General features: G+C 60.5%; 4 protein-coding genes and 1 long non-coding RNA gene across 8 annotated transcripts; 2 read left to right on the plus strand and 3 right to left on the minus strand.

Annotated features, from left to right (window-relative positions):
- Positions 1-1495: 1495 nt before the first annotated feature.
- Positions 1496-11722, minus strand: PLEKHF1 (pleckstrin homology and FYVE domain containing 1). Of its 3 annotated transcripts, XM_055311500.1 has the most exons (5): positions 11478-11722; positions 10402-11156; positions 9813-10040; positions 5118-5244; positions 1496-2926 (listed from the first exon to the last, which is right to left on the minus strand). In XM_055311500.1, exon 5 carries the CDS (start codon positions 2911-2913, stop codon positions 2059-2061), a length of 855 nt encoding a protein of 284 aa, XP_055167475.1. In that variant the 5' UTR covers positions 2914-2926; positions 5118-5244; positions 9813-10040; positions 10402-11156; positions 11478-11722; the 3' UTR covers positions 1496-2058. The 3 variants fall into 3 exon arrangements, with proteins under 3 accessions (XP_055167475.1, XP_055167476.1, XP_055167474.1); XM_055311501.1 differs by lacking the exons at positions 10402-11156; positions 11478-11722 and having other exon boundaries at positions 9813-10059; XM_055311499.1 differs by lacking the exons at positions 9813-10040; positions 10402-11156; positions 11478-11722 and adding an exon at positions 9218-9296.
- An 18601-nt stretch (positions 11723-30323) lies between these two features.
- POP4 (POP4 homolog, ribonuclease P/MRP subunit) lies at positions 30324-37346 on the minus strand. 2 transcript variants are annotated; one of them, XM_055311862.1, is made up of 7 exons: positions 37092-37346; positions 36611-36663; positions 34744-34967; positions 33331-33408; positions 33112-33173; positions 31593-31694; positions 30324-30749 (listed from the first exon to the last, which is right to left on the minus strand). In XM_055311862.1, the coding sequence occupies exons 1-7, from the start codon at positions 37096-37098 to the stop codon at positions 30613-30615; spliced, it is 663 nt and encodes a 220-aa protein (XP_055167837.1). In that variant the 5' UTR covers positions 37099-37346; the 3' UTR covers positions 30324-30612. The 2 variants fall into 2 exon arrangements, with proteins under 2 accessions (XP_055167837.1, XP_055167838.1); XM_055311863.1 differs by lacking the exon at positions 36611-36663 and having other exon boundaries at positions 37092-37339.
- Positions 37347-44732: 7386 nt separating this feature from the next.
- LOC129500155 (neurofilament heavy polypeptide-like) lies at positions 44733-63797 on the plus strand. The gene is made up of 5 exons (XM_055310278.1): positions 44733-44783; positions 45552-47854; positions 51617-51762; positions 58836-59074; positions 59568-63797. Exons 1-4 carry the CDS (start codon positions 44733-44735, stop codon positions 59066-59068), a joined length of 2733 nt encoding a protein of 910 aa, XP_055166253.1. The 3' UTR covers positions 59069-59074; positions 59568-63797.
- Positions 63798-74601: 10804 nt separating this feature from the next.
- On the minus strand, positions 74602-95659 carry VSTM2B (V-set and transmembrane domain containing 2B). The gene is made up of 5 exons (XM_055310946.1): positions 95534-95659; positions 95110-95294; positions 94162-94191; positions 92450-92927; positions 74602-75284 (listed from the first exon to the last, which is right to left on the minus strand). The coding sequence occupies exons 1-5, from the start codon at positions 95613-95615 to the stop codon at positions 75196-75198; spliced, it is 864 nt and encodes a 287-aa protein (XP_055166921.1). The 5' UTR covers positions 95616-95659; the 3' UTR covers positions 74602-75195.
- Positions 95660-97733: 2074 nt separating this feature from the next.
- On the plus strand, positions 97734-99633 carry LOC129500316 (uncharacterized). Its single transcript, XR_008662535.1, has 2 exons — positions 97734-98343; positions 98980-99633. It is a non-coding gene; the product is annotated as an uncharacterized LOC129500316 (long non-coding RNA).
- Positions 99634-137057: the final 37424 nt, after the last annotated feature.

The following is a 137057-nucleotide window of genomic DNA, read 5'->3' on the forward strand; positions in this document are numbered from 1 at the left end:
AGTCACCACGGGGACCCCCTGCCCCGTCATCCCGAGGGGATCAGGTTCCTCGGGTCCTGCCAGCCCCCGGCCAGGGTGCGGCGTCGGCTGCCGTCCAGGACAGGGGAGGGGCAGCCCTGCCGGAGGAGTGGGGACAGCCACGGCTGCCGTCCATCACCCTCCACCGCGGGCCTCCGTGGCCTCCGGGGGCCCGGCTCCCCTCCCGGGGATCCTCGGGGTCTGGGGTGGCCGTCCAGCCGCTCCCTCTGCACACAGCCGTCAGGGCCGGGCCTTGAAACCAAAGAGCACGCCTGCTGCCTGCGGAAGGTTCTAGAGGCTTCTGGAATGACACCACCCGTCTGGCCGCAGCCCAGCCCCGCCACTCCAGGACACATGGACTCCTCTCCCCAGGGCCTTTGCACTGCCGTTCCCTGGTCAGGAGCGCCGCCTCCCCTCGTCCTCACCCCTGCAGGGCACTGGCTGCTCCTGGGCCTGCCTGACTCCTCCGCCAGGCAAGACACCCTAAGAGGGGGGACCGTGTGCGTCTCACCCGCACCGTGTCCCCCAGGCAGGCACAGAGCAGCGAGCCCGCACGAATGAGGGCCCCCGAGGGTCGCTGGCCACTGGAGCCCTGGAGTCCTCGCAGCCCCCGATACCCTGGCCCCAGGAGGCAGCGACCGTCCTGCAGTCCTGGGCGGGGGGACAAGGGGAGCAGCTCCAGGGGTCCTGGTGGGGAGGGCATGGCTCGGGCCACCTGCCCTGCACGGGGGGTCTTGTGCTCTGGGCCCCGCGCACGTCCCTGCGCAGCAGGTCCCTGTCGAGGAGGCCGGAGGGGCCCCCCAGCAGCCTCGGGCCGGCCTCCTTCCCTCCCCGTCCTCAGGCTGCCCGGCGCCTGCCCCTCTCCCAGGCACCAGGAGAGCGGCTGTGACCCGGGGCCCAGCGGCCGGGCTGGGTTTCGGCACCTGCCACGTGGCCTGGGGACGCTCTCCTGGCCCGAGTCGCTACTTGAGCAGACGGCGACCTTGCCCTCGTCCCCGCTGCCCCGGCGGGCTCTGGCCCAGGCCCGGCAGGCGGCCATGCAAGGACCCACGGCCCGTAGCCAGCTGCGGGACGGGCCCCGGGAGGCTGGCATTCAAGGCCCAGCCCCGACACGCTCGCTCTGAGCGAGGCCAGTCGCCGCCCACTCCACGGCGCCGTCCCCGGGGCAGGCCGGGGGGAGCCCGCAGGGCCAGCGCTGAACCGGGAAGGCCCGGGGGAGCTGGACGAGGGGCTCCGTTTGCTCCCTGCCCTTCTGTTTGGACGACTCACGCCAGGGGACGGGGCTGCGGGTGCCGGGCGGTGGTCAGAGCCCCAGGTGGGCCCAGGGGGACGGGACACGTGCTCGGGGACCACGGGTGTGGCATCGTGTCCGACCCACTGGGCCGCCAGTGTTCCCAGGAGCGCCCCGCATGGCGGGCGGCTCACCTGCCAGGATTTCGGCCCCCGAGGAGCCGTGACTGAGGCGAGACCACACGAGTCAATGAACGTTCTTTTTATTGTGACAGCAGAGCCTGGGCAGGGTTCCTGACACTTGCCATGAGGGGTCCTAACAGGGAACGCTGCTTTCCCGGGCACGGGGACGGATGAGGGCGGGACTGAGGGGGACCAGAGCCCCGGACGCCCGGGCAGGGGCGACATGGGGCCGGAGGCGGGGGCCCCACGGCTGGAGGGCAGGCTCTGGGCCGGCGAGGGGCCAGCCAGCAGGGCACGGGCACCGCGAGGGGCAGGGGCCGACCCGGTCTCCAGGGCCCCGGCCCTCCCGCGGGTGTGCGCGTCTGGGAGGCAGGCGCAGGGCTCCCGTCCCGTCTTCCCTCTGGTCCTGGAAGGTGCTGCCGTTGTCTGGCTCCAGGGGTCACCTGGGGCCGCAGGTGAGAAAAGGCGCGAGGTCCCAGGAGGCCAAGGCGACGTGGGTTTGCCAAGTGGAAAGGGAATCCCCTGAGGCGCCAGAGGAGGGTGCCCGTGCCCGGCACGAAGGCCCCGGGGCCGATCCCAGCGCCCCGCCGCCGTCTCGGGGCACCCGGGGGCCCGTCTGGCGGCCGCTCAGCCGTGGAAGGCTGACCAGGACACGCCCGAGGCGTAGAACTCCACGCGGCTGGGCCAGTCGCCGTCCCCTCCGCCCTCCTTGTCCTCGTCGGAGTCCTCGTCGTCCCCACTGGAGGCCCCGCACTCGGCCCCCGCCAGGTAGGCCCGCGGCTGCCCCGGGGCGCCCCCGCCGCCCCCCCCCTCCTCCTCCTCCTCCTCCTCCCGGCGCTTCTGCGCGGCCAGCTCGCGGTAGCAGAGGCTGCACACCCGCAGGGGCTTGGGCGACAGGCGCGGCAGCAGGAAGCGCTCCCGGGAGCACTCGGCGCAGACCACGAAGCCGCACTTGCGGCAGTGGTGGCGCCGCGTGAGGGCGGAGAAGCGCGTCTGCGTGCAGCGCATGCAGATGTCCGTGGCCTTGTCGGGGATCCAGGGCGCCGCGTGCTCCGTGCTGGGCGGGCGGCCCGTGGCCAGCAGCTGCCGCCGCACGCACTCCTCGATGTGGCTGATCCACTCCTGGCGCTCCGTGGTGGAGGCGGCCGACACCACGAACGACTTCTTGGCCGTCTTGATCATCCAGCGGTTCTTGGCCTGCAGGGTCTCGGGCAGCGGCTCGAGCGTCACCTCCTCCAGCGGGATGATGTGCTGCCCGCGGTACTTGCGCTTGCTGAGCACGATGCTGCCGTAGACCAGGATGTCGTTGAAGAGGAAGAAGATGCGCGGCTTGGCCTTCTTGCGGCACTCCTTGGTGAGCACGCCCTCGCCCAGCAGCACCCGGCCCGGCAGCGCCAGCGGCTGCCCCGACGCCCCGAAGCAGCTCTCCACCGCGGCGATGCGCTGGCTGTTGATCTCCGTGTTGGCCAGGTAATCCACCATCGTCGCCGGCGGCCTGGCGGGGGCCGGGGGTCAGCGGGGGGCTCGGGCCCACACCCCGCCCGGGCCCCCCGCTCGCTGACCCGCCGCGCGTCACCCAACCGCACACGCGCCGCCCTGGAGGCCACAGGCCAACCTGGGGGACCACGGGGAAGCCCCTGGAGGCCGGGGGGTGGGGCCTGGCGCCCCGCGGGAGCCTGGCGAGGACACGACTTCACGCTCCCCACCCAAGGGCAGGGGTTTGGAGGGCCTCCCCGGGCGGGGGAGGGTGAGGGCCAGGCAACAGGGGTCTGCACCCCTCGGCCACCGCGCACTGCACCACCCTCACAGGCCTGCAAGCCGCTCCCTCGGCCTGGGGCTCAGGGGTCACCCCTGCCGGCGCCCCAGGCACCCCGCGCCGAGCGACTACCTTATGGATCCTCACACCAGCCCTCAGTGGCAGAGCCGCCCGCTGCTGGGGGAAACTGAGGCTCTGTGGGTAAGCAGGGGGCTCAGGGCCTTCCTCCATGGACTGTGAGGCCCCCTCCCTCCCCCTCTGCCAAGCACAAAACCTTGGTGGCCCAGATCTCACCCAGGCCCCCTCTGCTCAGGCCACACACCCTCCCGGTGACCCCCGGACTCACACCCGCCACCCAAATACCCTGACTCCCCAGGCCAGGCCTCCAGCCCTGGCCTCTCTGCGCCGACGTCCACCTGCCCACACGACCTCCCACCTGCTCATGGGAGAAGCTCCTCAAATTCAACAAGCCCAACGCAAAGCCCGCCTTTCCCTCCAGCTCTTCTTTTCCATGAACAGAACCACTGCTCACCTGTTGGTTCAAACCCCAAAGCCAGGAACATCCGTGAACCTCCTCCTTCCTGTAGCCCCAACACTCAACCCATGAGCAAGCTGCACCATTTTTTTTTTTTAATATTTAATTTATTTGCTCTTGAGAGACTCAGGCTCCCTGCAGGGAGCCCGATGCGGGACTCGATCCCAGGACCCCGGGGTCGCACCCTGAGCCGAAGGCAGACGCTCACCCGCTGAGCCCCCAGGCGCCCCAGCTCCACAGTCTTATCCCCCGCACCCCGTCTCACCAGGCAGCTACACTGAAGCAACAGCAAGGTGCCATCACGTCGTCCCTCGCCGGCTCCTTCCTGTGACTGGGCTCTGGGTTCTCATCTCCCCCCAGAAAGGCCCTGCGACAGCCCCAGCTCAGGGAGCCTCCCCTAACCCCGCACAGGGTCGGCAAACTAGGGCCCGAGGGTCGCATCTGGCCCACAGCCTATTTTTGTAGATAAAGTTTTATTGGAACACAGCCGTCCCGTCAGCTACCCGGGTCCCTGGCGGCGTTCGTGCGGCCGCGGCGGACACAGCCCCGGCCGCGAGGCCTAGGATGCCACCTGGCCTCTACGGAAAACGCTTGCCGGCGTCGTTCTCCAAGACGTTACCCTACTTTGTGTTTCTCTCCACGGGACTTCGCAGGGCCGACGCCTTCTTGTCTCTCTGTCCTTTGCTCCTGGGGTTCCTATCTCCCGCCCCCACGAGACCAGGGGCCCTTTCTCGGTCACTAGAGCAGCCCCGGGGCTGGGACGGGGCGAGCACAGGCGTCCCGGGAGTCGGGAGTCGCTAGTGAGCGGAGGAGCCTTTGCAAAGCTGCCCGAGGGCGCGCTGTGCATGAGTCAGCTCCGACTCCGACTCCTGAAGAGGAAGCAGGTGAGAGCTGAGCTCACCGCCGCCTCCGTGCACCCGGCCACGCGGATCACACATTTCTGGGTCACCACGCTGCAGTTCTCTAAGTCAGACGGCTTGTGGGAAGCCAGAGCGGGGCCCAGGGTGCAGGCTGCATGCATTGCACAAGAGGGGTGCTGGGGGGGCCCCCGAGTCACATGTCACTTGCCCCCTTCAGACCACAGGCATCCTGAGGAGTGCTGCCCCTGCTGCCTTATGTAAGAACCACGACTTTTAGGTTGCTGATCTTGGCCGTGTGTTGCAAACCGAGCTGATTATTGGCCCCTGGGCTGGGGGCTGGGGGCTGGGACGGGCGGCTGAGGGCTCCCCGGGGGGGAGGGGGGGCTCACGGCGCAGCACAGGGACGCAGCCAAGAGCAGGGGATTGGCGACCTGCAGCCCAGCTGAGAGACGCCTAGCACGGGGCGGGGGATGGGACGGGGCACCCGGCCGGGCGGCTCGCACCCGGGCGGCCGTCGGCACCTACGACCACTCACCCAGTCCACGCGGCTCAAGACGGAGTGAGCACAGACGTCACAGGCCGAGCGGAAAAAGCAACCTGCCAAACGGTACGTGACAGCGTCCGTGTCGACATCACACGTCTCAAGTGTTCAAGTACTCGACCTACGAGTGAAGACGGAAAGGATGGAACTTCACACTCATGAGGGTGGCGACTATCAAAAAAAAAAAAAAAAAAAAAAGAACCCCCAAAACCCCAAATAACAAAAACCCCAGGCAGTAATAACAGGTGTGGGGAGGATGCGGAGAAGTCGAAGCCCCGCGGGCTCCCCGTGGGAACTACAAGGGGTGCGGCGCAGGGCGCAGAGGCTCCGCGGGAGGGGACGAGCACAGAAACCATGCGGCCCCGGGATTCCAATCCTGGGGGTCTCCCCACAGGACCAAAAGCAGGGCCTCCAGGCCGGGGGGCACCCCGTGTTCACGGGGCAATCGCCGCGGCAGCCGAGCCGTACCAGGAACCCACAGGTCCGTCGGCGGACGAAAGGCTGAGCAAAATGTGCAGACGGAGGAGTAATCAGCCCCAAAAGGAAGGCGGCTCTGACCCCTCCTGCCACCACACAGAGGAACCCCGAAGACGCTGACGCTCAGTGGGATAAGCAGGCCGCAGAGGGACAGGTTGGGTCCCCTCCCCTGCGGCATCACACGCAGCCAAACGCAGGGGCACAGGTAGAAAGGTGGCTGCAGGGCTGCGGGGGGATGGGGGAGAAGGGCTGTGACGTCACAGGGCAGAGGCGTCCCGCGCCCAGGCCGAGGACTCGTCGGATGTCTCACTGGGTGACACACACTAGACAGCGCCCAGCTGTCCGCCTACGAACGGTGAAGGCCGCTAGACCCCAATGATGGACCCAGCACAGTCGGGAGAGGGTGGCCGGGGAGGGCACCCGCCACGGGCGGGGGCGCGTACGATCCACCCTCATCTACCACGTTCTGTTGCTTTTCTTTAAAACGAGCAGCAGCAAAGGGACAGATTCCCAGGACGGCAACCCCAGGAGGCGGGAACGCGGGCTTGGGCGACTCCCTCTCCTCGTAGGAGGAAGGTGTCCGCCGCCGGCTGGGCCTGCACCCGTGGGGCTTGCACTGGGTCGCCCGGCGGGCCCCCCCGGACCGCGGTGTCCGGGCACAGGGACACAGGAGATGCCGGGAGGGGGCCCCGAGGACGGATGCCGCTTGTTCCCTCCGGGCGCACCTGCGGGGCCAGCTGCCTGGCCGAACCGGCCGGAAACCCAATCTTGGGGCCACAGGCCGAGGCTTGACACAACTGGCACGGAGGCGGGCGGGCTCTGCGCCGAGGGAGACGGCCCCCCATCCGGCCTGCGGGGTCCGGTGAGCAAGAGAGGCCAGCCCGCCCAGGTCCCCGCTCGGACCCGAGGGGCCCAGGTGGCCGGCACGGAGGACGCGCACAGCAGCACCCGGGGAGCGGAGAGGTTTAGGCAAGAGAGGACCTACAACACCGCCTCCTTGTCCCTTGTGGGGGGCCGGGACCCCTGCGCCAGGGCCCCTGCTACCTGGCCCCAGTCGGCGACGTTGAGACCCTCCACAGGCCCCAGCGGCCCCCGGCCGGTTGCTGGCCCCGGGAAGGTCGGGATCTGTGCAGGGGGGCTGGGCTCTGAGCCGATCCCATACGCGGATTGGGGTTCCCAGAGGCTCTGCTGCCCCTCTCCCCCAGGAGCCTTGGGCGGGTCCCCGCTGGGGGGAGGGCTGCCCCCGCCCCCGTGTGCCCACCCTTCCCACGCCCGCCACTTCACCCTGGTTGACGCGGCCTGGAGATTCGTCTTGTAAATGCAGCAGCCCCGCGCCCAAGCAGATGGGGACTCCTGCTTTTGTTGCTCTCCCCAAAGAGGTGAGCCTCCCTCCTTGGGGACACAGGCTGATCCCGCTGTCCCCGGGGCGGCCTGCCTCGGGTGCCTGCGGCGCGGTGCCCCGCCCGGGGCTGGCGGGGGGCGGACTCTGTGGAAGGGTCGGTGTGTGGCGCAGGGAGGGGGGAGGGCTTGGGAGGCTGCCAGGCTCCTGGGCGGCCCCCTGGACACATGGGATCCCCCCGAGGGGGCTGACGGTGCCCCGTGAACACCGGGTCTCGGAGCCGTGCCCCAAGCCCTGCGGGGTGGCTTCAGTCCTGGGCCTCGCGGGGGAGGCTTCGCACGCCAGCTACAGCGGGGCCGGCAGGTGCACGTCCAGTCTGACCCCTGCCCATTTTTCTAAATCCAGTTCCCTGGGACACGGCAACAGAGACTGGCTGGCAAAGCCTAAAATATTTACCATTGGGCCCCTTACAGAAGAGGTTTGCAGATCCCCGGTCTACACCCCCGAGGTGGCAGATGGGCGAGGGCCCGGCTCCGGGGATGCGTCCCGGGGGACGCTGTTCTCTCCTGTCCTCCGCTCAGAAGCAGCCTGTGTGGTTCGAGAGCGATGTCTGCCCCCGCCCCCGGGAACCCTGGAGAGCAGGACCTCGGTGGGGCACCCAGGGCCACCCTCTGTTAGACCTACAGCTGGGGACACTGCTTATCAAGAGGGGGCTTCCCGGCCAGGGTCAGAGGCCCGGAGTCGGGATGCGGCCCCTGTACCGTCCATTGGCCTCTCTGCCCGGGGCCAGGCTGACGCACGGCCACCCCCCTTCCCTGCAGCCCCAGGCCCCACCGAGCTCCCACACCTGCCTGTTTCACCTTCCGAATATGGCCTGGAAGGCCCGTCGTGCGCCCCCATGGTCCTACTGGGCTGGCACCAGCTTAGGGCAAAGCAGCAGAGCCCGGCCCCCAGCCCTCCTGCAGACTTCCCCGAGGGACAGGCCTAGGGCGGTCACCCGGCGGCGGGGGAGGGGGGCAGGCAAGGCCGCCAGGAAGTAACCTTACACCAACCTGCCAGGAACGGGAAGAGCCAGTCCTGCAAAGCCCGGAGGGGGGGGGGGGGGAATGTTCTGGGCCTTGGGAACAGCTCCAGAGCTTCAGAGGAAGGAGCGAGGGGCAGGGGGTAACGCGGAAGAGGCCAGCAGAGGCCACGCTTGAGGGGCCTCAGCCCAGGCGAGGATCTGGGTTTCTGTCCAAGGGCAGGAGGAGGGCGCCACGACCCAAGGGCCCCTCCTTCCAGAGGCGCCGACCCGTGTCCCCCCTCCCCCCCCGTGCTTCCCGGAGGCCCTTCTCCACGGAGAAGCTGGGAGTGAGGAAAGTGGCCACAGGTGCTCTTAGCCCGGAGCCTGCCGCTCACCAGGCAGCACGGGAAGGAGCCGAGGCTGCGCCCCGAAGCCCCCCAGGGGAGGTTCCACCTCCCTCATCAAAACTGCTGCCCGAGGGCCCAGCTGCAGGAGGGCTGCTCCCGCCCCAAGACAGAATCCGGAATCCTCAGGACGCCCCGGGGCTCCGTGCTGGAGCGGCTGCCTTCGGCCCAGGGCGCCACCCCGGGGTCCCAGGACCGAGTCCCGCCTCGCGCTCCCCGGTGGAGCCTGCTCCTCCCTCTGCCTGTGCCTCTGCTCCTCTCTCTGTGTCTCTTGTGAATAAATAAAACCTTAAAAAAAAAAGAATCGGAAATCCTCAAGTCCAGAGGGCAGCACCCGCCCTCTGACAGCCCGACCCCTGCTGCACCCGCACCCAGGGGTCCCTCGGGGGCCGGGCAGGCCCCCAGCCCAGCCGGGCGGCCTCACCCCCTTGGCAGCCCCAGGGCTGACGTGTGCAGGACCGGCGAGGGCAGCCGCCTCTCCGCCTGCACCGACCCCGGTGGAAACTATGCGCGGGAGCAGCCCGGGGCCAAGTGGAAACTGCCCGCAGGGGCCCCAGCAGGGCCTCCCTCCCACTGGCCCCCTCCCCGCCGCGCTGACCCCAGCATCCCCCTGGCCCCGCGGAGGTCGAGTCCGGCCGCTCCCAACTTCGGGGTCTCCGGAGCCTTCCTCTTCCCACCAGCGGCCCGGCTTGACCCTTCGGGTTCGGGGTTCGGGGTTCGGGGTTCGGGGGAGGACCTGCGGCCTCTGGGCCCGGAGAGGGGTCCCGCCGGCCCCCACGCCCCCCACAACGGTTGGCACAAGCCCCGAGGCTGCGGGGCCAGGCTGCTCCCCCCACGCCCCACGCGGCCCCCCCCGCCCGCCCGGCCCTACCTCCGCCGCGGGGCCCTGCGCGCCGAGCCAGCCGCGCTCCGCTCCGGGTCTGCGCCCCCGCCCGCCGCGCGCCGCCTCCCCCCGCGGACACGCCCCGGACACGCCCCGGACACGCCCCCCGCCGGCTCAGCCAATCGGGTTCCCGGACCGCGGGGGGCGGGGCCTGGGCGCCACCTCGGAGCCCGCGGCGGGACCTGCGCGCAGCCCCAGCGCCCCAGGCGGGGCGGGCGGGACCTGGACCCACTGACCCTGCGGGAGACCCCGGGCTGCTGCTCCAGGGAGACCCCGCGAGGCCTCCCCTGCACCCCCCGCACCCCGGATGCTCCCGGGGCTGCTGCTCCAGGGTGACCCCGAGAGGCCCCCCCCCGCTGCACCCCCCGCACCCCGGATGCTCCCGGGGCTGCTGCTCCAGGGCGACCCCGCGAGGCCCCCCCTGCACCCCCCGCACCCCGGATCCTCCCCGGGCTGCTGCTCCAGGGTGACCCCGAGAGGACCCCCCCACTGAGCCCCCCGCACCCCGGATGCTCCCCCGGCTGCTGCTCCAGGGTAACTTCCCCGGGTCCCCCCCTGCCCCCTGGTCCCCTGCTGTACACACCCCACACCCAGGCTGCTCGCCCTGCGCTGGAGAGGGTGCTCACGGGACCCCGAGGGCAGCGGGGGTGTCACCACGGGCGCAACTGCCTGGCGGGGCTCCCAGCTGCTGGCTGCCAGTCTTCTCCTCTCAGCAACTACTGTAGGTTTCCGCGGGTGACAAACCGGCAGCATTTAATCCTTTTTACATCTTGACCTTCTCATCATGGGACCTTTGAAACCTGAGCAGAGCCTGAAGGAGAATCGGGTTTGGTGGACCGAGGCTCCTTGCGTGCTGCGTCCCCACCCAGGCCCTCCCGCCTCCTGGAACCGGGAAGGAAGTTCGAGTCCTCGCCCCTCCAGGAGGCCTGCCCAGCCTCCCTCTGGTCCCCCCACTCCCCGCACTTCATCTCCCACGTCCTCTTCCTCTTCCTCAAAACCCCAAGGCGGTCCCACCTCTGGGCCTTTGCACGTCCCTCCCCCCTACACCTTCCCGGGATGGCTGCACCTTTCGCTCTGGGGTCCGGGCCCTCACTCCCTGGCGCTCGGGCAGCTCCGCACCCCGACCCCCACCCTGTGCGACCTCACCCAGGTTTACAGTGTGTACATCTTACCCGCTCACTTGCTTAGTGCCCAGGGCTTGTCCCCCCAGCTGGGCAGGGAGCCCCCGGCCGCCCTGTACTCCTCTCCCTCCGTGCGTCCAGCGCTAGAGCGAGGCCAGGCTCCCTAGACAGCGCAGAAGGGCAGGCCCCGGGCGCTTCGGAGAGGAGCCGGCTGGGCCACACGGTGTCCACGGGCGGGGAGGCAGGAGCCAGAGCTGCTCCGGGCTGGAGGCTGGAGGCTGGAGGCTGGAGCCAGGGGGCCTGAGCCCGGCAGTGGTGGGGGTGCGGCCGGCGGGCACAGCCCGTGAGGAGGGGAGGGAGGGGATGCGCCCCTCCAGGCCTGGGGTACAGCTAGGGGTGCGGCCGGCAGGCAGACTAAGGAGGGAAGGGGATGAGCCAGGGGAGGAGAAGGGCGGGAGAGGCCGGAGAGGGAAGGGGTGGAGGTGGCCGGCGGGGAGGGCCGCTCCCACCCTCCCTGCGGTTAGCTCCGGAGGGGACAGGCCGCTGCCTCACAGAGCCCCCCGACTCGCGGGGAGAGCTTTCATGTTCGAATCAGGATTTTCACCTTCTGGTAAATCAGAGGATCAGAAAACACAGTCCCCGGTCTCCGGGTGGAACTGTCCCCTTCACATTGGGCACATGACCCCATCCGCGAAGTCCCCCACCCTGTCCGTGGGTCCCTCCACCCCGCTTTACCCTCTTAGGTGCTTCCAGATAAATAAGCACCCGCAGTGCTGAGTCCCGACGGGGCAGCCGGGCCTCTGTACCTGCGGAGGGGAGACCAGGCCCAAGGCCCCGGGGCTGACTCAGACCCAGGGAGGCCGGCGGGGACCCTGACACCCCGGGAAACGTCGCCCCAAGGGTACACACTGCCTGTTGCCAGGGGCCGGGGGGTGGCACTGGAGGGGGACTGTGTTCCGTGACCGCCTCCATGCCAGGTCCCCCACCTCCCCGGCAAGAGGGGCTTCGGGGGAAGGAAGGCCCTGGCTGCGGTGCGGTGGCCTCGGGAGGAGGCATGTGTGCGACTGCACCCCGCCACCGAGCCCTGTGCCTGGCACGGAGCAGGTGGGCAGAGGGAGGACGCGTACCCGTCGGCCCTGGAGCTGAGAGGGGTCAGCCCCCCCGGGGGCTGGTCTCCCCACTGGCCCAGGACCGTCCGGGGCCTCAGTGTCCTCCTGGTCCCTGGTTCCAGCGCCGCCATCCCCGCCGCCTCCGGCTGGAGCTCTGGGAAGTGCCCGCGGGGAGGCTGCTGGTCCTGCTGTCCGTCCGTCCGTCCGACCATCCGCCCCTTCCCAGCAGGGACCAGCTGTGGGCGGACAGGCCTGGGCGGAGGGCCGCGCTCCTGCAAGTACGAGGAAAAACTCGTGACTCCGGGAAAGGCAGAGGGTGACTCAGCCAAGCCACAAGCTGTGGAAAAAATGAGCTCTCCCCGAGGGGTTTTTTTTTTTTGTTTTGTTTTTTTTTTGGTTTTTTTTTTAAATTTGCTCCTCGGGTAAGAAGAACTTTCGGAGGGAAAGCTGCCTTCCAGACTGCAGGGAGCAGGCTTTCTTCGGGGGACTGCCGAGGCTCGGGATGTTAGGTTGGGAGTTCGGGCAATCACCTCGGTGGAAAATGCCAGAAATGGGTGTTGGATCTTCCTCTTAAGTTGGGTCTAAGCGCCAAGCGCTGTGGCCGCGTCGTTCGTCCTTCGTAGTAGCTGATCTCTGCTCGGACTAGGCCGGACGAGGCCGGTCGTTCCCCGCGTTGAGCTGGGGAGAGGGAGGCGGACTCGAAGCATTTGGGGCAAAGGATCAAGACCAAGGGAAATGTGGCAGCAGGGGGGCGGGAAAGCAAATGGGGCAGAGTAGTGACAGGTGACGACTCCAGGTCAGGGGTCGGCAGATTTTGTCCTGAACAGGGTCAAATAGCCCAGACCTGGCAAGCAAGCGGCGCTGCGGTGCACAGAGCAGCCTGGCGGGGGCGGCGGCCCGTGGGCAAGCTCCCCTCAGCGCCGCCGACGTCTGACCGCCCGTGTGTTGTGAAACATCATTTTCCTTTTTTTTCCAGCCACTTAAAAATATAAAAGCCATTGTTAGCTGACGGGTCACGTGAAAACAGGCCACCGGCCGGGGTTGGCCCACCCCCGACTAGACATGTCCCTCGGACGGTTCTTACGACCCTTGTGCTCTCCTGAGAGTGTTCAAGACGGGAGGTTGGGGGAACAAATAAAGAAAAAAAGTGAAACAGCGGTTGTCCTACTTATCACGGGCAGGTCGTGGACTCGACCTCCAGTTGGGTCGCTGGCCGCCACTCTGCACGCGACTTGCTTTATCAGGGACGCGCCTGAGGCTGAGTGTGCAAGCCGTGGGGGCGGGGGCGCCGGGGACGATTCCTCCTGGAATGGCTCTGAGATTGGTTTTGCAGGAGGAGCCCCTGAGAGGTTTGGAAACTGATGTCACAAGAAGATCTCTCAAGATTGCAATTCTTTTTTTTTCTTTTTTTTTAAATTTTTTATTTAATTTATTTATGATAGTCACAGAGAGAGAGAGAGAGAGAGGCAGAGACACAGGCAGAGGGAGAAGCAGGCTCCATGCACCGGGAGCCCGACGTGGGATTCGATCCCGGGTCTCCAGGATCGCGCCCTGGGCCAAAGGCAGGCGCCAAACCGCTGCGCCACCCGGGGATCCCCCCCCTTTTTTTTTTTTTAATGGGAAGGATCGTTGGAGTTTGGATTGCTGCAGGATCAGATTGAAACCGAGAGGGGAAAAAAAAGGGGAAAAAAATAAAAATAAATAAATAAAAAGAGAGGGAACCTCTGGTCTCCTGTGGGCGGGACAGCCGTGGGTCCCTCCTCCACACCCCGGCCCGGCCCCACAGTGTCAATATTTGCTGGGTGTGCGTTTGTCCTTCCAAGTCTGCGCATCCTTGTCATGTTTGCCGGCGCCGTCCTGCCTGTTTCCCATCCCGGGTGTCCCTGTGAGCCTCTGACCAGGCCAAAGGGGAAAACGAGAACCGTGGGAAAGGCTGCCCCTTCGACAAATGCTTCTGATGCAGGAAATGAATGTCGCCCCTGAAGAGAATCTTCAGGATGGCCGAGGCTCACCGACGCCCTCGGAGGCCCCGGGTGACAAGGCTCCATCTCGGTCGTTCATTCCTTCAGCGGCTCCCTGGCGCCGCGGCCGAGTGGGGTGGGCAGGGGCGCCCGCGTCGGGAGGCTCCCGGAGCAGGGCAGACCTGGGCAAGCCTCGTGATTCCCCAGGAGCGGGGCCGCTCGCCCAGAGCACAGGGCACAGGGCGTCCCGGGTGACAACTGTCTGTGTTGGATGACACGTCTGGGAGCAGAGTTTTGGCGCCAGAAAGTCAGCCTTTGGGGCCTGGCTGGCAGGGAACTCTTGCTCTGCTGCATTATGTCAAGAACAGGAAGTTTAGGGACCAGGAGCCTCCGAGAAACTTATCCTTGGACATTATTGTGTTTGTGCAAAGGGGTATACGCTCACACTTATTCGTCACGGCTCCGCCTACAACAGGGAAGTCATGGCCCAACCCCAATCCCCAGCGCAGGCGGCTACTTAGGTCAGGGCGCGTGCACACGGTGGCCGGGCTGCCCCGCGACAGGGAAGGAGGCAGGTCTCCACGGGCTGAGGTGGAAGGATTTCCAAGACCTACGGAGCAGGAGAAGTGTAAGATGCAAAAGCGTGCACGCACGTGCCACCTCCTGTGCGGGTGTGAAACTACTGCTGGCACAGCTCACGGGCAACTGGTCCCAGCGGTGGCCTCCGGAAGGGCAAAGGGAGGTGCGGACCGACGCTGGGGGGACCCACACTCGTATCCTTGTCTGCCTCCCTCGCACCCTCGGGGCTGAGCCTGCGTGATCAGCGGAGACCCTGGAAACGCCCGTGCGTGACTTCCCAGGCGCCTGCCTTGCTCTCGTGATCACTGGCGCGAGGGGGAGACGCTCCTTGGTGCCGAGGCTGCCCAGCAGCCCCACGGAGGACGCGAGGCCTCCCGCCGGCGCCAGCACCGGCTTGCCAGCCACGCGGGGGCTTGTCTGGGCCCAGGGAGGCCGCGGGGCCCCACCACACCGGGTCTTGCCTGCAGCCCCCTGGGCGGCCTTGGGGCAGAAGGATCCAGCTGAGCCCTCCCCAGCTCCCGACCTGCAGACGCCCATGACCTGCCTGTTATCTCAAGCCACCGAATTTTGAGGTAATTTCTTACGTGAACAGATAACTTCCCGTCCTTTTATTTCCTCTAACCTTTGTGCCTGTGCGTCCGTGCACGTCCAAATGGTGGTGGTGGTGGTGATGCTCGTCGTCGTAATCTTGGTCGTAATCCAGTGCACACCATGGACTGTGCATTCAGGGATAATCTCCGGTGGGTGGAAGCGGGTTGCAGAGGTGGGAGCCAGTGCAGGGCAATGAGACCTGGCCCAAGTGGGCTCCACGTGAGTGCTCAGCGAAGGGGAGGAGGACTCGAGTGACTTCCAAGGGTGCGGGGGGGGGGGGCGGCCCACGTGCAGAGCTTGAGCAGCGCTTGGGTGCGGAAGTTTCACACTAGCTGCCTGCAGGCTCACAGACCCTCTCAGCTTGGCCAGCACGCTGAATTTCAAAATCTGAACTCGAGAAAAAATATAAAATAAAATAATAAAATCTGAACTCGACACCCACCAGAACTGCCAAAATTACAAATGTCGACGATGTCACGTGTTGCATATGTGGCTGGAGGGAGTGTAAACGGATGCGACTATTTCAGAAAACCATTTGGCAGAGTCCCCTGGGCTCAACCTCTGCGACCCTGTGGCCCAGAGGTTCTACTCCGCAGTGTTTATCTGCGAGAGGAATGAGAGCAGGGGCCCACCGAGGAAAATGTGCAAGAATGCTACACGCTTGTCATTCAGTAATTAATCCAAGTAATTAATCCAAGCCAAAGAGGGATGCGTTGAAACAGGTGACGGGGAGGGAGTCCGTCTTGTGGGACTGAGTCCCTGACCTGTGGGATCTGATGCCGCCTCCAGGTAGGTCGTGTCAGAATAGAGTAGGATCGTAGGACGCCCAGCTGGCGGCCGAGAATCGCTTGGATGGGGGGGGGAGCCCCATCCATTGCAACCAGAGGCACAAAGCTGATGCCCCCCCACCCCCCCACCTGCTGCACGGTGGGTGGGTGGCCCAGGCGGATGGCTCGGCTCCCTCCCTCCGTGCCGACACCCTGCTGCGTCCACGTGCTCCCGCCAACGGCTGAGCATCCAGGCTGCTAGTACGGGTCTATTCCCGTGAGACGTGGGCCTCGGGCCAGGCCTGACTTTGGGCTGTTTTCACAAGTGATGGACGGGGAGGTTAGAAAGGAAGCAGTGATCTGTGACCCCCCTGGACCAGGCTGGAAGTCTGAGAGCAGGGTGCTAGCGTGGTGCGGTTCCGGCGAGAGCCCTCTTCCGGGTTCTAGACCGGCTCGGTTCCTTGAACCCTCACATGCGGGAGAGGGCGCAGGCTGGCTCTCTGGCCTCTTCTCATGAGGGCCCTAATCCGTTCCTATGAGGGCCCCACCCTCAGGACCTTGTCCCTCCCGAAGGACCAAACCTTCTCACCTTGGGATTAGGCCTCCATGCACGCATTTTGGAGGGGACACACTCAGTTCCTGTCGGGCTCCGCGGGCTCAGGGATTCCCCGTGGGCCCGGCCGAAGCGTTCCTGGAGCTGCTCTGCAGCTTGAGACTCTTTCTCCCCCAATCTTCCGTCTCCCCCTCTTTCTGGGTGTCCCACCGCAGAGCCGTCTGCAGGCTCTCCCCGCCTTTCCTGGAAACCTCTTCTTTACCCTTCACGGGTCTTCCCTCCAACTCAGGCGCCCCCCGCCTTGGTGTCTGCTTCTTGGAAGACCCCAAGTAGACACGGATACGCCGGTAGTACTCCCGCCACCCAAGGCCGCGACCTCCAGACACCTTTAATGTCTCCAGACTCCCTGCCTCTGCGCTTTCCCAAACCCTCATCTCTCTCCTCCTCTCCAACCGAAGAAATGCAAGAGCTCTAATTCACCTAGCGAAATTTTCTTTTTCCTTTTTTGATTAAAAATTTTATTTTCTTTTTTAGTTTTCCATTTTATTTTTTTGATTTTTTAAAAAAGATTTTACTTGTTTATTCATGAAAGACACAGAGAGGCAGAGACACAGGCAGAGGGAGAAGCAGGCTCCATGCAGGGAGCCCGACGTGGGACTCGATCCCGGGACTCCAGGATCACGCCCTGGGCCAAAGGCGGGTGCTAAACCACTGAGCCACCCAGGGATCCCCAAATTTTTCATTTTATTGTTTAATTATCATTGACATATAACATTGTTAGTTTCAGGTGTCCAACATAACGATTCGATATTTGTATGTGCCGTGATCACCGCACGAAGCCGCCCTTGTTTATTTTTGCTTTTGTTGCCTTCGCTTTTGGCATCAGATACAAAAAAAAAAAAAAAAATCAACAAAACTGATGTTAAGGAGCTCAGCAGCCGTGTTTCCTTCAGGACTGTCACGGTTTCAGGACTTACAGTCAAGTCCTTAATCCATTTTGAGTTAATTGCTGTTGATAGTGTGAGATCAGGGTCCAGTTTCCTTCTCTCCACGTGCCTGTCCCGTTTCCAACCCCGGTTATTAAAGAGGCTGTCTTTTCCCCGTTGTATTTCTCGGCTTCTTTGTCGTAAAATAACTGATCACGTACGTGTGGGTTCATTTCTGCGCTCTCGATTCCGTTCCGCCCAGCTGTGTGTCTGTTTTTAGGCCAGCACCATACTCTTTTGGTGACTGTGGTTCCGTAATGTAGTTTGAAATCGGGGAGTATGATGCCCCAGCTCTGTTCCTCCTTCCCGAGATTGCTTTGGCTATTGGAAGCTTTCTTGGAAACAAAAATCGTCACCTCTTTCATGATGTGCTCTATTCCTGTTTTTTTTTAATTTATTTATTTATGATAGTCACAGAGAGAGAGAGAGAGAGGCAGAGACACAGGCAGAGGGAGAAGCAGGCTCCATGCACCGGGAGCCCGACGTGGGATTCGATCCCGGGACTCCAGGATCGCGCCCTGGGCCAAAGGCAGGCGCCAAACTGCTGAGCAACCCAGGGGTCCCTCTATTCCTGTTTCTTGAGACAAACTCTGGCAGCATCTTCAAAGCCATCTCATCGAACTTCTCTGCTTAGACTCCATAAAGAGGATGAGGAAGGACAGTGTCCCTAACAAATGGTGCTGGAATAATTAGATGTCCAAATGCAAAAAAAAAAAAAAAAAAAAAAAAAAAAAGGACTTCCAGCCACTTCCAGCTATATCTCATATCTTATGTAGACATTTTAGCAACAGTGGGTTGGTGATCTAAACGTAAGCGCCATCAAACTCTAAAACTGTTAGGAGAAAACATTGGGGAAAAATCTTTGAGCTTGGGTGAAGCAAGGAGTCCTCAGATAGATACCAAAAGCATGATCCAGAAAGGAAAAAAAATGAAAAATTGGACTTTCCCAAAATCAAGTTTTTGTTCTGTGAGATACACTTTTAAATAAAGAGAAGAGCCACAGGCCAGGGGTGTGTGTTTGCAAATCACACATCTGACAAAGGGATAAATATTCAGTGTATATAAAGAACTCCCAAAACTGGACCGAAAGAGAACTGTCTGATTTTTTTTTATTTTTTTTACTTTTTTTATTTTTATTTATTTATTTTTTGAACTGCCTGATTTTTAAAAGGTCAAAATAGTTCAGTAGATGCTTTACCAAAGCAGGTATACGGATGGCAAGTAAGCAGTGAGAAATGCTCCGTACCGTTAGGCAGTAGGGAAAGCAAATGAAAACCATCCTGAGAAGCCACTAGCCCCCCCCCCCCCCCGAATGGCTTTGGGAACCAGACCCAACAGACGGCAATACTGGGTGCTGGCGAGGTCGTCGATGACCGAAGCGTTCACACTTGGCTCCGAGGAGTGCAAAATGGCCCAACCGTGGGAGAGACGGGTCCGCAGTGTCTGGGGAAGTTAAGCGTGCTCTCACCGTACGGCCCGGCAAGCTCACGGGCGCGTCCTCGGAGAAATAGAGACTTTGGTCTACACCAGACCTGTTAACGGGACCGCACAGAGGAAGGCCCGACCGGCCCTGTTGCTGGCCAGGTGTGGGGTTGACTGCACGGGAGCAACATGAGGCCGATCTGGGGGGTGATGGGTGTGCTTTTGTGAAACCAGAAGTCAATTAAAAAATAACATCGAGTCTTGGTAAAATACACAGTTATGTCATCTGTGATTTAGGATCTCCGAGCACACAGAGCACTTCCCACATTTGTTCTTTGCACGATTGCCAATTATTTTCGGATTTGTGTGTGTGTTTCAAAAGTTTAATGTATTAGATTTTTTTTTAAAAAAATGGTAAAGTCTAGGAGTTGGGGATTAGTGGCCATCTAGGTACTAAAGAAAATCATGCTGGGGACACCTGGGGGGCTCAGATGTTGAGCCTCTAACTTCGGCTCAGGGTGTGACCCCGGGTCCTGGGATCGAGTCCCACGTTGGGCTCCCTGCATGGAGCCTGCTTCTCCCTCTGCCTGTGTCTCTGCCTCTCTGTGTGTCTCTCGTGAATAAATAAATAAAATCTTTAAAAAAAGAAAAGAAAAGAAAATCATGCTGGAAAACTTCCAAGTTACCCATTGTTAGTGAGGATGGGAAAAAAAGGGGGGGGGCTCAGTCTTCCGTTGTGGCCAGAGGCCTTAGGGAAAGGGCCCCCTTCCATTCTGCTAGGAATTCTTCAGTCATTTCCTGACTGGGAAGCGGGGTAGGAACTTCCCTTCCCCTGGGGAAGCCACGGGGGGGGGGGGGGGCATTTCCCAGGTACAGAGCCACGGCCTCCGTCCCCAACCCCAGCAAGCAGGACTCGGAATAAATAAAAACGCGCCATCAACCACAGCAGCAGCAGCAACGCACAACTCGGCCGTGCCAAGTGCAATCAAGTACGACTAGAAAGACCCAGAACAGAACAATTCAAACCCCAGCTAGGCCCGGAGGCCTTTGGGGGCCCGGGCGGGATAGTGCCGCATCCACGCTCCCACGTTCCGGAATCCCCCCTGTGAGGGGGGCTGGGGTCGGGGACCGCGGGACGTAACCCCGCATCCCAGGCGGACAGGCCGGGTCCTGAGCGGTTTGGGGGAGAGATGCGCCCCCGCGCCCCCACGGTCCCCTGGAGGTACCGGACAATCACGTCACAGCGCTCCCACTTCCTGCCCTGGGTCCCCTGACACCTGCCGCGTCTGCCCGGCCAGCTCTCGGATTCCCTTTGCTTGCAACGAGATACATGTCTAGGCCCCAGAGGCAGAAACTGTGCTGACCCCAGAAGGTGAGCACCCCGCTGCGCCCGGGACTGGGTGCCCCTGCCTGCCTGGGCCTCCCAGCACCCCTGCTCCCCATCCGGGCGGGCAGCGCCTCTTTGGAACCCAGGGCTCTTGCCTGGAGCCTGTGGCCAGGCCCCTGCGGGGACAGCGGGGCGACCGATGTCCACCAAACGGCGGACACTGCCCCCCCACCCCCCGCCCCGTCACCAGGCTGGGGCAGCTCCGGCGGCCGGAGAGCTTCCAACCGCCAGGGTCAGGGTGGTGAGGAGCCTGTGGGCGAGTGTGTGCAGGAACAGAACTGGAAAATACTGACCGTAAACCCAACAGACCAAAAATAATGGCAACAAAACGTCCCAAACGCTTCAGCAAATTAAATCTCAAGGTTTAAAAAAACCAAAACCAAGCGGAGCAGCCCCCAGAGGCCTACCTTGAAGTCCCTCCCTCATCCCCTCTCCTCCCCCAGCCAGACACCTGCAGCTCTTCCCTGATTGGCCTCCGCCGCCGTGCAGGCTTTTAAGTTCTAAAATTTTTTGATTTTTAACTATTTTCAAAAATATTTTACTTATTTATATTCAAATTCGATTTGCCAACATGTAACACCCAGTGCTCATCCCATCAAGTGCCCTCCTCGGTGCCCGTCCCCTGGTCACCCCAACCCCCCACCCACCTCCCCTTCTGCAACCCTTTGTTTCCCAGTCAGGAGTCTCTCATGGTCTGTCTCCCTCTAATTTTTCCCACTCAGTTCCCCTCCTTTCCCCTATAATCCCTTTCACTCTTTCTTATATTCCCCAGATGAGTGAGACCATATAATGTTTGTCCTTCTCCGATTGACTTACTTCACTCAGCATCATACCCTCCAGGTCCATCCACGTTGAAGCAAATGGTGGGTATTTGTCATTTCTAATGGCTGAGGAATATTCCATTGTATCCATAGACCACATCTTCTTTATCCATCATCTTCCGATGGACACCGAGGCTCCTTCCACAGTTTGGCTACGTTGGACATGGCTGCTAGAAACATCGGGGTGCAGGTGTCCCGCGTTTCCCTGCATCTGTATCTTTGGGGTAAATCCCCAGCAGTGCAATTGCTGGGTCGTAGGGCAGGTCTATTTTTAACTCTTTGAGGAACCTCCACACGGTTTCCCAGAGCGGCTGCACCAGGTCACATTCCCACCGACAGTGCAGGAGGGTTCCCCTTTCCCCGCATCCTCTCCAACATCCGTTGTTTCCTGCCTTGTTAAGTGTTGCCCTTCTCACCGGTGTGAGGTGGGGTCTCATTGTGCGATGTCTCCCCTACCCAGAGCAACTTCCGCACTCATGCAACGCCCCCAAACACCACGCAGCCCGAAAGCCTTGTAGCCTCAGCCGGAGCTGGGAGTCCTGAGCGCCTGGAGCTCGGGGGACTGTGTGCGACCTTACAGACTGAACTTGCAGCTTCCTGGAGGAAGGGATCTGCCCCCTCAGGCTGTGGGTGTTAGTGCAGCAGAGCCTAGGGGGCAGCTGAGCATCAGGGGGGCAGCGGAGGGTCAGGGGGGCAGGGGAGCCTCAGGGGACAGGGAAGGGTCAGGAGGGCAGGGGAGGGTCAGGGGGCAGGGGAGGGGCAGGGGCAGGGGAGGGGCAGGGGGCAGGGGAGCCTCAGGGGGCGGCGGAGCTCAGAGCACAAAGGCAGCCGCGCTGCGTCCTGAGCGCGAGGACTGGGGAACACGTATGCCCCGCGGAGAACCTGGGGGCTCGGTTTCCCTCCTGCGGTGCGGGAGCCGCAGAGCCCCGAGCCCTCCCCTCCGCACCCCTCCCTGGCGCCAGCACAGTCGCACAGGTCGCACGGCCCTGCTGCAGTCCGCGTCCACTAGGGCCGGGCTCCCCTGGCCAGACGCTGTCGGACCATCTAGATCCCAAGCGTCTGGCTGCGTCACCCGCTCCCCGACTTCACCGTGGCCTGTGACCCCGCAGCGCAGCCGCTGACCCCCGCGGTAGGTGTGCCCCCGAGCCGGGGTGTCCACGTCGCCACGCGAGCGGCCTGCTCACCGCCCGAGTAGCTCAGCAGAGGTGAGGGACAGCCGGGCCGCAGAGCGCCGGCAGCGCAGGCTCACCCCACGGGACGCGGCCGGCCCACGCGTGGGCTGCTGTCGGGGGCCGCGTCCCCCTGCCCGGCCCTCAGGAAGGCCGCCCCCAGGGTCGGAGCCCCCGTGTCCTCTCTCGGCGGCGGGCCCAGTGGCCTCTGCAGGGCGGGTCTCCCCCTGTGGCCTCATTCCTGGGTAGGGGCGGCCCTGCCTGCGGCTCCTTCCGGGGCCCCCGGGGCCTCGCAGCGCCTCTGGGTCTCGTGTCCACGCCCGGCCGGCGGCCTCCTCGCACGTCTGGATTCCCGCTGCTTTCTGGAACTCTCTTCCATGGGAGTTCCACCTGGGAGAGGCAGCCTCTGGCCTCAGGGGGGGCTGGCCGCCCAGCACGCGGCACCCCTGATGCCTGGGGGGCCCGGGACGCTGCTCCGCGGCTCAGCCTCCTGACCTGGGACGAAGGCCCCGAGGACCGGGCCCTGGGCCCAGGCCCACATGCTCACACGTGTGTGGTCGCCGTGGGTGTGCCCCGAAGCGCGGGGGGCTCGAGGCAGCCGCCTCCCGTGCAGCCACGAGCCACGTGGGAGCTGGTTTCTGCGGGGGGAGCCCCGGGACTCCAGAGCCTGGCGTGGGGCTGCCACTTACGGGGCCGTTTCCCTGCGAGTCTCGAGCCGCAGGAGGGAGCCTCACGGCCGCGCCCGGGTCCCTGGCGCATGCAGGGCCTTCTGCTCTGGGGGGGGGGGGCGGGGGGGCGGATCCCTTAACGGGAGTCACTCTCCATCAGAGAGAAATTTTAAAAAGGGAAAGTGACGTGTCCTGCAGGAATGGGGTCGAGCTCCGCGAGCGCTCGTGTCCCATCGAAGCCGACGCAGGTTCTCGGGGCCGACGCAGCGCGGGGCACGGCGGTCGGGCGGCCGCGTCCCCGGTCAGGCACCGTGTGGTCGTGCGGTGGGGCACCCTCTGCGTAACGGGCGCCTCTTGTTTCTGGGTCGCAAGAGTCTGCTTTGCAAAAATATGCAACTGTGCTACCGATTTTCTGGACCCACCGAGATTCAAGCCGTTCTCTTCCGAAGCGCCCGGCGTGTCGTTATCCTGGTTGATGTTCTTCGACTGTGGTCTGGTCCGTCACAGTTTTTCTTGATGATTTGTTCATTCTATCAAAAAGAGACACCATTTATCTGTTTATTAAAGGTTTTACTTATTTATTCATGAGAGACACAGAGAGAGGCAGAGACGCGGGCAGGGGGAGAAGCGGGCTCCACGCAGGGAGCCAGACGGGGGACTCGATCCCGGGACCCTGGGATCCAAAATGAGACATTTTTTAAGACGTATGTTGCCTTGAGTTCTATTCCTTGATGCTAATGTCACCCCCCCCCACAGTGTTAGTGTTTGCTGAACGATCCTCGGGCACACGCATGTGGCCCAAACAGTCTTTTCCATGACGTGAGATCGCATGTCGTCGCGGCGTGCGCGTAGGTGACTTTCTCACCTAAAAGCTCCACCTTCTTGCCGCTCTCCGCCGGGGGCCGCCACAGGACCCAGAGCCCGGGAGAAAAGTCTCCCGAAACCGCCCGTCTCGGGGGCGACCCGAACAGACCCCACGGCCTCAGAGCCGCACACGCGTGACTGACGGACGAGCGGCCAGAGCCTGGGGCCCTGCAGGCGGGGCTGGGGCGCGGCCACCCTCGGCCGGGACAGTTGGCCAGTGGGCGGTGCCCGGGGCCCCGGCAGGAGGTGCAGGCGGCGGGCGTCCCCACGGAGGTGGCGCCGTGACACGGGGAGGGGGGCCCGCGAGTTCACAGGCCGGTGCCCGTCCTGCACCACGAGCCCTGAGCCCCACCTTACCTGCGGCGGCTTCCTCGGTTCCCCGCCGAGTCTGTCCCTGCCGGGGTGCAAGTCCCAGCCGCCACCCTCAGGCTCCCGGGGCCGCCTTCGTCCCTGTTGGGGGACCCGAGGTACCGGGGCCCACGCGGAACCGCAGTCGGGATACCGGAGAGGACGGCTTCGGGCCTGGGGGGGCGAGGCTCCGAGGAAACGCCCGGGAGGCGCGCGGGGCGGTGGAGCAGGCTTCCACACTCCCGTCTGTCCGGGGCTTAGCAGGGGGGTGGGGGTGGGGGGGCCCCCTTCTCCCCACCCCTGTCTCCCGGCGCTGGGCTCCTCCCTCCTCCCCCTCCCACCTCTGTGTGTCCAGGTTTCTGTTTTCCTACCGTCCAGATCCAGCACACGTGGTGACGTGGTGACGGGTCACTGCGTGACTCAGACAGAGAGAAGCCGTCACCCGGGGGAGCTGTGGGGAGAGGGAGGGAGAGACGGGGGTGGGGTGGGGGGGAGAACCTGGGGGGAGGGGAGAGACGGGGGGGAGACGGGAGCGGAGGGGAGAAAAGGGGCCAGGAGGAGACGCAGGGTGGGGTGGGGAGGGGGAGAGGGATCTGGGAAGAGGCTTTTCCCTCCCGGTCCGGGAGCAGGGACGCAGGGAGCCGGCTGGGAGCGAGGCCGCTGGCGTGGGGCTCGCGCGGGAGAGGCAAGCGTGGCGGAGTCCGAGCCCTGCACCTCTGCCCTCGCTCGTCCGCCGAGCGGCCTAGTCCCGGCTCGGGGCCTGTGGGTTCGGAGTGATGCCCGGGGTCACCCACAGACCCGCGTGAGCAGGTGCGGCGGCTGCCCTGACAGCGTGGCCGCTTCCCTCCGGCCTGCAGACTGTGTGGCGGCAACAGGACCCCTGGGGACGCGTCTCGGGGGACCTGGGGGGCAGCACCTGAGCGCTCCGGGCTGATGCAGGGCTCTTGCCTGGACCCAAGGCCTCCGCACCCTGAGGCCGCGGCCGGGCCCCATCCAGCCTTATTGCTTAATGAAAAACAAATTCCTGAGTAATTTATTTGTCTGTGTGTGTGTGTGTGTGTGTGTGTGTGTTTTAATTTTATTGTTACTGTTTTTTGTCCCCCCATAAAACCGCCGGCCGCACGAAGGCGAGGGGGAAGCCCAGGAGCGGGGAGGCAGCTGAGGCTCGGCGCTGGCTGCGGGGCCCGCCGCCGTGCTCCCACCCGGGGTTGGGGGCTGACATTCGGGGAATCCTCGCGGTGGGGCCGGGCCCTGCGGGTCCCGAGGGTGAGGGGGCACAGCGGGCAGCACGAGGGTGGGACTGGGGTCCCTGGGCCCCCGCCCCGCGCTGCTGCTCCCTGCGAAGGTACCGTCTGCGCCCCAGGCGCCCCCGCCGACGTCTCCCGAGGGGACTCTGGCCTCGGTGCCCTCGCCTGGACCTGAGGGACAGATCCCAGCTGCATCTCAAGGGCACCAGGGCCCCGGACTGGACGCGGAGCCGGAGAAGCTGGTGCTTCCTCCCGCTTGCGAGGACGAGGAGGGCCGTTGGCGCCGTTGGGGTTTTACACGTGGAGCCTAGAGCCGCAGCTCCGAGAGGCTGCGACAAGGGAGACTGTCGGCGGGTGCAGAGCCTCGGGGAGGGCCAGCGGCCAGGAGGGCGTGCGCACGTGTGCGTCTGCAGCGGCCCGGGGGCTCCCTGCGCCGGCGTATTTGTCCCATACTCTGGGGCCAAGCTGCAGGGCCTCGGATCCCAGCTCCGCTCCGGCCCCTGACTTCACTCCTCTGGGCCTCCACGTCCTCATCTGCAAAATGGGAACAAGACAGCACTGACCTCATCAGGTAGCCGGGAGGACAAAGTGTGCCGAACGCTCAGAATAGCGCCTGGCAGGTGCTTCCTGAGCGTTCACGCGCCAAGGAGCTTGTGCGCTCCACTTGTTAAAAATCACGTCTAGACGAACTTCACCAACTCAATTCACATTTTCCCGGAGACTTTAATTTCGAAAACGAGGGATGAGACGTCTAGAAGTAATTTTGTCGCCGTGATAAACCCAAATCACCGAGAAATGGGGGCCAAGCCCTCCGTGGCGAGTCAGGCCGTGTGCAGGTCAGCGTGGCTTACGCTCGGCACCGACCCGGGTGCTCCGCGCTCAGAAGCGACGACAACAGACAACATAGAGCTCCCCCGTCTGTTGGTCTGTTGCGACTGGATCCGCAGCTCTGGCCCTGGACTCAGGGCTCCGCGGGGAGCTGAGCCCCAGGTGGCCCTTCTCACTCTCCTCCCCCCACGTCCGCCAACACCGCGGACGCAGGAGCCTGGTGGCCAGAGTCCGCCCTGGGCCGGCTGCAACCGGAGCGGAGACCTGGGGCCTCTCCAGGAACGGGGGCTTCCCTGCGCAGAGGGGGCCCAGAGGGCGGCCAGAGGCAGAGGCAGGCCGCTGCGGGAGCAAGACGACGGGCGGGAGATGCTCCCGTCGGGGTGCTGGGCGGGTGCCCACGTCGCGGACTCAGGGGCTCCTCTGCTCACACACGTTTCCAGTAAGAGTAAGAGACGCAGAGAAACAGCGGGAACCTGGGCTTCCCCGAGGAGCCAGGGGACCCTTCCGTGCCCTGTGGGAGGTCACAGAGGTGGTCTCCCTGGGCTGGAACCTGGTCCCTGCCTCCTGCACCCGGGCTGGTGGGTCCCTGGGGACGAGCCCATGCCCAGCGCACCGACCTTCCCAGAGGCAGGAGGAGGTGTGACTCCGCGCTCATGGGCCGGCAGCATGATGGGAACAGCGTTAGGGTCACACGTCCTGGGGAGACAAAGAGCCAGGAGGGTGCTTTCCATCTCAGCTCACACTGGGGAATGGGGAGGGGGGGACGGGGGGAAGGGGGGCTGCACCCCCTGCAGGGCTCAGCTCCTGCAGGTTAAATGCATCAAATGCATCGATCACCACGACCACACTCCCCGAATCATGTCATTTGGGGCTGAAAATGGAGGTCAGGGGTCAGGGGGGCCTTGAGCTCGGGTTTCCTGAGGCAGGTCAACCTCCCAGGCAGGTCACCCGCACCGGGCCCACGGGTGAAGCTGGAGGGGATGGAGGGGACAGGGAGGGCACGCCGCTGCGGTCGCTGTAACTCAGGAGGGCAGGTCTGGGGGGCGGGACCCTGGGGGGGCCCATGACCCTGGTCAGACCCACGTGTGGGTTTGGAGCAGGACGGTGACAAAGGCCCCGGGCTGTGCTGTGGCCCTGGGGTGGGGGGTGGGGGACACAGACGCCTCAGGACGGAGTGAAGGCTTAGCCGCGGCAGGTCCCCGAGAGGCCACAGGAGACGTGCACACGGGGAGCGAGCGCTGGCTCTGGGACAGCAGCGCACCTGCTCCGTGCAGGGGTGGGGGCAACACGGTGCGCCCCCACTAACGCACGTCCGCCGGCCCCGCCGGGCCCCCCCATCCATCCCTCCGGCTCCGCGGTGGCAGGTGCACCAAGGGGAGGCCAGGCCACGGGGGTTGGGCGCCTCGGGGGGCCTGGTCGGTTCCGGACCCTGCTGGGGACCCGGCCCCGCACCGCCCTGTGCGCCCGTCTCTGCGGGTCTCCTTAGCACCGCGCGCCCTTCACGGCTCAGGAAAAATTACCAAGAATGTTATTGACTCTAATTCTAATTTGTCGAGACTCGTGTTAATGACGCCTATTGAAGACATCCATTAGAGGCCCGTGAGGTTAATTAAACGGACAATTCCAGAACAGTTCTATTAGGAACCCCCCCCACTAAATTAATATTATAGACATTTAACAGATGTCCTAATTAGGCATTATGGCGAAGAAATGCAAACTAAATTAAAACAAAAGCCATTGTCCAGAAAGAAAGCTCTTTACCGTAATTTATGGCTTTTTTGGGGAATGCGACTGTTTCCTCCTCGGAACCTGAGATGAGCCCTCTGACCATCTTTCCCAGCATCTGGAACACGTCACCCCGAGAGCCCCAATCTTCCGTCACAGGCAGACGTCGCGGCTGGACCCCATCTGGAGTCCACGGGCCTCACCCGCGTGACGGAGCAGAGCAGCGCGGGCCGCAGGAAGGCCCAGGCTCCCACGGCAGGAGGGGACCGAGCCCGGCCCGCTGGGGGGTGGCACGGAGGGGCTCGGTGGTCTGGGGACGCGGGAGCGGGGCTGGCGACGGCGGGGCGGCAGCAGCTCGGCTCCTGAGCGGGGGCTGACCCAGCGCTGGGGGGAGCCGGCCGGGCTCGTGGGACGGCGTCCTGCAGCCCGGCAGAGGGGCTCCAGCAGGGGCCCCGGCACGTGCACTCGACGACGTCCCACGAATTCCCTGCAGGTCTCCTGCCCCGGGTGCCGGAGGTGGAGGGAGGCCCTAAAAGCGGCGCCCTAAGCCCCAGGGCAGCTGTCCTAACAAGAGTTAGAGACGCCAGGGAATCCCGGGGTGGCACAGCGGTTTAGTGCCTGCCTTTAGCCCAGGGCGCGATCCTGGAGACCCGGATCGAGTCCCACGTCGGGCTCCCGGTGCATGGAGCCTGCTTCTCCCTCTGCCTGTGTCTCTCTCTCTCTCTCTCTCTCTCTCTCTGTCTCTCTATCATAAATAAATAAATAAATCTTAAAAAAAAAAGAGAGCCAGACGGCGCTCCCCGCAGCTGCAGAGGCCAGGTGGGGACACGGCAACGAGGCGGCCAGGGAGACGGCCCTCAGCGGGCCCAGCCTGCGGCCCACCCGAGTCCTGGGCGTCCAGCCGTGGGGCAGCAGGTGAAGAATTTTCTGGAGTCCACGCAGCCGACGGCAGAGCGGTTAGGCGGCCCGAGCCAGCGCCGTGGCGACGACCGTGCCGGCCCCACCGTCCCGCACTGTCCCTGGAGAGGCTCCGGCCTGTCCTGTGGGCCCCGCAGTCGGCCGCTCGGCCCACTCGCATTTGGGAGAACAGTGGGTCCCGGGCTGATGCCCCCCGGCCCGCAGCTCCCGAGTCTCGCCCTGCGGCGTGACCACTCTGCTGCCGCGGGGGCCTCCCGGGTCGCCGGTGCCCGACGGTGGGCGCAGGAGCCCGACACGGCCTCGGCCCTGCTGCGGTCCTGCTCCAGCCGTGGAGGAGGGGCCCGGGCTGCAAACGACCACACGCCCTCCACGAGCGGCCCCGTCCACCTCCCTAGGCCTCAGCCTCTCGGGGCGCTCCCTGAGAGCCAGTGTCCGCCTGGGCTGGGCCCTCGGAGGATGGCCCGGTCCTCAGGGCACAGGACCCCAGGGCATCCTAGAAACAGGCAGGCGCGTTCTCCGCAAGCGTCCTTGGGGGAAGGGGACGGAAGCCCACAGAGGAAAGAGCCGTTCACACGCAGACGTGAGTCTGCACCAAACAAGAGCAGGTTTCACGAGGCAAGTGGCACCACCACGTTTCTGGAAAGCAGCCGCATGTGCACCCAGGGGCGCCCTCCCCAGCCGAGGGCTGGCACGCGCAGTGCGGTTAGGGAGTCACGGCGCCCCGGCCGTGGGCACCGGGCACAGGCAGGTGTCGCGAACGCCGCCCGGCCCCAGCGGGAGCCCAGGTGATAAAGGCCCGCGTGACGCCCGCGGAGCAGCCTCCTCATCCCTGCGCTCAGACCCCGGCTCGGCAGCCCGCGGTGCCACAAGGCTGTGGGCGCACAGGGCTCAGGCGGTGCCGGGGGCGGAGAGCTGCAGCCCGGGCAGCGACCACCCCTGGGGCAAGGCCCCGGGGGCACGGACGCGGGCGACCCCGAGCCCTGGGAGGCGCCGAGGCAGGCCTTCCTGCTCGGCCAGTCCCAGTTCACGTTTCCCGTCCCAGGGGGTTTGTCCTCCCGGGCGGAGGCTCTGCGGGACCCAGGGACCACGCGTCCGGCCCTGCTGCTGCTCCTGGGGTGATGGAAGCAGCAGCCCGTGATCTGCCGGTTTGCGGCCAGGAATGTTTCTGGCCTCACCGGGCTGGGGACACACCGACTTCTCCCCGAAAGGGGCCACCAGTCCTGAGCGCGTGGCGCTCCGACCACGGCACACGGAAGCCGGCCCAACCCCGTGCCCACGCGGGCCTGCCCAGCGGGGCCGAGCTCGTGGGCTGTAGGCTCTAGCCTGACCCCAGAGCCCGGGCCTCCGGCCGCAGAACGCGAGGGCTCCGCTGAGCAGCGACTGCTGGGGACGCCCCTGGGGGGTCAGCCTCGGGGGCGCTGCGGTCCCGCCCCCGGCCGCCTACCCCTGCCCCGAGCCCAGGAGCCCAAGAGCCACGGGAAGGCGGATCCCTGTGGACCGAGCTCCCGGCTCCCGGGGAAGGGCCACCAGGAGCACCTCCGACCTGGCTCCCTGCCCCCGGGCCGTCCCAGCTCTCCCTCCCAGAGCCCACGAGCCCACAGCCCCTTGGCAACGTCGCCGTCGCGCGTCCCCTCTCCCGGAACAGCAAAGGAAACCGCAGCTGGCCAGAGGTCGAGGGCGGGCGTGAGCTACAGCAGCCACTGTCCTCGGGAACGGGCGCCTGAGGGCAGCTGTCTGCACCTGGAGCGGAGCTGCCAGCAGCCTCTCAGCGCCCACGTGGGTGTTTTACTATTACGTCAACAACGGGTTCGTCACAGAGCATTCACGAGACACAGAAAAGGATGAAAAAGAAGTAAAACCCCACTACTGCCACCAGGCAGGTCACGGTGTGCGGGTCCTGCCGGGCTCTTCTCCCCCGGGGGCGGGACCGACTCGTCGCCATCCAGACACGCGCAGCCCGCGTTCCCTGCTCCGCAGCTCAGTGCAGGGTTTCTTTCCAGATGATGAGTGGTTCTTTTGTTTTTTTTTTTTTTTAAAGATTTTATTTATTTATTCACGATAGACACAGAGAGAGGCAGAGGGAGAAGCAGGCTCCATGCCTGGAGCCTGATGCGGGACTCGATCCCGGGTCTCCAGGATCACATCCTGGGCCAAAAGCAGGTGCCAAACCGCTGACCACCCAGGGACCCCCTGATGAATGGTTCCTAACTCTGGTGGTGACGCGTCGCGGTGGTCGAGAACCACAGCCACTTGTGCAAGGAGGACACGCAGGCGGTCCCAGTCCTCGGGGCACACACAGTGGCCTCCGCAGCAAAGACCTCACAGGTCCACTGTTCCCTTTGCTTTGAATTTCTTTGCCGATCGTTCACTTGATCGAAGCTGGAATTTGCTTCCATAAATGTAGGAAACGAAGCCATCGATCTCTACCGTGAACACGCAGTTTAGCTTGGGGATAACTGGAAGAAAAGGAGGAAAAAGGACAAAAAAATCCCGACAGTGAAGGTCATGTTGGCGCACAACGTCATCCCTAAAACACCTCGTGAGAAGTGGGGACCCACAGAGCTTGGCAGGACCAGGACGACAGGCGCTCTTGGCTGTTATTCAGATCCAAACACAATTCGATACCTAGCTTCTAGGGTCAAAGGCCCTACACCAAATTCCCAGAAAAGGTGCCAGGAACAGGCACCCTTCCCCACGGTTTTCAGACGGGCTCGTGGCTCTACGCCCAGTGGGGACCCCAGACACTACTTCCTGGGGTTTAAAATGAGACAAGAACATTCAGGAAATGGAGGAGGCAGAGGGAAAAACCAAGCTCCAGGAGGAACAGCTCCCGGGGTGGTGCTGGTCTCAGGTCCGTGGGCAAGGGGCGTGGGCGTCCCAACACACTGGAGCGTGAGCCTGCACCCGCTTCCGGAGCCCCAGGGTCACCAGCGGGCCCAGGTCTTGCAACTCCAGGGGCAGGCGCTAGCTCAGCCTCCCTGTCTCTTTAGCTCCACCCTCCGGGGCAGCAGCCTCTGGGCAGGGACGCCCCAGCCATGGACACGGACCCCCGTGGCTGCAAGCACACCAAGCGGCGCTTCCCGCGATCCCATCTGGCCGAGGCTGCTGGCCGCGCTCCCGGACGCCTGAGGGAGAGGCACAGGGCAGGGTCAGGGGTGCCCTCCGCAGGCGCGGCTCGCAGTCGGCAGCGACCTGCACTCTGTGCTGACGTGGGAGGCCAAACTGCCCCGAGAGGCCACGAGGACAAGGCTGACGAAGCCGGGTGCCGCGGGCCACGACACCGAGACACACGCACTTACCTTTCAGGCGGTCTTCTTTGGTGATGATTTTGAAAACGTGCTTCGTTTCCTGTAGGAGGATTCCCGTGACACCCACATAGGAGGGGCATTTGGATTTTGTGACTGCGGAGGAAAGCGCATTCAAGGCCTGAGCGTCGGGGGTGCTGGGGAGCCACAACCAGCGGGGTGGGGGCGGCTGGGGAAGGGTCGTCAGCGGGACAGGGCCCAAACGATGAGAAGCAAGGTCCCAACCCCCCTGCCTGTGGCTCCACAGGCTCTGGGCTGCCCTGACGCGGCGTCCCCTGGAGGGCCGTGGAGCCAAGAGGTCACGGGCGTGTCCAGCAGCACCGAGACCCAGAGGCAGCTGGGCGGGACCTGAAGGCGCCCGTCCATCGTGGCCTTCCCACCACCTCCCAAGCTCTGGCCACAACGGAATCCTGCCACAGGCTGTGGAGCAGCGAGGCGGACAGGCAGCCGGCCCCTGGCCTCTCCTGACCCGCGCCCCCGTAGCCGGCAGACGTTCACGGAGCACCAGCCATGGGCCTGGCACTGCGGGAGGACGGCGCCTGCGCAGCCGGGACCAAGGCTGTTCTGGGCTCTGCTCTCAAGGAGCAGGAGGGGAACGTGGACCAGATCAGACAACTGATTTTCTCTGATCACGTAACTGCCACGGTAATGGAGACGAAGGTCAGCTTTAGTGATGGCAGGCCCTCGGGGAGCTGGCACCTGAGGGACCTGGACACCGGGAAGCGGTCTGTGAACGCACAACCCTGGCACGGGGAGAGGACAAGTGCAAGGGCCCCGAGGCGGGGCCAACCCTGGTGTGTGAGCAGCGGAAAGCGGGCGGCTGTGCTTAGACCCGGTGCCTTTCAGACGCAGCAAGGAGAGAAACACGGCCTGAGCTCTGGGACAAGACCTTCCCTCTGGCTGCCTGTTGGGGGCGAAGCGGCGTGCCCGCAGGAAGGGGGTTAGGCTCGAGGCATCCAGAGGAGATGGTGGGGGCTCAGCTTCGGTGAGGACACGGGAGGGCTTGGTGCTGAGGCTCAGGAAAGAGAAAACGCAATCCCGCCTGGGGTTTGGGCCCGAACAGCCAGGGTACGCACCGGCACCGAGAGCGGACATGGGGAACGCCAGGGGCTGACGTGAGGAGGGGCGGAGTTGTGGGATTGGAGGTTGCGGCGCCCTCTGGACCCGTGGGTGGCTGGGGGGGGGGCAGCTGGAGGAGTGAAGGGGCGAGGGAAGGGCTGCCCTGGGGAGGGGACTGCGAGCGGATCCTCGAAACTGCAGGGAAACGGACCAAAGGGACGTTCAGGGCTGGGGGCAGTGCCGGCAGCTGCTGTGCCCTCGGGGGGCAGGAGGGTCCCGTGCGGAAAGGCGCACAAAGACCATTAGAGGATACAGAGTGGCCAGAACTGCTCGCCTCCCACCCTCAATGCTGGTGATCACGCGACAAGGAGCGTGTCTGCCTCCGAGCAGAGCCGCGCGGCCACCGAGGGACGGCACGGGCGTGCGGGGGACCACGCGCTCTTAGGCCAGTTACCTGAAATGAGAGCCCCGTGAAGGTCTGCCTTTAACAGCTTGGCCTGAATCATCTGTGGCTGCCTGGGAGGTAAACAGAGGCCTCAGTATACGACCATCAAGAGTCCCGAAGGGAGCACACAGTCCGCACACTTGTGCGGCCAGCTGGCCCCGAGGCCATTCACTGTGGTCGTAGGACTGGGGCTGTGCCAAAGGGCAAGGCTTCGCAAGAGCGACTCACGTGTCCGGCTTGAGACCGCCGCACAAGTCCCGGATGTACTGCTTCCAGAGCTCGTGCAGAGGGAGAAAAAGATTGTACCTGCGGCAAAGTTACAGAGCAGCAGAGTCAGGCGACGTGAGCTTGGGACGGAACATCGGAGGAGCCAGCGCGCAGCCTGAGGCCAAGGACTGCGAGCTGGGTCGGATCCCGGTGGTACAGTGGGGAACCGGACTACAATCAGGACTTCCGGCCTGGACCTCTGGCGGTCCCGCTGCCAGAGCCCTCTCGAGGCCACGGCGGGAGGAAGCTGCTGGCCTCCTTGGCCCCGCCGTCCTTCCTGCCGGCCGGCTGCAGCCTGGACAGCTGGCGCCCAAGTGGATCCCGCAGACCACGAGGCAACACGCAGACGCGGAGCAGCCAGGATGCACCCAGGGCGACAGCAGCCCGCGGGGGCGCTCACCCACACTTCCTTTCGTGAGGATTGTCTCGCTTAAGCGCTGCTGTGAGGTCGTGTGCTAAGAGCTGACCCCGGGGGGAGGGGGGGGTACACAGGAGTTGCTGGCTGGCTGTCGTGCACGTCCCCACATAAGGTAACGGGTCCGTCTGGAAGGTGAGTGAGCAAGGGGCAGGCCCAAGGGGAGGGACCAGGTGAGGGCACCTCAAAGGCTTTTGTCTGGGGTCATGATGACTGGTCCTGGCGCCTCATGGGGAACCTGCTTCAGGAAACTGTGGCCAGACAAACGGGAACCTCAGGCTCTAACTCCAAGTGGGCTCTACTGGTGCAGACACCAGCCAGGAAAACGTGGGCAGCGGTGGCCCCTTCCTCCTCCTCCACCCGAAGCCCAGCTCCTTCTGCGAGAAGGGCCACGGACAAAGTGACTGACTTGGTCTCGAGGGACGTGGGCGGCTTTCTGGCTACCGAGCTTGGAGCCAAGTCTACACGGTCTGAAGACACGCGCACGCAGAACCGCGGCCAAGGAGGGACGCAGCGCGGGCTGGAGGGAGGACCCCCCCCCCCCCCACAGAGGGACGCATCCTGCCCACAAAGCTCTGGCTCGCGTGGGCGGCACGTTCTCCGGCAGCAGAAGCCCAGTGGAGGGCTCCGTCTAGGGCCACTGAAAGCTGTAAGAGTGACGTGCAGATGCACCAGGTCCTCTTTCGCTAGGAAAGCCGACAGACAGCCGGCCTGCTGCCAGGGGTGCCAGGCTCACGTATGGTCCGGGCCTCAGCTACGGTGCGGACAGACAGACAGACGCCAGACAGTACAGCAGCCAGAGCCGCGCGGACTTTCAAAGCCAAGTGCGGGCAGGCTGCCCCCTCGTGGCCGACGCAGGAGGAGCGCCCCAGGCCCAGGAGGACCCAGAAGGTGGGGCTGCTGCAGGGGCTGCAGGTGCACATGCGGGGAAGGCACACGGGCGGGGAAGGCGGACATACCTCTGCTGCTCCGCTGTGATGTCAAAGAGGTGCAGCTCCCTCCTCTGCCTGGCGGACAGGCCTTTGGATCTTTTTCTCTTCTCTTTCCGTTTGCGGCGGGTGAAGTACTCCAGGACCACGGCCTTGCGTTGCAGCTGGTCCTCGCAAGCCTGCTGGCTCATGCGGGGCATGCTGCGCTTCAGGAAGGCTCTCACGAAGGCCTCGGCCTGCTGCGCTCCCGGAAGCTGCATGGGGACACGGCGGCTCGCTGTCCACTGCTCTGGTTGGGGCAGCCCCAGACCCCGGGCCCGCTACACCCCGCAGACGGGGTCCCTTCCTGACCACCCACCTGCCCGCCGGGCCTCACACAGCCTCTCATCTGCTCCACGTCAGCTACCCCAGCTGTCCAGATGCAAAAGTCACGTTCAAGTGCAGACTCCTGACTGCCCCACAAAACAGCCTCGTCAAAATTCAACTTCCTACCCTACTTCTCTGAGGCATACTTTGGTATGGATCGAAAAACAAAACAAAAAAACGCCCCAATAACAACCAACCCTTTACATTTGGAATAAAACACTTCCCTGACTCTTGGCAGGGAGGAAAGGCTGAGAAACGTGCGACGACAGTATTCATTCAGTCACAGCGCGACAGACGCAAGCTCGGAGTAGAACCCAGCTACGCCCTGGAGGGTGGGACGATCCTAACACTTGGGAACAGGGCACCACTGTTCCGTGGTGCCCCAGAGTGGGCCGGGCCTCGGGGGTAGGAATCTGGACGCTGTGTCCCTGTTGCAATCCTCCTGTCCGCCTGCGCGGGGCCCCGTGGATGCATCACGGCTGCTCGCTCAGTCGGCTCGCACTTCGCCGGCAGAAAGGGGGTGCCAGGGCGTCCCGGCCTCCCGCGCTCCCTCTCTCCCACAGAGAGCACAGCGTCATCTGGTCTTGACCTAGCACAGGCGCTTCGGACTTGTGGGCAACAGAACTGCCACGACTGTGCGCGATCCCCGAGAGAACTAACATCACCGCCTCTCGGGGTGGGAGCTCCACTGCTCACCCGTCCTTCGGGCAGGCGCCTGTGTCCTGGGTCGGCCCCAGCCCCGGGGAGCACCGTCTTCCCGAGTCCTGCCTCTTGGCCGAGCCATTCCCTGCAGCCCTGATGCGCTAACCAGGCTGTAGATACATGAGGCCGATGTGTCGGGCATCAAGCTCTCCCTAATGGAGAAGCAGGGGTGACAGGGCTACGAAGATGGGTCCCATCTTGGACCCACTTAATCCTCAGGGTGCTCACGGCAAGGGTGGCAGCCGGCTTTAGACGCTAACTAGGTTCATCGTCACCGTCATCATTACAGCGACAGGACAGCTATCGGCTTCCTTTAGGTACTCAAGTACCTTCCTTCACGAAGAGACCAAATAAAGGTCAAATAAAGGTCTGTCGGCCCTGGAGGACCTTGCGTTCACGTTGGGTCCCTCGTTACGAGTCACCAGTGGAGCTTCGGCCCAACTGGCAAAGAAGGTGTGCGGGATCCAGGTGTCACCCATAAACTGCACTCGCCAGGTGCCAGCTGCCTGGCCTCTGCAAGGGTCAAGGGGCACAGCGACGGCGACGAGGGGCCGCGCTCAGCAGCAGCATCAGCCGGGCACGGCCCGTGTCCCCTACACAGCGGGAGACGACGCAGGGTCAGGGCGTCCCAGTTAACCCGACGCGGGGAGAGAGGCCAGCGCGTGGACACGGGCCACCGCAACAGCAGGCAGGCCCTGGCTGGGCCGGGCTGGGCCGGGCCGGGCTGGGCCGGGCCGGCCCGCGCGCTGCGGAAAGGACACCTAGGCCCGGGCGGCGGCGAGCCCGGGGGCACCTTCGCTGTCGCTCCCGCAGTCCCGCCGCGCCCTACCTGAACCTCCAGCTCCTTCGCCTCTTTCTGGGAAAACGCACGGTACGTGGCACCTGCGGGATTCAAGCAAACCGAAGAACGAGAAGTGATCGGTTCTGGCTGCGGAGGTCCGGACCCGCGGCTTCTCTTTTTTCTTTTTTTTAAAGAGTTTGTTCATTCATGAGACACACAGAGAGAGGCAGGGACGCGGGCGGGGGGAGGCGGGCTCCCCGCGGGGCCCCGACCTGGGCCTCGATCCCGGGACCCGGGGTCACGCCCCGAGCCCCCCCCCCCGGCGCCCCCAAATCTACACGTTTCACGTCGTTCTGCTGCCGAACAACCCTTGAGAGTCGCTGTTATCCCGGCGCGCACCCGCGAACCCCGGATCCGGGATGCTGACGCCCGCGCCTGCGCGGAGGCCCCTCCTCGCCCCGCGCAGCCCCCGCCCCTCCCCCTCCCCGCCCCCCGCCCCCCCGCCGCGCCGCGCCAGCACGTCCCTTACCCTTCATCCTCGGGTCCTCCCGGGCCGGGCTGGGGCGGCCCCGCGTCTCGGCCTCCGCGCCCCTCCGACCGCCGGGGGCTCCGCGGGCCTCCCCGTCCCCGTCCCCGTCGCTGCGCCCCTCGGACGCCGCACCCGCAGGCTCCAGCCGGCAGCCGGGCTCGGCGCGCGGGACGCTGACGCGCCGCCTGTGACGTCACTGACGCGCGACCCCGCGGCCGCGCCTGCGCAGGAGGCCGGCCCCGCCCCCGAGGGGCCCCGCGGGTCAGGGCGTGGGAGGCGGGGTCTGCGCGCGGGGGCTCGGCGGGCGGCGTGGGCGGGGGCTCCGGGGGCGGGTCGGGTCGTGGGCGGGGGGGGCCCCTCCGGGCGGCGTGGGCGGGGGGCTCCGGGGGGCGGGGCGTGGGCGGGGGAGCTCAGCAGGTCGGCGGGGGCTGGGGGGCTCGGGGGGCAGGGCGTGGGCGTGGGGCTCCGGGGGCGGGTCGGGTCGTGGGCGAGGCGGGGCTCCGCGGGGCGGGTCGCGGACGGGGGCTCCGGGGGGCGGGGCGTGGGCGGGGGGCTCCGGGGGCGGGTCGGGTCGTGGGCGGGGGGGCCCCTCCGGGCGGCGTGGGCGGGGGGCTCCGGGGGGGCGGGTCGTGGGCGGACGTGGGCTCCGCGGGGCGTGGGCGAGGGGGGGCTCCGCGGGGCGGGTCGCGGACGGGGGCTCCGGGGGCGGCGTGGGCTCCCTGCCCCTGCCCCTGGCCCTGGCGACCGGTTGCGAGGAGCGTCCCCGCGGCCAGGCCAGGCCGAAGCAGGCGCCGCCGCAGCGCGTCGGGGGTCCGGTGCCCGCGTCCCCGTCCAGCGCCGCCCGCAGCTGCCCGTGCTCGGGGACCCGGGGGTGCCCCGTCTTGAGCCGCGCCAGGCCAGCGCCATCAGCTGTCTTCGGCTTCCGCCGCCTCGGGGGGCCGCGTTCTGTGCCCAGGGCCCGCCGCGTCGTGGACATCGGGGTGCACCTCCCCGTGGAGCCTCCTGCCTCCGTGCGGACCGCGGAGAAGCACGTCCTTGGGGTCTCGTCTGTGCCGCGCCGCGTGGGGGAGCCGAGGGGGTCCCGACCGCGGCCTTGGGCCCGAGCACAGACGCCCGCGGCTCCTGCGCGGCTGCAGGGCAGGTCTCAGAGGTGCGGTCCTGCGCGGCTGCACGCACCTGCGCGGCTGCACACACCTGCGCGTCTGCACGCACCTGCGCGGCTGCACGCACCTGCGCGGCTGCACGCACCTGCGCGGCCTGCTTCCGGGCGGTCGCGGTGAACCGAGCAGCGCGGGGGCTGCAGACCTGCTCGTGCCCCAATCTGCAGCCTTCCTCTCGGGCGCTCGCTCATTCCTCCCTCCGGCCCAGGGCCAAGCCCCCACCTCCCGGGACCCGGCTCCATCGTCATCCGCCTTCTGCCACGTCAGGCTCTCCCCGTCCCGGCCTTTCCTTGCTCAGCCCGCGCGCAGAGGAAGACTTGCATACTGGGCAGAAGGCGTCCCTTCCTCACCCACCCTCGTGGTCCTGCCTGCCCTCGCCCCCGTCTCCTCCCCTTCTCCGCCAAGCTTCTGAAAGTCTGGCCTGTGCCACTTCTGCCCGTCTCATTCACTCGCCCCCACTCGAGTCTTCTCCGGTGAAGGGGACCAGTTTTCCGTGTTGGCAAAACCAGTGAAACAAGCACGTAGGGCATATGGAAGGTCACAGCCCAGGATGTGCCCACGGCCCGGGTGGCATTGTGCCGTGTAAGCCCCTCTGGCGCTGAACCCGGGGCCTCTGGGGCAAGGACACTCGCAGCCCTTTAGTTGCTTAAGACTCTCCCTGCCCTGGTTTCCAGAACTTCATTCTCTGATGAGCTTCCTTCTACTGGTGTCTTTCTCCTCCTCCTACATCACAGTCTCTTTTGTGTGTACTTTGTCCCTGTGGGTTTTATATCGAAGACACTGTCCTGCCTCCACCACAAGCTCTTTCCAGTTGCCCTTGCGGTCTTATTTACTAGCTCTGTGTGCTTGCGCCCAAATATTTATTTCTGGTCCCAACCTCCCCCATGAGGCAAGTGAGTTTCCAGGAAGAGAGAGGTCCATACAGAGCCCAGGGTTCTCCTCAAGATGAGGAGCCGGAGTTGGAAAATCAGGGAGGCCAAAGTGACTGGCCCTTTCAGGCAGCCTACCAGAGGAGGGGTGGCGGTGGTGGTGGTGGGGGGGTGACGCGAGAGAGCTAGGAAGGGAAGGAGGGAGAGGGAGCACCTGGAGTCCTCACGTTCCACTCAAGTCAGTCATGCACGGGAGGAAAATTCTTGAGGCATCTGAAAGTACTTCTGAAAAGGAGCAGGTAGAAAAAAATCCCTGGACTCCTACGGGCTGGAATGAGTCTTGCTCCCAGCAGCAAACATGGAAAAACCTTGTAATGCCCTGTGTACTAAAATACTCAGGACTCCACAATTTACATGAAATGGACTGATTTCCTGAAAGACACAAACTACTAATGCCTAGTCATGAAAAGAAAGTAGATAACCCAAATGTCCCTATATCTATGAAAGAAGATAAATGTTTAATTTAAAACCTTTGCACAGGGTACCTGCCTGGTTCAGTCAGTAAAGTGCGTGACTCTTGATCCTGGGGGCATGAGGTCAAGCCGTATGTTGGGTGTGGAGCCTACTCAAAATGAAACACAATGAACAGACGACCATCACCACCCCCAACAACAACAACTTCTCATTAAAAATATTCTACGCCCTGGTGTCTTTAGTACAGAAGTCTACCGATCACTGAAGAAGAAATAGAGTCAATTCAATCCAAACTCTACTAGAAACATGAAGATGAGGGAAGAGTTCCTAATTTATTCCGAGGCCAGCATTACCTTTAGTTTGAAACCAGAAAAGACAAAAGAATGGAGGAAGGCACATTAAAATTTCTCATGCACATTAGATGTGAACATTCTTTTTTAAAAAAGATTTATTTATTAATGAGAGGCGCAGTAGAGAGAGAGAGAGAGAGAGAGAGAGAGAGAGGCAGAGACACAAGCAGAGGGAGAAGCAGGCTCCATGCACCGGGAGCCCGATGTGGGACTCGATCCCGGGTCTCCAGGATCGCACCCTGGGCCAAAGGCAGGCGCCAAACCGCTGAGCTACCCAGGCTGCCCAGATGTGAACGTTCGTAAGATTTTAGCAACTTGGATCCAACAAAACACAAAGAATATATCACAGCCAAGTGGCATTTATTGTAGGAACACAAGCACAGTTTAACATTTGAAAATAAATCAATGTAGTCATTTTTAAGAAAAAGGAAAATCCTATAATCTCAGTAGATGTAGAAACTAATTTGACAAAAGCCAACATCCAAACATGGCAAACTTGTCAAAAAAATAGTATTCATGCTAAAAATACATGGTGATCTAGGAATAGAATACAATTTTCTCATGGTGATAGAGAGTTTCTGTGAAAAACCTGCTAACATCATCCTTAATGGTGAAAGAGGAAGCACTTTTCCCATAAGATCAGGAACAAGACAAGTACATTCATTCTTCCCACTTTCATTCACTTCTATGCTGGAGGTGGTAGTTGGTGCAATAAGACACGAAAAGAAAAAAGCCAGCATATATTTCGCAAAGGAAAAAAGTAAACCCTATAAATTTGCTGACCGTATCCACCTAAGTAGAAAATTATAAGGAATCTACAAAAAACAGCTATTGAACTTATACAGGGGGTTTAATAGGGTTGCAAGAAAAAGATCAACGTGAACGAGCACATTGCATTTCCTTAAACTAGCAATAGTGAGAAATTAAAAGTTAAAGCCACTCACTTTATGATAGCATCAAAAGTTCTAACCACCGACAGATAAATTTGGTAAAAGATGTGCAAGTCCTGGAGACTGACACCTAGAAGACACTGCTGAGAGAAATTAGGGACTCGCAGAAACGAGGGGACGTAGGCCACGTTCATGGGTCAGGAGACTCGATATTGTTAAGCTGTCAATTCTCTTCAACTTGATCTATGGATTTCACGTTATGTCCATGAAAATCCTAGATGTGTTTTGTAGAAACGGACACGTTAATTAAAAATGTATACGTAGGTGCGAAGGTCCTGGGGTCGCCTACATGCTTTGGAAAGGAAGAATCCAGTTGGAAAACCTGCACTAAGTAGAAAGGGAGCAGGTGCGTTGCCAGTTGCACTTGGAGCTTTATGGCCTGGAGTTTTATGGCCAGGTGTGGAGCCAATCGTCCACCCGTATCTCATTGCCAAGGTTGAGTCCGTCTGTGCACACACTGGGTGTTGGGCAGCTGATCTCCTTGGGTCCCTTTCATCTACCGCACCCCCCTCTCCCCAACCATCTGTGGGATTTGGCTCACAGACCACACCCGCAACCTTCTGCGGGATGTGCTGGAGCCCCAGAGCCTCCTCCTTGTGAGCGGAGAGTATCGTCTCACTTGGAGCAGCCCATAGACAGGAGTGCCCGCCGTAGGGAAGAAACCCTTTCCATCTCTGCCTTGAGGCAGGTCAAACTCTGGGGCGTAAGGGATGGTTCGGCGCCTCCCAAGGGTCCGCCCCAATGTGCGGCCCACTGGGAATCACGCCCTTGCCGTCTTCTCCCTTCTCCTCCTGCTTCCCTGCCACCCCTCACTGGCTTCCTCAGAAGCTCGTTCTCAACAAGTCGGTCACACCCAAGGGAAGCAAGTGCTGGCGGGGACCTAGTGGCCTCGCTGCCCCTTTCCTTTCCTCCCGCTCCGTCCTTTAGGGATTCGGGGCTAGGCTTCCTGTTTTGGAAGAAACCTCCTCCAGGAGACCAGCTGCCTTGTGTTCAGAAAGGCGCCACGTTCACCTGTGTCTCCCTGCCGCTCATGCAGCCTGGCGACAGACACGGTAGCTGCTGGATGACCCAGCATTCCTGGACTTCCATCTCCTCGTGAGGTTCTGCTCTAAGGGAGCATAAGGCGCCACCTGAGGACGTTGTGTTCTCTGCTGCCTCCCTGACGTGGACGGTTGGGATATCCCAGAGGGCAGCTGGCGGGGAAGCTGGATCCTTGCTGCTGTTCTTGGTCCAGTTTCCCAAACCCTGGGCTTTGCGTGAAAACCTTCCTTCCCCCGTGTCCCCGCCTGATGACAGCTCCCGCGTTACACACTCTGGTGCTCTGCGATTAGGCAATAATGCGATTGGAACTAATGCCGCAGAGATGATGGTCTGCGGGGCCTGTTCATGAAACTGCTTCTACGATATTAAGCTCAATGTGGAGAAAGAGTAAACAGACCCATTTCTTTTTTTCCCCTTTTCTTCTGTTTTACATAAAAAGGAACTGGGTCTCAAAGCAGTTGTGGGTTTTATGAGTCCTCACGTCTGCTCAGCCTGTCGCTTTCGGGCCGAACGCATCAGAGGAGCCTTCCCCTGGGATCCATGTCTGCCGTGCAGCTGGGCAGGCTCTGCAGGCAGATCACGTCCTCGCACCTTGGGCAGCCCCTCGGATGCTTTGCCAAGCTGGTTCCCGGGGACCTGGTGACAGCGGCCTCGTACCCTCCTCCCTTCGCCTCCTGGGTCATGTGTGGGTGGGGAGGCAGCGCAGCGTAGGAGGGCCCAGCAGAGCAGCTTAGCCCTCAAACTTCTTTGCTTCAGCCCCTTTAGGAGCGTTCTGAGGGCGGCCATCCCTTTTAGGCCTGCAAGGCCTAGAGCTTTCACACAGCTGTCAGAGGCTGCGGAGGGCAGAGGCAGGATCAAATCCTAAATGGGTATAAAAAGTCTGGATTGCATCTCCCAGGAAATTATTCAAAAAATTCATAGAATCATTTGAAAATCTGGACCGCAAAGGTATTCCTAAGAGGCAATTACATAGCAATATGAGGCTTTCTTAGGAATGAGGAAAGTCTCACATATACATCCTAACCTTACATCTAAAGGAGCTGGAGAAGGAACAGCAAACACAACAGGAGAAGAGAATTAATAAAGATTAACGCAGAAACAATGATATAGGCAGTGAAGGAAGGTGGAACAGATCAAGCGTTCCACCGTTCAGAGAAGAGACGGCTTCCCAGGGGAATTGTACCAAACATTTAAAGAAGAACTAATGCATATTCTTCTGAAGCTGTTTCGAAGAATAAAAATGGAAGGAAAACTTCCAAACTTGTTTTATGAGGCCAGCATGACCTCGATTCCCAAACCAAAGGCCTCACCAAAATGGAGAATTACACACCAATATCCCTGATGAACAAGGATGTAAAAGTTCTCAGCAAGACACTAACCAATAGGAACTAACAAGACCTTGGGTGGATTATTCATCACAACCAAGTGGGATGTATTCCTGGGCTGCAAAGGTGGTTCAATCGATCAACGCGATAGATCACATTAATAAAGGAAAAGACAAGAACCATACAAGATCAAGACAAGATCTTCCCAATCGATGCAGAAAAAGCATTTTATAAAATAAGGCAACCTTTCTTGATGAAAACACTCCTCGGTGTGGGGTTAGAGGGAACATACCTCAATATCACCCGAACCATTTACAAAAACCCCACAGTGAACATCGTTCTCAGTGGGCAAAAACTGAGAGTCTCTCCCCTAAGATCAGGAACACGAGGGATGTTGATTCTCACCTCTGTTGTTCAACACAGTACTAGAAGTCCCAGCCTCTGCAATCAGGGAACAAAAAAGAAAGAAAAGGCATCCAAATTGTCAAAGAAGAGCTCACTCTCACTCCTCCCAGACGACATGATTCTCTAGGTGGAAAACCTAAAAGACTCCACGCCAGAATTGCTAGAAGTCATACAGGAATTCAGCAATGTGGCAGGATACGACATCAATGCTCAGAGGCTGGCTCAGAGGACTGAAGGGCTCTGGCCTGGAGGACACCTCCCTTTTGCCCCCCCTCCCCATTCTCGCAGATCCACACACACGAGGGTCCGCGGGGGCTTCCTGCAGGCCCGGCGCTCTCTGGCCAGGCTGCGCCCCGTGGCCCCGTGCTTGCTGGGGGGGGGGGGCAGAGCGGCGCCCTCCCCTGCCCGCAGCAGAGGCCCCAGGGCCTTTGTCCCGGGGAAGCAGCAGGCTCCCCGCCCGGCGCTGGGAGTGGGGCACGGGGTGCCCGCCGCGTCCGTGCTCCCTGCGCCGCGGCCTTGCCCGGTGCTCCCCGGCGTCACTGGAAGCGGCTTTGCTCCCACCGCGTGGCCTGTCGTCTGTGAGGTTCCTGGAGACGTTCTGAGGAGCTCGCTCGACGGAAATGCCTGGCTCCCGCGGGCCACCATGACCCCGCCGGCCCAGCAGGGCCCCCACCCAGGCCGCAAAGGCCTCCCCACCCAGGCAGGTGGCCCCGGGCCTGCGGGCCTCGCCCCGGGCTGGCTCCCCTGTGGGCTCCGTAGCCAAGCCTGAGGGCAGCTGCCAAGGGAACCCGCGTGGCGGGTCCGGCGTAGGCAGGGGGACAGGGGAGCGGCCGTGGCCAGAGCAGGGCCTGGGGGACACGGTGCCCCTCGCATCGCTGACGTCCCGACCCATGGAAGCCGCACAGACGCCGCCTGCTTATCCGCCCAGGCCTCCCCCCGGAGTCCGCCTGCTCAGGGCCGCGCGTGGGGGTGATGGAGCCTCGTGCACCTGAGGCCCCAGCCGGGAAGCCCTGGGGGAACAGGGACGGAGTCTCTGCTGTCCCGGCAGAAAGGGGGCCCGAGAAGGGATGCGCGCCCACGGCACCCCTTTCCCCGCCTTCCAGCCTCAGGTCCGGCAGGTGCCCCCCAGGGGAGCAGGGACACCCAGCTGCCGGCGGGAAGGGGCGTGGGGGCAAGGGGAGACCCCGGGCAGCTCCCAAGGCTGCGGCGCCCCAACAGAGCTCCGTCCACTGCGGGGCGCCCCTCTCCCAGGAGCTCCCACCGTGGGGGCGTCTCCTTGCTGGAGAATTCCCGGGTCGTTCTCCCGCCGGTGGCTTGGTTCATGGGAGGGGGCGGGTGTGCGTGCGTGTGTGGCTGGGGCAGGGGAAAGGGGGTGTTCTCCATACTCCCCGTAGCGTATTCCCTGCCATCCCTCCACACACACCTCTGCACCCTCCCTAGAGGTTCCCCAACCTCAGCTTAGTCCTGGAAGCTGGGCACCCCTTCCCTTGAAACCCTAGGAGTAAAGCCCAGCCTTAGCCTTTGAAGCTCCCAAAGCCAGAGACAAATGCTGCCAGAAATGGGGAGCTCGTGGAAAGCCCCTGATGTTGGACTTTGGTCACACACTCGGCAAATATTAACTCAGCACCTTGAGCTCTCCCACGTCCAATGAATGGGGGGAGGGGCTTCTGTGGGCCCAAGGCTCAGAGATCCCCCATCAAAGGCCAAGGGGAGAGGCCTCTTGGCGTTTCAGCAAAGTCCAAAGTAAGCTCAGCTTAAGTGAGCGGAGACTACGGTACAGGGCTGGGGTTGCAGGTGCAGATGGAGTGCGGGCAGGCGGTGGTTGTGGTGGACTGGCCTCAGGGAGAGCATGTGGAGGAGGAGAGCCCTCAGGCTCTAGGCTCTAGGCCAGCCCCAGTCCGGAGGCCACCCCGAATGAGGCCGAAGGCTCCACAGGAGCAGAGCATGAAGAAGGCTCCAGAGCAGCAGAGCATGAAGGAGGCTCCAGAGCAGCTGAGTGTGAAGGAGAAGGCTCCAGAGCAGCCAAGGGTGAAGGAGAAGGCTCCCGAGCAGCAGGGGGTGAAGGACAAGGGTTCAGAGCAGCAGAGGGTGAAGGAAGAGGCTCCAGAACAGCAGAGCGTGAAGGAGAAGGCTCCAGATCAGCACAGGGTGAAGGAGGAGGGTCCAGAGCAGCAGAGGGTGAAGGAGAAGGCTCCCGAGCAGCAGGGGTGAAGGACAAGGGTCCAGAGCAGCAGAGGGTGAAGCAGGCTCCAGAGCAGCAGAGCGTGGAGAAGGCTCCAGAGGAGCCGAGGGTGAAGGAGAAGGCTCCCGAGCAGCAGGGGGTGAAGGAGAAGGCTCCAGATCAGCACAGGGTGAAGGAGGAGGGTCCAGAGCAGCAGAAGGTGAAGGAAGAGGCTCCAGAGCAGCAGAGTGTGAAGGAGAAGGCTCCCAAGCAGCAGGGGGTGAAGGAGAAGGCTCCAGAGCAGCAGAGTGTGAAGGAGAAGGCTCCCAAGCAGCAGGGGGTGAAGGAGAAGGCTCCCAAGCAGCAGAGGGTGAAGCAGGAGGCTCCAGAGCAGCCGAGGGTGAAGGAGAAGGCTCCAGAGCAGCTGAGGGTGAAGGAGAAGGCTCCAGAGGAGCCAAGAGTGAAGGAGAAGGCTCCAGATCAGCACAGGGTGAAGGAAGAGGCTCTAGAGCAGCAGAGCGTGAAGGAGAAGGCTCCCGAGCAGCAGGGGGTGAAGGACAAGGGTCCAGAGCAGCAGAGGGTGAAGGAAGAGGCTCCAGAACAGCAGAGCGTGAAGGAGAAGGCTCCAGATCAGCACAGGGTGAAGGAGGAGGGTCCAGAGCAGCAGAGGGTGAAGGAGAAGGCTCCCGAGCAGCAGGGGGTGAAGGACAAGGGTTCAGAGCAGCAGAGGGTGAAGGAAGAGGCTCCAGAACAGCAGAGCGTGAAGGAGAAGGCTCCAGATCAGCACAGGGTGAAGGAGGAGGGTCCAGAGCAGCAGAGGGTGAAGGAGAAGGCTCCCGAGCAGCAGGGGGTGAAGGACAAGGGTCCAGAGCAGCAGAGGGTGAAGCAGGCTCCAGAGCAGCAGAGCGTGAAGGAGAAGGCTCCAGAGGAGCCGAGGGTGAAGGAGAAGGCTCCCGAGCAGCAGGGGGTGAAGGAGAAGGCTCCAGATCAGCACAGGGTGAAGGAGGAGGCTCCCAAGCAGCAGGGGGTGAAGGAGAAGGCTCCAGAGCAGCAGAGTGTGAAGGAGAAGGCTCCCAAGCAGCAGAGGGTGAAGCAGGAGGCTCCAGAGCAGCCGAGGGTGAAGGAGAAGGCTCCAGAGCAGCTGAGGGTGAAGGAGAAGGCTCCAGAGGAGCCAAGAGTGAAGGAGAAGGCTCCAGATCAGCACAGGGTGAAGGAAGAGGCTCCAGAGCAGCAGAGCGTGAAGGAGAAGGCTCCCGAGCAGCAGGGGGTGAAGGAGAAGGAGAAGGCTCCAGAGCAGCCGAGGGTGAAGGAGAAGGCTCCAGAGGAGCCGAGGGTGAAGGAGAAGGCTCCCGAGCAGCAGGGGGTGAAGAAGGAGAAGGAGAAGGCTCCAGAGCAGCTGAGAGTGAGGGAGAAGGCTCCCGAGCAGCAGAGGGTGAAGAAGGCTCCAGAGCAGCACAGGATGACCGCGTCACTGTTGACTGTGGTAATGGTAGTGGTCACAGTGGTGGTGGCGGCAGTGCTGTTGAAGAGAACAGTGACCGCAGATGTGGGGATGGCTCAGGACATGACGGTGGTGACAACAAAGACAAAGGAGATCTTGTCGGAGAAGGTGATGGCGGAGGGGAGGCCTGTGATGGAGGAAGAGAGGACAGTCCCGGTGGAGGGGAACACGGCATGGGCAGTGAAGGCACAGAAGACGGTGGTGACAGATCCAGAGATGGTGCAGGAGGGGAAGGCGGTGGTGGCAAAGGCGGCAGCACACAAGTTGGTGAAGACTTTGGTGGACGGTATGACAGCTACAAAGGAAGAGAAGGTGACGGCGGCAGATGCAGAAAAGACGATGGCGGCAGAGGCGAAAGCCTGGGTGACAAGGGCTATGGAGATGTTCCTGGAGATGGTGATGCAGAAGACAATCGAAGGGTTGGTGGAGAAAGCGACAGCAGTGCTGGCGGGGATGACAGTGGAGCAGAGTATTGTGGCATCGGCAGTGTTGGTGGTGGTGGCAGTGGTGGTGCCCATGGCACTAAGGTGATTGGAGATCAGAAGGTGGGGGCTGGAGGGGGGTGTGAGGAGGGGGGACGCGCTGGGAGGGTTACCTGAGGCGAGGGGAGGGCGGGCCTCCGTTGCCTGCAGCTGCGGCCCAGCAGGTGCAGGGCCTGGGTCCCCACAGAGAGGCCAGCGCCCGGGGCGCAGTGCCAGGAGACCTAGGGGCTGCAGGGCCCGCCCCCCGGCACCAGGGCCCGTATGAACCACTGAGGCACAGAGAGGCCGAGTCACGGCAGAGGCAGAGCAAGCGGCCTAGGGGGCTGTGACCCCGGGGGCGGGACTCAGGGCGCTGGCGCCGAGCAGGGCGTCCGCAGTGGCTGGGGTGTGCGTGAGCTCCGGGGTCACCGGCTGTGCGCCCCTCCGGTGTGTGCAGGACGGCGTCCTAGGAGGATGCGGGTGCCAGCGCCCCAGCCCGCCCGCCGGAAGGTCCTGGGGATGGGAGGATGGTAAAGATTCCCCAGGGGCTGGAAGTTTCCTTAGCCTTTAGGAGAAGACACGGGGAGACGCCGAGAGGTCGCAGGGTGACCTCCCTATGGCTGGGAGGGCAGGGACAGGGCACAGGGAGGAGGCACCTGCTCCCCTAGGGCAGGGGTCAGGGCGGCCCCGTGCTTGGTCAGGACAGGTCAGCGCAGATGGCCGTGGACGCCGGGGTTTCAGCACCAGCCACTCCCCGTCTCTCAGGAGTTGGGGCTGCTGCGACAGGGCCACGGGGGCCGTGGGGACATGTGCCCCGGCCTGCCAAGGAGGAAGACAGGCCTGCCGGGACCCTATAGAGCCCAACAGAGAAGAGGCGGGACTGAGGCCACATCCGGGCTCTGCGAGGCCGCCAGGTGCCCTCCGAGCCTCCCCTCCTCCGAGCGTCCCCCTCCCCGGAGCCTCCCCCTCCTCGCACCACCTGGTCCAGCTCAGAAGCCGCGCTGGGCTCCCGGGTGGGCTCACCTCCCTCTTCCCCGGAACCAGCCGTGCAGCACCCCAGCCTGGTGCTGGTGACATTGGGGCCGCCAGTTGGCGCTGACCCTCCCCCCCCAGCCCCCGGGCAGCAGAGGGGCTCTCTGGGCCCAGAGCCCGTTTGTGCGTGAACCTGCTGGTGAAATACGTGCGCCGTGGGGAGGCGCCGGCCCACCCTGAGGCCTGTCCCCCCGCGTCCCTGCGGTACAGACGGCAGGCGAGGAGTGGGGAGACGCAGCACCGACTTCCCACCCCGCGTGGTGAAGTCACGAGTCAGGAGCCGGGCTTTCAGCGAGGCCCCGGGCCCCGGGTCCCAGCCCTTCCGCGGGGTCGGGTGATGCTCTACCTGCTAATGAGGCCCCAAGGAGCTTCACCCAGGGGTGTCTCGCAGTGAGGCCTCGGTGGGGAGCCCCTGCACCCGGGCAGAGGTGGGCCGCTCCTGCCCGGGCCCCGGAAGGGCCGCGTCCACCGCCCGACACCGGCTGGCTCCCCAGCTCTGCGCAGCCCTGGCCTGTGCCCTGCTGGGCCCCGGGGGGCCCGGGGGTGCCGTTTGCACCACGAGGCCTCCCTAGCCCCTGGCGTTGCTGGGAAGTCATTCAGAGCAGCTGGGGAGCTAGGCTCCCTGAGGGACACTGGGGGGGCCTCTCCTGCCCCTTTCCGCGCATTTCCTCGCCCGCAGTGTGAGTGCGGGTGCGCCCTCCCCACCGGTGAGGGCAGCCAGCCCCGCAGCCCATGGTGGGCTCCTCGGGAGCCCGCAGCGGGCAGCTCACCGCCGCCTCCAGAGGGCCTGCCAGGACTGCCCGCGGCCTCCCTGCTCCCCAGCACAGCGGACGGCCAGAAAGCCGGCATGAGCCGGGTGTGAAGGACACAGCGGGGACCCGGGAGGACCGCTCGCTCTACGAAGGGACCTGCCGTGAAATGAGACCCGTGGGTTCTCAATACGCGAAATACATTAGTATCTGACACAAAACTCATTTTGCTGGCATAGCTGCGCAGCACCTGCGGGCCGGGTAAACCAAGTCCCAGCCCGCGCCCCCTCCTCTCTCAGGGACTCGCGCCAGGTGCAGTCCGGTTGCCCTTAGGACGCTAGTGCGTTACTGTGACGCGTGTGTGCACGGGGCTCGCCCGTCCCGGCGGCTCGCTTCCAGGGTGGAGGAGGGGCCTGGACTCTGTGCCAGGGCTGCAGTACGGGGAAAGGAGCCGGGGCGCCACGGGTGTCCTGGCAGGTCCGGGACGCAGGGAGCCAGGGCGGGGCAGGCGCACCTGACCTCCTCCAGGCCCTGGAGCACCCTGCGCGGCCTCCACACCCCACCTGGTCAAGCAGACACGTTGGGGGGATGTGGGTGGCGCTTTGTGAGCTCGAGGGCAACGTGGCAGGTGGCAGGAGCCCTGGGTCGTGCTCTCCTAAGCTCTTGCTGTCCACACTGCGGTTAGGATGCCAGCTGGAGGCTTGTGGCAAAGGCAGCAGCTCAGCCCGCATCGTGGCTGTACGTGGCAAGGCGGGCAGGGAGTCCCGTGCACGGTGGGGACCCCGGGACCTCAGGAACTCTGGGGGCCAGAGCGCGGGATGCTCTGACCGCTCCTAGGACTGCACAGAAGCCCTGGGGCCTGCCTGTGGCCACGCCGCAGACCCACAGACTTGTGGTAAGGGCTCCCGGTTCTCTCCCAGGACCGGGAGGGTACCGTCGCCTTAGAGCCTGGTGCTGGAGGACCCTTGGGGGGAAAGATGTCAGCAGACGTTATTGAGCAACAGGGTCTGCCCCCTGCCGAGTCGAGGTCCCTCAGCGATGCTTGAGGACTCGGGCGTCATGGAAGGGAGGGGCCCTTCCCGCCTGGGGTCCAGCTGAAGCCGGGGAAGCAGCAGCAGCTCCCGGCCTCTTGGGCCTTACTCCCGGGGCCCATCAGGTGGTCCGTCAGCGCTGTGCTCCCCACGCGCCCCACCTGGGCAGAGCCCATGCTGCCCGTGCCCCGCTTGCCTGCCCACTTCCCACCCGTGTGGCCATCAGCTTCCTGACCTCAGGGAGCTCCTCAAAGCTCATCGTTGCGAAGGTCCGTCTGTCTGTCCCGACCTGCAACCCCCTGCATTTCTGCGGCTGTGTCACCTCTTGGGTTGTGGCCCTTCCCAGGTCACCTGGCCCTGCCTTCGCAGCTCACATGCGGAGCCCCACTGGCATCAGGAGGGGCTGCTCGTGCAAAAGCCAGAGGCGTGTATGGGTGAGAGAATATCCACCAGGGCCACCCTGACCCCCGCTGGGTGCCCGCCTCCGATCCCCTCAGACCCTCGGCAGCTCAGCCTGTAGCTGGTGTGTCTGCACTTCACACGCAGGACTGGGCGAGTGTGCTCAGGGGCCCAGGGCGGGCACACGCGGTCCCCGTGTCCAGCGCCTTCCCCTGCCCCGTCCCAGGGCCGGGATCGAGGCCGGGGCGTCATGCCCCCCACCAGGCTCCAGGCCCCGGGGATGCAGGAGCCAGCAGAAGGCCGCAGACGCCAGGAGGGTGCACTGGCCTCCGCGGTTGGCTGGGGGGAGCGCGTCCTGGCCTTGCTCCTTCCTGTCATACAGCAGAGGTTAAGCAGAGGGCAGGGAAGACCTTCCGTCCGGTCCGATTCCATCTGCTTGTTAACTAAGTGCCACCTGCTTCATCTGAGCCAAGGAACGGCCCTCAGGGCTGGGTGCCCTCTGTATGCATACGGCCGTGCTGCTGCCGTCCACTCGGCCTCGACACTAGGAGGAGTAGCGTTTGGGCAGAAATACTCTGATGCTCATTAACACTCTCCCTTTGAAATGCTTCTTCCAGGTTCATCAGGGAATCCGTCCAAGAAGAAGGCATCATGATGGTGCTCTGCTCCATCGCTGAGGAGAGGAAGATAGCTAAAAAGAAGGGCACAAGGTTTTGGGGTTTCTTTGTAGGTCTGTTCAGAGCCCAACCCAAAGAAACTGCTGGTAAGTGCAAGCTCCGCGCGGGGCAGCCAGTCTCCAGGGCCTCGTACAAACAGCCTTGACGCCACAGAGACCCCACGGAAGGGTGACCGTGTGCGATGCTTTGAGCTGAGGTTGCTTCTGTGACATGGTCTCCGTGTACCTAACTCATCCTATGGGAAACACGGGCTTGAGCCTGAATGTCTCAGGAATCCGGGCATCCTTGCAAATGGCACGTGTCCACCCAGACCCGGGGCGCCTCTCCCCGCAGGGACGTGTCCCAGCGTCCGACAGTGGGGCCGTGCTGGGTCCCCGCCGGCCTCCTGGCCCTGGCACCATTACGTGTCCCTGCAGAGGGAGCCGGGGGAGGCTGGCACGGCCGAGCACCCACGAGCAGAGCCGGGGGGGCCCTTCTCCACTTGCTCGTGGGGAGAGACGGCCGGGTCCGGAGCAGACGGGCCCAGGCCGGAGCAGCAACAGCCGTCCAGGTGCAGATGAGCGCACCTGCCGCCGGCTGAGGCGTCTCTCGGGCGTCGTGGGGGACGTTCAGCAGACCTTGGGAACGACTGCTTTCCCCTCCCGAGTCCTCCTTCCTCTGCGGCCGAGGGGCAGCCTGGCCGGGGCCGCGTTCCGCCTCCGGGCCCGAGGCCGGCCTGGCTCCGTCCCGGGGAGGAGCGGGTTTCCAGCTGCGTCCACGCCGGGCCTCCTGGGAGGCTGCAGGCTCCCGCCTCCTGGCGGGGTCCACTCAGGCCCGGGCCCCTCTGGCCCCGGTGTCTCCTTTCAGAGAAACCCTTCACCTGGACCGGGCCGGCGAAGCACAGAGCGGCTGGCGGACCGTGCGGAGAACCCCCCAAACCCCTCAGCCGCTTCCGTTCCCCCCACGTTCCCATCTTGCGTCCTTGCGGTGCATTTGTCACAAGTCAGCAACCAGCCCCGACGCGTCACTATTCTCCGTTCCCGGGCTCGATCGGGACTTTGCTAGTTCTCGCGTCAACGGTCCCTTCCTGTCCCAGACCTTCGGAGGAGGAGGGGCGCCCGGCTCATGGCCCCTTTTCAGGGACACGGGACCTCCACGGGGCCTCCCTGGGGACGCCCGCCACGACCTCTGGTTCAGGGGGTCCTTGCAAGGTTTGTCCACGTGACCCCAGCGTCTCTCCTGTCCAGGCTCTGCCCTTTCAGGGTCACTAAGTAGCTGCGCTGCATCCATTACCATCTCGTCATGATCTTTAAGAATCATGAGACTTCTTATTTTTAATTAAAATATATTTAGAGATTTTTCAAAGAATGCTGGGCTTCCTCATGTATATTTTTTCATCTTAAGCATTTTTACTATGTTCAATTTACATTGAATAACTTCCATATAGTGTATTGTTACTTGGGGATCCAGCAGCTTATACAATACCCACTGCTCATAAATCGCAGGCCTCCTCACTGCCTATCACTGGGCACTCTCTCCCCTCAACCCCCACCGTCTGCAACTCTCAGCTTGTTTCCTATGATTAAGAGTCTTTTATGGTTTATCTCCCTCTTTGATTCCATCTGATTATTTTTTCCTTTCTTCCCTATGACCCTCCGTTCTGCTTCTTAAATTCTACGTATCAGTGAGATCATATGATAATTCTTTCTCTGAGTTACTCAGTTCACTTAGCATAATACCTTCTACTTCCATCCATGTTGTTGCAAATGGCGAGATCTCATGCTTTTTGATGCCCATTGTAGTCCACTGTATATACACAGCACCTCTTCTTTATCCATTCACCTGTGGATGGACATCTGGGCTCTTTCCATAATTTGGCTATTGTGAACATTGCTGCTATAAACATTGGGGTACAGTTGCCACTGCCATTCACTACATTTGTATCTTTGGGGTAAATACCCAGTAGTGGAATTCCTGGGTTGGAAGATAGCTCTGTTTTCAAAATTTTGAGGAACCTCCAGTTTTCCACGGTGGCTGCACCAGCTTGCATTGTCACCAACATTGTTGAGGGTTCCCCCTTTCTCCACATCTTCACCAACATTTCCTGTTTCCTGACTTGCTAATGCTTGCTATTCTCACTGGTGTGAGGTGTTATCTCATTGCCATTTTGATTTGTATTTCCCTCATGTGGAAATGAGGAGCATTTTTTCATGCGTCTGTTTTTCATGTGTAGGTCTTCTTTGGAGAATGTCTGTTCATCTCTTCTGCCCATATCATGACTGAATTGTTTTTCTTGGGTGTTGAGCTTGGTAAGTTCTTGATAGATTTTGGATACTAGCCCTTTATCAATAAACATTTTTAAATATCTTCTCCCATTCTGTAGGCTTTCTTTTGGTTTTGTTGACTGTTTCCTTTGCTGTGCAGAAGCTTTTTATCTTGAAGTCCCAATAGCTCATTTTTGCTTTTGTTTCCCTTGTCTTTGGAGACAGGGCAAGGAAGAAGTTACTGTGGTCGAGGTCAGAGGTTGCTGCCTATTGTCTCCTCTAGGGTTTTGATGGGTTCCTGTCACACATTGGATCTTTCATCCATTTTGAAGTTTTTTTTTTTTGTTTTTGTTTTTGTATGTAAGAAAAGGGTCCAGTTAAATTATACTGCACGAGGCTGTCCAATTGTTCCAAAACCATTTATTGAAGAGACTGTTCTTTTTCCATTTGATATTCTTTGTTAAAGATGAGTTGACCATAGAGTTGTGCGTCCACTTTTGGGTTCTGTATTCTGATCCAGCACGTGTCTGCCTTTATGCCAGGAACATACTGTCTTCATGATGACTGATGGCTTTGTAATAAAGCTTGAAGTCAGGCATTGTGATGTCTCCACCTTTGTTTTGCTTTTTAAAAATTCCTGTGGTAATCTGGGGTCTTTTCTGGTTCCATGCAAATTTTAGGATTATTTGTCCGGCTGTATTCAAAAAGTTGATGGTATTTTGATAGGGATTGTATTAAATGTGTCGACTGCTCTGGGCAGCATAGATATGTTAACAGTGTTTGTTCTTCCAATCTATGAGCATGGAATGTTTTTCCACTTCTGCGTGTCTTCCTGAGTATCCTTCATGAGTGTTTTTTTTTTTAAATTGAAGTTCGCCAACATATAACACCCAGTGCTCATCCCATCAAGTGGGGTCACCCAGTCACCCCATCCCCCTGCCCACCTCCCATTCCATTACCTCTTTTTTGTTTCCCAGAGTTAGAGGAGTCTCTCATGGTTTGTCTTCCCTCTAATTTTTCCCACTTAGTTCCCCTCCTTTACCCTATAATCCCTTTCACTATTTCTTATATCCCTGTATGAGTGAAAGCATATGATATGGTCCTTCTCTGAGTGACTTACTTCACTCAGCATGGTACCCTCCAGTTCCATCCACATCGAAGCAAATGGTGAGTATTCATCCCTTCTAATGGCTGAGGAATATTCCATTGTATCCATAGACCACAGCTTCTCTATCCATCATCTTTCGATGGACACCGAGGCTCCTTCCATAGTTTGGCTACTGTGGACATTGCTGCTAGAAACATCAGGGTGCAGGTGTCCCGGCGTTTCACTGCATCTGAATCTTTGGGGTAAATCCCCAGCAGTGCAATTGCTGGGTCGTAGGGCAGGTCTATTTTTAACTCTTTGAAGCACCTCCACACAGTTTTCCAGAGTGGCTGCACCAGGTCACATTCCCACCAACAGTGTAAGAGGGTTCCCTTTTCTCCACATCCTCTCCAACATTTGTGGTTTCCTGTCTTGTTAATGTTCCCCATTCTCACTGGTGTGAGGTGGGATCTCATTGTGGTTTTGATGTGTATTTCCCTGATGGACAGTGATGCGGAGCATTTTCTCGTGTGCTTGTTGGCCACGTCTACGTCTCCTTTGGTGAAATTTCTGTCCATGTCCTCCGCCCATTTCATGATTGGATTTTTTCTTTCTTGGGTGTTGAGTTTAGTAAGTTCTTTATAGATCTCGGAAACTAGCCCTTTATCTGATAGGTCATTTGCAAATATCTTCATGAGTGTTCTATAGTTTTCTAAGTACAGATCCTTTGCCTCTTTGGTTAGGTTTATTCCTAGGTATATTATGGTTTTGGTGCAATTCTTTGAGGGATCAGCTTCCTAAATTCTCTTTCTTCTGTCTCATTGTGAGTGTACAGAAATGCAAAGGATTTCTGTGCATTGATTTTGTAAAATGCCACATTGCTATTCCTGTAGGAGTTCTAGCAATTTTGGGGTGGAGTCTTTTTGGTTTTTCACAAACTATCATGTCAGTTTGCAGAGATAAGAGCTTGACTTCTTCAATACTAGCTGGATGCCTTTTATTTATTTTTGTGGTCTCATTGCTGAGGCTAGGACTTCTAATACGGTGTTGAACAACATAGATAAGAATCAACATCCCTGTCACGTTCCTGACCTTGGGGGGAAAGCTATGTTTTTCCCCAAGGCGAATGACCATTGCTGTGGGGTTTTCATAAATGGAATTTATGATATTGAGGTATGTTCTATCCCCACACCATGGAAAGTTTTCAAGAAAGGATGCTGTACTTTGTCAAATTAATTTTCTGCATCTATTGAGAGGATCCTATGGTTCTAGATCTTTCTTTTATTAATGTTGTGATGCACATTGATTGGCAGATGTTGAACCACCCTTGCAGCCCAGGAATAAATCCCACTTGGTTGTGGTGAATAATCCTTTCAATGTACTGTTGGATCTCACTGGTTAGTATCCTGGTGAGAATTTTTGCATCATTGTTCATCAGGGATATTGGTCTATCGGTCTCCCTTCTGGTGGGATCTTTGGTTTGGTATCAGGTTTTGCTGGCCTCACAGAACAAGTTTGGAAGTTTTCCTTTCATTGCTACTCTTTGAAAAACTTCAGAGGAATACATATTAATTCTTTAAATGTTTGGTACAATTCCCCTAGGAAGCCATCCAGCCCTGGATTCTTGTTTGTTGGGAGATTTCCTATTACTGCTTCAGTTTCCTTGCTGGTTATGGGTCTGTTCAGGTTTTCTAGCTCTTCCTGTTTCGGTTTCATTAGTTTGTAAGTTTTCAGGAATGCATCCATTTCTTCCAGATTGCATAATTTGTTGGCGTATACTTACTCATGATATGTTCCTATAATTGTATTTCCTCGGTGTTGGTAGATATCCCTTTCATTCGTGATTTTATCTATTTGGGTCCTTTTTTTTTTTTTTCATTTTCAGAAGTCAGGCTAGGGGTTCATCGATGTTATCAATCCTTCAAGAACCAGCTCCTAATTGCGCTGATCTGTTTCACTGTTCTTTTGGTTTCTATGTCATTGATTTCTGGACTTATCTTTATTATTTCTCTTCTCCTGATGTATTTCCTGTTTTTTTTTTTTTCTCCAGGTCCTTTAACATGTAAGGTTAGGTTGTGTATTTGAGACTTTTCTTGTTTCTTGAGAAAGGCTTATATTGTTGTGTACTTCCTCTTCAGACCATCTTTGCTCTATCCTAGATATGTAGAACAGTTGTGTTTTCATTTTCATTTGTTTCCATGAATTTTTTAAACTCTTTATTTTTCTGGTTGACTCATTCATTCTTTTTTAAAATTTATTTTTATTTTTTTTTGACTCATTCATTCTTTAGTAGGATGCTCTTTAATCTCCAAGTACTTGAGTTCCTTCCAAATGTCCTATGGTGATTGATTTGTTTTCAGAGCATTATGGTCTGAAAATATTCAGGGAATATTCCCAATCTTGTGGGACCAGTTGAGACCTGCATTGTGACCCAGTATGTGATCTGCTCTGGAGAATTTTCCATGTGCAGTTGAGAAATGTGTATGCTGTTGCTTTAGGATGACATGCTCTGAGTATATATCTGTAATGTCCATCAGGTCCAGTGTGTCATTCAAAGCTGTTGTTTCTTTGGTGATTCTGCTTAGATGATCTCTCCATTGCTGTGAGTGGGGTGTTAAGAGTACCCTACTGTTATTGTATTATCATTTCTTTAATTTTGATATTAATTGGTTTCTATAATTGTCTGCTCCCGTGTTACAGGCATCATTTACAATTTTTAGAGCCTTTTGCTGCATAAACTCTTTAATTATGACATAGTGTCTTTCTTCATTTCTTGAGTCTTTAAATTCTAATTTGTCTATAGAAGGGTTCCTACTTGAGCTTTCTTTTGACGTCCATTACCATGATAGATGGTCCTCCACTACCTTACACTCAACCTGGAGGGGTCTGGTCTTTGAGTCTAAAATGAGTCTCCAATTCCTCTACCATCTTGAAAGCCTTCTCACCGCACTTTTTAATGAAGAAAACTGGCATACGTGTGGTAGCCATGGGCCAGCAAGGGGTAGTCACCATCCTTTAGGCAGGGACCCAGCTCCCGGTCACTCACAGGCTCCCTGAGCCGCCCTCATTCCTGCCTGGCCCCAGAGGGCACCCGAGTGTGATTCCCCCGCCCCAGGGCCCCTTCCTGTAGCAAACCTGCAGCCCACCCGACCAGATACAACCGTCCCTCGACACAAGCCCTCGAGTCCCAAAGTCGTGCACCCGAAACTGGATCCTAAATTTTCTTTTAAAAATGTCGATTATGCCCCTTTGAGGTAACGGGAAGAGTAGGAGTAGGGTAACCTACATTGTATGATTATCACCATACAACTCTGGAGGGCTGGCGTGGACAACCACGGCCTCCAGAGTATGGGTCTCCTCTGTCCCCAGGGTCCCTTAACCATGTGCTTTCAGTTGACATTTCCAAAGTTCAGGGACAAAGAGTGCATGATGGGGAAGACCCAGCCCCACCACTGAGATGATTCTCCTTGAAAATGCACCTGCTTCTCAGCTCTCTGCGTTCAGACTAGAGGGTTCTGTGGGAAGCAGGAGACCTCCAGGCCCTGGGGAAGATTTTAGTTGGCGCAGCTGCGAGGAGACACCTCGTGCTGCACCTGTGAGGGCAGAGCTTAATGATGGGCATGCTGGGTGTCAATTATCTGAGCCAAATGGACCAAAGTCCCCATAAACCTCTGCCCCCCGACTGTGGGTGGAGGGGACATGAGGCCGAGGCTGTGCTGGCCTGCTCAGGAATGTGCCCACTCGTCATGGCCGCGGGCGTGCTCCCAGCAGGAACCTAGGCCTTTGTGTATGGATAAGGCCCAACTTATTCAACCTTCCTTGTTTTTAGAGGAGGAGGCTTGGAGTCCTTTAGATGCATGGATATGCGGACTCTCAAAGTCAATTCCTCGGGCTCTAATGGAGCTGCCACCTGATAAGAAGCAAAAGCTCTTGAATGAATGTAAGGGCATCATCAGGGATCTGAAGTACACAGATGACAAGGAGCTGAACAGACTGGTCATGGGTAGTGAGGACCTGAAGCAGCAGCTACTGTGGAAGCTGAAAAAGTACCTCAACGAATAAACTTCAGTAAGTTGACTAGATGACTCTCCTGACCTATAAGCACAGTAGGCCAATCAGATGGTTCTCCTAATTCATAGAAGGTGATTGGGAAGTTGGGGTAAGCCCCACCCATTCATTATTCATGTGTTGGGCTCAAGTCTCTGAACCCATGAGATATGAGAGTCCTGGTCCGGACGCCCCACACTGATGTCCCCGGGAGCCCCTCCCACCCCCTGGCCTGCCGGCCTTTATTCCTGGGAAAGACACTGACCCAACTCCTGACCAGAGTTGAAGCAGATGGAGCAGCCCTTCCTGAGTGAAGTCACCCGGGACCAGCAGGGTCCTGGGGTGCCCTGGGAGGGGCTTTGGGCCCAAGAGCGCAGAGCAGACCTCCAGTCCTAACTCGGGAGGAGAAAGCACTTTCCTGGCTCTCCCTCCGGCTCTCCCCTCGCCTCCTGTGCTTTAGTGTTTCCTTCTGTGTCTCCTTTGCAAAATCTTCATTTATTTATTCTTTTAACAGGTAATTAGAGCCTGGTGCAAAACTCGGAAGACTCCAGAGAGGACAGATGGAAAGGCGAGGCTTCCCCCTGCATGCAGGCCTACCCCAGCCCCCTCCCCGGGGGCAGCCACCGTGCCCCGGTCTTGGGTTTTCCCTTACTCCCCTTGAAATGGTCTTTGGAAACCATAATCATTTCCTTGCGTTTGTGTTTATTGATGAAAGCTTAGAAAAATGCAGAAAAGCATCAGGAGACCACTTTTCAGTGTTACCATCCAGAAAATCACCCTTAAAGGACTGTGTTACACATTCCTCCAGCTTCAGCACAGCTTCTAATACCACGTGTCGGCATCTCCAACACACTCACGTTCTTCCCGTTCAGACTTCTTTGCACGTTGTTACCAATTAACACCAACATCTGTGACGTCGTCCTTCAAAATGTCTTGTGAATATGCGTCATGGCGTGGAGCATCCCGGCACCGAGCCCGGTCCCCGGTGTGGTTTTCACTGCTGCAGCGAACATTCTGTGTTCACCTTCCGTCACATCTTGGACTCGGACAGACGGTCGTTCAGACACATTCCCCAGAGTAAGACTGCCGGAGCAAAAAGTCTGCGGGGTTTCTGAAGGTCTTACATTCAATCAAAGTTCTTTCGAGACAGGGAGTGTCCGTAAGGTGCCCTCCCCGCCACAGGGTTTGGGGTACACATCTCACTGCATCTGCACCAAGACACAGGAGGAGGGTGTATCACAATTCCTTATTAGATGGGTGCTTGTGGACATCTTGGTTGGATTCGGTTTCCTTTGCTAATGGGGGTGACAAGGCCGGGGTGGCCTCCTGCTGGCCCTCTCCCCAGGTGGTGTTGACGCACGCCCCCCAGGCCCAGTGGCTGACTCCCAGCAGAGGGTGAGGGGGTCCCAGCCTGAGCAGAGGGCTGGCTGTGGGCTGGCCCCTACGCTGGCAGGGTGGTGGCAGGTGGGCAGTGACAACGGGGTGGCTGGAAACAGCAGGGGGCTGCCAGCAGGGCAAAGAGGCAGCCGAGGAGGAGCCTTGGTGGGGGTGGGGGACCCAGTAATTATAGAAAGAAACCATCTGTTCGGGCCGGTTATTAACCTGCTTTGGGTGTAGACACGACAGCGCCGGGCAAGGCTCTTCGCGGGCAGATGTTTGTATTTTTAGCTGGAATGAGCTCTCTTATTTTTCCGTTTTCTGAGATGTCTGGGTTGGATGTAAACACGACGGAGGTGTGTTGCAACGTGGGGGGGGGGGCAGTGAGGCCTGGGGCTCCAGGGTTGGAAGGAGGTGGTCCTCTCCCCACTACTTGTTGAGAGGAGCCATCTAGTGGGCAAGGCGGCGCATCCTCTCCCTTCCCTCTGTCTCCCTGGGTCACCTGCCAGGCCAGCAGGTGGCTCCTCAAGGATGCCCTGTTAGGACTTCCCCTGGGCAGGGGGCTGGGGTCTTCCTGAGGTTTGAATAAGCCACGAGCACAGCGTCACCATGTGTCCTGCAACGTGTCTGCAGAGAAACCAGAACGTGTCTCGATCCGGAACAATCAAAATATGGGAATGAAGATCCGCCCGGACTGGCCTAAACCACCCCGGGAAGGGGGCTGTGGGGAGGTAAATGGCTTTACTGGCCAGAGGAGGCTTCTCGGAAGACTTGCTAACGGCGGGTCAGGAGGCGAAGCTGGGGCCCGGCCGCCTGACTTGCAGCTTCGGGGCAGCCGTGGGGACCCCAGATGCTGGCAGGCAGGGGGAGCCGCGAGGGGTTTCTCTCCACTACTGACGTGGTGGCTGTTTCTTTCATTCGTGTGCGTCTCAGGGACGGCCTTTCCCCCTTCTCCTTTGCAACGAAGCAAAGGCCTGAACGATTAATGGGTGAACGTCCATACAAACGACCCGACCCAAACTGGCAGGGCCGCAGGATGACGACGCACACAGAGCGGCGGCGACCACGCGCCGGGACACGGTCCTCTGGGAGAGAGGCTTGAAGAAGAAAAGGCTCAGGAACCAGGAAGCTGCACACACTTTCCAGCCAAGACACTGCACTTCAGGGGGACAGGACGAGACAAGAATCTCAATGGAAACGAGATCAAGACGCCCAGGGCCCTGCTGTTTGGGGCAGCGGGAGAGGAGGGAGCCGCCCCAGGGCCGAGCACCAGGGAGGGAGTCAAGGTGCCTCCTGGGCAGCGTCATCACTGACTTCAATGCGGAGGAGACGGGGATGGGCCTCTGGGATTCAGATCGGCTGCCTACACCGCGTGTGCCCCACGGCAACTTCACACTTACGGGCTTGGGGGGAATAAAGAGAAAGACAAACGGGAACTGGTGCTGGGGACCGCTCGGGGTTCCCGGGCAGGGAGAGCCTGGCTCAGAGGAAGCCGCACAGGTGGACCAGGATCTCCGGGTGTGGCACCTCGTGCCCGGGGGGATTCCAGGGTGTAAACACGTGCATTATGCACCTGTCCCGAAACCAAACAGGAACCAGCCTGGCCCCCAGCTCCCGGGGCTGCCTCCCAGGGACCGTCCACCGCCGCCCCGACTGGCCTGGAGGCCCTCCCTCTCGGAGGCCTGGCCCCGCTGGCACGGGAAAGGGTCCCGCTCATCCCCAGGCGGGTGGCACAGGCACCTAGGCTTCCGGGCAGGAGGGCCTGCCGAGCCGGGGGCCCTTTGGGACGTGGGGTCTTCTCTCTGGTGTCTCTGCAACAGGACGTAACACAAGCCGCAAGTGTGAGCCCGTCATAAAGGACCGCACAGAGCACAATTCCATGCGTAGCTAATGTCCGAATAGGCAATCTGCAGAGACTGAAGACCAATGGATAGGGGTCAGGGGCTGGGGCAGGGGAGAATGTGCTTGGGTGCCCAGAGGTGTAGGGTTTCTTTTGGGGTGTAAACAATCCCCTGGAATCAAGTAGTGGGAATGGGTACATGATTCTGTGAATACACCAGGAGTCTCTGAACGGCAAACTTTAGTGGATGGATGGATTTTCTGCCATGTGAAATTTATCCCAACACAGCTGTTTAAAAAGCAACTTTTACCTCTGTAGCCACTGCTCCATTTCTCTGTCCCTGTGCAGTGCAATTCCTCAAAAGACTTTGCCAGTTCGGCTTGCTTCTGGGTGCTTTCCAGCAGACATTTGGTAGAAGAAATAAAAATAAAATGGTGTTTCGCAAACGCTAATTCACGTGGGAACCATCGCTGGTTCCTGCTGACATGTAGATACTTGGGCCTCACTCCAGGGTCCTGCATGTGCAACAAGTTCAGATGCTACCTCGGGTCAGTAGACGACAGCAGGAGGTGACTGGTGCAAAACACGGCAAGTCAGGAGCTTGAACGGTTGCTCTAGAAGTGTAAGTAACTCAGTTGAAACTTGTAGGATAGGGGTCCCTGGGAGGCCCACCTGGTGAAGCATCTGCTTTCAGCTCAGGTCGTGATCCCAAGCGCTGCATCAGGCTCCCGGGTAGGAGGAGGGGGAGGAGGGTCTGCTTCTCCCTCCCTCCCAGGTCTTGCGTTTTTTTCTCTCTCTGAAATAAACTCGTAAAACTTTAAAAAATAAGTCACGTGCTAGAGCTTCCTGGGACGCGGAGGGTTGCAAGTATTACGCTTTGTTAACAGTAAGATGTTTGGAAACAAGGGGACTTTTCACAGCGCAGGGTCAGTGACCTTGGGGAGGTCTGATGAAGCACTTGGAAGGTCTTTGTTCACGCTCAAAACCTAGTCCCAATGTGGTTTCCACCTCTAAAGCTTGCAGCTCCCGTGTCTTACCTAATTTGTCTGAAGAAGAGAAACGCCGCTCGGGGGACAGAGCGTGGGCGTCAATGGAGTACGCATAAGGGAGAGGCCTGGTTCCAGGCCCGAACACTGGCCAAGGCGGCCGACGTGCGCCGTGGGAGCTCCGCTAGCCCCGAGCTCCCCGAGCACAGCTGAGCAGGCCGAGCTCCTGCGGCGCAGCACACGGAGGCTGTTGTACTGTAGGGGTCGCAGGGCCTGGTTCTCCCTCCACAGGACGGAGGCAAGGAGGCCTGTGTCTCCGGAGCTACCCCAGCAAGGGGCGCGCTTCAAGGGTCCCGGGCGCTGAGCGCAGGCCGGGAAGTGGTGCCGCGACGTCAGCACCCACGGTCCTTGGTCCTTGGTCCTTGGTCCACGCCTCCACACGGTTCATTGTGTTAGACGCTCTGTTCGGGCCGGGGAGAGGCGGGCTCCCCGCGGGGCCCCGACGCGGGCCTCGATCCCGGGACCCGGGGTCACGCCCCGAGCCCCCCCCCCCCCGGCGCCCCCAAATCTACACGTTTCACGTCGTTCTGCTGCCGAACAACCCTTGAGAGTCGCTGTTATCCCGGCGCGCACCGGAGAACCCGGGATCCGGGATGCTGACGCCCGCGCCTGCGCGGAGGCCCCTCCTCGCCCCGCGCAGCCCCCGCCCCTCCCCCTCCCCGCCCCTCCCCCCCCCCCCCCGCCGCGCCGGGCCAGCACGTCCCTTACCCTTCATCCTCGGGTCCTCCCGGGCCGGGCTGGGGCGGCCCCGCGGTCTCGGCCTCCGCGCCCCTCCGACCGCCGGGGGCTCCGCGGGCCTCCCCGTCCCTGTCCCCGTCGCTGCGCCCCTCGGACGCCGCACCCGCAGGCTCCAGCCGGCAGCCGGGCTCGGCGCGCGGGACTCTGACGCGCCGCCTGTGACGTCACTGACGCGCGACCCCGCGGCCGCGCCTGCGCAGGAGGCCGGCCCCGCCCTCGAGGGGCCCCGCGGGTCAGGGCGTGGGAGGCGGGGTCTGCGCGCGGGGCTTCGCGGGGGCGGGGCGTGGGCGGGGCTTCGCGGGGGCGGGGCGTGGGCGGGCTTCGCGGGGCGGGGCGTGGGCGGGGCTTCGCGGGGGCGGGGCGTGGGCGGGGCTTCGCGGGGGGCTTTCATCTGATTGGATCATCACTTGGCGAAAGTAGTTACTGGCCTGACAGTTTAATGGTGCGGCTTGTAGGCCGCGTTAACGTCCTTATGGGGAAAAGGGCGCCCTGAAGGTGTCACTGACCTCTCCGTCCCTGTCATCCCTCCTTATAGCCTTTGCCGGGCAGCCAGTGGTCTCTCTGGTTGGTTTTGGGGGGGAGGGCGGGATGCTTCCTGGGTGAGGCTGCAGAGGGTCCTCCCTGGCGCATACCCTAGTGCCTTGGCCTCAAAGCTCGGAGCGTCCCGGCAACGGCAGCGCCCCTGTTAGAAATGCAGATGCTCAGGCCCCTCTGTGCGCCTGCGCTTGAACCAGACCCTCCAGCGATGGGTGTGAGCAGCCCTGACGGACACGTTACGGGATCTTCCCGGGTCACAGTGGCTCCCCGTTGGCGCAGCAGCAGAAGGAGGTGGGGCAGGAAGCCACCTGGGATGACTGACCCCATCTCCTCGTCACATTTGATGGGACTGGGGCTAATCATCTGACCCAAGCTGGGCCAATCACTGCCCTTCTCTAGGAATTTGGATAGGACTGTGTGTGCGTGTGCGTGTGCGTGCGTGAGTGAGGGGCACACCTTCTCCTTGGGGCGCCAGATGTAGAACTTACACGCCTGAGAGCGGGTCATCTTTAACCAGCTGCAGGGCCCTGAGCAGGTGGATGTGTTAGGCAATGGATAGCGCCGGCCTTTAGGGTTCTGTCGCAGCCCCATCCTGAAGCACAAGTACCCTGCATCCCGGGAACGTCCCCGTCAGCCTCGTCTGGCTTGAGTTGGGTCACTGTGTCAGCTGGGACTTGTGCTGGCAGCAAGGGAGCCCGGACTCTGGCTGTCTTCCTCTGGAGAGAACGTCTTGGTTGCTGAGGGCTTTCAGGGGCTCACGGGAGGCAGGTGGCCCCAAAGGTGCCAGGCGGGTGGGCATCGGAAGACCGAGGCAGGGCGCTGCAGGGCGGACAGGCTGTAAACATAAGCCACGGCCACGGGGGATGCCCAGGCCGTTCTCACCCTGGGTCTCCCTCCCGGGGCCCGGGCCCCGAGGCTGTCCAGGGCCGGGGAAGGGGCCGACGGAGCTGCCCTGGCTCGCGGGCCCCTCTCAGATCCCCTGCCACGGATCTGCACACAGCGAGGGCGTAGTCAGTCCCCAAGGGAATATGATGATGAAGGAAGAACGGCTGCCGGACAGCCCCGACGTGCACGGCTCCGAGTCCCGGTCGAGGCAACTCGTTTGAGGGTGATTCTGCAAAGGTGGCAGGAGGGAGCAGAGAGTGAGCCCAGAAGGAGGAAAAGACAGTAAAGGGCACTCTGTCTAGGTCACCTGTGTGGGCGACGGGACTCGGTGTCCTGAGGCAGGCCGAGCGCCTTTGACAATGACCCACCAGGGATGGGAGAGGCATGCCCAGGGGACCCCTGGGCCTCACCCGAACTCCTGCGCCGCCTCTGTGCCTGCGCCACACTGAACAGGCTCTGAGGCTTAGCGGAGGCCCTGGGGAAGAGCTGAGGCATGGACCGGACCCCTGGGATGGGCCCTTGGGCGCCACCTGGGAGCGGAGGACACGGACCAGGCCCCTGGGACGGGCCCTTGGGTGTCACCTGGGAGCGCCCGCCGGCGCTGGGTCAGCCCGAGAAGGCCGAGGAGAGGGCCTGCGTGGTGCAGAGCATCTTTCTGGTCACGAGGCACCGATCGTGTTTAAATGCCCCCAGTAACCTAGATGCGGGGACGGAGTCGATGCCCCCAAACGGGAATGATGCAGTGAGTACCTCAAAACACGCCGCGCCAACCATGTCGTGAAAATTCCCCTTTCAGTCTTGACCAATGGCATGAGTCGGGCACTTGGGAACCTTACTCGTAGGACCGAGCAGGGACAAAGGCTCTGGTGTTCCTCTCCGGCCTATGGGCGCCTTTGCACGGCCTCTTCTACCGAGCACGCACCGGTAGGAGGCCAAACGCCGACGTCTGTTCAATAAACCAAAACCAATTGCTGACATATCTGCTGCTGTGTTTAGGGCATTTTTCTTCGTCCCTGCCTCATACAACGGAGGGGGAAACGGCAAGTTCCTCATTTATTTGACTCATTTTAGTTTTTAACAGGTCAACCAGCGCTGGGCTTTGACCCGGGTCTGCCTTTTGCTCGCCGAGCCGCCCTGGCCCCGGTTCCGTCGTCCTGGGGTGTCTGTGCGCAGAACCCCGGCTCTGGCAAAGGTCGGGGCGGACGGGCTGGCGCTTCTTTCCTTCCGGGACTGCAGTTCTCTTTGTTAGGTTTGCTTTGCCGTGTGCGTGCCGTGTTCCCCCCACGTTGTCTCCATCGTGACAGGTGCCCTGACTGCCCATGCCGTGCGTGGAATGGCTCAGCGCCCCCTCCCCCCTGCAGCTGGCTCAGCCTCCATCGTCCCAGGCCCGTGCAGAGACCTCTCTGTGTTCCCGAGGGGCCTCTGAGACCCCCGCGAGGGCCGCCTTTGCTCAGCCGCCCCGAGACCCGCTGCTTCTTGTTTCCACACCTCAACAGGAGTCGCAGTGAGGCCTCCACCTCTGGGGACGCCGCTGTGGAAAAGCGCTGAGTTTCGCTGCAAGGAGACGGCTGCGGTCCTGGTTGGGGACATCCCGCTGTGTCGGCGTCACAGGCCTGTCCCACGGCAGGGAGGCGGGGAGGCTCCTAAGGCCCGGCCTAGGGATCCCTGGGTGGCGCAGCGGTTTGGCGCCTGCCTTTGGCCCAGGGCGTGATTCTGGAGACCCCGGATCGAATCCCACGTCGGGCTGCCGGTGCATGGAGCCTGCTTCTCCCTCTGCCTATGTCTCTGCCTCTTTCTCTCTCTCTCTCTGTGTGACTATCATAAAATAAATAAAAATTAAAAAAAAAAAGAGTCTGTCTAAGGCCCGGCCTAAACACCGCTTCAGTTCAAACCACGAATGGGGAGCCCGTGCTTCCCTCCCGCACCTCATCGCAATTCATGGTTTCTCTCCCTGGGCCCCTTCCCACCTCATGACTGTGCTGACCTTGGTCCACGTGGAATTCCAGTTCGCTGTGGGTGTGCTCACCCCTCCTGCGGGGCCACCAGCTCCTTCGCCGAGTGGGGGCCGGGAATCCTCCCACCGTCAGCTCTTTCTCCGACTCGGAGCTGCGTGTGTCTGAGTGACTGACAGGAGCTAACGGCCCGGCTGCAGACCGCAGGGCCTGTGGCACATGGACACCCGTGTCTCCAGCCTTCCCTTCCTCTGAGTCCCGCTGGCCACCTCTCCCGTGCTTGGGCCACACAGCTTTCCCTTTTGGGGTGATGGTCCCCACCTCAGGGGAACCCCAAGCTCCCACCTAAGTGACCTGCTGATGCTCGGCCACCGGGGGGCCGGGTGTGAAAATCACCATGTTCCAGGAGAGCCCTTCCCAGAGCAAATGTTCTGCTGAAAACCACTGGGAAGTTACAGTTTACACATAGAATCTTCCTTGTGTGTGAGAATTGCTTTAATTAAAGATATTTTATTGCTTTGATTTTATTACAGAAGTAGTGTTCATCGTGGCAACGTTGAGCCTTGCAGTCAGCCACCAACGCACACACCATCCCACCCAACATGGTGACGTCAACCCTTTAATACCTTGGGGTATAACCATCTAAACCTGTGTGTGTGTGTGTGTGTGCATGTGCGCACGTGCATCAGTGCTTCTATTCTCTGTGTAATAAAATCCAGATTCAATCCTTATTTTAAACATGCTGCAGGAACTTGCTATTTAAAGGAATCCTAAGTAATTCCTTTCGGGATATGAATAATTCCTCTAGGATTTATTGGTCCCATGGGGTCAGGGAAAATCTGAAGTTATAAACTATTTATGGTTGGGGGTGTCTAGGTTTGAAAATCTTTGAAAATTTCTATTTCTGTCCTGCCTCCATATCCATGCATCCATGTATACTTCCATCCATCCATCCATCCATCCATCCTTCCTTCCTTCCATCCATCCATCCATCCATCCACCCATCCTTCCATCCATCCTTCCATCCATCCATCCATCCACCCATCCATCCACCCATCCTTCCATCCATCCTTCCATCCACCCAAGCATCCATCCATCCATCCATTCTTCCATCCATCCATCCATCCTTCCACCCATCCTTCCGTCCATTCATCCATCCTTCCATCCACCCAATCTTCCATCCATCCATCCATCCATCCATCCATTCTTCCATCCATCCATCCATCCACCCATCCTTCCACCCATCCTTCCATCCATCCATCCATCCTTCCATCCATCCATCCATCCTTCCATCCATCCATTCATCCATCCTTGCATGCATGCATGCATGCATCCATCCATCCACCCAACCATCTATTCATCCATCCTTCCATCCATCCATCCATCTATCCACCCAACCATCCATTCATCCATCCATCCATCCATCCATCCATCCATCCATCCATTCTTCCATCCATCCATTCTTCCATCCATCCATCCATCCTTCCATCCTTCCACCCATCCATCCACCCCTCCTTCCATCCATCCTTCCACTCATCCTTCTGTCCATTCATCCATCCTTCCATCCACCCAACTATCCATCCATCCATCCATCATCTATTAGCCTGTTATATATTTTTTAATTGAGTGTTGAGAGACTGACATGAAGAGACAGGCCGGGAACATGGCTGGGCTGATGGAGTGCCCTCCGCAGGGAGCCTTGCACACTCAGTGCCATATATTTATAGTGTTCCCCGAGGACTGGATTACACCAGGAGAGATGGACATCCCTGCTGCACAAATTAAAAATACTCCGCAGTGTGGAGCAGACTAGCTGAAGATGAGCATCTTCTCTCTTTTATTATTTATTTCTTAAAAAGATTTTATTTATTTACTCATGAGAAACAGAGAGACAGACAGGTAGAGACACAGGCAGAGGGAGGAGCAGGCTCCATGCAGGGAGCCCCATGTGGGACTCCAGGATCACGCCCTGGGCCAAAGGTGGCACTAAACCCCTGAGCCACCCGGGCTGCCCAGCATCTTCTCTTTCAACAATGTAATTGAATGTCTCTGGGCCTGAACCCCTCGCTGTATTGATTCGAGGTAATTATTTGTGCATTCAAAATCTGGCCGCCCCAGCCCGGGAGTGCCCCGCATCGCCACACTGCACGGCCGCCTCCTCCCGAGCCGTCACTGCCAGGACGGAAGCCATTGACAGTTCTGAGGACAATTAATCAGTCAAATGGAATCAGTTTCTGCTGATAAAGGAGCGCCTTCCCTGTAAACCTGCCATTCCATTTTATGGGAATTAATGTTCTGAAAAGGGACTGTCGTTTGCTTTAGTTAAAAGCCCCGATTCATTAGGACCCTGTTTGGAGAAGCTGTGGGAGGTGGTGGTTGGGGGAATTAAGTTTTTACCATCGAGGGGCTTAGAGCTGGGTCATTGGAGAGGAGCAGCTTTTGGGGAGTTAGGGAGCAGGACTATGTTGGGCCGCAAACAGGGGGCATTCGTGGGTTATGCAGATAACAGTGTGTTGGTAGATTGTGCTGTGGACATACTGCAGAGCCTCCAAAGCAAAAATGGAAAACCTTGTATGCTATAATTTACTACAAATAAATAAATAAATAAATAAATAAATAAATAAATAAATAGCACCGAAAACCCAACATTTGCAAGGAAAAGAAAACCCCGTTTATCTGCAATCCGATTTCACTCTCCTATGTTCTTAAATGGAAAACTGGATACATGTTATACAAAAACATCAATTATGTGCTTTGGCGATGGGATTGTGCTTAGCCCTCAAACTTCTTTGCTGCAGCCCCTTTAGGGAGCGTTCCGAGGGCGGCCATCCCTCCTGGGCCTCCGGGCCTGGAGCGTGCACACAGCTGTTGGAGGCTGCGAGGGCAGAGGAGGATGCAGGCTGGCCAGGGCCTCCTGGGGGCGGGATGCTCCCCCAGAGGCTCAGGGATTGGGCCCCTCACGAAGCGGGCTGGGTTGGGGAGAGAGCCCGGGGCTTGTCGGGAAGTGGGGAGACTGCTCCTTCTCAGGGGACAGCTGCTTGGCACCCATCGCCTGTCGCCACATAGGAATGTGGGCTCCGTCGGCCACATACTATGATTTTCTCAAGAGAAGCCAGAAATTGGATTTTTACATGAGGTGTACTAATATCGTAAAGTTTGCAGGCCAAGCAAAACATGTCTGAACCCGCCTCGGAGGCTGTAGGAAGGGAAAGCTGAATGTGGCTTTTCTGATGCAAGACAAACCCCGGACGGGACTCCGTCTCTTCTTCTTCTGGTTTTCGCCTCGACTGCGCTGAGTTGATGGATCGCCGTCCTTGTTCACGGGAGGTTCTGGCCAGGGACTGGAGTGTGGGGTCACTCGCTCCTTCATTCGAACGAATGCAACCGGTACCCGGACTCACCACTCGGTTTGAAACGAAGATCTTGAAAATCCCCTACAACCGCTGTGGGCTCCTCCTTCACTCCATCTCTCTGCCTAGGGCCAAGGCAACCATGGCTCCAGATCCATACCCACCACTCTCCTGCTTTCCTTTTAGGTTTATTTCACCTATAGGTTTTTTTTTTTTTTTTAAAGATTTTATTTATTTATAGGCAGAGACACAGGCAGAGGGAGAAGCAGGCTCCATGCAGGGAGCCCGATGTGGGACTCCATCCAGGGTCTCCAGGATCACGCCCTGGGCTGCCGGCGGCGCTAAACCACTGTGCCCCTGGGGCTGCCCTAGTTTTTTTTTTTTTTTTAAATATTTTTCATTTATTAGAGATTGAGAGAGAGAGAGAGAGAGAGAGAGAGAGAGAGAGAGAAGCAGGCTCCACGCAGGGAGCCCGACATGGGACTCGATCCCAGGTCTCCAGGGTCACACCCTGGGCCGAAGGTGGCACTAAACCGCTAAGCCACTGGGGCTGCCCTCACCTATAGGTTTTTAAAGAGCCTGTTAGTCCATCCGTCCGTCCATCCATCCGCCCATCCTCTATCTTTTGGCTTTCGTTGGGTTTTGTAACTGTATAAAAATATTATACTGTACGTAATCTTTTGGGACTTACCTTTTTCAACCAATAGGTGATAAGATGCAGTTCATTTGTTTTGCGTGAACGTCCAGTCCTGAGAGTCAGCGGCAAAGTGTTTCCAGCGAGGTTGCGCCCGTTCATGTGGAGCGTGTGATCCACATCCTAACACCTGGTACCGTCAGACGTTCGCCTCGTTGGTCGTGATCATTATGGACTCGGTCTGCCCTCCCGTTATCACTCGTGACGCCGAACACGTCGCCAGTGTTTACCGGCCATATTCTTTGTGGTTCTTGTCTTCTGTCCTTTTCCCCATCGTATCATCTGTGCTTTCCCTACTGATTTCTACGAGTTCCTTGTACGTGTTCGATATTAATCCCTTAATGGAGGCATTTTCCGAGTCTCTTTTCACTTTCTTTATAGGGCTCTTGATAAGCAAAGGCTCTTTATCATACTTGGTCACAATCCTCCATCTGCTCTCTCATCAATGCCGTTACCATTTTTGGAGGGTTATTTAAGAAATCCTTCCCGACTTCACAATCTGAACGATGTCATCCTTGTTTTCTAGGGCTATCACTTATTGGTAAGAATATTACTTGTCACTCACCCTCTCAAAAAAAAAAAATCAAGTGCAGGGAACAAGTCTGATTTTTGGTGGGTCTCTGCTGGTTGGTGGCACATTAGACCCGGCGTCGAGTCATGTTCTGTGACTCGACAGACATTTTCATGCTCCGCCGCTCTTGGTCATCTCAAAGGGGTCACTGCTGGTGTTGTTTTGAGACTTGAAAGACTCATGTTGTGTCTGCAGGCACAAGAGGGGGCAGGTCTTTCCTAAGGGTCCTGGGTTATCCATGCATTTCAGGGCCCTGGCAAAGGCTCTTCCCGGCAAAGGCAGGCAGGGGGGCCTGGGGGCAGCAGCCCCGCCACGTGGCCAGGCTGAAGTTCCCCCAAGCGCTGGGCCGCTGCCATCGTGCCACCACTCACTGCACAGAAAGCCCAAGTGTTCTCAAGCTGGACACGCGTGTGCATACACACGGGGAACAGCGGCACCGAGCCTCTTGCTGCTTCTTATCTGGAAAAAGCCGGGTGGGGGGGTGCACCCTCCGAAACGCCAGCCACCGGATGCCCGATGCCATCGGATATGGGGATGAGCCCGTGCGGGGGAAGCGGCCCCAAGACAAGCAGCAATCACAGCCCCTCAGCCACGACCTCAGGGTGGCTCACCTTGGTACGTCCCCACCGAGGCCAGTGCCCGTCCGTCAGAGGGAGCCGTTTTCTGGGTCAGAGCAGTAGCTAGGAACGTGGGGTTGACGTAGAGCTGAAACTCCGAAGGCCACTGCCTTGGTCACGTCACCGCAGGCCTTCCCGCGAGGCCTCGCCCCGAAACGCTGCCCGCTGCCTGGAGGACACGCGTGGGCCGGCGCTCCCCGGCGTCTGGGGTGTGGCCCACCCTCCCCAGCCAGCCCGCTCCCCTCACCTCCTTCCCGCCTCCCCCACCCTCCCACCCACTCTCCCCCTGCCATCCCTTCCCTCCTCCCCCCTCCTGCCTCCTCACCCTGGGTTTGGTGTTATTTGCAGTGATCCCCCCCGCCCCCGCCAATCCCTTCCAGTCCACCAGGTGGTCTTCACAGCCCGGGCCCACTGAGTCACCCGCAGTCCCCCTTCTCAGATCAAAACATTCAAATTTGTCCTCGTGCACGAGCCCCTGTTTGTCGTGGCCTGGGACCAAAATCCAAAGAAAAAGGTGGTTCGGTGCTGGGTCCAATGCCACGGTTTCCATTTTGGGTGGGTGCATGTTCCTCTGGCTTAGACAGGTCCCATAAAGTTCAGTGCGGCCTGCCCCTTCTTGGTGGTCGCCCCGGGGTACCGCGGGGGGACCTCAGGGAGCCCGTGTGGAGGTTGCTCCGTGTCAGTCTGCTCGTGGGTGCACAGGTGCAACTGCACGTCTCCTTCCTTTGAGTCCAGGGCACATGGTCCGGGGGGTCCACGGTCAGAGGGATTTGCTTCTGCCCCTCATGGACCCCACGGGGCCTTGCTCTGCCCTCCGCTGGCCTCTGTTGGGGGGTGTGAAGCGCAGCCTCACTCATGGCTTCCTGCACGTCCTCGGTCTTGAGGGGACGACGGGGCTTGCTCCTCCGAGTGAGGGGCAGCCCTCTGTGCAAGAGCAGGCCCCGCAGAGCGGCTCCGGAGCCCGGCTGCTGGCTCTCTCCGGTCACCTTCTGCCTTGATGGGTGCTGATCGGCAATAGGGGGTGTGAGCAACTTGCCGTATCTGCGGAAACAGCAGACGCGGGGAGGTCTCCCCACGGCCTCGCCGGGCATCAGCTCCTCCCTGGGGTCTCTGCACCCCGCGGGGGGGACGGCAGGACCTTGGGGGGCTGGGGACTGGCTGGATGGCGGGCGCCCCCCACCGCGGCCTGAGGGCACTTCCAGCACCGCCCCGCACGGGGTGCGCTGTGCACAGGACGCTCGGGCCCTGCGGAGCCCCCAGGCCGCGGCCAGTCCTCCCTGGAGGACCTTGCCTGGGCCTGGAAGTCACGCCAACGCCTGCTGTGCACCACGCACGGCCACAGCTGGCTCCACGGCCCCATGTGCCACAGGATGTGGGGCGATGAGCGTCATCCAGCACAAACACACCTGCTTAGAAACCGGCTGGGTGAGCCGAGCCAGTGGGTTCCGGCTAATGCCAGCCGGTCGCGGACTGAGGAGCGGCCCCCAGGCCACGCCGGTTTGCTTAGGACGCCTGGCACCTGCCCACCCGCGCGTCTCCTAGAGGCTCGAAGCCACCTCTCTGTGCACGACGAAGGAGCACCCCTCGCCGCCCCGAGTTCCCTTCTCAAACTAGCAGCGCACCCAGGAGCAGTAAATACCCAGATGCACGACTGTGACCCCAAGGGGGCAAATGCACGGCACAGTTACCCCGAGAAAAGGGGCAGCGCTCGTGACTTTAGGTCCCACCTCCTCCCAGAGCCCTTCTCTCCTCCCCAACCCGGGCTGGCGGCTCCTCTTGCTCCCGCCCGTGGGGCGCCCTGCGCTCGAGGAGGCCGGGGAACGGCTCCCTGCGGCGTCGCACAGCGGGCACGGCGGCCCTCGCCAGGCTCCCGGGCTGGCCATCCATACATGCCCGCAGAAGCGTTACTTCAAAGTCGTTTTTTATTCAACTGTTATCCAGCAGGTATACAATACGGTTTATAAACAAGTGTCTGACCTTGTTTCCAATCTTTATTTAAAAATAAATATTATTGACAGTGGATTTTAATTATGATAAGATGTATCTCTTTTTTTCTTTTTTTTTTAAAATCAAAACATCTCAAAAGAAATAACTTACTTTAATAAAAAAAAAAAAGGAAAAGCCCCCAAAGGAAAAGAGTAAATAAAAAAAAAAATCCTAAACACAAATAATCTACTAAAAATAGTTCTGCTTTGTCAGAAAGGCCTTTGACCCAACATATTTTTTTTTTTTTTTACATAGTATCCTAAAGATAACTGCTCAACAGTTCGTGCAAAATGAAGACCTGGAGGAAAAAAGTTTAGGAAAGAAAAAATACATTGAAGTAGAGAAATCACTGGTCCCCATGCAGGCCGCATGGTCCAAATTCCATCTTATTTGGGAACTAGATGCGTGATTCTAGGTGTTGTACGTGTGTGTGACCTCCCCCAAAATGTGACTGGGTAACTGTCCTCGTGGACCTTGTCATGCTTCCCCCAGGCTCCCGGCGGCGTCCGAGGCGGCGGCCCGTCGCGGGCGTGGGCGGGGCCGTGCCCGTCAGTGCCCCAGCAGCAGGCGCAGGAGCTTGTGCAGAGCTACCAGGAGCAGGGACAGCAGGGGGTCTGTGGCGGAGCTGGGGCCCGTGCCTGCAGGGGACGAGACAACGGGCGCCGTTAACACCGGATCCACGAGCCCCGCGGGGCCATGAGCCGCGGGGAGAAGCCGCTGGGCGCCCTGCGACGCGCTTGTAGGGGGGCCGCGGTCAGAGGCGAGGCGGCCTGGCCTGCGCGGGATTGCGGTCCTCGAGCCCAAGTTACTTGAGCGAAATGACAAGACGACGCGCTTCCTCCCCCAACGCTCCCCTCGGCGTGTGCTGGAACGTGGCCGGGCACTGGCGGCCCAGATCCCCCTCCTCCGGGGAGCCTCCGTCCTTGCGCACGACTGAAGCCCTCCAACCCCGGCCGCAACCTCACAAGTGCCGTCTTGGGCATCCTGTGTGCCGGAGCCTTCCTCCCGTGGGCTGTCGGCGGGGCCTCGGGGTCAAGGTGGGGCGCTCAGAGATCTCTGGCTCGGGGAGGCGAGGGGTCAGGTCCTGGAGGATGGAGGGTCACCCCCAGCGGTGCCCTCCCTGGGCGGCCGGTCAGCAGGCCTGCGGTGTAACCTGCGGAAGCCCCAGGCCTCACCCGGGAAGCAGGTGCTCCGGGGTCCCGAGAGGAGCCGGCGGGGGACGCAGCGCCCCAGCTCCAGGGAAGTGACCGCAGCGCGCTCGGGGCCGGGCTGCACGCGCGAACGCAGCTTCTGGCCCGCCCTGCCCACCCGCACCACGCGGAGGCCTCTCCCCTCCCTTCACTGGGGCAGCTGGGCCGCGGCTCCCGGCCCGGGGGAGACACGCAGGACGCCGTCCCCCGAGCCTCGCGGATGGGACTCCTGCTGTGGCCGCCCCTACACAGCCGCCCGACAGGCTGGGCCCGAGCCCACGACCTCCCCGTGGCTCCCAGTCATGTGTGCAAGGGGTTTCCCCCGACCCCGAGCCCCTCAGGCTCCGGCAGCAGAGTGTCCTGGGCCCCAGGGTCCCTCTGTGCAAGGGACTCGGATAAGGATCCAGGGGCCGCTCCTGCCGCAGACTCCGGATTTCACCTGCGGGTTCTGGGAAGCGCGGGCTGCACTCAGGTGTCTGAGCGGGAAGGGGGTGGGCGGCGGCGCTGCGGTCTGCCCCCCCTCCCGCCCCCTGAACCCCGAATCCCGAGGCAGCGCTCTCGAGCTCACTGAGATGCAGGGAAGCACCAGGAGGCGTGCGCCTCCCTCTCAGCCACTGATCCCGCACCCACAGCCCTCCTGGCCCCCCTGCGGCCCGGATGTGCCTCTTGCATCCCTGAGGAGGACCACGGGGTGATGTCAGTCCAAGGGCCCGGGTCCCCCTTTGCTGCTTTTCCAGTCACGCATCACAAGGGACGAAGGTGGACGCCGCTGTGTGGCCGGGTGCCTGGACTCGGGTGCAGGGAACGGGGGTGTGGCTGGGTCAGCGCTGCCCCCGGGCACCCAGGGCTCGCGTGGCCGGATGGGCCTCCAGGCCTCCTGGCTCAGGTCTGACCCTGACCCTCGTGTGGCACAGGGACAGCGCGGGAGGCGCAGGAGAGCAGGTGCCGAGCAGCGCCGCGGGCCCTGTGATCCGGGCCAGGTGACCGAGCCGGGGACCCGCGGGCACGGGACGGGCAGGGGAATCTCAGCTGGCCTCCGCGTACTGCTGCCGGCCTTGCCCGGCGTCACGCAGGGTTGTAAGATCGGACGAGACTCCGTAGAGGCCCTGGGTTAGAGCCACCCCCGCCGCGCCGTGCTGGGCCCGGGGTGAGCAGCGGGTGCTACCCGGGCACACGGTGGCGCCAGGGCCACACCTGGGGGCAGGTGCCTGGCGTCTCTGCCGACGGCATCTCGGGGGCACAGCCAGGCTTGGCTCCCGGTGGCACCTCATCTCCCCACGCCCAGCCTCCCAGAGAGGGGCGGAGGGCGGGCACCGGGACGGAGGCGCCCCGGCCAGCGCCGTGACCCCAGGCAGCACCTTGACCTCTGTGGGGCGCCCGCCCTGCACACCCCCTGCGGGGAGCACGCGCCGGGGGCGGGTCATCAGCGCGGGGGCCCGGTGAGGCCCGACCACAGTGGGAGACGGCCACGATGGCCACCACCTCCTCCCCTCACCCCTGCGACCCAGGCGCCCACTCCTCCTCCCCTCGCCCCTGCGACCCAGGCGCCCACACCTCCTCCCCTCGCCCCTGCAACCCAGGCACCCACACCTCCTCCCCTCGCCCCTGCGACCCAGGCGCCCACTCCTCCTCCCCTCACCACTGCGACCCAGGCGCCCACACCTCCTCCCCTCACCCCTGCGACCCAGGCGCCCACACCTCCTCCCCTCACCCCTGCGACCCCAGTGCCCACACCTCCTCCCCTCACCCCTGCGACCCCAGTGCCCACACCTCCTCCCCTCACCCCTACGGCCCTGGCGCCCACACCTCCTCCCCTTGCCCCTACGGCCCTGGCGCCCACACCTCCTCCCCTCACCCCTGCGACCCAGGCGCCCACACCTCCTCCCCTCACCCCTGCGACCCAGGCGCCCACACCTCCTCCCCTCACCCCTGCGACCCAGGCGCCCACACCTCCTCCCCTCACCCCTGCGACCCAGGCGCCCACACCTCCTCCCCTCACCCCTGCGACCCAGGCGCCCACACCTCCTCCCCTCGCCCCTGCGACCCAGGCGCCCACACCTCCTCCCCTCGCCCCTACGGCCCTGGCGCCCACACCTCCTCCCCTCACCCCTGCAACCCAGGCGCCCACACCTCCTCCCCTCGCCCCTACGGCCCTGGCGCCCACACCTCCTCCCCTCACCCCTGCGACCCAGGCGCCCACACCTCCTCCCCTCACCCCTGCGACCCAGGCGCCCACACCTCCTCCCCTCACCCCTGCGACCCAGGCGCCCACACCTCCTCCCCTCACCCCTGCGACCCAGGCGCCCACACCTCCTCCCCTCACCCCTGCGACCCCGGCGCCCACACCTCCTCCCCTCACCCCTGCGACCCCGGCGCCCACACCTCCTCCCCTCACCCCTGCGACCCAGGCGCCCACACCTCCTCCCCTCACCCCTGCGACCCAGGCGCCCACACCTCCTCCCCTCACCCCTGCGACCCAGGCGCCCACACCTCCTCCCCTCACCCCTGCGACCCAGGCGCCCACACCTCCTCCCCTTGCCCCAGCGGCACGCGTGAGCCCAGACGACACAGGTGACGGGCTGCCCACCCGACGGGCGGGATCGTGAGCTGAAGGAAAGCTTCCCATATCACAGCAAAGCCACCGAGTTGGAGTCCCTGCTGCCCAATCACGGAAACGACAGTGCCTCCCACGGAGTCAGTGGCTTTGCGGACAGACGTTACTGAAAACGGTAACAAGGCGACTTTTCTGAGAAGTGCTGGAGGGCAGCGTGGGGCGTTGTCGTCCTCTCAGGGAGAAAATTTTCCAAGATAGAAAAGGTGGGGAAAGTAATCTCCCCAACCGTTTTTCTTTTCTTTCTTTTTTTTTTTTTTAAAGATTTAATTTATTTATCCGAGAGGGAGGGAGCGCACAAGCAGGTGGAGGTCACAGGGAGAGGAAGAAGCAGATGCCCCGCTGAGCAGGAAGCCCGACGTGGGGCTCGATCCCAGGACCCCGAGGTCGCGACCTGAGCCAAGGGCAGACGCTTCACCGACTGAGCCCCCCAGGCGCCCCTCCCCAACCATGTCTTACAAGACAGACAGACATCGCTGGGCCCTCGGTGGGAGAAGGACCCGGGTGTGGGGACCTCTGGCCAATCTCTCCCTGGATATCCAGATGCACCCTTGGCTTCCAGGCGAACCAGGTCACCGCAGGCAAGACTGACTTCAGGTGGCCCTGCAGGAAGGGGCCTTGACGCCGGAAGGGGCCCAGGGGTCTGGCAGCTCAGGGTCCCCTCCCCCAGGGCCGGCTCCTCGGAGGGACCTGTTGAGCCTGTGGCTGCTGGGCCCCTAGGGGCTACCACCCTAGGCCCTGTCCGTGCTGAGTAACTGCAGCAGCGGGTCTGCCCCCCTGCTCCCGGGTCACCTGTCCCTCCAGGGCTTGGTGGGGGGCCTCGCTGAGTAACTGGAGCAGCAGGCCTGCCCCCCTGCTCCGGGGTCACCCAACCCTCCAGCTCAGGGCTGGGGGGTGGGGGCGTGGGCTCAGCAGAGGTTGGACCTCCGGGCCTGGGTGCTAACGGTCCCTGTGCCCACGTCCTCCCCTCCCGACGGTGGCAGGAACGGCGCTGGCACCTGCAGCGGCTCATGCGTCGTGATTAAGCTGGCAAGTCGGGCTGCTGAGAACCAGGCGGGAAAGCCCGAGGGAGGGAGGCCGTCTGACGAAGTAGAGGCTGATTCGGCCTGTCACGGTCGAGTCTCACCGCTCTGCTAATCATTCGGGAAGAAACGAAAGCTGCTCTTGCTCCGCGAATAATAGCTTTGAGCACCGAGGCGGTGAGCAAGGGGAGACACCCGCTGGAGCCGCTTGAGCGGCTCCCAGAGGGCACGGTGGGCACCCAGTGCCCGGGGCGCGGCCGGAAGGCCCTCGTTCCCACTGACACTCCACGCACAACGCCGAAGGCCGCGTGTCCGAAACAACCTGGAATCTCTGGGGCCGACGGAGGCCTCACGATCGAAGCGGAGGAGGAGGTTTAGCTTGGGTCACCCTCTGGGATGGTGGCCGCGTCCACGCTCTCTGGAGGCTGCGACCCTGAGTCAGGTTCCTGGTGGGCGCATGTCTGCGGGGGATCCAGCAGGTCACCCCCGGGGAGTCCCCGACTCCCACGGGCGCAGCAGCACCTGGAGGCCGCCCCCCACTGCAGGCGCCAGGAAGCAGCAGCTGTGCCGGGGGCACAGACAGCTCCGCGGCCTGGCGGGGTCCGTAGCACCCGCCGTGCTGGCCGCGGGCGGAGGGAGTGTGGGCCCCCGGTGGCCTGGCTGCTGCAGCGGCGGAGCTGCCCTGGGTCAGGCTTGGCCAACGATGCCCCCGCAGCCCGTGCTGCCCGGACACTTTTTGTCTTCTGCTATAGATTAAAACCTAAAATTTAATTCAGGTTTGCAAAGAGCAAATAAAATTCAGCTACGTGTGGAGCCTGACTCGTCATGCAACAGGGAACAGGCAGGTTCTGGCTCTCGGGGCCTGGGCCAAGGGGGGGGGGGTCACTCTGAGGGCTGACGGCGCAGGGCCCGGCCCCCGAGTCCCACTAGTCTATTCACTGAGCACAGGTGCCAGAGAGTGAGCCCAGTCTCTGTGGATAGAGCCGAGCTGCCGCTAGGCCTGGTGTCCCGACGTCAGGGCTGCGATGCGGGTCCTGAGGACGGTCCCCTCCCTCCGTCACCCAGAGCACAGCCGCATGAGTCTGTCCTGCCTTTTTTGCTGTCGTGACCCCCTGCTGACACACGGGCTTCTGGGCTAGAAAAGTGGGAGCCAAGCTGGTGCCGGGGACGAGGCCTTCAGGGCTGATGTGCAGAGCTGGGCCTCTCCCCGTCGGCTCTGCCTCCCCTGCCAGGGGGCCTGGCCCCCAAGAGGCAGCAGCTTGTGTGTGGCAGGTCGTGGCAGGTCGTGGCGGGCTGGCCTCCGACCTCCCCTTAGCCAGGGGACAGACGCCGTGTGGTGGGGCAGCCGGGCTGGCCTGGCCCCCACTTGTGTCCCCACCTGCGGCCTAGGCCCCAGCGCACCCTGGGCCCGTGGCACCCCAGCCGATGGCGAGCGGCCAGGGTGCGAGCAGCTGCCGTTGGGCAGGGACGCGGGGTCACACCGGCCACGACCGAGACGCCGATGATCCGGGGGTGCTGGCCCAGAGTGAGGGCAGGGTGGGGGCACTCCTGGGGGCTGGGCTCGCCCGCTCCCATGCCCCCTTCCCCAGCCCTGCCCCCGGTGGTGGGGGGGCTCCCACAGAGCCCGGCCATGGGCAGGATGAGGGGTTCAGGTCTCAGAGGGCTCTGGCTGGGTGCACACGGATTTTACCATCATAAACTATCCTCTAACACGGAACACTCGGGAGGCGCTTCCGTGAAAGCCCGGACTTGGGCGAGCACAGCCAGCCAGGCCCGGTCCCAGCCGCCTGGGCACGCTCCCCGCAAGCCATAGCCCCGTGGCCGCCGCTCCTGCCGCCTGCTGATCCCTCCTGGCCCCCAAGGGACCCCAGTTATGTGGCCCCCTCCAGCAGGTGGGGCGCCCTTGGCTCAGCCGGCCTCACTCGCCTCCACCACCCAGCCTGGCCCTCGGTGGCACCTGAGTCGGCAGCTGGGCGGCAGCCTCCAGGGGGCCGGGCCTTGACCCTGCCTGGGACCCTGCCGGGCACTCCCGGGGCGCCCAGGGCCACCCTCTGCCCCCGCCCCCCGGGATGCTGCACGGGCCTCCCCCGAGGGGGCAGGTGCCACCGTGCAAGGAGGCTGCTGCTCTCATTGGCGTTTTAACTAAAGCCTCCCTCCGGGAGTCCACGCGGAGTCACCGGGCACCAACAGAACCGGCAGAATTAATTTCTGCCATAAAATTAACGGGGGCTGGTAACCAGGGCAAAAGCTAGGCACCACCCGAGCCTTGGGCTTTAAAGGAAGGCGAGACCTTCAGGAGGAAGGCTGGGCGTGGAGGCCGAGGCGCAGGAGGGTGCAGGAGGGCACCCTGGGTGCCCGGGGCCTGCCGACTGCCCTGCCGCCTGCCGCCCGGGCCCGGTCCGAACACAGGCTGCCCGGGGGCGGCCTCGGGTCCAGGCAGCGGAGGACCCAGCCCCCGAGCTGCTGGAGGTGGGCGCGGTCGGCCCGAGGACGGGCGGGGAGGCGGGAGGGCAGGCGGAGGTGCAGCCGAGGCCCATTCAGCACGCCCTTCGGCACGGTGCCAGGGGCTGTTGTGTGTCGTCTGGGGACACGGGGATCGGAGACGCGCCGCGCGTGCTCGAGGCCGAGGGCGGCCGGGGGCGACAGGGCCCCAGTTCAGCTCGAATGTCAGGGAAACGACGATGACGTTAAGCCCGTGTATGTCCCAAAGACCGCGCGGGACGTACTGACACTCGGACGCCTTCACTCGTTTGCCTGAAACTCAGTGAACCGGGCGTCCCACGCCTCCTGTGCTAGACGCGGCCCTTCCGGGGCCCCGAGGGTGCACAGCAGAGCACCCCCCCACCCCCGGGCCCCTGCAGGACCTCGCAAGCCACGCCCCAGCCCCCAGCCCCCCAGGGCTCCGTCTGCTCTAACCTGCGGGGCCCCTCCCAGACCTCCTGGCACCTGCAGGTGCCTCCCGGCCTCGCCAGCCGTGCCTGCCGTCCCCCGACGGGCCCTCCGCGCTCAGGGCCCCCGGCTCTGCCTGGACGCTGCCCGCACCCTCCGTTCCGGTTCTCCCCAGCTGCACTTGGGTGGCCGCGGGGGTGACCCTTCGACTCCGGCCTCCCGGCTCCCCCCACCCGCACCCCCTGCGATGCTCATAAAGCACTGGCGGGGTGAACGAACGGAAGTGCCTCTCAGCCCGCGCCTCCGGGGTGCACCAGACCCCCAGCGGACGCTTCACATTTGCAATCTCATTGTTCATCCTCAAGCACAAGCCGGTGCCCGAGGCCCCTCGCCGTCACCCATCTGACCTTCCAGCCGCCCGACGCCGAGCGCGGCCCTTCGCCCACCTGCTCCTCGGCTGACGTCACCGTTTCACGTCCATCTCCTCTCCGTTCTGAGGCCCGCCGTAAAGGCGTGTTTGCTTCCACTACGGTCACGTGCAGCGGCGTGGGCCGCCTGAAATGCCTCCCTCACGAGGCGGCGTCAGGTTCATACGAGAAACAGACGCTTGCATCCTCCACGTAACTGGTACGTCTTCGTGTGACGTCATGGAGGTATTTGGGCGATACCAGTAGCTTTTAGATCTTCTAAAGCAGGAGAACCCGCTTCTAAAGCTGATGGGGGCAACGGACGACCTCTCCGGGCCTCAAATGAGTGGACCCCGCCCTCCCTTGGGGGGCACCCTGGTCCCATTGAGTCCCACGTGTCCCCTCTGCAGCCCTCCTGCCCTTGATCCGGAGCCCGCCCAGGTCCCGCTGGGCACCCGACGCCTGCTGCGCGGAGGCTGCACGGGGGCTTCCGGGCCTCGGCCTCCCCGCCACGCCCGGCGGAGCGCACCTGGCCGTGGGGAGGACGAGGGCGGCAGCTCCCGGGCCGGCCCCGCCAGGACACGGCCGCTCGCCCGGGCCCGGATCCTTCTTTCCTGCTTCGCGCTGAAGCCTTTTCCTTAGAAACACAATTTGACCGAAAAGGTTCACACGCGTCAGCTGCCCAGGGAGGGGGCTCTGAAAAGTCTGCGGCGCGAGCTCCTTAAAGTCAGCGCAGGGGCGCGGCCCACGACGTGTCACGCGCTGACATACGGCGCCGTGGCCTAGGACGCCGAGGGAATCACCGCCCCGCGTGCCCGCTGCTACCCGGTCTCCGACGCGAATACGGCCGTGACCTGCCCACGTGCAGATGGGGATTCCGAGACGCTCGGACACTGTGTCCCCGTTACCTTCTACCTGGACGGAGCCACCGGGCCTCGGTCGGGCCGCATTCGCCGGGGCGCCCGCGTCCAGCAGCCGGAGGACCCCCCGCGGGCCTCCACCCGCGCCTGGCGGCCGAGCCCCGGAGATGCTGAGCGTCGGGGCGGCGGGAGCGGCGGGGCCACTGCTCGCCCACTCTCACTGGGGCCTGGGCCTGAGCAGAAGCAAGGGCGGGCGGGCACTGTGGGCCACCAGGCCGAGCCGGGGGCCACCCAGGGCCTCTGGCCGGGGAGGGACGATGGGCCTGCGGGGTCGGGGGGGCAGCTGCAGGGGGGGCGCCCTGGGCACGGGGGCAGGTCAGCCTCCTCATCCTCAACCCACTGGAGTCCACGAGCACCCGCCTCCCCCTCCTGCCCCACCCACCCATCCACTCACCCTTCCTTCTCTCCCCCGCCACCCGCCCATTCACCTCCGTCCTTATATCCACCCTCACCTCGGCTCATCCTCCCTCCGCCCATCTGCTCCCCACGCTCCCATGCTGTTGCCCTTGGGACAACGCCCAAGCTCCCGACTCTCTCACAGGCCTTATCGAGTCAGAGCTTGAGCTACCCTTTACCTCAATTTCCCTCTGTGCCCTTTCTTGCCTGCTGCCCCAACCATAGTAACGTTTGGTCATGCCTCTGCTCTCCTCTGTTCTCTCCTGCCACAGGATCTTTGCACATGCCGTCCCTCCTTCCTGGAAGGCCTTCCCGCTCTCTTTATCGTCTGTCTTTGCTCTTAGCCATCTTTCAGGTTGTGGCTCAGGTGTCATTCCCTCAGGGACCTTTTCCTGACCGGGTCAGGCCCCCCTATTCCTAGCTCCCATAGCCCACGAGTCTCTCATGTAGGGAAGTAATCTCCACTGGGCCCTGAACTCATTCTCAGAGGACTTCTTGCTCATCTGACTGCCATGGCGAGACTGTGAGCTCCTCCCCGAGACGGCGTGGGCCTACCCGATGCTCCGGGCAGCCCCGGGCTCCTTGGCTCTGGCCACAGCAGACCTAGCTGGCCCACAGCCCCCGCTCAGACTGAGCCACGACATGATGTCAGCTCTCCCTCCTTTGCATCTATTAAAGATGCTTTATCTGTGCCAAGTGGCATTTGTGTGAGAATCAACTGCAATAAAAGTTGCTATAAGGAGACGCACGCCGCAGCTGGGGTTTCCTGGCTCAAGGAAAACTGACTCCCCCCTGAGAGGAGCTGATGGGCAGGGGCCGGGGATCGGCCCAGCGCGGGGCTCCCTGTCTTTGGCGACAGCTACTAAGAGCGGGTGGGCCTCTTCGGGGTGGGCCTGCCTGGGCTCCTGTGCTGGGTGGGGGCGGCCTCCCACGGGAGGGTGTGGCTGGCACGAGGGACCCGGCCTTGTGGCCCTGCAAGCAGCCTGCTCAGGCTCCCGGCACCTCCCCGCGGCGGCCACTGACCCGAGCACCACGCAGCACCCTGGTCAGCAGGCATCTGGGGGGAGGAGCGTGAGCATGAAAGGCAGCCGCGGGCGTTCGCGTGGAAGAGCCAGGGGAGGCCAGGCCCGGGGCGGTTCTACCTCGAGGGGGACCCGGGGCACCTCCTCCTGGGCCCCGGCCTGCTCGGGAGCAGGTGCTTCCTTCTGCTCCCTTCTCCCGTGGAGGGGCCCCTGCCTAGTGCTACGACCCCCAGGCTGTCCTCAGCCCTTGGCTTTGCGGCCACAAACGGGCGCCTCCTCCCATCGCCCTGGCCTCCCTGCCCACGCGGCCTGCACCACAGCGAGGGATGCAGGCGTATTGCGGGTGCGCAGCGCGGCCTGTAGCAGGTGCACGGACGTGGTGGGCGTGAGAAACCAGGAGGGGCTTGTCCCTGCTCAGCAAGGAGCCCCTAGCTCACTGAAAACAGCCGCAGCCGGGCCAGGACGAGGACGATGCATCCCCCCAATTCCTCCCCCCACCCCCCGAGAAAGTGCACGGGGAGAAAAGGGACAAAACTAGCAGCCAGCCGAGCCGTTTGCAATCTGAAGGCGCTTTCTGTTCTGCAGCTCGGGGCTCCCTTCTATCACGCTCCGTGGTGCTCCCGGCATGGGCAGCGGGAGAAATGTCCCGGAGCGAGGCCTCAGGTCACAGGCCACGGAACCCCGGACGGTCAACGGCATTCGCCCAAGATGGGGACGAGAGGCAACATCTAAGCAGCACTGTGTCGGTGCCAGGCCCCGAGCTCCGCTCTGCCCGTGGATCCTCCATGGGACGGGCACCACCTGCACGACGGCACACGTGGACGTCGGGGTGCAGGGCTCAGGACTCGAATCCAAGCAGCTGGACTCCCGTGGAAGACGGGAAGCACGGTAGTCGCCAGGGTTAGGAGGGCACGTGCTGCGCCGTCGTGGAGGCCGGGGCCGAGCGGGGCCCTCACCGGGCAGGCTGAACAGTGAGGAGCACTGGAAGTGCCAGGACGGAGGCGGCGAGGAAGACGTCCTCCCGACTCGCCCTCGGCCTCTTTGGGGTCAGCGCTTTGTCTCTCCCACCGCAGGGGGCAGCTCCCGGGGGAACGGGCCAGCCCACGTCCCCCAGGCTCGTCCTTGGCGCACGCCGGGCGTCCAGCTGGGAGCACCCAGGCAGCGCCCTGTGCGTACTCGGCCTCCACAGCCCTCGGGCGTCCCTCCCCAAGTGGCAGCCCTTCCGGCAGGGCGGTCCCTCCTGAGCTGGACGGAGCAGAGCCCGCAGGGGTGGCCAGGGTGCGGATGGCAGGGGGGGCACAGGCTTCCGGAATCTCTACCTGGGCCCTGCATCGTGCAGACCGGGGCCCCCCGGAGCCAGTCACAGCAGCTTTGATACTTCGGTCCAGGGAGTGGTGACGCACGACACGGCAGCCGGGAACTGCCCGCGGGTCCCGTTGCGGGGCGCACAGGGCTCATGTGACAGCCCAGCCCCTCGTTCCGATACCTGCATGGTGCGCTGCGCAGTAGCAGCCACACTGCGGCCCGAGGAGCCCGAGCTGGTCCGGTGCCTCTCAACGCCCCCCGGGAGGGAAGTTTGTCAGCCTTGGAGGAGCAGGAGGGGACCAGCGGGTACAGGGGCCGGGCCGTCGGCCAGCCGGCGCCCTCCCCTGCCCTTCCGCCAGACAGAGGGCAGCTTCCCAGGCCCCGGGGGCGAGCTCCCGGGACGAGCCTGTGACCGTCAGCGAAGCCCGAGCGACAAAGGACAGCACCGTGTTGCTCCCCCTCCGGTGCCGCACAGACGTGTCGGGCCGGGCGGCGTCTCCGGGAAGCTCAGGGGCTCAGGCCGCAGCGGGCCTGGCCCGGTCCACGTGGGCACGGCCCATCAGCGTCGTGTTACAGAAGCACTTGACCTCATTTATCCCCACCGATGCTCGGGGAATCCTTCACATCCGGAGCCTTAGAAGCGTGCGCCCGGCGCCTTTAGCGAGAAGCTCGTCGGTGGGCTCGGCTCCCGGTGACGTTTGGAAAGGCTGGTTCTCCTCTCCCCGCGGGAGCTGCCGCCCGGCTGGGGTCGGGGTCGGGGCCGGGGCCGGGGCCGGCTGTGTGATGGACAGAGGCTGGGCAGCAAGGCGGGCGACAGAAGCCGTGCTCAGTAAACTGTCGTCATTGCAACCCGCAGGGGGGCTGATCTGTCCCTAACTTTGTCCCTTGTGGGGAGAGAGTGGCCACAGAGCCCGCCGGCTAACCACCCAGTGGTGGCGAAGGTCGGTCCCTGTGCTGTGACTTCCCCGAGGGCACAGGATGGGCCGGGGCTCCCAGCAGCTGGCCCAGGACCGACCCCAGAGCAGGAGGACAAAGCCCCGGGTGCCTCTTCCCATCGTCGTCAGCAGCTGCACACTGCCTCCAGGAGGCCTCCTCGGATTGCATCCGCTGGATTAGGGCTACCCCTCTGGGGACTCCCGCCGACGCAGCCCGTGGTGGAGACGCTGCAGAGCGGGGTCCGCGGGTCCCGCTCACGGCCACCACGCCCTGGCCGACGAGGGACGGCGGGCCCCGCGGCCAGTACTCACGTGTGGTGGCGGCCGCCGGAGAAGATGCGGGCATCCCCCCCCCCCGCGCTGAGGCTCAGCCGTTTTCCCTATGAAATCCCTCAACTTTCTCTTTCGGGGATGCTCAGGGGGCCTCGCCCTCTGCTCCCCGGGACACATGTTGCCAGATTTAGCTTCTCTTGCATTACAATCCCTGCATGGGGCTGCTTAGGGGAGGCAATGGTTGGGGTCTTCGCAGGTCCGGGGCGGTGGGAACGCCAGGGGACTGTCACCTGGCCCCGCTGGCCCCGCTGGACGCGTTCCCAGCCCCGCGGAGCTTCTCTCAGGCCACACGGGCACCATTTCCACCAGCTTCGTCGTCCACGGGGCCCCAGATGGGGAGTGAGCGCCTGCACCTTGTCCACTGCCCCCTCCGGCCATGGTTTGCAGTCGCCGTGGCGACACCCAAGGATGCTCCCCTCCGAGGCTCCCTGAGGCCGGCCCGCCCAGGCCTTGGCTGTCATCCTCTTGTTAGTCTCTGAGATACGGGGCCAGGGCTCCGCGGGCGCCAGGGCGGCTCTCGGCAGGGCCCAGGGTGCCTCCCCGGAGCCGGAGCCTTGAGGCTAATTAGAGGGTAACATGCCACAGAGCTGAGCCCCGTCCGTCCCGTCCCTGTCCCCGCAGAGGGGGCCTCCTGCCAACCCACAAGCCATTCAGGTGCAAACTGTTCTTGTGAGGCCGCACTTGGCTCCACCGCGGCGCCCGCCGGCGCCCTTCCCGATGAGAAGGCTTTGAGTGCAAGATGCTCTGTTTTGTTTTGTTTTTTTTCCCTCTCTCTCTCTTTTTTTTTCCTCTAGAAATGGCAATCAGCAACAAAGCGTTCATAAAAAAATAGGTCAGCGTTCAGATTAATTAGGAGCCAGATGCACGAGGACGTGGCTACGGAGGGGCCCGGTCTCCTGCGCTGGCTCTGCTGAGCTAATCCAGCCCGTGTTATTTTTAAGCACAAATATCAAAACGTCTCTTGACAAATGGGACGTGAATTGAATGAGTCTGTGCACACGAACTTTTGGCGCAAACACGTACGTGGCCGTGCTGGGCGCGTAAGGGGCGCAAGAAGGGTTTTCGGGGCTGGCTGGGCAGGAGCTGAAGGACGGGGATCCAGGTCAGTGGCCCCCCGGCCCCCCGCCCGGGCATCACCGAGGTCGCTTGCCTGACCAGCGGGCGGTGGGGGGGGGCACAGCATTGTCTGGGACGCCTCCGGCTCTCTTTGGGGCGCAGAGACCGTGCTGGGGGGGCCGGGGCTGTCACTCTGAAGCGGCCACAGTGTCCACTTGCCCCAGGCACGGAGCGGAGTGTCCCGGGGCCGGGCGGGCCGGGGTCCGTGCTCCCTCTGAGCGCTGGCTTAGCGCTTGGTGCCCCCCAGCCCCGCCGTCCAGCCGGTGCCCTTGCCCGAGGCGCTCGGGAGGGTCTGGCCAGTGAGGGGCACTGACGGGAGCTGGGGGCAGCAGGAGAGTGAGGCCCGGGCACCCGGCGGTGGGGGGGGCGCTCAAGGCTCCCACGGCCACCCCCCTGGGGACTGGCTCCCACCCCTGGCTGGTGCCCTAGCCCTGCCCACACCCGGGGCCCTGCCTGGAAGCGCCGCCTGCCTTGCCAGCACCCGGCCTGGTGAGCGCTGACGACGCTCGTGCCGACCAGCAGCGGCGACGGTCCTTGCTGCTCCCCTGCCCTCGGGGCTGCGGGGACCCTGAGCGGGCTCCAGGGCCACTGTGTCACGCCCCCCGGCGGCTCTGGGCCCCAGGGAGGCTCAGGACTGCACGCTGCTCCCGGCACGGCCCTACGGGGTGGGGGGATCGGTGCCGGCGCCCGAAGCACCACCTCAGGCTTTGTCCCACCCGCAGCCCCAAACCCGGGGGGCCCTGGGCGGCGGGCAGCACGGGGCTTGTAGGACGGCAGGGGTCCCTCCTTGGGATCAAGGCACCGTGGGCGTGTGTGTGGATGAGGGATCTGCTCACGCGCGGCTCCACGCCCAGGGCGGGACGCAGAGGGCCCGCAGCACCACGACTCCCGACACCTTCCCGCGGAGATGGAGGCGGCAGGCGTCCTGCCCACCTTCCGGCCCTTCGAACAACGGGAGCTAGAAGGACACTCAAGGTTCTTTCTGAGACGTGTCTACATGGCTCCTGCCCTGTTCCGGAGCTGGCAAAGGTTTCGGGCTGACAGAGGCCTCAGGGGCCAGCGCACCCCACCCTGGAGGCACCGGGTGGGAGCCAGTTGCTGTGCTCCGAGCCAGCCCACGGGGGGGGGGGTGGAGGAGCCCCAGCCTGGCTGCTGCCCCGATCTGCGGGGACATTGAAGAGCTGCCCCGCGGCTGGCCAGGGCCCAAGGCCCACGTGTGGGAGGTCCTGGGCTCTGTGCCATCAGAGCCCAACAGCCGCGAGGGCCTCCAGATCTTCCAAAAAGGGCACTGTCCACGGACGGGCCCCAGGTGGGGCTGAGTCACCCCAGCACCCCGCTGCGGCCAGCCCAGAGTCGGGCGGTCGGCGCCGTCCAGGCACAGGGGTCAGATGAGCCTTGGCAGGCTCAAGGCGCCAGGGTCCCGGCCAGGGGGCGAGGGACAGTCAAGCAGAGTGAGCTTGCGGCCTCCGTCTCATCAACATCTTCCGCGAACGCGCCCAAGTTCACCCTCAAACGTCTTTTTCACGGGACCGTCCTTGGCCTCCGCTGGAAGGGCACCGCGGGCTCCCTCGGCCGACCACTCGCCCCACCCCCGCCCCCGCCCCCGGCCAGAGCGGGACACGGCGGCCGCACGGACGATAGGGAACACGTCACGGACACCCCCACTCCGAGCGCCCCCGAGGCCCGGATTCCCACCCCACCTCCCAGGTTCCCGTCCACCTTCCAGATGGGGTTTCCTGGCTGGGGCCCAGGGCACGGAGCGGTCGGTCGGGTTTGTGTCCCCAGCGCAGTCCAGCCAGTGGCTCTACAAGCCAACGAGCACTTGCCCAGGAGCCCGACTGTGCTAGGCAGAGGCCGCTCCCTCCCCGCAGACTCCCGCTCCCCTTCCACCAAGGAGAGACCAGACGCGGGGTTGGGGTTGGGGTCGGCTCCGTTCCCGCCTGCCTTGCATCTGTGTTGCACCACGTGACCCAGCTCTGGCCAAAAGGCGAGCGCGCAAGTAACATTTACCCCGTGTGGGCCTGGCTCTTGCTGGACAGCCTGCCTTGCCGTCCCCTACAAGGCCTTTTCTCTGAGACGACGGACCCCCGCCCGAGTGATTCCAGGGGCCCATCTCTCAGGTTTCCAAGAACGACGCGTACTTAGAACCAAACGTACAAGACAGAGGTCAATTCGTCGCACGCAACGCACGCCCTAGAGCATCAGGGCCCCGTTTCCTCGGGAAACTGGATCAAGAAGGGTTGTTTCCGGGGCCACTTGTTGCAGACGGTAGAGTGTGGGTCAGCCTGGGTCCCTGAATGAATTCAGGGAACACAACACCCCCCCCCCAACAGCAGCAGCACGAGATGTGACCCAGAAATAATACATCTGCATTGTGCTGAGCCGCTGGCGCTTCAGGGTTTATCTGTCACGGCAGCCGGTGCTGTCTTGCACTCACACACTCACACGGGGAGAGAAAAGGCCGAGTCAGGTGCGGGAGGTCGCGGCTGTTTGGGAGACGCCCCCCCCCCCGGTCGCAGCTCACCCACCTTCTCCCACAGCCTGGGGGGACGCCTTGTGGGGGGCTGCACGGAGCCTAAGAGGGACGAGGCTGCACAGAGAGGCCCCCCGAGGCCCCTGTGACGGAGCGAGAAACTGGACGGACGGGTCGGGTCTCGACTGTTGGGAGGCCTCAGACTCAGCCGGGGAGATAGGCTGGGGTGGCCGTCGCCTCACGCTCAACAGGAGAGCCCGGGAGCCTGCATCCCGGACGAGCTCTGAACGGCTGGTGGGGGCCTATGCTTGCAGGAGCACGAGGCACAGTTACCCACGTCGCACAGCCCAGCCGTCTGGTGCTGCAAAGCCAGGAGAGCCGGCCTCTCTGGGACTAAGCATCAAACTAGCCAGGGTGGGGGACCGGGAGGAGGCTCAGAAAGGGAGTTCCCGGCCTAAAATCAGACACAGAAGGTGATGGCTGGAGGTGGCCTGAGTCTGAGGCCCACCTTCGCGTGGGCAGAGGGAGTGGGGGAGGCCTTGGGAGGAGGCCCCTCCCCGCAGTAGACCTTGGCTCCCTCCACAAAGCCCCTCCTGCCCGGAGCGGCCCGGCCTGGCAGTCAGCCTGGTCCCCTCCCTGCGCTCTGACCCCCTCTTGCCTGCCCCCCTACGCCCCCAGCCCCTGCAGCTCCCTAGGAGAGCAGGTGCTCGCCTCGGGGTGCCCTCCTGTCCGGGACAAGGCTCCATCCTCTCCCCACCCGCGGAGAGGCCCAGGACCACTGTGGACGCAGCGGGGGGAGCAGAGGCTCCCGGCCAGGCCGGCGCCCGCAGCCTTGCGCGAGGTCTCCACGTTCCTGCCTCAGCCAGCAGACGCACGCCGCCGCCTTCTAGCCAGCTCCTCCCGCCCTGGGCGCTAGTCCTCCGCCCTCTGGGCCCTGACGTCTCCGGGAGAAAACGGGCGGGTCCTCCAAGCTCAAGACAGGGCTCCCACACCGCGGGCACAGCTGCACCCAGGTCGGCACAGGGCGCCCCGGCCGCCTTCATAAGCTCTCGACTCCGGAAACAGCAGGAGGCAAGTGGGCCGCGCTGCGGAAGGCCTGGCCCACGCGCACCCTGGGGCGCCAGCAACCCGCGGCCGAGCCAGGCCACCCCCCTCCAGGGCCCCCCACCTGTACCTGCCCTTACCTGAGCCGCGCCAGTGGCACAGAAGGGCCGCCTGGCCCCGTGGCGGCGATGCTGAGGATGCCGCGGCCGCGACGGTGGTGGTGGCTGTGTGGGCCGCAGAGGCGGCTGCCACCTCCGGGACTCCCGGGCTCCAGGCTGCAGCAGGAGGACTCCCCGGGGGCGGGCTTTTGTCGCTGCGGCCGGGGTCGGAGGTGGCGCGGCCCACGGTGCCGGTGGCTCCCACGGTGTTGGCGTTAGCGGCGCTGGCGGGGACGTGGCGGCGCGGGCCGCTGCTCTGCATGTGCGACACGGCCTCGGCGGCCTGCATGTTGGGCGGCGCGAAGCGTGAGAGCACGCGCAGCAGCGCCTGGGCCTTGTGCTCCTGCGTGTCGTCGTCGCTGTAGTCGGACACGCGGCATTCGTACACGCCCTCGTCCTGCCGCCGCACGGCCGACAGCCGCAGCCGGTGCGAGATGTCATTGCCCTGGACACGCACGGTCTGCAAGAGAGCAGGGGCAGGGTCAGAGGCCGGAAGCGCAGGCGCCCCACGCCCCGCTGCTCCCCCCCCCCCCCCCCCCCGGCCTTGGGCCCCGGGCGCAGCGCTCCAACACCTCCCGGACGCACGTGTGCCCTTGGCCACCCAGTTTCCTTTCATTCCGTGCCTCCCCAGGGGCACGGGGCGCCCAGCCCTGACTGTTCCCAGACGGCCCTACCCGTTTCGTCGTGTCCGAGTCCTCTTAAGTGAAGCACCATGCTGCATCCCCCCGCCCCCCGCTTCTGCCTTGCAGAGCTGCGGAACCTGGGACCCATCCGTCCTCCCTCCCTTCTGCACCTTGGAGCACCTCCTGCGGCTTGGAGCACCTCCTGCGGCTACGACCCGCATGTCCCCCCGGGCCCCAGCCCAGCCCGCACATCTGCACCCTCGCTCCTTTACTCCCGGGCAGTGCCTGAAGGACGGCCGCCCCACTCCCCAGAGCACCCGTCAATAAATACCTGCCCCCCAGCCCTTCGCAGCTAACCCTCTGCCGTCCCGAGGAGGCGGCAGGCGGCGCTGAGGCTGCTGCTGGGTCCCAGGGGCCCCCCGCCTTGCAAGGCGCCTCCGCGGCGGCCTGGAGGACACGCGGACAAGCACCCGCTTCGGAGCCCTCCCCTCCGAACTGAGGCCCGGCGGTCACTTCCACGCTCCAGCTGGGAGAGCCCCGGCGCAAATCCCCGGAGTTCCGAGCCCCGCGACCCCCGCCCACCGCGTTCCCCACACCAGCCTACAGAATCCGGCGCCAGGACCCAAAACCCAGGCCGAGGAGAGGGCTGCGGCGGAGGGCGCCTCGTGGGCGCCGGGCGGCTGCCTGCCTGGGGGTGGGGGTCAGGGGGAGGCCCACGGGTTGGCGGACCGGCCACCGCCTGCTCGGGGGCAGCGCGCTCTAGTCGCTGGGAGATGAGCCCGCAGAGGACGGGACGCGACCGCAGGGGCCTGAGCGCTCCCGCTGGACCGAGGAGAGTTTCACAGGTGAGCACCGGACCGCACGGGGGAAGGAGACTCAAGCCCAAGACCCTTGATTTGCACAAAAGCGAACCGATTCCGCTCGCGGCGACAGATGGCGCCCCGACCCGCCAAGCAGCCAGCCTGCGAGCGCGGCCCTACGAGCGGGCGCCCGGCCTAGGAGGGAGGAGGGTGTGGGGCGCGAAGCGGCCAGAAGGGGTCTCCCGCGGCCCGCGCTGGGCTCCACACTTACGCTGATTTTAGTTGCATCCTTATTTGTCACCTAAAATGCAAAAACGGGGAGAGACACATTAGGCTCTCGGCCTTTAGGCTCCGGGAACTCGGATGCGCCTCCGGCGAGGGGCCTCTATGCGGGCGGACTGGGGCTCGCCAGGGCTCGGGATGCGCCGGGCTGAGGAGCGCGGCATGGAGGACGCGAGGATTTCCTGGAGTTTTACCCGGAAGGAAGGAAGCAGGGCTTGGACTAGCGCGGTGCCTGGCCGAGGAGGGGCCGCCCCGGCACACCTGCCGGCAAGAGAGCAGGCTGGATTGCCACCAGGGTGGGAAAAGGCTCATCTCCCTGCCCCGGAGCGTCCTCATTCCCTGCCGTGCGTCTCTAACCCCCCGTGGAAAGCTGGACGGAGGGCCCGGTGTATCTGGACAGGACGCAGAGGGAGACGTGAGCAGTAACTCTGGGTGGGACCCCGGGGAGAGGTTGGTACCTGTGTGTGCGCGCGTCAGAGTGTATGTGGGACGCGGGCTTAGGAGGCGGACAGACAGTGGGGGCCTCCCCTCCCACCCCGTGGGGGCTGGGGGTGCTCCGGCGGCCTCTGGATCCCGGCCCAGGGAGCTTAACTCCTCGGCCCCGTGCCCTGGGGACGTCCGAGTAGCAGAGGGCAGGGAAGGCCCGGCCCTGGCCCCACGGAGAGGTCTCCCTTCCCGGCCCAGCTCCGAGCGGACTGGGGCCGCCGCGGCCAGCAGGAGCGGGCCAGCTGGGAGAGGGGCTGCTTCTGAGGGGCGAGGCTGCAGTTCCCGAGGTTTTAAGGGAAAAGAGAAGGGACGGGATTGCGAGGACTCGTGCTGCCCTTGAAGGTGCGGTGGGGAAGGGGAGGGTGGGAGACGGGCTGCTCCTTGGCGCGCCCCCCGTGCCCGCCCGGTCACCCCGGCTGTGCGGCCGAGCCCGGGGAGCGCTGCGGGTTACCTTGCCCCGGGCGCCGGGCACGCTGAGCGCCAGCTCGTGCAGCAGCTCCCGGGGCGGCTCCTTGAGGTACCACCACTGGATCTCCAGCGAGTACGAGGTGGCTCCGCTGGCCCGGAAGGCGCAGGGCATCTCGATGTCGTCTCCCTCCCGGACTGTCACATCTTGGGGGACTTCGGTAAATGTCGCTGGGGGCGGGGAAGAGAGAGGCGTGACCGAGTGCGGGCCGGGGGGCCCCCCGCGTGCTCGCCCCCCGCCCCCCTCCCCAGGGCGGCCCGGGCGCGGGCAAAGTTGGGGGGAGCCCGGCCGGCGGGCGCCGCAGGGGCGGGGGCGGGGGCGGGGGCGGGGGCCAGAGCAGCGACCCCGGCGGGGCCCTCGCCCCCCCCCCGCCCGCGACCTCCGGCGCCCCCGCGGGTCCCCAGCTCACCGTGGGCCGCGCAGAGCAGCAGCGCGTGCAGCAGCAGCGGCGGCAGGTGTCGGAGGGCGCCGGGCCGGCTCCGCTGTTCCATCTCCCGGGGCGCGGCTGGGCTCCCCCCGCTCGGGCTAGGGCGCCTCGGAGCCTGCCATGCCCGCGCCCCCCGCCCCGCCCCGCCCCCGCCCCGCCCGGCCGCCGCCAATCAGCCCCGCGCGCTCGCCGCTCGCCCGGGGGCTCGGGGGCTCGGGGGCGCGGGGGGCGCGGGGGCGCGGGGGCCCGAGGGCGGCGGTCGGGTCCGGCCGTCCGGGGGGCGCGGGGCGCGGGGCGCGGGGCGCGGCTCAGGCTGTGCCGGGAGGGCCGCGCGGAGGCCGGGCCGCCCCGGGACCCATGCCCCGCCGGGAGCTGCCGCCGCCCCCGCCCCCGCCCCCGCCCCCGCCCGCCGGTGCCTCCGCCGCCGCGTCCGCAGGGCGACTGGGCGCTCAGCCGCGGCGCGCACACCTGGAGGCAGACCCCGCGCGCGGGCACAGCGGACTGGCGGGGCGGGCCGGAGCCCGGGGGGGCGGGGCGGGGAGGGGAGGGGGGAGGAGGGAGGAGGGAGGGAGGGGAGGAGGAGGGAGGGGAGGGAGGAGGGAGGGGAGAGGAGGAGGGAGGGGAGAGGAGGAGGGAGGGAGGGGGCGGTCAGTGGCTGCGCGCCAGCCGCCTCCACGCGGCACCCCCCGCCCTCCCCGCCCCGCCCCGGAGGGCGCCCCTCCCCTCCCTCCCCCGCCCCTCCCTTCCCTCCCCCTCCCCACCCCGCGGGGGCGCCCGGAGGGACCCGGCTCCGGCTGGAGCGCAGCCCCCCCCTCCCCGCGCAGCCCTGCCCCCGCGCGCCGTCTCCGCAGACCCCCGCCCCCCCCGCCCCGCTCTGGGCCAGGAGCCGCACCGCGCTCGGTCCCGGGCCGGGGTGGGGGGCGGGGGCGGCGCCGGGGCCGCAGTGCCCGAGCGCCCGGCGAGCAGGTGCGGGTGGGGAGCGCAGAGCGGGCCCGCGGGCCGAGGCCGTGAGTGACGGCAGGGGCGGGGCGGGGCGGGGGGGGGGCTGCGCCTGGTCGTGGCCCTGCGTCCCCGGGGGTCCCGCCGCTGCGCAGCCCATGCCCCGCCCCTGCACCCCCGTCCCCGCAGCCTGCACCTCCCCCAGCCTCCCGGAGCCCTGGGCGGGGAGGGGGGGCGCGAGGGGGGGCGGCGTGACCCCCACGGACCGGCCGCGCGTGGCTCCAGCGTGCCCCGGGCTGCAGGGGCGAGTCCGGCCTCGCCGGGGTCTCCCGCGCCTCCTGCCCCGTGGGAGCCCCCAACTGCGGGTTTGGGTTTCTGGGTCGCTAACTTTGCAGGCTCGAACCTCGGGGCCCAGTCCCGGCAGGGGCGAGGGCGAGGCCGCGGCGGGCGGGGCGGAGCCGCTGCTTTCCTTGCTTCACCCGAGTTTCCCCGCAACTGGGAGTGGGAGCCCCTGAGGGCAGGTACCTCCCGGCTGCCGGCCCCGCTCCCCTCAGTCCCTTCCCAGCCCTGCCCTTCCAGCGGGATGCGGGATGCGGGATGCCCCTGGACACTGAGCCCTCTGCCCTGCCTGGCCCCCGCTCTCCGCACCCCCAGCTGTGACCCAGGAGTCATTGCCACCCCTCAGGCCACTGCTGCTCGCCTCGGGAGCCCTTGTGTGCCGAGGTCTGTGGCTGGGAAGGGACGCGTGTGTAGGGACTTCCTCTCCTACAGTTCCCCGGCGGGGACTCCAACCCAGCTGCCTGTCTTTCATCCCCCCAGGACCCTCTTTCATCCCCCCCAGGACCCTCTTTCATCCCCCCAGGACCCTCTTTCCCTTAGAAATCCTACCTCGGGTTGCCGAAAGGAAGACCCCGCTGGCCCCACTGCTGTCCTCGGCTTCTGAAGGGAGGGGGCAGGCTTGCACTGTGCTGCAGAGGCTCAGGCCCTTGATGGGATTCTAGGAAAGCGGATTCCAGGGGCGCCGACAGCAGGCGGGGCTCGGGTGGCGAGAGCTGGCCCGCTGGGGGACGGCAGGTGCCGGAGCGGCAGCCGTGTGCTGCTCTGAGACCAGACCCAAGCCCCAAGCAGAGACGAATGACCGGCCACCGGGGATACGCAGCCGGAGGGCTACACCGCGGCTCCCCCAGAGACCTGAGTGTTCCGACCCTGCAGCACCAGCCGGGGGGGGGGGGGAGGGCAGGTGTATTGGTGTTACCATCAAGGACGGTCACGGCCGTCCTTTCACCTGCTCTTTGGGTACCAGGCGCTGGGTGCACCCTTCCCTGGCGTTAGTCCCCACCAGGACAATCAAGCCACCCTTTCGGCTCCTCTGCAGCGGCTGACAAGGCCCAGCCGGCCGCCCTCTCTGCCGCTCCACTGCGCGGTGCTGGTCGTGGGTTTTCTGTCCTTTCCCTGCTCTCTCTCTGGCCGCCCGGCTTCCTTCCTCCAGCACCACGCCGTGCTCCCGCCCCAGGGCCTTTGCCCCAGCCGCGTCATCTGCCCGGGATGCTCCTTCCCCGTACCTGGCTCACCAAGCGTCCTGTTCCTCTGCTTTTAGCTCAGCAGCCGCCTTCTCAACAAGGCCCCTGGGCCGTCTGCAGGCCCCGGTCCCCAGGACTCCCTCACCCGCTCTCCTCTTCCTCCTTTCCTCGGTACTGACCGCCCTCCAGCAGAGGCTAGGTGATGTCCTCATCTATCCGTACCCCCTGTGCTTCTCGTCCGTGGCTGCAGTCTCCACGAGGCTGGGGCTCCTTGCTGGTTTGTTCACGAGGCTCCCCCGGCGCCTACACCGGGTCTGGCGCAGAGTAAACCCGGTAAGTACTTGGGGGACGAGCGAGAGCGAGAGCAAGCGCTCACCTGACCCGTCACTGCCCTGCGGGGGTGGAGGCCGATTTCACTGCACCTCTGAGTTGCTGTGGCTGAAGCTCAGAGCTCCCGGGTCCCCGGGCCGTGAGCTGGCGAGCGGCAGAGCCCTGCAGCCCAGCTCTGTCTTCGTCTGGGGCCCAAATTCTGAACAAAACACTCAAATGTTTGCGCTCTGGGTGCGGCTCTGATCCCTGCACCCGGAGTGCGTGTGAAGAGCAGCGCCCCTCTGCCCTTGGTTGGGGTGGACGGGACCCTCCCTGAGGCGTCCTCACGGCTGGTTGGGGGGCGCCCGCAGTTCTGTGTCCGGGGACCGTCTGCTCCTTGGTCCCCTGTCGCCGACGCAAAGGCAGCAGGTGCGCCTTTGGGCCCCGTGTCTCTGACCCCAGCTGGGCCAGGCCCCGCTCAGCTCAGCACGTGCCGCGGCCAGGAGTGTTAGTTGTGGCCGGAAGGGGCCGGGAGGGGCACTTTGTCTCCCCCCAACCCCGCAGGGGAGCTGGTGCCTTCTCGCTGCGTCTTGAGTCGCGTCTGGCGGCTCTAAACAGGCGCGTGCGACGGAGCACGTGTGTGGGTTCTCCTGTTCTCAGAAGGAAACGTCTCTCTGCCGACGCAGTCACCCCGCTCACCCCTGCCGCTGTCCCTTGGGCTCCCACAAAGATGCCCCGTTGGGAGGACACGTTGGTCGCGTGAAGTGAGGCTGGTTGCCCACTGACGGACTTTTGAGAGCATTTCGGAGCCGCTGCGGCCCCAGTCCTGACCGTTCATCCGTAGGCAGGGACAGACGACGTCCTTCGGGCTGCAGGGGTTTTCCTCCCGTCTCTCCATTCACGGGCCCCGAGATGCCTGCAGGGTCACTGTGAACTGGGACCGCGGGTGGACGGCCTGTGGCGTGGCCACTAGGCCCTCGGTGTCCCTGAGCCACCCTCCCCGGCCCGCGCTGCCCGTGCTCCTTGTGCTGGGGACGGAGTCGCTGGCCTCTCAGAGGCACTTCAGATTGAAGGGACTGCCCAGCTTTCCCGAAGGCCCCTTCCGTGACAGCCCTAAGTGAATGTCTTTCCTGGAACTCACTTTCAAAATGTATTTATTTTAACGCTCAGGTCCTCTCGGAGTTTTGGTTTCCATGTTCTCTCCTCGGCCGACCTTTCCTGTCTTCCCCGTAGCGCGTGGTACAGCAGCATTGATTCGGGGTAAAGTATTTTGATTTTAAGGTGCAGCCCATCCATAAACTTTTCTATCAATAATCCCGGCGCACTCTGCGTACCCGACAGCCTGAAGGAAAACGCTAGATTTATGGGGGCCTGTGTTTTTGGCCAGTTGAGTCATTCCCTGGGCTTCGCCATCAGGGGATAAAGGCCTGAGGCCTGGGGACCACCCGGGGCAAACGCGAGGTCCGCACCTCCAGATGCAGGGGGCGCGGGGTGGCCCTTGCCGTGCCCTGGACGGTGGGGAGGAGCCGATGACTGGCTCCCTTGGGGGGGACATGGGGGAGGTTCCTGTTGTCCTCTTCCCTTCCCGGAGGATGGCAGTGGGGCTCCAGCCGCTGCATCACGTGTAGACGGGAGGGTCCTCCGGCCACCGGGGAGGCAGGCGGGCCCCGGCCCTGCCCCTGTCCGCGCACTCCCAGAAGCAGGCCTGGCTTTTGCAGCCCCGGGTCTGGCCTGTCCGTGCTGTGCTGGTGTCACTGCGCCGGGTGCCCTGCACCTGGGGCTGTTTGTTTGCTTGTCACAGACAAGATTGATTGGGCTTGCAGGTTGCCTGGAGGGACGCAAGGAGGGGGGCAGAGCCTGCTTCACCTCGAGGCCTATGCGGCCCACCTGCCTGAGAGCCCCGTCTCGGTCGAGCCAGCTCGTACCGGCAGGCGTGGACTCCGTGGCGTGCTGCCCGCGGGGGAGTCCGTAGCCTCCTGCCCGCAGGGAACCTGCATTTCAGCCCAGAAGAGGGCAGAGATACACCTGCAATGAAGAAATCAACCCTAAGCCTGATGCTCTTAGCTGTGTGCAACGTGCAACCCGCCGCCCACACGTGCACGTGCACCTACACGCCCCTCGGTGCACGCTTACCTGCCTACCTGGAGGGAGCCCCGGGGGACAGAGGACGACCCGACGCGGTCAGCCGGGTGGAGACTGGGAGAGGCAGTGGAGGCCCGGGGTCGGCGAGCTGGGCGGCTGGAGGGCAGCAGGCGGCCGGGGCTCCTAAGTGGAGCGTGCGCGGTGGGGCTGGCATGACGGGGCCGGCCGGGGCGCGTGTGGCCTCCTGGCCACGTGGGCCTTTGTGTGCCCGGAGCAGTGGCACTCAGACATGGACAGGACTGCGCCCCGGTCCTGGCCTTGCAGCTTAGTGAGGTCAAGTCGGGTGCGGGTCCCGGGCAGCTTCAGGTTGCTGGGGAGCTGGGCCCCCTCCGGTCCAACCCCTGCATGTGTGGCCCTTTGGCTCGGGCCTGCGAGAGGAACTTGACCGGCTGGGTCAGTGGCCCGAGGTTAGGATGCGTCAGGATCCCAGGGGAGCAGTGGCCCGTGCAGTGGGAGACTTGGGGCCCCGGGGAGCCGGGGAGGGCCAGCAGCAGAGCCCAGGGATGGCGGCGTGAGGTAGGGCTGGGAGCCGGCAGCAGCGGAGGGAGGCCGTGCCCTGTCTGGACTCCGAGAGGGGCCTGTGCCGAGCGCCCCCGTCCCCGCTCTTCCCCCCGCTCTCGAGAGCTGCTGACGACCAACAGCACACTGGGCGCGGGGGCTTCAGGGTGAGCCCCTCGGTGCCCAGGTCTAGGGGCACCTTCCCCGCCCCTCCCTGCGCTGTGGTGCCCTGGAGTTCCCTTGGCCCCCGAGGTCTGCCTGGAAAAGCCCCCGAGCCTCCGTGCCCCAGCTGACGATGGGAATTCGGTTCCTGCCCCCGCGGCTCTGTCCCCGGCGCCTCCGTGAACCCGCCCACGGGCGCTGGGCCGGCCTGGGCAGGAGGGTCTCGGCGCTGCCCGGGCGGCCTGGAGCCGGGGGTCCCCCGTGGGCCTCATTACAGCCCATCTGCGTGGCGTTCGTGGGCTCGTGTGCCAAAGTAAATCTTACAGACCTGTGATGACTTTGTTTTTAGATTTTTAATATTCTCCATACACTTGGGGTTTCATTTCCCACCAGATCTATTAGTTTAATTTAGTAGGGGACGGAGCGTACACTTAACCAAAAATTGCTTTGACGTTATGGGGAATTAAGAGGCCGGGGCCACACGGATCTGCGCAGACCGATGGGTCTGAGATAAGACCCTGTTATTTCCCCCTGTGCCTGCTTCACCTCCGTGGCGAGGCGGGCGATCAGGCCAGGGGTTGGCCTTGGACTCGGGGTCGGGGTCAGGGTCTGGCTCCGGTGCTCCCTCCAGACCACACTGAGGCTGCTGTGGGACGGTCCCAGGGTGGATGCTCCCGGGCCCCAGGCGTCAGTCGGGGCCGAGCAGCCTCGTGCACCCTGGGGATCCCCGGCCTGGGCGCGGTGCTGGAAGCCGGGCGGGTGTTGACCCCGCTCCCCCTCCGGTCACCTCGACCCCTGTGCTGCGGCTCCCGGGGCTCGTGTCCACGAGCTGGCCCATGCACTGTCGTGGGGAGACCCATGCGGTGACTATGGGCCGAGTCCCCGGCGTTTCTGGGCCCCGGGAGCAGCTCAGGACGTGCTGCTCAGGCTGAGCGGACCCCGGGCCTCTTTCCACGCCTGGGTCCGTGCTGCTGCCCATGGCGGCTCCGGGGGCGGGGGGCACAGGCACCCTGGGGCCACGTCTGGGCCCCGCCGCGGTCAGTGGCGTCTGCCCTGGGTGGGGCGGAGGGGCAGGGGACTGGCCGCCTCCAGGGAAGCCCCCTGGGCGCCCGGAGCGGGAGCGCCCCTTCCCCACTTTCCGGTCGGGGCCGCAGGTCTGCGCCTGCCCTTGGCCGGCTTGGGCGTGAGCCCCGCGACCCTCCTGGTGGAGCCTTCCCGCGCGGGGCTACCTGCAGGGACCGCGCTGGCCTGGCCCCTCTGGACCCGGGCACCTCCCGCCTGTGCCGCCGGCGGCTTTCTCAGAGGCCCGTCCATCCGTCTGTCCGTCCTGCTTCCGTCCTGGTCGGTGGCTGCTCCCCGCCCCGGGCCGCCGCGGGGAAAGCCGGGGGTCAGGGGAACACGCGGCGGCGGGTGTGGGTTTGGCCTCGATGACTTCAGGGTCGCTGCACGTCCGGTCCGGGGGCTCGGGGGTCGGCCCGTCGCCCTCGCTTGGCGCACCCGGGCGGATGCAGGGGCCGGGAGGGCCGGGACCCCGGGCAGGGGCTCCCAGGGCGGCCTGAGCACGCTGGCCCCCCCCCACCCTGCTGAGCCAGCCCGGGAGCACCCCCCACCCCCGGCAGCGCCGTGACCTTCACGCGGACTTGCCCCCTTGTCCCTCCTGCCGGTGGACTGGCAGCTGCCAGAGCCGCTGTGTGTGAAATGTCAGCGGTGTAATATCAATTCTGGAGGTTTTATTGCTTCCCCCCCCCCCGTGTTCTGGTGGGATTTTGATCCAATCAAGGCCGATGCCGAGTGACGGTGGATTTGTGTTCCCGTCCCAAGTTGACAAAAGGTCACCCTGCCTGGGAGCGGGGGCTGACTCCTGTCCTGTCCCGGCCCGGCCCTGCGGCGTCGCCTCCCAGGGGGCCGGGGTGGGGTGGGGGCGGCCCCTGCTTCCCCTGGGCCCTGGGCGCCGGGGCTTAAACCTGGGCGGTCGCCAGCCACAAAATGCCCTGGTTTTGCTTGCAAAGTGTCTTTGATGCTCCAGACCTAAATTAATTTTTCACAGTAATGTTTCAAAATGTCATTTTTCCCTTTGCAACAACAAAAACGCGCCGCAGAGCAGGGTGCTCTCGTGGGAAGCGGCGTGAGGCAGGGCAGGGCCCAGGCCCCGGCTGCACCGGCGCCCGGTCCTCCTCGGTCTGGCTCGGCCGCCCACTGTCCCCAGACAGCAGGACACCCCGTCCTGCTCGTGTCGGCCGGGGAGCTGGCACGGGTGGCGGACGGCTGGGACGGTGTGGGTCACGCCTTGGGCTTGCCCTGCGGCACGTTGAGGGGGGTATCCGGAGCTGCGACCCGGCCCGGCAAGCCCCCGAGTCCCCGGTGGAGGGCCAGCCCGACAGACGAGCCGCGGCTCCCTGCTGCGTCCTCGCGGGCCTGCCCCACGGGCTCCGCGGTGCCGCGGGTGCCGAGGCCGGAGGGACGCGGCGGGGCTGCTGGGACCGCAGCTGGGCAGCCTCGGGGAGGCCACGCGGCCAAGCTGAGCGGAGGCAGGGGTGGGCGGCACCTGAGCGCAGGGCGACAGATGGGCGGACGGTGCCTGTGCAGAGACGACACAGCGCCCCCGAGCAGCCCTGCCCACGCCGCACCCCGCACTGGGCCTCGCCGGGCGTCTCCGCACACGTGCAGGGGGGGGGCGTGTGTGCACACGTGAGTGCACAGGTGTACCTGCGTGCAGACGGCCTGCCTCTCCGGGTGCACGCGGGCGCCCGTGCACGGCCAGCATGCAAGGGTGTGAATGGGCCGCACCTGCCCAGCGTGTGCGTGGGGGGCGTGAGCGTGGGGGCGTGAGCGTGGGGGCTGGCGTGCGGTGCAGGAAGGCAGGGGCCACGCCACAGCCAGGCGCTCGCAGGCGGCGAGCAGGAGGCGGGAGACCAGAGACCAGCTCTGCCCCCACCCCCTCCCGGCTTCTCCTCGCCCGATCCCTCCCTCTCCTGCCCCTCCCTCCTCCTCCTCCTCCTCCTCCTCCTCCTCCTCTGTTCCACGCTGCTCATCGCTCTGGGATGGCAAACCCGTGCTGGCTCCTGCCCTGGTGCCCTTGGCCAGTCCCAGTCGTCCTGGCTGCTCCGGGAGGACGAGGGGCTGGGGGTCCGGGCAGGCCCTGTCCACATGCCCCGTACAGCCCCCCATGTGCGCGCCCCATATGCCTGCCTTGTCCATGTGCCCCGTCTGCTTGCCCCGTCCACGTGCCCCATCCACCTGCCCCATCCACCCCTCCCCATCTGCCTACCCCATCTGCCTGCCCCATCCACCCACCCCCGTCTACCATGCCTCTTCTACCCTGTCCCATCCACCTGCCCTGTCCACCTGCCCCATCCACTCCTCCCCGTCTACCTACCCCATCTGCCTGCCCTGTCCACCCACCCCAGCCCATTCACCTACCCTATCTGCCTGCCCCATCCACCCCACCCCATCTGCCCTTCCCCATCCACCCCACCCCGCCCCGTCCACCCCATGCCTCGAGTGCTTCCCGTCCCCGTGTGGCCCCTGTGGCGGGGGCTGCAGTCCCATGTCTCTCTCCTAGGCCTTTGGGGCCCAGGTGGACATGCCAGGCGTGAGGGGCAGTGAGGGGTGCTGGGCAGCAGCAGGACGGGCCCCCCTGCTCTCCCGCCCCACCCGTGTGACCCTGGGCTCGGGGCTCCAGGTGATCCAGCTTCCACGCAGGGTCTAATTTTTCCATGTTGGTCCCACCAGGAGGATAAACGTCCGGGGTCTGGGGGGTACGCCCTGGCCCCCAGGGCCCGTCTGCCGTGTGGGTGGAGCACGCCCGGGTCCCCAGGCCTCGTTCCTCGCCAGCTCCAGCTGCACCCCTACCCCCAGCCAGAGCCCCACGGAGCCCTCGCCCTCTCCCCCGCAGGCCTCCGCTGGAAGCCTGAGCGACCCGGCCAGAGACGGCCTGCGGGGACCCGTGAGCCTCGGTGCTCCTGTGACGTGTGGCACCTGCGGGTGGGGAGGCCGGTCACACGCGGGAGGAGGAGCCGGCCCACGGGTCCTGCAGTGCCTGCCCGGTCCTCTCACCCCCGGCTGCGGAGGGTGAGGGCCTGTCCTGGGCCTTCCTGCGCAGGCGGCGGCCCCCACCTGCCTCCCTGCGCCCCCTGAGGCAGGTCTGGCCCTGTCCGCGTTGTCTGCGGCCCCTCAGCCTGGCCAGTGCGCCCCGTTCCTTCACCGCAGCGGCCCCGGAGAGGTCCCTCGGGGTGTCGATGTTCTCAAGCGGGAGGGACCCCTTGACCCTCGGTGCACCCGGCTCGTGTGGGCGCGCTCTTGCCCCTTCCTGCCCCCGACTCCCCGTGGGCTGGCTGCCTCTGTGCAGCTGCTGGGCGCTGCCGTCTTCGACCCTGGGGCCTGGGCTCTCCCTCCAGCTCCAGACGGGGGTCCTCGGGGTGTGTGGCGTCCACGGGGATGGCGCACAGGAACCTGCCAGCCGGGCCCTGCGAACCTGGCGGTCACGTCCACCTAGTGACCGGCCTGCCCTCCCGGTAGCCCGCCCGGACAGATCCCAGCGCCTTCCGCCCCCTTCGCGCCCACGGACGGGGCGCTTGTGATCCGACCCTCGGGCTGGTTCTCAGGTCATCCGTTCCCTTCACCTCGGCTGCCACCCCGTCCTGCCCGGCCACCTGGGTGACGCCACGGTGTCCCCTGGAAGAGTTGCCGGTGCTCTGCGCTGGGGGCTGGCCCTCGTGGGGTCTCCGCCCGTCCTGAGACGCGGCGACCGTCGGGGTCGGGGTGCCCGGCCAGGCCCGTCAGGGCCCCCGTGTAGCCGTCACTGCCGTGTCCCGTGCGTCCGCTGAGCGCCCAGCTGAGAGTAACCTGCCGTAGACTCTCCTGGAGCCGACGGGCTGAAGGCACCAGTGCCCCGACGCCCTGGACACGGCTCCGGGGTCGCTCCCGTCCTGCAGGTACAGTCTGAGCTCTGCGGCACGACAGCGGGACGGGCGCACGGTGGAGCCGGGCCAGCCCCCCAGGACCCCCCACCCGGGCGCCCCTGGGCTCTCCCAGCTTCCTCTCCGATCCGGGGATTTCCCCTCATAGCAGCTCAAGTCGGGGGGGGGGGAGGCTGTGTAGACGCAGCTACTGGGTGACTCAGTGCAGACTCTAGTGAGCAACTGGGTAATTATTTCCAAAAATATTGACTTGTAATGTGAAGAAAGCTCTTCTCCATGCCACCCGTCAGCAGAAAATTGCCTTTGGTATTAACATTTCATCAACCGCATAATGTGAATTGATGTAAATGCATAATTAGATATAATAGCCTGGGAAAATTCACTCTTATTTATAAAATGGGGCTTGTTAAATTAGAGCGGGAGCTAACGATTTCCATCTCGCTCTTAAAACAGGTCGGAGGCCTGCGCCGGCCTCGCGTTGCCGCAGCCCCGTGTCGGGGGCGCCTGGGTGTGCCCGGGGCCCTGCAGGGGGACCCGGGACAGGCCCCTGGGAGGAGGCGTGGGCGCCACGTGTCCGAAAGGCGGCTCCTTCGGGTCACGAACGTGGTGGTCAACAGGCAAGGAGGCCGCTCCCCGAGGACGGTTTCCTCCGTCAGCCCTTGTTCCTCTAGGAGGATGGGGACCCCCCGCCCTGCACCCCCTGAGCCACCCAAGTCGGGGATGTCGTGGGCGGTGGGGAAGGTGCCGCACACGCAGGTGCCGCCCGTGTGCTCGCCGGGCGCCGAGGGCTCGCGGGGGTGGCGAGAAGAGTCGCCTCGCTGTCCTGTCGCCCGTGATAGTCTTTCCTTCTTGGCCAAGCCCTCCGTACGCCTCTCCCTGCCGACGCCGGACCCCGTGCCGGGTGTCGGGCCCCCAGAGACGGAGAAGATGCGACTTCTGATGGTTTGGAGCTCAGCACTTTGGTGGCAGGGCAGGCATTTAGATGCCTCCTCGCGTTGGTGGCAAGTGACAGAGAATGAATTCACAGGCCCTGGCGCAGACAAGAAAGACGTCTACGGACGCTCGGGAGTCGTGTGGAGGTCAGGCAGGGCTCGATCCAGGGGCTCGGTGAATGGATCCGGGCGCCTGTTGTCTCGGCTTCTCTCCAGGCGCTCATGCACGTCGGCCTCCTTCTCTCCCCTCCTCACACCGCAGCCCCCCGCACCCCCGAGGGGACCTTCATAGGGAAGAGCTCAGTTTTAAGATAACCACCCGCCCCGATGTCCTCGCCTTACAGGGTCTGTGGGCCGATCCCACTGCCCAGCGCCTGAGATCTCGGAGTGACCCAGTCCTGGCCACTGGCACGCGCGGCGCCCGGCCGTGGTAGGAGGCCCAGGGACGCGCAGGGCCCGGGCTGGACGTGACGTCGTGTCACAGTGAGGGGCCCGGCCAGGGTCACCAGGAACGTGTCCGCATGGGGGGGGAGAAGCCCGAGCTGATGCACAGAAAGACGATCTTGTGACGTCCGTCACGCCCTGGGTCGGCCTGGACACTGGAGCACCCCTGCCCCTCGCTTCCGCCCGCGGTCCCCTCCTGGTCTGTCTGGACGCTGCAGGTCCCAGCCTGCTGTCGGGGACGGCCTGGTCCCTCCCTGCTCCTTGCCTGGTGGCCCTGGCTCCCTCCTCGACGCGCCCCTCAGGGCGCTCCCCGCTTCCAGCCCCGGGGCCCACTGCCTGACCCTCTCCCGAGCAGCAGCCGCGCCCTCCTGGGTCGGGGGACCCCCCCTCCCCGGCCCCCGTGCTCTGCCGCCGACCCCTGAAAGGCCTGGTACGCAGGCAGGTGGGGCAGACCGTCCTCCGTCCTCAGCCAGGCCTGGAACCTGCAGGGAAGCCGGGGGACAGGCCTGCCCGGGGCTGCCCAGGGAGTGGGCATGTGCGTGGGGGGGCACCGGCGTCGAGACAGATTTCTTATTTCTCAGGAACGAGGCGAACGGTGAGTGATGAGCCCCGGGACGTGGAGGCGTAAACGGGGGCCTGCCGTGTTCTCGGAGCGCCCATTCTGCGACGGGGCAGGGGGCGGGAGGCCTGTGCTCACCACCCCCCGTGGGAGTGGTTGCCCCGTGCCCCGTGCCCCCGGGCCTGCTGGTCCACCTGCGAGGGTCCTGCAGCAGCGCCACGTGGACCCTCCTGCGTCCTCTAGGCGCCGGGAGCTCAGCCTTCTGGGAACCGTGCGGGGATCCAGGGAAAGCGCTGCAGGTCCCCTTCGCGCGGAGAACAGCGGCAGACGGGGACGGGGAAGGGCCTGCAGGGCTCGGTGCAGAGCCGGCCACGCCTCGCAGGTGCCCGCAGGAGCCCGAGCCGCCCTCCCCATCGCCCACCCGGCTCACTCCCGCCCCCGGCACGGAGGGGACCCTGGCCACGGAGGGGACCCCGGGCAGGGGCGTTGTGCGCCCTGCCCAGGCCTCCCCTGGCCCCTGTCTTCCTCCTCCTCCTCCCCTCCCCCGGGGACACAGGTCCCCTTTTCATGTGGGAAGAAAGCTGCCCGCTTGTCTGCGGGAACAGCTGGGCCTTGTCCCCTCAGCTGTGGCTGAGCGCCGTCGCGGCTGCACAATTCCGGCTGTGTCCCGGGGAGCCAGGGGCCAGCGGAAGCGCCTTGGCCCTGGCCCAGGAGCTGCGGGGGGCATGGCCAGGGCTGGAGGCGCGGGGAGAGGGGAGCCCGTGGCTGGGGGCGTCTGTGTTCTCCCGCAGCCCCTCCTGGGGCCCGCACGGGGCAGCTGAGGGCCTGCTCCTCCTCGCTGGGGCGGGCGGCAGAGGAAAGCAGCCCCGGGGTCGCCCCCTTGGGCCCCTCCTCTGAGCTCAAGGAGCCCCCGGGCTGGGAGCTGCTCCGCGGGGCAGAAAGGAGGAGACCACGGGGTCGGGGCGGCTTCCCTGCCCGGCCGCCCCGGGGGCACTTGCTCCTGGCCCAGGGGCCGCACCGTGGATGCCCCAGGGCCCCGCCACTGACCTGCTGTGAGCCCCTGTGCGGGCAGGGCCCCCGGTGGCCCCAGCTGCGGCCCGGAGGCCCCTCTCGGAGGCGGGTGGGAGGCTGCTCCTGCACCCGCGCTCCCAAGCACCGCCTCACCCCCTCCGAGGGCAGCGGGCGCTGGTCGTGTCCCCGCGGTGCAGCCGGAGATGCCCGAGGCTCGGGGGCTCAGGTAACGTGCCCGAGGCCCCAGGTCTTTGTCCCTCGGGAGCCCGGGCTCCGAACCAACAGGCTGCCCGCGCTCTGCTCCGGCTGCCGCTTCTGTTTGTTCAGACGACAGCCCCGTACCGAGTCCCCACCTGCCCTTACTCGTGGGCTTAATTCCACGAGGGGAGCCGGTACCGACGTGCGCCCACGAAGGGAGAGACCAGAGCGTCCGGAGCCGAGCGCCGAGCGCTGCGCAGAGGGTCTGACGACAGGGGTGACGCCCGGGCCTGGCGGGCCGGGGAAGGTGCGCGGAGGACCTGCCCTCGAAGGACGAGATGGGGACAAGCTCCGTCCCAGGAGCCGGAGGAAGCAGGCTGGGCAGCCGGGTGGGCGGGCGGGCAAGGCCCCGGGCGGCGGGGGGGCGGGCGTGGAGGGGAGCACAGGGCCCTCCCGGGATCCAGGGCGCGCCGGCCCGAGGCACCAGGCTCCCTTCCTGGGCGTTGGGTCCACAGCGAGCCCCTGCTGTCCAGGGACCGAAGTGACAGGTGAGTCTTGGTGACAGGCTCCCCCGTCGTCCAGCGACGGCCGCAGGCCGGGGCGCCCGGAGAGCAGAGCCCGTCTGCGGTGGGGGTGGGTCCTCGGTGGCCGGGGCGGGACGAGGCCCCGGGGTGTCCGAGGGGAGCTGCGCTGGGAGTCAGGCTGCTGGGCCGGCCTTCGGGGAGGAGCGGGGTCTGGAGTCCGGGGGGGGCTGTAGGGCTGTGAGTGGCCAGGTGGGGGGCTCCCGGAGTGGACTCCGAGCGCCCGAGCGTGGCACCGGGTGGGGCCACGGACCTTCGGGTGGCTCGGCCCGAGCTTGGCCCCACGCGCCCGCTGCCTGGTAGGGTGGATGCCCTCGGGCCCCGGGGGAGCGGAGGGAAGCCTGCTTGATTTCAGAAGGGACCCAATTAGGAACAGATGCCTTTTCTGGCGATTAATAGGCGGTTGGGGAACGACGGGGCTTGTTTCTAAGGGAGCCCACGGCCCACTGGCGGCTGCTGTCATCGCAATGTCTCACGTCACAGCCGCGTCACGTGGCTGCGGGGAGTCCCCGGCCTCCGCTGGGCTCCCAGGCCGGGTTCGAGTCCTGCGCTTCCCCAGACCGTGGTTCCTCCGCGTGGGGGCCCAGAGCCCAGGTTCCGACCTCGGGTCGGGGGCGGGAGGCCCGGGGCTCGCCCCGCGCAGCCCGGGTCGCCCTTTTCCTCTTCACCATACGAGCCTGGGGGTTGGCTTCTAGGCAAACGGACGTAAACCACCGAGGAAGCCCTTAGCGGCGTGATCCACGATCACAGTTGCTGAAAATTAAAATGCCCCGTTCCTGTGTGCGCGTGCGTGTCTTCTCTCTCCGCTGCGATTTCAAGACTAACACGGCTTAGCTCGTTAAAAAAGACTGGTGAGGAACGTGGCTTTTCTTTAAAAACAAAAAAAAAAACCAAAAAAGTCCCTTTATATTTTGCTGTGATGTGTCTGAATACTGTGCAGTTAGTCGCGACGCGGACGGGACATCGGTGTGACTCCACTTAACCAGGCGGATTGTTCTGTGCCCTCCTGCCCCGGCACAGGCCCCGCAGGGGTTCACTCCTTCCTGGCACAAGGCCTCATGCCCACGAGAGGCCGGCGGAAGCCCAGCGCAGGGCACCCTGCAGCCCTCGGGGCCCCTTGGTCATTCGGAGGGAGGCCGGGGCTGGGCCCCTGGGACCAGGCCCTGGTGGGGTCCCCTGTGTCTGGGCCCTTGGGGCGGCTGTCAGCCCCTGGTGTGGGGGCGGAGGGAGGAGGTGGGACGGGTGGGCTGGTGTGGGCGCAGGCCGACCACCAGGGCAGGTCCGGGGGGCTGGGAGCACAGGGCTGTGGGGACGGGCCCGCAGGGCAATGGTGATGAGGGCGACCGAGGGCTGGCCTGGGTCTCCCGGGCACACACCTGCTGCTGTGGGGCCGGTGTCAGGGCCTTGGGGGGGCAGGCTGTCCTGCGGAGGCCGTAGCAGGGGGGCTGCTGGGAGGGCTCAGGGGGCCTCGGCGAGGGCGGGGGCATCGTGCTCAGGGCACCCGGATGCCCTGCTGCAGGCCCTGGAGGCTCCCTGCATGGCCAACCCGTGGGCACGGCTGTACTGCCGCAGGGACGTGGGGAGACCCTGGCGCTGGGGTGTCTATGGGGAGGGGGGAGGGAGGAGGGGCCCGGGGAGCCTCCCCCCAGGACACCCGCTGCCCTAGGTCCCTGAGGCCCCCAGGTCCCCCCAGCACATCCGCTGCCCCAGGTCCCCAATTCCCACCCCCTGCACACCGGCCACCCCAGGTCCCCGAGTTCCCCCCAGCACGCTCACCACCCCAGGTCCCAAGCCCCCCTGCAGCCTGCCCACTGCCCCAGGTCCCCAAGCCCCCCCAGCACACCCGCCACCCCAGGTCCCCAAGGCCCCCAGGTCCCCCCATCCTGCCTCCCACCTGAGGTCCCCGAGCCCCCACAGCCCGCGTCAACCGCCTGCCCACCTCTCAGAGGCTGCGGTCTCCGCGCTCCTGGCGGCCGCCCTCTCCGTCCCCACCTGGCTGGGGCCCCTGCAGGCTACGGCGCCTTGGCTTGTCCCCGGGTCCACGCGGCTCAGGGAGGGCGTCCCCCCCACCATCCGGCCCGGGCCGCGCTGCCGTGAGGCGCTCGCACGTGGTTGCAGGCTTGAAAGGAAGAGCGCTCCACGAGGCCGGTCGCATGTCGCATCCCCGGGGAGCCGCCGCCCTCACTCCTCTCCACCGCGAGGGCACCTCTGCCCTTGCCCCCCGCAGTCGGCTGGCGGCGGCCCTCCGCGGTCCCGAACCTCCGGTGTCTCCCGGGGTCGGCCGGCCTGGGTCGGCCCCTGCTCCTCCGCCCGCCCCGGTCACGCAGGACCAACGTGGAGCGCCTGAAAACATCCGAGACAGCTTGATGGGCGGCCTCGCCACGCGCTTGACGACGAGCGACAGGTGCGGCCGTCGTGAAGAAGGCACCGCTTGTCCCGCGATGGGAGGACTCGGAGGACGCCGCGCTGTCCCCGTGTCCCCGTGTCCCCGTGTGACCTTCCTGCCCCTCCTTGCGCCTGATGTTTTGGCACCTGGTGTTTCAGTAGCTTCAGCACAAGAGGCGACGCCTGACCCGCGTCTACGCAGCGGCTCCCGGGCCGGAGCTGTGGGGAGGCTCTGTGACCCGGTGCGAGCCACTTCCCCTGCCTGGGCCTCGGGTGCCGCGTGGCCGAGCTGGGCTGCGTGATCCCTTTCCTCCCTATATCCCCGGGGCCTGGACATCTGATTTATTTAAATTTTTAAAAAAGGATTTTATTTATTTATTCATGAGACACATGACCCAGCGCCCTCAGCGGCAGCAGCCTCGGGCCTGAGCGCACGCAGTCGGGGGCTTTCCGCCGTGTGCCGACCGCTTTACTGGGCGACGAGCGCTGGGAATAGGATGCACAATGGGACTGAGCCTCGCAGGGAAACATCTGTAGGACACAGGGAATCCCGAATTCCAGCTAAAGGGCCTTTGGAGGCTGCTTGCAGGTGCAGGTAATGGAAGACCGCCCTATGCGTGGACGCACAGGGCAACTCTGACTCAGTAACCAAAAGGTTAAGCTTCAGGCACGGCTTGATCCAGGGCTCCAACGCCTCTATTTCCACGTGTCGGTCTGCTTCTCTTTGAGGTCAGCCCCCCGTGGGATGCTCCTGGCATCCATAGGTTGTGGCCTGAACCAGCTGAGAAGCCCGGGCAACGAGAGCCGCTGCCATCCCCAGGGCTTGTGGCTAAGGTCTCAGGCGTGAGTGCCATCTACCAACCGGAGTCATGTGTTTGTGTCTGAATGCTTCCTCCCCCCCCTCCTTTTTTTTTTCTCTCTTTCTTCCCTTTAAGGATACCAAATTTATTGATTTCATGAAAGACGTGTTCTCATACACATTCAAGCAAACGACAGAAGCAGCAAAGGGGGGAAAAAAAAGCAAAGCGAAAGGTGTCGTTTGTTCCAGACAAATCTCTAGGGACACCGACGGGCCCATAAATAGAAGCGGTTTGACAAGCATGGGCTTATTCCACACAGCATTCACGAATAAAATTGTCATATTGTGCTTTTGGATTTAACAGCAGCAGCAGGAAGGGGACAGGGAAGTGTCCCTCTGAAAAGCGTCCCGAGGATCCAAAAAAAAAAAAAAAACGATTATGAAAAACAACGTGCGCGGAGAGTCGTTTTAAGGATGTCTCAACTCTCGACGGCCTCAACTGGCTCCGACCGATGCGGTTAGCGGGGTTTGCTTCTTTCTTCAGGATGCTTGTCTGTTCCGCCCGCTACATCGTTCCTCTACCTTGCCCACATTGGTAATGTTTGGATGCTCTTCTCCCGGCTTTTTTTTTTTTCCACTTTATTTTTTTTTGATTATTTTTATTTTTTTATTTTTTATTTTTATTTTTTATTTTTTTTATTTTTTATTTTTTATTTATTTTTAATTTATTTTTTTAATTTTTTTCCACTTTATTTTTTTATTATTTTTATTTTTTTATTTTTATTTTTAATTTTTTTTAATTTTGTATTTTTTATTTTTATTTATTTATATTTATTATTTATTTATTTATTTATTTATTTTTATTAATTTTTTATTTTTTTCCACTTTACCATATTCAGCGATTGTCATTCTTTTTTTTTTTTTTTATTTAGAAGGCTTGTTTTTTTTTGTTTTTTTTGTTTTTTGTTTTTTTTTTTTTTTGGTATTTTAATGTTTGGTTTTATTGCAAAATAGCTCTTTTTTCTTTCCGAGGATCATGGTTGTGTGTTGCCTGCGTCCTTCATGCGGCAGATTGCCCGGCTGCCGGGTTTTAGATCCCGAGGGCAGCCCGAGTCATGCAGGTTTTGCCCTCCAGGCTGCCTCCCCGCAGGCTTTGCTTACTTAGAAAGTAAGGACTGAGGACCCCACGCCCCGACCTCGCCATTTCCCCGCAAGGCGCTCATGGTGCCAGCTTCCTTTTCCTTTTGTTACTCTTCGCCTGGGTTCCACGGTCAGTTGGACCTTAAAGAAGAGGCGGTGTTCCCTGGGTTCCTTCGTGTTCCCCGACCACGTTTTCCCGGAGTCTTTTCGCTCCGATGCCCAGTGGCACGGCCCTAACATTTTAGGTCCACACTTTCCCCGCAAGTGTGTGGACATTTCTCTTTCACCCACTGCTTTGAAAACTATCCAGGAAAAGACTAAACCGGGCATGACTTCACGCACCTCTCTCCCCCGCCCGGAAAGTCCGTTTCTTTTTCCTCTGTGGATGCGAGATGAATTATTTTCTTCGTTAACCATGGTGTTTCTTGACAGCTATCATTTCAAATAAATAAAATTTAAAAAAATGCATTTATTCATTCATGAGAGACAGAGAGAGAGAGAGGCAGAGACCCAGGCGGAGGGAGAAGCAGGCTCCATGCAGGGAGCCCGACGCGGGACTCGATCTCAGGACCCCAGGGTCACGACCTGGGCCGAAGGCAGATGCTCAGCCGTTGAGCCCCCATGGGCGTCCCTCATTTCAAATAATTTGTTCCTAAAGACGCTGGTGCCCTTTGGATGGAAATATGAAATACTTCACCTTGAGGAAAATTTCCTGTGTGCCCTGGGACACCAGGGGTCCGCAAGTCGGCCCTTCCCGTGCTGCCGGGAGACTAACCTAACCCCGAGCCTTCAGCAAGCCCACGGCGCGGCCTAGGGAGGTGCCCGTTGAGGGTGGGCCGCTGTCCCCCTGGAGCCAATGCGCTCAGAACGGAGATAACGCAGGAGAGCGGGATCCCGCCCCCCCCCGGGCGGGGGTGGCCTCAGGGCTTTGCAGAGACCTAGGGGAGGGCTCTCCACGGAGAGCGGAGCTGGAGTCTGGCTCCGTCCCATCTAGACCTCGGGGCAAGGGACGGTTTCCGCCTTCATCTGTGTCACACGGATGGGGACTCGAGGGCCCAATCTCCGTGTGCAAAGTGTCGCCAAAGGAGACGGAGCGGAGGTGAGAACCCTCTAACCAGTGGGTGGACTTGCTGGATGCAGGACTTTGGGCTGGTTCCGTCCCCTCTCGGGGCCTCAGTTTCCCCAAGGAGCCTCCGCGGCCAGTGGCTGTCCAGGGGCACTTGCGGCCCGGAGGTCCTGCGCAGGTGGACGGTGGACGGCCACGGTGAGGGCGGCGGGCGGAGCTTACCGTGAACCTTTTCCTTTAAGAGTAACATTTGCTTTTAAGTAGGTTGCGCTTCCTGCGGGCCCGGCTCGGTGGCCTCCCTCTCTGCTTAGAAAGCAAACCCTTTCTTCAAAGCTAAGCTTCCTCCTAGGCCCACGGGATTAGCGCACACTCCGGATTAATGGTGTCCAAATTAATGCGATTCATCCTCCTGGCTTTCAAAAGCTGTGCTCTATTTGTGCAGCTACGGGTTTGTTTCTTTTTTTTGAATTTTTTTTTTTTTAAATTTCTGGACCAAAATTTAGGACACCCGGACCAACGAAAGAGACTTTTCGCCCCCGAGGCTGGTGCTCCCCAGGCTTCACGAAGGAGAGGAGGACAACAGATGCCGTGCGCCGTCCGGCGCCGCTGGATGCCCTACCCTTGCAGCTGCGTGTGAACCAAACAAAAAGCCGCCGATGAGGGATCCCTGGGTGGCGCAGTGGTTTGGCGCCTGCCTTTGGCCCAGGGTGCGATCCTGGAGACCCGGGATCGAGTCCCGCGTCGGGCTCCCGGTGCATGGAGCCTGCTTCTCCCTCTGCCTGTGTCTCTGCCTCTCTCTCTCTCTCTCTCTGTGACTATCATAAATAAATAAAAAAATTAAAAAAAAAAAAGCCGCCGATGAGCCCAAACCACCGAGTCTTTCCTGGTGCGTTTAGCGGGAGCCGGAGGAGAACGCCGGCGGCCGTCGTTGGCCTCTGCTCGTCAGCAGGCAGCTGGCGCCCACTGAAGGGGTAGGGCCTTCGGTTCGGCCTCCACCGTCTGGGCTCCAGCAGCACCCGGGAGGGCTCCCAGCTGCCCCGGTTCCCCCGAGGCACGTGCACCCCCCCCCCCCCCGCAGTCCTCGGGGAAACCGCTCCCGCTCGTGGCGCAGTTTAGCCCTAAACGATTCCGTCGTTACATCCGTGAGTGCGATCCTACAGGGCCCGACTCTAATCACAGCCCACGGTCCCTTCCAGGAGCTTTCGGAGAAAGAATCCGCAGTGAAATGGGGGCTCGTCGGGCGGCAGGAGCGTCCCACACGCCCGGGCACCCACAGCTGCGTCCACCTCGGAATCCACACGCCGTCTCGCTCTCCTAGGAAGGGGAGCGAAGGGCCCAGTCCCCAGAAGCCACCCCTCGGGGACGGCCCGACGTGGATCCCCAAGCGGCTTCCGGAAGTTTCTGTCCTCCCAGTAACTTTGCTCGGCTCCGAGTGGCTCGGTATGCGTGTTTTCAAGGTAGTTTCAGGTGAATGTTGTGATTGATTCTATAAAGGTGAGTTATGATCACGTAGGGAAATGTATGGGGCATGCAGGTAACCATCGCCGTGGGCCCGGGGCAGATCGTGGGAGCCCGGAGTGACCCGGGAAGGTCTGCAGGTGGGGACGGAGGGTCTAGGACTGGACTAGTGGACGGGCTACGTCGTGTCTTTCCTTCCCTCCTCCCACCCCACTTGCCCTCCTTCCTCATCTCGTCGCGTCTTATTTTTCGGGCCTTGTTCGTGGATAGAGGTGGAATTTTTCCAGTTGGGCCAAAAGTTCTATAGGGTTTGTTTTTAGACTCGCTTTACGGGGCCAACGTAATAGTAGGCTTCCTGGCGGGTCCTGGGAGCCCTGATTTCCGGCGTCTGCCCCCCTGGGGTCCGTACGTCGCTGGGAGACGCCACCATCACACAGGCTGAAGCTCCAAGAGGAGCGTCTCCTTCTTCAATCACTCGTGCCTGTGGCCACAGGTGCAAGGACGTCAGCCTGTGCCGCTCGCGAGGCCGTGGCTAGCGTGAGGGTGAGGTGTGCGTGCCCCACGTCGTGTTTTCTCAGAGCCCCCCCTTTTGTGCTTTTTGTACGACCTGACTCAGAATTTCTGCCCTTGAGATGCCCGGGTGGCTCAGCGGTGGAGCGTCCGCCTTCGGCCCAGGGCACGACCCCGGGGTCCCGAGATCGAGTCCCGCGTCGGGCTCCCTGCACGGAGCCTGCTTCTCCCTCTGCCTGTGTCTCTGCCCCTCTCTGTGTGTCTCTCATGAATAAATAAGTAAATCTCAAAAAAAAAAAAAAGAAAAAAAGAATTTCTACCCTCATCATGGCCTTTTCCATTCACGGGCATTTGGGGAAAAAAAAAACAGAATTTTAATATTCAATCGTTACCAATTACTGGTGTGAATTCACCTGACCATCCTCCTCCGCCTCAGTCCACGTCTCAGTTAACATGTGTCGCTTACGCACGGCCACGGGCGGATGGCATTTCCCGTCCTGAAGCTGGAGGCCGCGAGCAGGGGTGGGGATGGGCCAGTCCGGGGTCAGGTTTGCCAGGGTCTCGCCGGTCAGATTTACTCGCTGGGTCTTTCTGAATGCGGGTTGCCGGTGTCCATTCACCGGCTCCGGTCTGGCCCTGGCGCTCCAGTGCTCCGCCCATTTCCCGGTTTACGGAGAAGAGAGTTTTCATCTAAGGCCGCGTCCCACGGTGTTTATTCCAACAGATTCTGACATTAAAATGGTCTACGAAAGCATCTATATCACGTTATTTTGTGCAAACGGCCCTTGTGCAAACAGTGGGAACCCAGTCGCCCCTCCTTCGGCTAAGACGGAGGCGGTTCCTTCCTCCGACATTGTCATGCTGCACGTGACCTGCTTTTTTCTAACGCGTTTATTTATTTATTTTTTTCCCTTTTTTTTTTCCTTTTTTTTTTTTTCTAATGTGTTTAGTTGAAAATCTGGTTTGCTGCTTTTATTTCTCGTTCGGCGATGAAATCCACCAAGGCTATTAATTTTCCTCTGTGCGTACTTTTGGATGAACCCCCTAAGCTTTGATACGGGGATGTGAACGCTCCATTTTTTTTCTTTTCTAAATAGCACGAAACTCTCTGTCTGACCCGAGGATTTTGTGGGACAGCTTTAAATTCAGAGTTTGGAAAGCTCCAAGGGATTTAGGTTCACGTTTTTATTATTCACTTCTGGGCGTGTTGTATCGTGATGAGAAGATTGTGGCCTGTATAAATCTGCAGCATTTTGGAAATTAGAGGTTCCTTCGGTCAAAGGTATTTATTTTCGTGAGCCTATCACGGGCCCCGGAAGAGTGCGTGTATTTCCTATGGGAAATGGAATTTATTCATGTGTAGTCAGGTTTTCTTCGTTTTTGTTCATTTTGCTTCGTGCTAACGTGTTCTGTCCCGGGCTGACCGGGGGCCTGGGTGGTCCTCCGGGTCCTGGGAGCCGCTGGACTGGCTGGGACTACGGGCCTGTCCATCCTCCTTCCTTGTTAGAATCTGCAAAGTGGGGCTGGACACCCGTCCGGCTTCCTCGGGGTCGGTGCCCTGGCGGCTGAGGATAGACCTTGGGGAAGGTCTGGGTGCCACTGAGAGGCCGTGGGCAGAGAGGCTGCCTGCACCCGTGCGCGGCGTCCATCCCGGCCTCGGCCTCCCGGCTCCCGAGCGCTCTCCGAGGATGGCCTCTTCCTCCCCGGAGGTGGGCGGGGGGGTGGGTGGACTGGCTCTCTGCAGGTTCCCTGAGACCGGAAGGCCTGTTCCTAGGGTGCAGTGGGGAAGATGGGCTGCAGGGAATTATCCTAGTACATTTTTATTTTTTATTTTTATTTTTTAAATTTTTTATTTATTTATGATAGAGAGAGAGAGAGAGAGAGAGGCAGAGACACAGGCAGAGGGAGAAGCAGGCTCCACGCAGGGAGACTGATGTGGGACCTGATCCCGGGTCTCCAGGATCGCGCCCTGGGCCAAAGGCAGGCGCCAAACCGCTGCGCCACCCAGGGATCCCTATCCTAGTACATTTTTAACACGCACTTTGTCTTTTTCCTGGTTTTCAAGCCGTTCCCACAAACCTGCCCTGATGCCAGGCTCTGTCCGTGCGCCTCTGCGGGTCACTCTGGCCCACGGTCCTTGTTCCGGGCCTTCCTGGAACAGTAAATCCGAGCCGTGACAGGAGGTCAGTCCCCGCTTTCCCCCGGAGGCTCGACAGCACCTGGAGAACGTGGCTCAGAGACCTGTTTGAGGGGAGACCCGGGAGGGGGCGGGGCGGGGGCAGAGGCGGCAGGTGCACAGGGAGCGGGCGGGCTACTGCCGGGGCCCGAGCGGTGGCTCCCAGAGCGCCCGTCGCCGAGCTTCATGCACCGGCTCCCACCCCGCGGGGCAGGGCCGCCTCCGGGAGCCCCTGCCCCTGTGGCCCGGCACCCACGCGGGGAGACCTCGTCCTCTAGCCCCGGAAGGAAGCTCCGGCGCAGAGAGGAGGGACTACGGGCCGCCGGGTGTCGGCCTGCGTGGACCCACCCGCCGGGAGCTCCCGATGGCCGGAAGGGCTGCAGAGGCGCGAGCGATGCTGCCCCCAGCTGCCTGGGCCCGTGGGCGTAGGCGTCTGTCGGCCACGGTGAGGCCGCTGCCTTCTGTTACTGTGATGCAGGCGCGATGGCTGCGTGACACCGGCCAGCCCGTGGGCCAGACGGCAGCCTGGGCCCAAAGCCAAGCCGTGCGCGTGCTTCCTTGGGTTCAGGGGGATACGCAGCCTCTGCTGTTTGTTAAAAACGTGAGCGCTTTCGTACAAAGACTGGGAGCTCCAGTTTTCCCTGGAATAGCGGAAACCTTGCCTCCGCGGCCCTGCCCCGGGTCGCTTCTGTCCCCGGGAAGAGCCGCTGTGTGTCGTGTGGCCCCGCCGCTCGGCTGCCGGGAGCACGCGATCCCTTCAGGGCAGGACACGCTCTCCAGGCTGCTGCCCCCGTCACCCTGTCACCCGGGGGCCACGCTCACGGTCATCCTGCCCCCGCGGGACTGAGAGCTGGGGGCGAAGCTGGGCCCGGGTCAGGAAGCCCTGATGGCCCGGGGGGAGCGGCGTCCGCTGAGAGCGGGGAGCTGGTGGCGTCCCCCAGGGTGGACGCTGTCGGCGGGTTGGGGTCCAGGAGAGGAGCCGGGAGCCTGGCCAGGGTCCTCCCGTCCCTCCGGGGCTCGGCTGGGAGGCCGCCGTGCAGACGCCTACGGGCCTTCCCGGAGCCAGCTCCGGCCTTGGGAATCGCCGCCCCGTGGGCTGCCGCCTGCCTAGGCCTCCGAGGGCTCCCGGTGGCCGCTAAGGACTGTGGGTTTTTCCTGATTGAGGTTAAAAATGACTAGTTTGGAGCTTGGCTGCGACAGATCCTGCGCGGAGAGCGGAGTTGAGAGCCATGGGAGAGACTGATGGGACAGCGCAGGGAGTGTTCCCTCATTCCCACTGCTCGAGCTCTTTCCAAGCCGCCCGAGTGTCTCCTACGGTAGCGTCAGGGGGACGGGCACGGGCGGAGGGTGGGCGGAGGGTGGGCTCTTCCATATGGGGCCCCTGGAGGGTGGCAGGCCTGGCGTCAGGCCGGGAAGGCTCAGACTCGCATCTCCAAATAGGCCCTCCCGGCCGCTCCACTTGGGGCTGCTCTCCTGACGTGGCCTCGGGGTCCTGGGATCGGCCCCGCCCCAATCCCAAACCCTTTACCTCCTTAGCCTTTCACTAGTGCCTTGTGTTCCACCGTGAGGGTCCCGGGTGTTGACTCCACCTTGCGAGTTGGCCGGGCCGCCCCTTCCGAGGTAGCTTCTCCGACTCGCAGCCGTTCGACTCCGAAGTGGAACCCAGGCAGAGCTTTCCCGGAGTCGTTCTGAGAAATAAACGCGGAAGCCCCTGGGGACGGACTCCAAGTCGTTGAGCACGAGGCCCGCGTGACGCACACGGTTCGTGCCCCTGCTGGGGGACATGGGGGGTCACAGCCGTGTGCCGAGGGCGTCGGGTGGACCTTTCCCAGTGATAACTCGGCTGTGGGGACCGTGACCTTGGTTTCCAGGAATGGTTCTGGGACTGTCGGCGAGAACAAGAGAGCTGGCCTTTATCTCTCGTCGCAGGCCCGGTCCCCTGGGAGGCTGGCAGAGGGATGGCGACTCCTGGAGCCCCCACCCGCCCGAGGCCCAGGGGGTGGCCCTGAGAGCGAAATTCAAATTCGGTGGTGCCCTTATCAGTTCCCCCCAGAAAGCTGACGTGGAGAACTTGCTCCGGGAGCCGGGCCCGACGTCCACACGCCAGCGTCCCTCCCACGATCCAGACTTCCAAGCCACACCAGCTTGGCAAGGTGTTGGCCAGGCTGCTTTTATTTTTTTTTAAATATTTTTATTTATTTATGATAGTCACACAGAGAGAGGCAGAGACACAGGCAGAGGGAGAAGCAGGCTCCATGCACCGGGAGCCCGACGTGGGATTCGATCCCGGGTCTCCAGGATCGCGCCCCGGGCCAAAGGCAGGCGCCAAACCGCTGCGCCACCCAGGGATCCCCCCAGGCTGCTTTAAAGCAGCATTTATTGCTTTTTTGTTCAGATTATGAAAGTCCCACGTGCTCACCGGGGATAATTCAGAGAATATGACAAGGCGTCAAGGGAATCAAGGGAAGAACGCGGGCCTCCCGTCATGCGCCAAAGAGAGGGTGGCTCTGAGCACTTCGCTGAGTTCCGTCTCTTCTTTCCTCTTCTCATTGTCGTCGCAGAATCGTTCAAGGAGAAAGGAGTGAGATACAAGGGAGGACAGACCACCGGTCAGCGCGCCGTCCGTTCATTCTTCTGTGTCGTGGGCACCTGCCCCCTGATGGGGACGCCCGCCATGGCCTCGTGCACCGCGCCAGAGAACCATCGCCGTATGCGACCCCGCACCTTATGGGAACGACGTCCCGGCCGTCCAGTTCCATGGAAGGCTTGTACGGGGCGGGAACGCTGCACGGCGACCTCCGTGTCCCCTGCGGGCGGGCGGGCCTCCTGCGGCGGCCTGGACCCCGGGGCCCCTTCCTGGGCGGCCCGGCCAGCCTTGAGCCCCGCGGCACGGGTGCCGTCGGCGTGACTCGGGGTCGCCGCCGTGGTTCCAGAGCACTTCTAGTGGTTCTGCTTCCCACCAACAACTCGTGGATGTTTTTGCCTCCCCCGAGTCTGGAGCACCACTCGGGGGCTCCCGACGGCTCCGCCGACCCGCCGACGTGCTCTGATGGGGCGTGACTGCCTCTCGGTGTCTTGATTCGAATTCTTTCTGAATATTAGTGAAACGAAGCATCGCTTCCTATGCTTCTGGGCCGTCGGGGCTTCATCTCTCAGGAATTTGACCATTAAGCGATCTGTCTCTAATCGCCTTGCAGGAGTACTTGCCACGCTCTTGACGCCCTGAGGCCGACTGTAAGCGTTGAGATACACGGTCCTAGAAGGTGACTCGCTCTTTTTTATTTTTATTTTTTTTAAGATTTTATTTAGTCATTCATGAGACGGGGCAAGAGGCGGAGACACAGGCAGAGGGAGAAGCAGGCTCCATGCAGGGAGCTGATGCAGGACTCGATCCCGCTCAACCGCTGAGCCCCCCGGGCTGCCCTGACTCGCGCTTTCAAATCTGTTAATGGTGTCTTGGACACACGGACATCTAAAATTTTAACGTGATCACACTTACCGTCGTATTCTTTTTGGCGGTGCGTGCGCGTGGTGCTGGGCTCAGGAAATCTGTCCCTGAGCCTTCTACGTTTTCACGTTGGTGAGTTTACAGTTCCCGCGAGTGAAAGGTACGAGTATGTACGTGAACGTTCTTGTAGGTGCACACACACGCGCTCCCTCCACGTTGTATGTGGATGTCATGGAGACCTGCATAGGGACCCTTGGCCCCGCACGTTGCTGGAGCAGGTCACCTTTTCCCACCAAGGGGTGTTTTTTTTTTTTTTTTTTTTTTTTTTTCTTCCCAACTGGTGTTTCTACTTCTGTTTCTAGACGAGCCTGGGTCTACTTTCCCTTCCCGTGCAACACGACATTGGTTCGATGAGGTTGGCTCTGCAACAACTCGGTTTATTACCTGGTGTATGTTCCCCTCTTTACGTTTTCTTTTTGATTAATTAGTAATTAATTAATTTCCATATATATTTTTTTATTTTATTTCTTTGTTTTTATATATATGTATTTTTTTAATTGAACGTTTTCTTTTGAAAATTGCGTTGCCTTCCCTTTTTCCACCCGTCAGTTTTTTTTTTAATTTGATTTTTTTTCCACCCGTCAGTTTGGACTTTAATATCATGACACTAAGCTCCATAAGAAAATAGCATTCCACTGGATGCCCAGACCAGTTCGTTTATCCGTTCACCAGTTGAAGACATTTGCATTTTTTCTGTTTTTTTTTTTTTGTTGTTGTTGTTTGTGTGTGTGTGTGTGTGTGATTATGAATAGAGTCACTATAAACATTTATGTACAGGATTTTATGTGAACATAAGTTTTCACTGCTCTTGGTTAAGTACCCGAGCCTGGAATTGCTGTATGAAATGTAAGTGCATGTTTAATTTTAGCAGAAACTGTCAAACTGCTTTTTTTTTTTTTTTTTTTTTTTGTCAAACTGCTTTGGATGGTGGCTATCCCAATTTGCATTCCTACCAGTGACTGTGAGAGTTCCGCTTACTTTGTATCCTACACAGCATTTGGTATTGACTGTTAAAAAAAAAAGCCATTTTAATAGGTAGGTAACACCATCTTACTGTATTTTATTTATTTTATTTATTTTATTTTTTTATTTTATTTTATTTTATTCATTTCATTTCATTTCATTTTATTTTATTTTATTTTATTTTATTTTATTATTTTATTTTATTTTTTTCACATTTTATTTTATTTTTTATAAATTTATTTTTTATTGGTGTTCAATTTGCCAACATACAGAATAACACCCAGTGCTCATCCCGTCAAGTGCCCCCCTCAGTGCCCGTCACCCATTCACCCCCACCCCCCGCCCTCTCCACTCTCCTTCCACCACCCCTAGTTCGTTTCCCAGAGTTAGGAGTCTTCATGTTCTGTCTCCCTTTCTGATATTTCCCACTCATTTTTTCTCCCTTCCCCTTTATTCCCTTTCACTATTTTTTATATTCCCCAAATGAATGAGACCATATAATGTTTGTCCTTCTCCGATTGACTTACTTCACTCAGCATCATACCCTCCAGGTCCATCTACGTCGAAGCAAATGGTGGGTATTTGTCGTTTCTGATGGCTGAGGAATATCCCATTGTCTACACAGACCACAGCTTCTTTATCCATCATCTTTCGTCTCACTGTATTTTAAATCTGCATTTCCCTAATGACTAACGAAGTTGAGAACCTTTAAGCGTGTTTACCTGCTCTCCGCGCGTCCTCTTTGGCAAAGGGCCTCTTCAAACCTTTTGCCCACTTTGTACTGCTTTCCTATTGTTGAGTTTTGAAATTCTTTGTTTATTCTGGATATAGTTTTGTTGTTGTTGTCGTCCAGTACGTAATTGGTAATTTGTAAATGTTTTCTCCCACTCCGTGGCTATCGAGTGTCTTTCACAAAGTAAAGTTTTCGATTTTTTAAAAATTTTTTATTTATTTATGATAGTCACAGAGAGAGAGAGAGAGGCAGAGACACAGGCAGAGGGAGAAGCAGGCTCCATGCACCGGGAGCCCGATGTGGGACTCAATCCCGGGTCTCCAGGATCGCGCCCTGGGCCAAAGGCAGGCGCCAAACCGCTGCGCCACCCAGGGATCCCCAAAGTTTTTGATTTTGATCAAGTTCAATTTGCTTTTGTTCCCTAAGGGAGGTCAGGTCCGAAGATGTATCTAAGAACTCTTTGCCCAGGGATCCCTGGGTGGCGCAGCGGTCTGGCGCCTGCCTTTGGCCCAGGGCGCGATCCTGGAGACCCGGGATCGAATCCCATATCCGGCTCCCGGTGCATGGAGCCTGCTTCTCCCTCTGCCTGTGTCTATGCCTCTCTCTCATTCTCTCTCTCTCTCTCTCTCTGTGACTATCATAAATAAATAAATTGAAAAAAAAAAAAGAACTCTTTGCCCAGCCCAAGGTCATAAAGATTTTCTCCAGTTTTACATTTATGTCTACGATACATTTTGAATTGATGTTTGTATAAGGTATGAGATGTGAGTGGAAGTTCTTTTTTCCTTTTCTTTCTTTTTTTAATTTTTGCTTAAATCTACCCAATTGTTTAGTTATCGTTTATTTGTTGAAAATTCATTTTTTCTCTACTTAATTGCCTTTGCCCTTTTGTAAGAAAGGACACTGGCTACATTTCTCTGGGCCCATTTCTGGGCTCCGTTCTGTTCCATAGATCTCGCTATCTTAAAAGCTTTCACGGTATCTTTACACAGTCACACTGTCTTCATTATTCTAACTTTCTTTTTTTTTTATTCTAACTTTCTGACACACTTTAAAATCAGGTAGTGGAAGACTTGGGGCTTTGTTGTTACATTTCACAAATTTTTTGACTACTTTACTTTCTTTGCCTTTCCAAATCAATTTTAGAGACACTTTATCAATATTCGTAAAATTCCCTCCTGGGATTTTGATTGGAATTGCATTGAATCTACAGATCATGCCAATATTGAGACATCAACCCTTAAACACAAATTTATCACTCCGCTTATTTAGGTCTTTTATCTTATCAGCATTTTGTAGTGTTCAGTGTATATATAGGTCCTACACGTTTTCTTAAATTTTTACCTAAGTATTTGATTTTTTGTAAGTGGTGTACATGCAGAATGGTGCTGTTTTAAATTGTTTTGAATTCCCTTTGTTTGCTGCTAGTATATAGAAATACAGTAGATTTTTGTATATATGTCTTACATCTCATGACCTTGCTAAGCTCCTTTATTAGTTAGGAATCATTTTTATCGATTCCTTTGGGTTTTCTGCTTAGCCCTTTGTATAAGGGCCTATTTTGCCTGCTGGAAAAAAGGGGATATTTACTTCTTCCTTTGCAATATGTACACCCTTTATTTCCTTTTCTTGCCTTTTCTTTTTTTTAATTTTTATTTATTTATGATAGTCACAGAGAGAGAGAGAGAGAGGCAGAGACACAGGCAGAGGGAGAAGCAGGCTCCATGCACCGGGAGCCCGACGTGGGATTCGATCCCGGGTCTCCAGGATCGCGCCCTGGGCCAAAGGCAGGCGCCAAACCGCTGTGCCACCCAGGGATCCCTTTTTCTTGCCTTTTTATACTAGTTGGGACTTTCCATATAATGTTGAACAGAAGTCATGACAATAGACATCCTTGCTTTGTTTCTGACATTAAAGGGAAAGTATTCCATCTTTTATCATCAAATTTGATGTTAGCTATAGTTTTTTTTTTTTTTTTTTTTTTTTTTTTTTTTTTTTTTTTTTTTTTTGTAGATGCTGTTTATCAGATTAAGGAAGTTCCCTTAAATTCCAGCATTGCTGAGATCTTAAAAAAAAATTACAAATGGTTGAATTTTGTCAAATGCTTCTTCTGCACCTGTGAAAATGATCACAAGCTATTTCTTTTTTGTTCTGTTAATATGATGACTGACATTCATTGCAAAGTTGAACTAACATTGTGTTCTCAGGATAAACCCCATAAGATTATGATGTGTTATTCTTTTTTTTTTTTTTTAAGATCCTATCCAACCTTTATTTTTGCACAGTTAAAAGAGAAGCAATGAGATTTGGCCGAATAGGTCAGTATCTATCGTGAATGGCCACACAATGGCCTCAGGCTCAAGAGCAGAGACTTCAATGTATTAATTTGTATATCCTCAGAGTGTAGCACTATATTTGCTCATTAACATTTTTTGGATGGATTATGGATCAGGTTGTATTATAGGCATTAAAAACATCTCTGAAGTTCTGCTAATATGCAAAAAACCCATGGATTCTACCAAAGACCATAGCAATCACTCTATTTATTTATTAACAGTGACAGAGGTGGTGGAAAACAGGAGGCTTAACATGACAGAAGGAAGGAACAAGGAGAATGGAATATTCTTCATGCAAAAGTATCCCAAAATAATTCTGAGTAAATATATTGAACTATTACTGGAAGATTTTCAAATTTAGAATTCTTGCTAACTTCCTTGCCCAGATTTACCTTTCATATTGATTAGGTGTATAAAATTTTATTTATTTATTTTTATTGGAGTTCAATTTGCCAACATAGAGCATAACACCCAGTGCTCATCCCATCAAGTGCCCCCCCCAGTGCCCATCACCCAGTCACCCTCACCCCCCACCCACCTCCCTTTCCACCACCCCTTGTTCATTTCCCAGAGTTAGGGGTCTCTCATGTTCTGTCTCCCTTTCTCATATTTCCCACTCATTTTTTCTCCTTTCCCCTTTATTCCCTTTCACTATTTTTATATTTGTGTTATTCTTTCTTTTCTCCTCCTCCTCTTCCTCCTCCTCCTCCTCTTCCTCCTCCTTCTTCTTCTCCTTCTTCTTCTTCTCCTTCTTCTCCTTCTCCTCCTTCTCCTTCTTCTTCATAGAGAAACAGTGGAGGAAGGGACAGAAGCAGAGGGAGAGAGAGAACCTTAAGCAGGCTCCATGCCCAGCATGGAGTCCAACATGGGGCTCAATCTCACAACCCTGACGTCATGACCTGAGCTGAAATCAAGAGTCAGATGCTTAACTGCCTGAACCACCCAGGCACCCCTTTGATGTATTATTTTTGACGTATTACATTTCTTTCAGAATATTATTGGAATTGATTTGCTGCCATTTTCTTGAGAATTTTGCATCTACACTTATGAAAGATATTGGTCTGTAGTTTATTATTTACTTCCTTACTGATTTACTTAATTCCAGTGTAGCTAAAACTCAGTGTTATATTAGTTTCAGGTGTGTAATACAGGGATTCAACATTCTCTGCATTACTCAGTGCTCGTCAAGAGAACTGCACTCTTAATTCCCTTCTCCTATTGGACCCATTCCCCCACCTACCTCCCCTCTGGTAACTGTCAGCTTGTTCTCAATAATGAAGAGTCTGTTTTTTTTTTGTTTGTCTGTTTTTCTTTGCTGATTTGCCTTGTTTCTTTTTTTCTTACATTCCACATATGAATGAAATCATATGGTAGTTGTCTTTCTCTGACTGACTTGTTCCACTTAGCATTAAACTTTCCAGCTCCATCCATGTTGTTGCAAATGGCAAGATTTCATTCTTTTTTATGGCTGAGTAATAATATTCCATTGTACAATGATACCACGTCCTTATCCATTTATCATTCGATGGACACTTGGGCTGCTTCCACACTTTGGCTATTGTAGATAATGCTGCTATAAATCATAGGGGTGCATCTATCTTTTCAAATTAGTGTTTTTCATTTTCTTTGGGTAAACACCCAGTAGTGATTACTGGATCATATCGTAATTCGATTTTTAATTAGAATTTTGGATGCTGGGGATCCCTGGGTGGCTCAGCGGTTTAGCGCCTGCCTTCGGCCCAGGGCTTGATCCTGGAGTCCCGGGATCGAGTCCCACGTCGGGCTCCCTGCATGGAGCCTGCTTCTCCCTCTGCCTGTGTCTCTGCTTCTCTCTCTATATATATATCTCTCATGAATAAATAAATAAAATCTTAAAAAAAATTGGATGCTTGTAGTTTGTTGATTGATTGATTGATTGATTTCCCTTATAACATCTTTTGTCAGATTTAGAATAAGGTCCTGCAGGCCTCACAAAATTAGTTGCGAAATATTAATTCATTTTCTATATTCTGGAATAAATTGGGTAGAATTATTATTTTGCCCTTAAGCGGATGTTTTTCCTCCTAAATTCAAACTAACAATCTCTGTCTTTTATTCAGTATGTTTAAATCATTTACATTTAATATAATTATTGATATGTTTGGAATTGATTAAATGTTTTATTGTTTGTTTTCTGTGTGTCCCTTCTACTCTTTGTCCTTCTTTCTTTCCTGTCTACTTTTAGATTATTTGGATTTTTTTGGGGGGTTACACTTTGTTTTTATTAATCTGTTTGCTCTTTTGTTTTTAGAGGCTGCTCTGGAATTTTTAACTTCTCAGCATAGTCATTTTCTCTATTTTGCCTAGAATTCTAGTTGTAATCAGTGGAAGAGATAGGCTACGGTGGGCTTCGTCAATGTTGGCTACCCAAAAATTGCCTTTTCAAAAGCGCAATTTTGCTTTTTTTGTTGTTCTAGACATCTTTCTACTCTGTTGTTCTACAATAACTGGGATTTTTGTTGTTGTTGTTGTATTAAGGATCTCTTTTAGTAGAGTTGTCTGTTCTTCTCCTAAGTAAAACTCCGTAGAAGGCTTTGTTGGTGCCCTTAACAAATGGCCTTGCGTCATATTTACCAGCTCACCATGCCCATCTCCCAGTTTCTGTGAGTTGCTGTTAAAGGTTTGTACTTGAAATCTTCAAAGGACCGCTGTTGAGCACTGGAGCTACCTGCTGGCACGGAGAGCTGGAAGTCCCTGCAGTTGACAACCCTCCCGCCCTTAAGCAACCTTTAGCCAAGGACTGGCTCAAGTCCTTTGCCACAAGACCTAACAAACCTCTCCCTTCCTCATTGTGCTTTCCCACTTCTTCCTTCCTTCCTTACTGCTTTCTTCTGGGATTACTTCTCTCTAGACTATTCACATTCCAATCCCTACCTCGGATGATATTCTTACACTGACCTTTTTGAGTTTAGTCTTCTTTGAGTTGTATGGCTAAACCATTTATTTCCACTCATCTTTATTTTTTATGTAAATGAATTTATCAAGAACTATATTGAATTTATCCCACAACTTATGGTATATAGAACCCCTGCTTCACTTAGCCCTAAATATTCTAATTTGGGGCTGGGATTTTCATTTTTAACACACAAGTAGTTTAGGAATGTCATTAAAAATGTCCTATAGTTTTGTCTTAAAGTTCTTTTCATTAGCAATTTCTAATTTAATTGTACTAGGGTCTGAGAATGGTATTTGTGATATTTGATTCTCTGAAATTGTTTGAGAATTCTGCTTTGTTCCACTGTAAGTTTGTTTACTTATAAATAAATATTTCTGCTTTTCTGTGAAATAATGCATACTTTCTATTTGTTGATTGCACGGTTCTTTATAGATCTATTAGATCAAGCTTGATACAATGCTGTAAAAATTTTCTCTATCCAAAGTAATTTTTGTCTGCAGGACCAAGTTCGGATACAGCGAGTTAGAATCTCCCACTTTGATTATAGATTTGTCAGCGTCTTTTTGTAACTCCGTCAGTTTTGCTTTATGTATTTTTGGGGCTACAATGCTGTAAGGTACATAGTATTCATGATTGCTATTGTCTGCTGGGTGAGTCCTTTCCTTTTAAATTACATAGTGGTTTTTTTTTTATCTCTACAAAAGGCTTTTGTCTTAAATTTGATTTTATCTGCTACTAATATTGGTATTCCTGCTTTGTTGTTTTGCCTGGAATATTCTTTTTCCATTCCTCTATTTTTGGCTTTTCTGGGTTATTTATATTAGTGTATCTTTGTAGGAAGCACCATACCACCAGATTAAGAAAATTGTAGTCTGTTAGCCTCTGTCTTCTAATGAGTAACTTACATCTGTGTGTATTTATTATGAATATTGAAGTGATCTATTTGGACTTATTTTTATTATCTTGTTTTGTGTATATCTTTTTGCCATGGTTATTCTTTGCTTCTCTCCAACCCCCTTTCTGCTTTACTTTTGATTACTAAAGCTCTTATCATTTTCTTCTGTTAATTTGGGAATTACAGATTTTATTTCTATTTTTAAAGGATTATCCTTATTTTTTCTTAAACATATTTTTAAAGTTTAAATTGGTTAAAGTTACAAAACACAAAACAAATCAATCATCAGTGTTCTCATCACCAGAAATTAATTACTTATCTTGGCATATTTTGCTTCCAGGAAATCATTCTATTACTTTTATAAAAATGAAATATGCTTATCGCAAAGGCTTTAAACAAGACAGAAATGTACAATGAAGAAAGGTTAAAGAAGTTCACGCTAGTTACAAAACAAACCCCACTACCCTAGGAAAACATAATTCCAGACACTTGTATATGCAAATATATGACAGAAGGCAACATGGATACAGTGACTTTTATAAAAATCTGACCATCTCTGGATGTTCTTTCAAAATGTAAAGTATTATATTTAATATTTCTTAATATTTCTAGAAGTTAGAAATAAAAGTAACTGAAGTGAAATTAAGGGAGTTGTTAAATTTTTTTTAAATTTTTATTTATTTATGATAGTCACAGAGAGAGAGAGAGAGAGGCGCAGAGACATAGGCAGAGGGAGAAGCAGGCTCCATGCACCGGGAGCCCGACGTGGGATTCGATCCTGGGTCTCCAGGATCGCGCCCCGGGCCAAAGGCAGGCGCCAAACCGCTGCGCCACCCAGGGATCCCTTTTATTTTATTTTATTTTTTTGTTAAATATTTTTTAAAGTAAACAAAATTAATTCCTGGAAGGTCTCTTACAAATAAAAAAGAAATTTTGAGAAGCATCAGGAGTCTATAGTTATTATTTTTTAAAAGTATGTTTCAAGTTTCAAGTTTGTTTCAAAGTCCTGAATTTACTCAATGAACTCCCTTTTAAAATTTTTTTTTAAAAAAATATTTTATTTATTTTTTTTGAGAAGGAGTGAGAAAGAGTTCAGGAGGAGCAGGGGAGGGGCAGAGGGAGAAGTAGACTCCCCTCTAAGCAGGGAGCCTGACCCAGGGCTCCATCCCAGGACCCCGGGATCATGACCTGAGCTGAAGGCAGATGCTTAACTGACCGAGCCCCCCAGGCGCCCCAGACTCCCTTCTTTAAAAGAGGAGACCTTGATCAGCTTCCCTTCCATCTGTCGAGCATTATCAGTTAGTTAGGTTTTGACATTTTCCTTACCCAGGTTAATGTACTGTGTTCCATAATCCTCATTCCCTTAGTTGCTTAATATTTGTTCTATATTTAGGTAAATTCTCTGCTCATCCCTAGTTCTTTTACCATGGCTCAAAATTCCTGAGTTTATCTTTATTATTACTATTATTGTTACTGATCTGTTAATGGACTGGATTTATTTGTGAATAGGTTCTTTTTTGCTTTTTTCAAGAAAAGGGTCCATATGTTCTATATTTCTTGAAGTATTTAATGCTTTGAAATGGCTGCTTCTTGCCTTTACACAGGAGTGACTTCAGCTGGGTGTCATATTTTTGGCTCACTTTTTCTTTCCTTCAGAACTCTGAGATATGAACATCTTTTTTCTTCTGCTTGATTGTTACTGCAGAGAAGTCAGATTCTGGCCTGATTTTCCTATTGTATATGATTTTGCTCTTTCTGCTAGAATGTGGGAGGTTTTCTCTCTTAACCTTGGATTTCACTAACTTAATTAGGATGGGACATGTCTTTGTGTGAGATTTCTGTATCAAAATTCCCTGAAATACACAGTACTCTTTTGATTTTGTTTGTTATGTTTTGTTTTTGGCAGATTCAGTTTTTTCTTTTTCAGTACAAGGAAAATTTCTTGCATTATATCTTTGAGTATGTATTTTGTTTCATTTGTTGGGTCTTTTCCTTCAGGGAATCCAACTTTTCCTAAAATAATCTTTTTTTTTTTTAATAGTCAGTGTTTGTCTCTGTAATGGTTTTGATTTGATTTCTTCTTTTTCTTCTTCTTGTGTTTTTTTTTTTTTATTTCTTTGGGCTTTTCTTCCTCCTTCTCTCTTTCCTTCCTTCCTTCCTTCCTTCCTTCCTTCCTTCCTTCCTTCCTTCTTTCATTTCCTTCCTCCCTTCTTGGTTCCCTCCTTTCTTTCCTTCTTTCACATTCATTTTTATTATCCTAAGTTTTCCTTCTATGTCAATAATTAGATGATCAGCAGTGTCCTTTCTGTTCTTCTATAATGAGGTCTTTTGGTCTCTAATTTTGTTTTCCAAGGTTTTCAATCTCTTTTTCCATCCCATTTCTGTAGTTCTATCATCTCATCTTTGAGTTTTAATTTTACTAAATTCATATTTCTATTAAAAATTTCTCTAATTTCAAGCAATGGTGGACTTCTATCTTCTGGTGCTGGAGTGATGCATTTGTCTAGCTTGTCTAGTTGTGTGGTTGTATTATCTCCATTGTGTTGTGTTCCCACCTCCCTTCTTTCTGTTTTGTGCTTGCATGGCTTCCACACTAAGGCATTTTGTCTTGTTCACACATAGCATCTGCCTGGGCATCTTCTCTGCTCCGATCACTGTACTTGAGCCTCCTGGGTCTTTCCCTCTGAGCTGCGGGTGGTGGCTGCATACCGGCTGCCTAGTCACTGTCTGAAGTGATGGTGTGTGGGGTGGGGAATGAGATCATCTTGGGGTGGTATGCAGGCTTTGTAGGAGTAGCTGGCCCTGCAACCTCTTTGGAGGGGTTGTTAAATGTTCTTGGGCTTAGTACACCTGCATGGGAACATTGTCATGCTGTGGGAGATCCTTTAGGGCTTTGGGACATTTCCCTACCCACTGTGTTGCCCTGGAGCTTTCCCTCACCTCCAAGTGTCTGTCCCAGTGTTTGCTTCAACAATCCCCCAATTCTCCTCAGAAACAATTTTCACTTCTCCAGGATGAGGAGAAAAAGGGCAGAGATACCTTCTTGGCCAGGTCTGTGGAAACAGCCTCTGAGATGAGGACGGGTGTGCTAATGGTTGGTGAAGGCAGCATCTAAGGACCTGGGAGAAAAGGAGGACAGGAAAGTGGAAGCCGGCGAGGTCTGGGCTGAGGCTCAGGCCCTCAGAGAGTGGTGTCAGCCTGCTCACACAGGGGGTTCTGGACTGGCAGGTATGCTTTAGAGTTACCCAGATTGTGATCCAGGAGATGGGTGAGAGGTGCCCAAGGATAGCCGAAGGGGTTTGGGGGGAGTACTGCATTATCCTGCCTTGTATTTCACTCTGTCCAGTCAGAGTTCCTGGGGTGAGTGATGGCTGACAACTTCTGGGGAAATATAGCTTAGACTAAGAAGGTAAGAAGGATAAGCTACGACCTTCACTGCTCCAGTTAGTTCTGAGTCTGTAACTGATACTCAGTGGGTCCTTCCTCAACCACCCATTTTAGATTCCTCTAAGCTGGTCTGGGTGGCTCACCTGGTGGGTGGGCCTGGCCTTCATTCCCCGAGGGGTCTGCACTCTGTCCTCCGATTGCCCTAATTACCATTGGTAATGAACATTCATAAGCCCCGAGAGATGATCATCAGATCCTCTGCTGCATCCCAAACGTGATTTTCCTTTCTCTATCCCGTATCCTTAACCCTATCTTCTCCGGTGATTCTGCCAATATGACGATCCCTTTCTTTTCCTGCTGGCCTAACGGTGTGAGGAGCCCCAAGTGACTAGGTGGAAGCTTTACTTTTTAAGTTTAATGAGACTCTACTGTGTTTCCTGGTGAAACTTCTTCAAGGGATCGAGAAGAGTGGAAGAGGTCATTGGGAGTGATGGATAGCAGGGTTGAGCCCTCTTCAACTTCTTATTTCTTAGATTAAAATATTCCATCTATTGAAGAGAGAACACTATAACATGGCCTTCGCTAGTCTACACCTTGAGGACAATATGTCAACCCTGCAGGGTGTCATCTCCAAGTTAGTGCCTCGGGCTGGCGGCTCTGGGGTGGTACAACATGTGGCAGGCCCAATGAGCCCTGTGTATGTCCCATCCCCTTTCTCGTGGAGTGGGTCACTTGAGGCAAGATGATGTTGTGTGGGGTTCAGTGACAATGAATCATGCACTGTTTGCTTTGGACAGTGATGCTATGGGTATGGGAAGCAAACCTACCAGAAATATGTATTAATCCCCCACAGGATGAGTCACCATTCTTTCCAGGGAGGAAGAAGTTGGATATAATTTACTCGCCGCTGGTGTTTTGCTGGTGTCCTTGAGGATGACACTGTGTGGAAGGCTTTGCTGAGTGGCTGAATGTGTGTTGTGGTGAAGGTGTTGTGGTGGCTGATGATGCTAGTTGACCCTCCTGGTTAAGAGCACCTCTCCGGGGATACCTGGTGGTTCAGTGGTTTAGCACCTGCCTTCGACCCAAGGCATGATCCTGGAGCCCCAGGATCGAGTCCCATGTCGAGCTCCCTGCATGGAGCCTGCGTCTCCCTCTTTCTGTGTCTCTGCCTCTCTCTCTCTCTGTGTGTCTTTCATGAATAAATAAATAAAAATCTTAAAAAAAGAGCATCTGTTCGCCTGATTGTTAAATGATCCCCTTGCAGTGGGTGCTCCCTGTGGGCAGATACAAGCTCTCCCTGTTTTTTGAATCTTTTTCTTTCTTGACCCTGATACTCAGCCAAACAATTCACCTGCCCTGGAATCTACGTATAGCCTCACCTCAGGTCATTTGTCTATGCAGAGTGGATGACCAGATGCTCTGCTGGGGCTCACAGGGCTCCCTCTGTGTGCGCTGTACATGGAAGAGGACCTTCATCTGCATCATCATCCTGAGTGGACCCAAACCATGAACCAGGTCCAGGTTTCCCCCTCCTCTGCTGGCTGCTTATAGAGATCGCCCCACGCCCCCAATAAAGCCATAGGTGAGAATTGGCACAACATAGACTGGCGATATGAGGGGTTGGGTCTTTGGTTTATAAAGCTTCCTTGTGTTTCTGGACCTGCTTGTGCCTGATTTTGGATGTATGACTCTCACAGAATGATGCATTGCTAACACTCATCACTGCGGAGAGCACTCAGCCTCATATGGACAGCTCTGGTTGCAGTCACTTGCTTGATGCGTCACGGTTAGAAGCCCAGTCTCTACGTGGCATTCACATTCCAGGGGCTGATTTTTGAATAAGGTATATTTGTGGGCGGCAGATAGCATGACTTGGTCCAAAATCTTAGAACTCTGTGCTGTAACTGTCCTACTGGGGAGACTCCACGCTGCACCTTTATTTACCATAGATCTTGCCAGCACCACAGGATCTGCTGAATCATATGACCCAAGTGTTAGATCTGCTGGCATTGCATTCTAGACCTGTGGCAGAGCTTTCTCTTGCTCTGGGTCCTACTCAAAATTAGATGAGTCAGAGACGTATTCACGCCTTTCCTCGGTGGTTGGAAGTATAATGTGCACAAGCGTTACCTGAGCCTCCTGGGCCAATGTGACAGGCCCTAGGGCCTCTGCCGGTTATCCTCCAACTTCTGTAGGGCAATTGTGGACTAGTGTGATGTTCTGCGAAATGTCCAGATGTTCAAGGTCACCTTGGGCTGCACTGTGACAGAGAATAGGAGAGTTAACATAGCTCTGGGGAAAGACCACAGATATGTATTATTGTCTATCCTATGTGAATGGAAACTGCTTCTGGTTCTTTTTTTCTGATGGGGATTTTAAAAAAAATCACTAGATGACTAGCTGCATTGTAGGTAGCAGAGGCTCTTGATCTGTCCTAGGTACGGACACCATATCTGGTAAAGGAGCTGTGCCTGGGGCAAAGTTCTGTTAAGTCTGAGGTGGTTCACCGTTATCCACTGTGATCCACTGTGGATTTTTCAGGTCCCGGACTTGTAAGTTAAACGGGGGTCATAACGGGACCCTTGCTACCATATTCTTTAAGTTTTTGAAAATACCGCTACTTTTTGCCTTTACCCTTGGGATGTTGTATTGATTTTGATTGGTTTGGTGAGTGGGTCAGGGCCGATTTCAGGGCTGGCATTTGGCCTTTCCTACCATGCTGATGGCTAAGTATGTCCACCCTGACTGTGCATATTCAGGAACTGAGGAGATGACTGATTTGGGGTCTGTGGACCTACTGGACACACTGTGGGAAAGATTTTGTTAATTCTTTGCACCTATGCACTTTTCCTATAATGAGGGGTGGGGGGTGATGGTGCTTGGAGTCCCCAAGTATCAATGTCAGCTCAGATGCTCTGTTCAGTACTAGAGGCAGAGGATTTCCTCTTTCTCCAATGTGCTGTTACTCAGAGCTGGAGTAATTGCTGCTGTTTATGCATTT

The sequence above is a fragment of the Nyctereutes procyonoides genome, unplaced genomic scaffold (genome assembly GCF_905146905.1).
Source record: "Nyctereutes procyonoides isolate TBG_1078 unplaced genomic scaffold, NYPRO_anot_genome, whole genome shotgun sequence".
Lineage (NCBI taxonomy): Eukaryota > Metazoa > Chordata > Mammalia > Carnivora > Canidae > Nyctereutes > Nyctereutes procyonoides.

Bases quoted from the DNA above. Each gene is read 5' to 3' on its own strand.
- PLEKHF1 (XM_055311500.1), bottom strand. From the start codon at position 2,913: ATGGTGGATTACCTGGCCAACACGGAGATCAACAGCCAGCGCATCGCC.
- VSTM2B (XM_055310946.1), bottom strand. From the start codon at position 95,615: ATGGAACAGCGGAGCCGGCCCGGCGCCCTCCGACACCTGCCGCCGCTG. The intron at 95,295-95,533 runs GTGAGCTGGGGA...CCCCGCCCCCAG, and splicing joins GCTGCTCTGCGCGGCCCACG to CGACATTTACCGAAGTCCCC. The intron at 92,928-94,161 runs GTAAGTGTGGAG...GCTCTCTTGCAG, and splicing joins AGGATGCAACTAAAATCAGC to ACCGTGCGTGTCCAGGGCAA.
- POP4 (XM_055311862.1), bottom strand. The intron at 34,968-36,610 runs GTAGGGCGCGGC...GTCCCCATGCAG, and splicing joins CGAAGGAGCTGGAGGTTCAG to CTTCCGGGAGCGCAGCAGGC. The intron at 33,409-34,743 runs GTATGTCCGCCT...ACTTTGCCGCAG, and splicing joins ATCACAGCGGAGCAGCAGAG to GTACAATCTTTTTCTCCCTC.
- LOC129500155 (XM_055310278.1), top strand. From the start codon at position 44,733: ATGCGCGCCCACGGCACCCCTTTCCCCGCCTTCCAGCCTCAGGTCCGG. The intron at 44,784-45,551 runs GTGCCCCCCAGG...TCTAGGCTCTAG, and splicing joins TCCAGCCTCAGGTCCGGCAG to GCCAGCCCCAGTCCGGAGGC. The intron at 51,763-58,835 runs GTAAGTGCAAGC...CCTTGTTTTTAG, and splicing joins CCAACCCAAAGAAACTGCTG to AGGAGGAGGCTTGGAGTCCT.